Genomic DNA, 139898 nt, shown 5'->3' on the forward strand with positions numbered 1-139898 from the left:
CACGTCTAAAAATAGACGTGTTTTAGACGTCTATTTTTAGACGTTTTTTATCCCATTTTTGACCATGGGCTATAGCCCATACTGTACGGCATACTATAGCAAGCAGTTTTTCATCATTTTTGAGGATTTGAAAAAAATCTAAAAAATTCAAAAAACGATGGGCTATAACCCATCGGTTTTTTTTCCCCATTTTTTTCAAATCCCCAAAAATGATGAAAAACAGCGTGCTATAGTATGCCGTACAGTATGGGCTATTAGACGAGCGTCTAAAAATGGGATAAAAACGTCTAAAAATAGTCGTCTAAAACACGTCTAAAAATAGACGTGTTTTAGACGTCTATTTTTAGACGTTTTTTATCCCATTTTTGACCATGGGCTATAGCCCATACTGTACGGCATACTATAGCAAGCCGTTTTTCATCATTTTTGAGGATTTGAAAAAAATCAAAAAACGATGGGCTATAACCCATCGGTTTTTTTTCTTCTTTTTTTTCAAATCCCCAAAAATGATGAAAAACGGCGTGCTATAGTATGCCATACAGTATGGGCTATTAGACGAGCGTCTAAAAATGGGATAAAAACGTGTAAAAAGTAGTCGTCTAAAACACGTCTAAAAATAGACGTGTTTTAGACGTCTATTTTTAGACGTTTTTTATCCCATTTTTGACCATGGGCTATAGCCCATACTGTACGGCATACTATAGCAAGCAGTTTTTCATCATTTTTGAGGATTTGAAAAAAATCTAAAAAATTCAAAAAACGATGGGCTATAACCCATCGTTTTGTTTTTTTCCATTTTTTTCAAATCCTCAAAAATTATGAAAAACAGCGTGCTATAGTATGCCGTACAGTATGGGCTATTAGACGAGCGTCTAAAAATGGGATAAAACGTCTAAAAATAGACGTCTAAAACACGTCTATTTTTAGACGTGTTTTAGACGTCTATTTTTAGACGTTTTTTATCCCATTTTGACCATGGGCAATAGCCCATACTGTACGGCATACTATAGCACGCCGCTTTTCATCATTTTTGAGGATTTGAAAAAAAATCAAAAATTTTAAAAACGATGGGCTATAACCCATCGTTTTTTTATTTTTATTTTTATTTTCAAATCCTCAAAAATGATGAAAAACGGCGTGCTATAGTATGCCGTACAGTATGGGCTATTAGACGAGCGTCTAAAAATGGGATAAAAACGTCTAAAAATAGTCGTCTAAAACACGTCTAAAAATAGACGTGTTTTAGACGTCTATTTTTAGACGTTTTTTATCCCATTTTTGACCATGGGCTATAGCCCATACTGTACGGCATACTATAGCAAGCAGTTTTTCATAATTTTTGAGGATTTGAAAAAAATCTAAAAAATTCAAAAAACGATGGGCTATAACCCATCGTTTTTTTTTTTTATATATTTTTTTCAAATCCCCAAAAATGATAAAAAACGGCGTGCTATAGTATGCCGTACAGTATGGGCTATTAGACGAGCGTCTAAAAATGGGATAAAAACGTCTAAAAATAGTCGTCTAAAACACGTCTAAAAATAGACGTGTTTTAGACGTCTATTTTTAGACGTTTTTTATCCCATTTTTGACCATGGGCTATAGCCCATACTGTACGGCATACTATAGCAAGCAGTTTTTCATCATTTTTGAGGATTTGAAAAAAATCTAAAAAATTCAAAAAACTATGGGCTATAACCCATCGGTTTTTTTCCCCCATTTTTTTCAAATCCCCAAAAATGATGAAAAACAGCGTGCTATAGTATGCCGTACAGTATGGGCTATTAGACGAGCGTCTAAAAATGGGATAAAACGTCTAAAAATAGACGTCTAAAACACGTCTAAAAATAGACGTGTTTTAGACGTCTATTTTTAGACGTTTTTTATCCCATTTTTGACCATGGGCTATAGCCCATACTGTACGGCATACTATAGCAAGCAGTTTTTCATCATTTTTGAGGATTTGAAAAAAATCTAAAAAAATCTAAAAACTATGCGCTATAACCCATCGTTTCTTTTTTTTCCATTTTTTTCAAATCCTTAAAAATGATGAAAAACAGCGTGCTATAGTATGCCATACAGTATGGGCTATTAGACGAGCGTCTAAAAATGGGATAAAACGTCTAAATATAAAACACGTCTATTTTTAGACGTGTTTTAGACGTCTATTTTTAGACGTTTCTTATCCCATTTTTGACCATGGGCAATAGCCCATACCGTACGGCATACTATAGCACGCCGTTTTTCATCATTTTTGAGGATTTGAAAAAAAATCTAAAATTTTAAAAACGATGGGCTATAACCCATGGTTTTTTTATTTTTATTTTTATTTTCAAATCCTCAAAAATGATGAAAAACGGCGTGCTATAGTATGCCGTACAGTATGGGCTATTAGACGAGCGTCTAAAAATGAGATAAAAACGTCAAAAATACACGTCTAAAACACGTCTAAAAATAGACGTGTTTTAGACGTCTATTTTTAGACGTTTTTTATCCCATTTTTGACCATGGGCTATAGCCCATACTGTACGGCATACTATAGCAAGCCGTTTTTCATCATTTTTGAGGATTTGAAAAAAATCTAAAAACGATGGGCTATAACCCATCGTTATTTTTTTCTTCTTTTTTTTCAAATCCCCAAAAATGATGAAAAACGGCGTGCTATAGTATGCCATACAGTATGGGCTATTAGACGAGCGTCTAAAAATGGGATAAAAACGTCTAAAAATAGTCGTGTTTTAGACGTCTATTTTTAGACGTTTTTTATCCCATTTTTGACCATGGGCTATAGCCCATACTGTACGGCATACTATAGCAAGCCGTTTTTCATCATTTTTGAGGATTTGAAAAAAATCAAAAAACGATGGGCTATAACCCATCGTTATTTTTTTCTTCTTTTTTTTCAAATCCCCAAAAATGATGAAAAACGGCGTGCTATAGTATGCCATACAGTATGGGCTATTAGACGAGCGTCTAAAAATGGGATAAAAACGTCTAAAAATAGTCGTCTAAAACACGTCTAAAAATAGACGTGTTTTAGACGTCTATTTTTAGACGTTTTTTATCCCATTTTTGACCATGGGCTATAGCCCATACTGTACGGCATACTATAGCAAGCCGTTTTTCATCATTTTTGAGGATTTGAAAAAAAAACAAAAAACGATGGGCTATAACCCATCGGTTTTTTTTTCTTCTTTTTTTTCAAATCCCCAAAAATGATGAAAAACGGCGTGCTATAGTATGCCGTACAGTATGGGCTATTAGACGAGCGTCTAAAAATGGGATAAAAACGTCTAAAAATAGACGTCTAAAACACGTCTAAAAATAGACTTGTTTTAGACGTCTATTTTTAGACGTTTTTTATCCCATTTTTGACCATGGGCAATAGCCCATACCATACGGCATACTATAGCACGCCGTTTTTCATAATTTTTGAGGATTTGAAAAAAAATCAAAAATTTAAAAAACGATGGGCTATAACCCATCTTTTTTTTTTTTTTTTTTTTTTTCAAATCCTCAAAAATGATGAAAAACGGCGTGCTATAGTATGCCGTACAGTATGGGCTATTAGACGAGCGTCTAAAAATGAGATAAAAACGTCAAAAAATACACGTCTAAAACACGTCTAAAAATAGACGTGTTTTAGACGTCTATTTTTAGACGTTTTTTATCCCATTTTTGACCATGGGCTATAGCCCATACTGTACGGCATACTATAGCAAGCAGTTTTTCATAATTTTTGAGGATTTGAAAAAAATCTAAAAAATTCAAAAAACGATGGGCTATAACCCATCGTTTTTTTTATTTTTATTTTTTTTAATCCCCAAAAATGATGAAAAACGGCGTGCTATAGTATGCCGTACAGTATGGGCTATTAGACGAGCGTCTAAAAATGGGATAAAAACGTCTAAAAATAGTCATCTAAAACACGTCTAAAAATAGACGTGTTTTAGACGTCTATTTTTAGACGTTTTTTATCCCATTTTTGACCATGGGCTATAGCCCATACTGTACGGCATACTATAGCAAGCCGTTTTTCATCATTTTTGAGGATTTGAAAAAAAAACAAAAAACGATGGGCTATAACCCATCGGTTTTTTTTTCTTCTTTTTTTTCAAATCCCCAAAAATGATGAAAAACGGCGTGCTATAGTATGCCGTACAGTATGGGCTATTAGACGAGCGTCTAAAAATGGGATAAAAACGTCTAAAAATAGACGTCTAAAACACGTCTAAAAATAGACTTGTTTTAGACGTCTATTTTTAGACGTTTTTTATCCCATTTTTGACCATGGGCAATAGCCCATACCATACGGCATACTATAGCACGCCATTTTTCATAATTTTTGAGGATTTGAAAAAAAATCAAAAATTTAAAAAACGATGGGCTATAACCCATCTTTTTTTTTTTTTTTTTTTTTCAAATCCTCAAAAATGATGAAAAACGGCGTGCTATAGTATGCCGTACAGTATGGGCTATTAGACGAGCGTCTAAAAATGAGATAAAAACGTCAAAAAATACACGTCTAAAACACGTCTAAAAATAGACGTGTTTTAGACGTCTATTTTTAGACGTTTTTTATCCCATTTTTGACCATGGGCTATAGCCCATACTGTACGGCATACTATAGCAAGCAGTTTTTCATAATTTTTGAGGATTTGAAAAAAATCTAAAAACGATGGGCTATAACCCATCGTTTTTTTTTTCTTCTTTTTTTTCAAATCCCCAAAAATGATGAAAAACGGCGTGCTATAGTATGCCATACAGTATGGGCTATTAGACGAGCGTCTAAAAATGGGATAAAAACGTCTAAAAATAGTCGTCTAAAACACGTCTAAAAATAGACGTGTTTTAGACGTCTATTTTTAGACGTTTCTTATCCCATTTTTGACCATGGGCTACATCCCATACTGTACGGCATACTATAGCAAGCAGTTTTTCATAATGTTTGAGGATTTGAAAAAAATCTAAAAAATTCAAAAAACGATGGGCTATAACCCATCGTTTTTTTTTCCCACTTTTTTTCAAATCCCCAAAAATGATGAAAAACGGCGTGCTATAGTATGCCGTACAGTATGGGCTATTAGACGAGCGTCTAAAAATTGGATAAAAACGTCTAAAAATAGTCGTCTAAAACACGTCTAAAAATAGACGTGTTTTAGACGTCTATTTTTTGACGTTTTTTATCCCATTTTTGACCATGGGCTATAGCCCATACTGTACGGCATACTATAACAAGCCGTTTTTCATCATTTTTGAGGATTTGAAAAAAATAAAAAAAACGATGGGCTATAACCCATCGGTTTTTTTTTCTTCTTTTTTTTCAAATCCCCAAAAATGATGAAAAACGGCGTGCTATAGTATGCCATACAGTATGGGCTATTAGACGAGCGTCTAAAAATGGGATAAAACGTCTAAAAATAAAACACGTCTATTTTTAGACGTGTTTTAGACGTCTATTTTTAGACGTTTTTTATCCCATTTTTGACCATGGGCAATAGCCCATACCGTAGGGCATACTATAGCACGCCGTTTTTCATCATTTTTGAGGATTTGAAAAAAAATCAAAAAATTTACAAAACGATGGGCTATAACCCATGGTTTTTTTATTTTTATTTTTATTTTCAAATCCTCAAAAATTATGAAAAACGGCGTGCTATAGTATGCCGTACAGTATGGGCTATTAGACGAGCGTCTAAAAATGAGATAAAAACGTCAAAAATACACGTCTAAAACACGTCTAAAAATAGACGTGTTTTAGACGTCTATTTTTAGACGTTTTTTATCCCATTTTTGACCATGGGCTATAGCCCATACTGTACGGCATACTATAGCAAGCCGTTTTTCATCATTTTTGAGGATTTGAAAAAAATCAACAAACGATGGGCTATAACCCATCGTTTTTTTTTTCTTTTTTTTTTTCAAATCCCCAAAAATGATGAAAAACGGCGTGCTATAGTATGCCGTACAGTATGGGCTATTAGACGAGCGTCTAAAAATGGGATAAAAACGTCTAAAAATAGACGTCTAAAACACGTCTAAAAATAGACTTGTTTTAGACGTCTATTTTTAGACGTTTTTTATCCCATTTTTGACCATGGGCAATAGCCCATACCATACGGCATACTATATCACGCCGTTTTTCATAATTTTTGAGGATTTGAAAAAAAATCTAAAATTTAAAAAACGATGGGCTATAACCCATCTTTTTTTTTTTTTTTTTTTTTTTTTCAAATCCTCAAAAATGATGAAAAACGGCGTGCTATAGTATGCCGTACAGTATGGGCTATTAGACAAGCGTCTAAAAATGAGATAAAAACGTCAAAAAATACACGTCTAAAACACGTCTAAAAATAGACGTGTTTTAGACGTCTATTTTTAGACGTTTTTTATCCCATTTTTGACCATGGGCTATAGCCCATACTGTACGGCATACTATAGCAAGCAGTTTTTCATCATTTTTGAGGATTTGAAAAAAATCTAAAAAATTCAAAAAACTATGCGCTATAACCCATCGTTTCTTTTTTTTTCCATTTTTTTCAAATCCTCAAAAATGATGAAAAACAGCGTGCTATAGTATGCCATACAGTATGGGCTATTAGACGAGCGTCTAAAAATGGGATAAAACGTCTAAAAATAGACGTCTAAAACACGTCTATTTTTAGACGTTTTTTATCCCATTTTTGACCATGGGCAATAGCCCATACCGTACGGCATACTATAGCACGCCGTTTTTCATCATTTTATGGTATTATACTACTTTTTTCAAATCCCCAAAATGATGAAATCCCCAAAATGGGATAAAACGTCTAAAAATAGACGTCTAAAACACGTCTATTTTTAGACGTGTTTTAGACGTCTATTTTTAGACGTTTTTTATCCCATTTTTGACCATGGGCAATAGCCCATACCTTACGGCATACTATAGCACGCCGTATTTCATCATTTTTGAGGATTTGAAAAAAAAATCAAAAATTAAAAAAACCATGGGCTATAACCCATTGTTTGTTTGTTTTTTTCTTTTTCAAATCCTCAAAAATGATGAAAAACGGTGTGCTATAGTATGCGGTACAGTATGGGCTATTAGACGAGCGTCTAAAAATGGGATAAAACGTCTAAAAATAGACGTCTAAAACACGTCTAAAAATAGACGTGTTTTAGACGTCTATTTTTAGACGTTTCTTATCCCATTTTTGACCATGGGCAATAGCCCATACCATACGTCATACTATAGCACGCCGTTTTTCATCATTTTTGAGGATTTGAAAAAAATCAAAAAACTATGGGCTATAACCAATCGGTTTTTTTTTTTCTTTTTTTTCAAATCCTCAAAAATGATGAAAAACGGCGTGCTATAGTATGCCGTACAGTATGGGCTATTAGACAAGCGTCTAAAAATGAGATAAAAACGTCAAAAAATACACGTCTAATACACGTCTAAAAATAGACGTGTTTTAGACGTCTATTATTAGACGTTTTTTATCCCATTTTTGACCATGGGCTATAGCCAATACTGTACGGCATACTATAGCAAGCCGTTTTTCATCATTTTTGAGGATTTGAAAAAAATCAAAAAACTATGGGCTATAACCAATCGTTTTTTTTTCTTCTTTTTTTTCAAATCCTCAAAAATGATGAAAAACGGCGTGCTGTAGTATGCCGTACAGTATGGGCTATTAGACGAGCGTCTAAAAATGAGATAAAAACGTCAACAAATACACGTCTAAAACACGTCTAAAAATAGACGTGTTTTAGACGTCTATTTTTAGACGTTTTTTATCCCATTTTTGACCATGGGCTATAGCCCATACTGTACGGCATACTATAGCAAGCAGTTTTTCATAATTTTTGAGGATTTGAAAAAAATCTAAAAAATTCAAAAAACGATGGGCTATAACCCATCGTTTTTTTTTTCAACTTTTTTTCAAATCCCCAAAAATGATGAAAAACGGCGTGCTATAGTATGCCGTACAGTATGGGCTATTAGACGAGCGTCTAAAAATGGGATAAAAACGTCTAAAAATAGACGTCTAAAACACGTCTAAAAATAGACTTGTTTTAGACGTCTATTTTTAGACGTTTTTTATCCCATTTTTGACCATGGGCAATAGCCCATACCATACGGCATACTATATCACGCCGTTTTTCATAATCTTTGAGGATTTGAACAAAAATCAAAAATTTAAAAAACGATGGGCTATAACCCATCTTTTTTTTTTTTTTTTTTTTTTTTCAAATCCTCAAAAATGATGAAAAACGGCGTGCTATAGTATGCCGTACAGTATGGGTTATTAGACGAGCGTCTAAAAATGAGATAAAAACGTCAAAAAATACACGTCTAAAACACGTCTAAAAATAGACGTGTTTTAGACGTCTATTTTTAGACGTTTTTTATCCCATTTTTGACCATGGGCTATAGCCCATACTGTACGGCATACTATAGCAAGCAGTTTTTCATCATTTTTGAGGATTTGAAAAAAATCTAAAAAATTAAAAAAAACTATGCGCTATAACCCATCGTTTCTTTTTTTTTCCATTTTTTTCAAATCCTCAAAAATGATGAAAAACAGCGTGCTATAGTATGCCATACAGTATGGGCTATTAGACGAGCGTCTAAAAATGGGATAAAACGTCTAAAAATAGACGTCTAAAACACGTCTATTTTTAGACGTTTTTTATCCCATTTTTGACCATGGGCAATAGCCCATACCGTACGGCATACTATAGCACGCCGTTTTTCATCATTTTATGGTATTATACTACTTTTTTCAAATCCCCAAAAATGATGAAATCCCCAAAATGGGATAAAACGTCTAAAAATAGATGTCTAAAACACGTCTATTTTTTGACGTTTTTTATCCCATTTTTGACCATGGGCAATAGCCCATACCTTACGGCATACTATAGCACGCCGTATTTCATCATTTTTGAGGATTTGAAAAAAAAATCAAAAATTAAAAAAACCATGGGCTATAACCCATTGTTTGTTTGTTTTTTTCTTTTTCAAATCCTCAAAAATGATGAAAAACGGTGTGCTATAGTATGCGGTACAGTATGGGCTATTAGACGAGCGTCTAAAAATGGGATAAAACGTCTAAAAATAGACGTCTAAAACACGTCTAAAAATAGACGTGTTTTAGACGTCTATTTTTAGACGTTTCTTATCCCATTTTTGACCATGGGCAATAGCCCATACCATACGTCATACTATAGCACGCCGTTTTTCATCATTTTTGAGGATTTGAAAAAAATCAAAAAACTATGGGCTATAACCAATCGGTTTTTTTTTTTCTTTTTTTTCAAATCCTCAAAAATGATGAAAAACGGCGTGCTACAGTATGCCGTACGATATGGGCTATTAGACAAGCGTCTAAAAATGGGATAAAAAACGTCAAAAAAATAGACGTCTAAAACACGTCTAAAAATAGACGTTTTTTAGACGTCTATTTTTAGACGTTTTTCATCCCATTTTTAGACGCACTTCTAATAGCCGGCAATTGCTCAGTGGAATGGTAAAAAATTATGAAAAACGAGGATAAAAAAAAATCAGAAATTAAAAAAACGATGGGCTATAACCCATGTTTTCTTTTCTTTTTTTTCAAATCCTCAAAAATTATGAAAAACAGCATGCTACAGTATGCCGTACGATATGAGCTATTAGACGAGCGTCTAAAAATGGGATAAAAAACGTCAAAAAAATAGACGTCTAACAGAAGTCTATTTTTAGACGTTTTTTAGACGTCTATTTTTTGACGTTTTTTAATCCCATTTTTAGACGCACGTCTAATAGCCGGCTATTGCTCAGTGGGATGGTCAAAAATGATGAAAAACGAGGATAAAGAAAAAAGAAAAAATTCAAAAAATTAGCCAGTCATTAACTGACAGCCCAGCCCCCCTACCCCCCTTTATTGTAGGGTGCACATTCTGTGGTTGACAGGAAGGCTGAGATGTGCGTCTTTTCACCTCAAGTGACCTTTCTTGTTTCCTGTTCAGTTGTGTTATTACTTCCTGTGCCATTCTACCTACCCGTTGAATCAAACTGCTAACTCTCACAAGACAGGAAGAGGCCACAGCTAAGAGGCCCCTGGCCTCGCGTCTTATCATGAACTTATCATGAACTCTATGTATCTGTGTAATTACTAATCCCAAGTGACTAACACTGGGATGTCTGGTATTGAACACAGACACCTTTTTCGACTTCAGTTTGTTCCCGATGCGTCGTTCTCTTGTGCTGCTCTCCTGACTCAATCAACCTGGGTTAATTCACACATTCTCTCATCCACATCATCCTAGAAGACCAAAAGGCAGAGAAATATCATTACAGGGATAAATCATCAAATTCAATTTAGCTCAATAGGGATCCAACCAACTTCAAACTTGACACATTCAGTGTGACAGTGTGGCAAAATGCCGGGGGGGTGCGGACATGACAGGCAGCGAGGCAAACAGGGAAAACATTTTTGTTATTGGCTTTCCACACGTTTCTTTGGTAGTATTCCAGTTCTTCATGTTGTAAAATTGGGGCGTTTCGAGAATATTTGTGTTTCAATATTTTTATACATAACAGAAAGAAACATAGACGATGCCAGCATGACAACATGGGGCACATTGCACAACATAACACCCTTAACAGTACAATGAATACATAAAAACTAAAACTTTATATAAATCGTAGAATACATAATCACACAAAATACAATATAATAATCATCATAATACTGCTGCCACCAACATCTCTTTCATATACAGCTCAGCCATTTGTGTTTTATATTCATCCCCTACTATACCTCCCAATTAGTGTGACGTCTAACTGGCACTGACTGCCACAGACTAAAGTAAAGGGCTTTACCCCTCATGTGATATTTAAGAACACCCTCTGAACTAAATCGTTGCACTGTACAAGTAAATGGCTTTTCTCCTTTATGAATAATTGCGTGCTGTTTCAGATGGGCCTTCTTATTAAACACTATAGACCTACATGCCCGTCAACCGGCCTACTGGGGAACTATGCAAGTTGGGAACCTAGTACAGTATGCAATACCCGTTGTCATAGCACCCGTTTTAATTGTCTGTGACTGAAGATTGCAAACTGACTGTGAAAAGTGGAGTGGGTAAGTAATCAAATGGCAACACTGGGAATTCTACAGGTGAGGGGACTCATTAGGTCCACTGGCAGAGCCTGTATCCTACCGACTCAAGGCCGGACACTGCACTCCCTGTGGTGGTGTGGAACACATGTGTCAAATTTGACACATGGGGCGAACGGTTCTCGAGTTACGTGGATTACAGATTACACACACACACACACACACACACACACAACGATGTGGTGCATTTATAGATTTTGCCACACTGTACAACTTCCCTGTGTGACTCCTCATGCAGGCAGTTTGTTTTGGTGTTTTCAGGTCCTGGGACCGCTTGTTGCTCAACGACCAGCTTTGACAGTCTGTATAAAGCTGATGGACCTTCCTACCGGCCTCCTCCCACTCATCACCGTCTTCAGTGTCAGATTCAGAAGAGTGTCACTCCAATACAAATAACATTTGACCACTCATCCCCTGTATATGGCGCCAATTGCAGCCATGCTTCTACAAATTCGGCCAAGGTACCCCATAGGGGTACAGGCTTTAGTTTAGACATACTGTACTATTGGTCCAACTGTCATTAGACACACACTCTACCTCCCAAAACAAGATATTTCAAAGCTTGATTTAACCAGCTTGATTTAGTCTAATGGGAATGTGCGTGAAAGTTTTCACAAATTGCACGCTGCGTTCATTGAAAACCACTGTTGTAGAACAATAGTAGCACCCCCTTTATCTGCTTTGTAATATATTCTCTGGTGATAAGTCATGTGTGGTTTGAGGTTAGAAGTGATGAGACCACCCCCCTCTCTGTTCACAAAGGCTTTCTTGTGCAACACCTCAGTTCAGCTTCATATATAAAAGGTGTTTTGAGACCTGAAATGCTCAGACTCAATTCACACCATTGCTGCCACCATGAATATGACTTGGGTCCTGCTTGCTGCTACTCTGGTGATGTGTTCAGGTACGGTTTTCTTATGTTATAAATTCATGTATTATTTTGAGCTTTCTTTAGATATTTAGCAGCATATTATGTGGTGCTGTCTGCTACATGTTGGCTTCACGTGGGTGTTACAGTCTACAGTGATTTATAAATGTATAATTTAATTTTGCACGTTACATATTACATCACACATCATCTTACAATATAGGCAGACCAAGTCCCACTATATTGTGGCCTACCAGCATGTGCACTTAAGCCTCTCCAGCTGATCCAAAATGCAGCAGCTCGCTTGGTCTTCAACCAGCCAAAATTCTCACATGTCTCCCCCCTGCTCCGCTCCCTCCACTGGCTCCCGGTCGCTGCCCGCACAGAATACAAAACTCTGATGCTGGCATTCAAAGCAACCAAAGGTATGGCTCCCCCATATCTTACAAGTATGATTGAACCCTACAAACCCTCCCGCGCACTCAGATCAGCCAACGCAGGGAAGCTGGAAGTACCCTCACTAAAAACGCCGGGACAACGCTCCACACGTCCCAAACTCTTCTCCCTTCTGGCTCCAAAACTGTGGAATGCACTTCCCATTGCAGTCAGAACTGCAGCATCACTCCCAATCTTCCGCCGTAGCCTGAAAACCCACCTTTTCAGACTCCATCATGGCCCTTAGCACTTACCCTAAACCCTTAGATAGCATTTCTGTTGGATTATATAGCATTTGATACAGACTTATAGCATGTTATGTAGACAGCACTGTAATTGTATTGTATGTAGTCATAGCACGCCATAGTACACATATATAGCATAGTAGTAAAGATGTATAGTTTATATGTATAGTGTATGTATAGTTTCACTATATAAATATTCCACTGTTACTTTCTTAGCTTACGCATGTTTCATGATAAATGCTTTTTATGTGATGTATTCCCATGCTTTGTTCTTGCTTAAATGTAAGTCGCTCTGGATTAAGAGCGTCTGCTAAATGCCTAAATTGTAAATTGTAAATTGTATTGTAAGATGTTGCAGGCTCTGTGGGTCAAAATTTTACAGCTGTCCTTTTTTTTGTTTTCTGCAGCCATGACGATTAGCCATGATGACCTTGAGGAAGAGAAAACTTCAGAAGATGAGACCCTGGTAAATTAAATTAAATTAAAAACAACACATAATGACCCATATGCAAAATGAATATTGATTCATGGAGACATATAATAACTAAACATTACTACTACTGTATCTATACTTTCATTTCCAGCCGGGTGATCCAATGATTATACATTATATTAAATGCAAGGTCTGCAAGTGGGTTCTGAAGTCAGTGAAACACTCTTTCTCTGATCCCAGCGATGTAGCGGTAAGATTCAGTAAACACCATGACACAACTTCAATTATGTTATATCTGCTGTTCAAGATACTGCATGATGGATGAACATCTAGAGTTTGATCGTTGTCCATCACCATGGTTCTTGTTGTAGAAGACCTTTTAATTTCAAGGACCACCCATATCTCCAAGAAACAAATGGAACCACATTAACCCGGGTCCAATTGGTTCCATGTGTACACTCTCAGAATTACAGGAACACCCTCTGGGAACCCTTTGAGAACCAGTGTTGTAGAGACGTCTTTAATAATAAAATGCATCTATTTATCTGGACTTTTGAACCATTTCCATTACAGAAGCTGAAAATAAAACTCCATTCCATCTGTGACGAAATCCCGTTTGGAAAAGAGACATGCAAGAGATATGTCCACAAGTACTTCGTAGAGATGGTAGAGGGCATTGTTGCAGCTGAGGATGTGAGGACCATCTGTGTCGATGTCAAGATGTGCAAGTAAGTGAAAAATGGGATTTCGCCACTAGTGTTTAAAAAGTATTTTTAATATGTCTTTTGTTCACCTACTATCTATTGTGTATATTTTAGGCCAAAGGAGTTTTTGGTCCTGAGCTACTGAAGAAGCTTCCTGGGTTCACAACATGAGATCTCCAGAACTATGAATACCTCTGGCTATTATGATCTGAGAACACAATACAAAAGTATCATTACCTGACAATGTATTGACATCGACACATTGTCACTCTCCATGTTACTTGCACCCTGCTATTAAAAAGTATTTAACTGTCCAAGATGCTCCAGTGCCTTAATTCCTTCCTAACAATTACAATTCTGTCAGTGCTTGGTTTATTTCATTGTATGAATACATGTACAGTATATGATTCAAGTAAACATCAATACATTTGAGTTTGAGGTTATTATGTGCATTACTGGCAAGTGGCAATCACACAACCATACTAGTGTATTCAACAAGAAAATGACATCTGTAATAAAGAAAATAAAGTGAAATTATTACTCCATTCTATGAGGAATGCAGGCAACGAGAAGCATTATAACTATGTGGTCTTGACTATAATGTATAATAATCTACAGGTCCATCTCAATTAATTAGAAAACTTTGTAAAAGTTAATTTTCTTCCATAATATAATTATAAAAGTGAAAGTATTTAAAACTTTTTGTTTTAATCTTGATGATTATGGCGTACATCATGAAAATCAAAAACTCTTATCTCAATGAATTAGAATGTTTTACGAGACGACTAAAAATGTTTTTTTTTAAACGAGAAATGTCAACCATTTGAAAAGTATATTAATGTATGCAGTTAATACTTGGTCTGGGATACTTTAGATTTTTTTTTTCATCAATGGGGCGTGGCATGGAGGTGATCAGCCTGTGGCACTGTTGAGGTGTTATGGAAGCCCAGGTTTGCTTTGATAACCGTAAATTAATTTGTATTGTTCAGTCTCATGTCTCACACCTTCCTCTTGACAATACAACCTACAGTAGGTTCTCTGTGGGGTTCTGGTCAGGCCAGTTGGCTGGTCAGTTAAGCACAGTAATACCATGGTCAGTACACCAGTTAGGCTACAAGTAGTTTTGGCTCTGTGGGCAGGTGCCAAATCGAGCTGGAAAGGAAAATTAGCATTGCCATGAAGCTTGTCGACATACTGAAGCACAATATACTCTAAAAAGATGGCTGTGTTGAAACCATTAAGTTTTCACTGTCAGTGCATCAACACCATAGCAGATAACATGGCCTAAATCATCACTGCGCTAGAAATTCAAAGGGGGAAAAAAAGCCATTGGGTTGCCAAATTGCAGAAGAAAGGATCCGATATTGTCTCCCACTGGAAAACACTCAAGGTATAGTAATGTGGAGTATCATCTACAGCAGTGGTTTTCAACCCTTTTCAAATCAGTGGTTGAAAACTACTGATCTACAGCAGTGTTTCTCAGGTACTAGTACGCCACGGATATTTCTGGGTACTAAGAAAATCTCTGATATTGGTTAATCATTAATTTTATTCCACGTTCATGTTGCTGGTTGACTATAGGGTCTCATGGAAGTTACTATGAAGTCGCACCTTCATCGTACTGGATATAAGAGCGTCTGCTAAATGCCTAAAATGTAATCTGTAATCATGTGAACAGTTCATTGTGGCATCCAGTTAAACTTTCTTCATATCTTAACTTTGTAACTGTCATTAATGTGAATCTTGCACGGCCTATGCATTAAAAATCAATCACCAGCGAGGCTATATTCTACTTCCCTCACTTATGTACAATGTAACCACACTGCCACAAAATAGGGGTCTCTAAAAACCGAAACAAAAAATGAGAACCACAAACCACGGCACGCTTCCGCTAAAGGATGTGGATGTTGTGAGTAACTAGTTTCATGAAACGTGTACCCAGTGAGAAGAAATGGCAAAATATCATCTGAACTTCAAATGACCAAACTACATACAGTATTGATTAAAGACCACTTTAATCAATTTCTTCTTTATAGAAAAAAACCATAAGCTATCAGAATAGACGAAAAAAAACTTTGCATGCATGGATCCACATATAACATACATATATTATATACATACATTAACACATGTTACAGACTGTCATTCGATGCCGTTTCACAAGATGTTTCATTGTCCCATCTCAGTCAAGTAATGACGAAAACCATGGAGTCCGTGCAGCAACACTGCAAAAGAACCCCCATCTAAAACAAAACATGCGTCTTTATTATCTGTGACATTACAGGTGTCCTGCTGATCAAGATTCTGTGATGACAAAGAGGTGAAAATAATGAATATTTTAGGGTCACCGCATTCTACTGAAAGTTTCCTTACAATCATGGGGCCGCAGAGAGGAGGCACTTGGTGTTGCGGTCAAGGAAGGATCCTTGCGAATGTCCACGGTCCCAGCATTCATGTAAGGCCTGGCGATCAAGTTTATTGAGACCCTGGGAGCAGAGTCGGAGGTCCCTGACCTGTTCTGACAAATCACCCAGGCTTGCACTGTTCCAGGGACCAGATATTTGGCACCCTAGATGGGAACAGGTATAGGAAGGAACAGGCAAGGAAATCAATCATACCGTGTACAAAACATTTTTGTAGTTTACTTCTACATCTACATGAAAAGGGCCAGATCCCTGAACTATGGTCTAAAGCTGCAACTATCGATTATTTTCTTAGCAATTATTCCAATTGATAACCAAGAAAGAAGTTTCCTTTCCTCCCATCAACGAATCGACATGAAAGTCTAATTAACCTTCGCAGCCTTAGTGGACTGCACAGCCTATTTATGCCATTTTATGTGTATTCAATTGAACTTTATGTGTAGATATCAAAGTATCCAAGCCTAGAAAGGTATCACTAATAAGGGACAATAATGGAGTCTTTGCATGAAGTTACGAGAAACTGAAAGGTTACGCTTTTACAGAAGCCCTTACCTAGAACAATGAACACAGGATATCAATGGTGTTAGTCACATGAACACGTGTCCCCCAGCTCCCCCCCACCCCCCATGTGTTTAATAATACTGTCCTCCTTGCATGTGCAGCTGAAGTTACGAGAAACTGAAAAGTTAAATTTTTTCCAGAAGCCCTTGAACACAGGATGTCAATGCTGTTAACTACATGAACGCTAGCGTCCCTATATGACTGCTACTTTTGATAACCTCACACACACACCATATGCACTCCTGGAACCTTCACCAGCACAAAAGAAACCCACCAAATCTTCAAATTGTTTCTTTTACAAAATCAATGAAAACCGTTTATTTGTTTATTGATTACATTGATTAGTTTGGTTAACTGTTTCAGCCACACTATGGTCTGGTAGAGGCACAAAGTAACAAAGTAAGAAAGTACCTTGAAGGTTTAGATGGGTCAAGGGTCGACATGCTTCACTAAGAGCCATTAAAATGCTGTTGAGACCTGCTGACGTCACAGATGGATTTCCTGACAGGTTCAAAGACACAAGAGACGTACAGACGGGAAGACACCTGGAAGGACAGACAAGAGCGTAATAAAAATGTAGTCAACAGTAGAAAATAAAAGGCTCTGTTGGGTCTGTGTCAATTTTAGTCTATCTTCCTGGTACAATGGAACAATTAATCAGGACTCTTGCATGACTCTGCTAAAGTGCAATTATTTTACTGAAATTAATTTGGAGACTTATGGCCGGGCTACACTAGTACACTGGGCCGACTGGGGACGGAATTGGTGCAGAATTGAAACGGAGCGGAGTCCGGGGGTTCTGCAACAGTACGCTGCCATTATAATCAATGGAACCCAGCTACACCGAGTGCGTGTGCGGTGCGCAGGTTGGGCGTAAGCTCGGCGCGTGAATCCTTTTCTTTTTTGTCCGTGGGGGTTACGGGGGTGCATACTTAGTTTAGACTAGTCACTGGTTAGACATGGGTTAAGGTTAGGTTTAGGTGTGCTGCCCCGTGGGAGGTTAGGTTTAGGGTGAGGGTTTGAGATAGGTTGTAGTTAGTTGTAGGACTAATGACTGGTCTAACCAATGACTAGTCTAAACCAAAAACTGTCTAAACTAAGTACTGCACCCGGTGCAGCTACCTAGCAGCTGCTTCTGTTCCACTCCACCCGCGGTACGGTGCCGTTCCGTCCCCAGTGTATGCCGGCCGTGAGGATTACAGCACTGTACCTACTGTACATACAGACCTATAGACAAACGCACCTGGCCAGTGTGGCGACACTGGTGTCAGTCAGACCATTTCCTGCCAAGCTCAAGTGGGTCAGCATGCATTCTTCCTGCAAGTGAAACAATGACTGATTAGCACTTGCATACAGTATACACGTACCTGGATCATGAATATCCACTGCATGCAGAATGAGAAATAATCTCAATCAATTTACAGTTGCAGAAACATACAGCAGAAATAAAACACAGAAGTATAGCCTGTACAGTGTAACATTGTATGATTCATGCATATCATGTAAACCCATTTCCATTACTAGTTAACACTTGGATGCAATTAATCTTGCTTATACCAAGCCATGATCATAGAGTGTTCCAATGCAGTGTACAACTCATTGTCGATATGTGCATGTGTGTAAAACATTGTGTCACTAGTCTGTACACACAGAAGACTTTCCTGAGGTGTTCCAGTGTGTCTCTGTATACCTGGGAGAACATTTTAGTGAGGTGTTCCAGTGTGTCACTGTATACCTGGGAGAACATTTTAGTGAGGTGTTCCAGTGTGTCACTGTATACCTGGGAGAACATTTTAGTGAGGTGTTCCAGTGTGTCACTGTATACCTGGGAGAACATTTTAGTGAGGTGTTCCAGTGTGTCACTGTATACCTGGGAGAACATTTTAGTGAGGTGTTCCAGTGTGTCACTGTATACCTGGGAGAACATTTTAGTGAGGTGTTCCAGTGTGTCACTGTATACCTGGGAGAACATTTTAGTGAGGTGTTCCAGTGTGTCACTGTATACCTGGGAGAACATTTTAGTGAGGTGTTCCAGTGTGTCACTGTATACCTGGGAGAACATTTTAGTGAGGTGTTCCAGTGTGTCTCTGTATACCTGGGAGAACATTTTAGTGAGGTGTTCCAGTGCAGGGTGATCACCAGGCCCAGATCGAACAGCAGACAGGTCCAGATGCGTGAGACAAAAGAGGGGCAGTGTTTTCAGCACCAGCTCAAAGCCCGTGGAGCCCAGGGCATTATGGGATAGACACACCTGTTTCAAGTGGCCTGTGCCTGTCAGAGGAAAGATTGTTATTTCTATCGCAGGGAGCATGTGTTTATGTTTCTGCAAATTAGGGTGAAAATCAATTGTTTACAATATTGGGTACTTTGAGTCATTATATAATAACCTAGCAGTTGTTTAGCATGAAGGCAATGTAAAGGATGTTTCATTCAAGCTTGAAATGATTAGTAGTAGAATACAAGTACAATAAAAGAGAATGTGCAGCAAAGTGTCAAAATACATCCTATGTGGGCTTTTCAATGGCCTCGCCCCTCGCTAAGCATCACCTGCCAAGGCGCGGGTGAGCAGTAGACGATGCTGCTGCAGGAATCGAGCTGTCAGGCCACAGGCCTGGAGGGACAGCTTAGCCAGCAGGGGGCAGTAGTTCAGCAGACAGGACAGACATTCAGACACACCATCGCCAAGTGGGTTCATGCCAAGGTCCAGTTCCTCCAAATACTGAGCATTATAGAAAAAAAACATCAGGGGAAAATAAGTAATTAAATGAGCAACACAGAGATGCTGAGAAAGAATGATACTTGCCAGCTCAAATTAAAATTCATAACAATGATATATAATATCGTACTTTACAGAACAATTCTCACAAGCTGCTTTTCAAAATAAGTCAAATTGTTTAATGAAATGGATGCCACCTGTACATGTTTGTCTCTAAATGTTGCAGCCCAACTAGCCAAAATGGCCTACTCGTGAATACATGCCCACCCGTTTGTGCAATAAGTAATTTAGTTGTTGACACGTCTCAAGCTCGTCCCAATTTTATCACACGCCACCACAAATATTGGCGTAGAGGTACAAAACAAACGTGGTGCAAAGCTCAGCTGAGGCTCAGTGAAGCCGATGGGGCGAACATGTTACACTGTTGTAACTGATGTCACAAGCAGTCATAGGCCGGTCACATGAAATCCGAGATCTACAAGACTGAGATCCACAATGGAGCCATATCGTTTCTATGTGGATCCTGACTACTGAGATCCATTTAATTTGAAAAGGTTGGACTTTTCATTTACAAATACAACCCCTGCCCTTTGGCTTTGGCATAGCATAAGTCGCCTCCATGTGTTGCATGCCGGTGAATCAGAGGCTGCATGCACAACAGCTAGTCTAGTGCCTTATGACAGCTGTAGCCGCTTACCGGTAGAGTTTTATATATTTACAACTATAGCCTATAAATACATTTCACAAAATACAACATAAAATGGATAAACGTCATAGCAGGCGGCACCCTTTACTTGGCTAGTCAGGGTGACATAAAATATATACTTATTTCCAAATAAGTAGACCATGCTAAAGTGGTATAACCCACTTAATTGCTGTCAAAGTCTAGCTAGCATTCTAAAGTAGCTGAAAAAACATAATGACACACACTAAACTTTGACACAATGACACATTAAACTGAAAGCAGAAAAGGAGCTACCGACACCTAAGCTCACCACAATGTGTGTCACATCTCAGCAAACTGGCAGCACATACAAGCAATGTGGTGCTCATCAGAACAGCAGTTTGTGAAACAAGGAGGGGAAGTCACTTAAAGTTCACAGCTCCACCTTGTTGGTGCCAACGCATGTTAAACTATTCATTCATTTTCCAGTTTGCACCACTCAGGCCTGTTGTGGTCTGTGGTCATTTGTCGTTATAGTTTCTCATGACTGTTTGGTTGTGCGCTCAATGCACATTGCAGTCGAGGTCAGCTCTCGCTGAATGACACAAATTAGTGCAATCTACCTCTTCATTTATCCAACATGCTGTGAGTGTGAGGTTAGGATCGTTTGATTTCACGGAGCCATTTTGCCTGTTTGTAAGAAATCACCCTCATGTGTGAGGGGCGCTCTTATCATCATACATCATCACATTCCGGCCAATCACTTTTGGCGTTCTCACTTTCTGTCCTAATTTTTTATCCTCACATTCCGGTGCTCAGCCAATCAAATCATCGCTATGGGGTACACACAAACACACAAAGCTGGGCATAGGAGGGGCTAGCTAGCACCCCTCAGAAATCACACGTGTGAAATGAGGTGCTCTTATCATACATCACAGCCAATCAGCTGAGCACATTCCGGCCTCACACACAAACACACAAAGCTGTGCATAGTAGGGATGCCAGAAAGTGACCATCAGCCAAATCGAATAATCGATTTCTTTTTTTAACATCAATATCAGATAAAACTTTTAAGATTTGATATTATGCACTTGCCATGGTCACATAACCATTAGTGCATGCTTTGATGGTTACAGTTTTATAATCAGTTTTGATGAGTAAAGCTTAGTGGAGATCTTCTCAGTTCTCATTGCATGCAGGTTACTGCCATTCAGGATGGAAAATTAAATCCATTTGGAATTGGGGAGAAGTAGTTTCATAAGGGGCTGGTATGAAGTACTTGATATAAACAGAAAACATTCAGTTCACTAGTCTACACTCTACTCTACAACTGCCTTCATTTCATCTGATTGTCTGTCTGGCAGGCACTTAACAAGCGACCGTTAACTGTGTCTGTTAGAGAGAGGGGCAGAGAAGAGTGGCTTTGCTCAACTTGATTTATACTTATATTCTCCTCTCTGATGAAGGTACATGTTCAATATATCATGCAGCCTTACTTATTAGCCTATATTTTGGCTATAAAAAAAATCGATTAATCGGAGAATCGATTAATCGGCAGCATCCCTAGTGCATAGGAAAGATATGAATTTCAGGATACACATGGAAACTAAATGGCTCTAATGTAGAGCTCAGACGTCATGTGGCCAGCCTGCGACGTCAGTCGTCTGAAACTGTATCTGTGACGTCCTGTATGCCTCCAAATTTGGTCAATGTTTCAATCCGATTAGAGCCCCATTGACTTAAATATTGATTGGTGTATTGGAGTATAAAACGTATGTTAACATTGGTGGAGGTACTTCCTCCTTGGCCAACTGGCAGCACATACAAGCAATGTGGTGCTCATCAGAACAGCAGTTTGTGAATTTAGTTCCAGACACACACAGACCCTCACCCTCTAAAGACCGCTAGCCTCCTGTAAGCCACGTTGTTGTGCAAGCGTCACTTCAGCTTGACCATTCCAGAGCAACAGCACTGCTTGCTCAGTGCTACTACAGTACCGGCTGACCAGGGCCACAATTATTACAGTAGGTTCTAAGAACTTGACCGCGGAAACACAGCTGCAGTGTATGTGGAAATATATCCTGTGAAATGTGTGTCATGGCACCAAGTGGTAATGAGAAACCACACTCATTTAGTCCATACCACCATAGGGAATAAATAAATGTGTCAAAAAGCTAAATACATAAGCATCTGGAAAATCAATGAAAGTTTGTTAGACATGGTACACTATGCATATTGACTGTGTGGAAACTGTGGATATTCAATAACTAATCTAGCTGTAGAACTCCTCATTGTGCAGCTTTGTCATCAACTGCCTCATCTCACGCCAACATTCAATGAAGGAGGAGGCCAATGAAGCAACTCATACAGCCATGAGTGACCGTACCGGAAACGGAGGGCAGGTACGCCCTTTTAAGACATCCACTGCTTTCTGCAGCCCCTCTCCCGTGATGTGATTGGAAGAAACGTCTAGTAGGCGGAGTCGAGGCATGGTGACCACGGTGTCGGCCAGTTCAGAGAGGAGGTCGTCGCCGAGCCGGTTGCCAGACAGACGCAGCTCGGTGAGGCTGTCCTGCAGTTTGAGGGCCCGTAGCAGAGGGTTGAGGGACGCTGCGGGAAGGCCCAGGCCACACACCGACACAGAGGGGCTTCCGTCCTGCACCTCGCACAGACGCGACACACGCTTGTTCTCATCTGCCGGAATGAACAGACACATCACGGGTCATGAAAGAGTCCATATTTAGCCTCAGTTAGGATTAGGCACTTAGAAGTTAGGTTTAGGAGGTGCATAGTGTGCATTGCATTCAGTATTTAAGTCCGACGTTATTTTGTAGTGCTGCGTTACGTGGCACCAGCTCCCGTCCGCATCTCATTGTAAATAGAATAATTATCTAAACACGTGAATCTTTTTACAATTACGTTATTTTTCAGAAAGGAAGCCATTGTGTGTTAAAATGGGTCTTAATGCTTCCAACTCGAGTAGAATTATTAATGTTTTGTGTCCATGACAAAGAAAATATATGATGTGGAGACAATAAAGACTATTATTATCATTATTATTGAAGGTGGTAACAGTCCATTTGCTCAGTACAATATTTCGGGGGCATATTTAGAATGTGTGCAGGCTTGAGTATGTTGAATCTAGTTTGCAATTAATGAGGATTTAGTTGACACAATGAAATAAAATGGCGATAGTATTCCATGTTAGCAATACAAACGTGTGTGTGTGTGTGTGTGTGTGTGTGTGTGTGTGTGTGTGTGTGTGTGTTCCTCACCTACTGCCAGGCTGTGACAGGCCTTCTTGTAGCGCTCAGGGAGAGGCGGAAGAACCCAAGAGCACACTTCAGCCAGGACCTGAACATTAGAGAATTTAAAAAAAGAAAGAAAGAAAATGTATTCTTCACTTCAAAATTCAAGAAAGTATGATCAAAATGATGTAAAAGGAATCTTATTTTTATGAATTACCGCCATCACCCGTTCGCAGTCATTTTAAACCATAGGAAAACATTATTGTATTGATTTGTAACATTAGCCAGTGACTGTAACATCAACTCATCTGTCCGTTAATCAGAGTGAGTGAGCCTTGGTATTTGATTGATCATCTTAATCATCTTAATGTTGTCCATTGTCCAACAGTGCCAGGTTAGCTAAGTTATTTGGTGCCTTTTGTAAACAGGTGATTAACACACGTCCAAACACGCATGACTTTCTCCTGTCAAGCCGTATTGGACTCACCTCTTCATTGGTGTGCAGGACAGCCAACAGAAGGTCCTGAGGGGAGAGAAGAGCACCTTCTTTCTGCAGGGAGAGGCGAGGCTGGAGGCCACACTTCTGGTAGAACCTCTGGGCCGCCTGCTCACACAGCCACGCCACAGTGCAAGACTCGGCCTCACTGGGAAACAATGGAATAGGATAACATACACACTCCTCCTACGCTCCTCGTATCTTGATATTAAAACCAGTCCTATCAAAATCAAACATTTGTGTCTTTAGTTCAATACTGTCTTTGTGGTAAAAGTATAGAATGCAGCAAAAATATTGATTTCACAGGTGTGTTTCTGAGAACCAACTAAGTGCAAGTCATGGAGACAGAATTATACCAACCTTTGTGGAACAGGAATAAGAAACACATCTTCTTGAACCCTGACCCTCATTCTGATAGGAGGAGGCATTGATGTGGCCATTGGAGTAACCAATATTGGAGCTGGAACCTACCACACACACACACACACACACACACTTTTCAACTGGCCTTGTTTTGTGCAAGTAAAAGCATGTAAAATACATTACATAGCCTTTTTTAGCCTTTGATTCTATACTTGCACTAGATGCGCCCAGACCTCTGTTTATGCTATGGTGTCTCATGTCTGTTGTTGTCCTGTATTGTTAGTATGTTTTAAACCACTACTCTTGCTGTAAACCTAATTGCCCTTCTGGGACATTAATAAAGACCTTGAACCTTGTCACACATCACGCAGTGCTGGAGAAAACTGCACCAGTGATGTACAGAAATGAATGACCAGAAATTAATCTCATATTTGAACTACTAAATCATTGGAGATGTAAGCCTTCAAGAAATGGATACACTGAGGCAAGTGTAACTGACAGGGAAGTGGAGGAGGGATGTGCACTTTAATAACACATTTGCCTTTTCATTTCATGAAGATGAAATCTCTCAGAGCTTCTCACCTGCATAGTGTGTATTTGGGGTGGTGGGGAGGGCGTGTAATGTGGAAAGTCATCGTCATCAGGTATGGTCGGGCTATGTGATCTGGTGACCTCTCGTCTCCCCAAACGGACCATTCCAGACAACTGAGTCATCTTGACTTGGCGATTGTTTTTAAGAGAGAGACCCCTGCTGGAGGACGATGGAACTGCAGAAACAGCAGAGGAGGATTGATGGATTGAAATGTGTATTAACAGTTTGTAGAATGAGTACAGTTCAATGAAAGTACAGGTCAAGACTCCAATACAAAATCTGCTAAGAGGATTAAACCAGAAAAAGCACTAAAACGTATGAATCAGGGACCTCCATTTTCAAAAATAGAGGGGTAGCCCGTAAGTGTTCTTTGAGAGAGTTTTTGAAGGAGTCTAGGGATTCACATTTCTTAACGACTATTGTTAGGGCATTCCACATTTTAGTGGCATAGGAGCGTAATGAGTTTAACCCCTTGTTTGAGCCGAATCTGGGTTGAAAGTAGTTTGTGGAACTCCCTCTGGTGTTGAATCTCGTTCTTTTGAATCTTTGGTTCACCTTTTTTATTACATTGGTAGCCAAATTATCACAGGAAAGGTTTGCCTCCAGGATAGAACCTAGGTAGGAAATGTCGTCCTTTTTCGTGATAATTGTCACCCACTTTAACTGAGAATCCGTCTGCCTTGCTGAGATTACTATTTGATCCAGAGAATGGATTCAGTTTTTCCCAGGTCACGTGTAATGAAAGTTTGTTATCGGTGTTCTCAATGTTCTGTTAGGAGAACGCAAGTTACACATAAAATAACCAATATGTAATTTTGTGAGGAAAAACTGAGTAGTGAGTACTATAGACGAATAACAGTTTAAGTCCACATTTAATCAAAGTATTAAAGGAATCGAATTAATCAATAATGTTTAAAAGGTTATTGATAATTTAATAAAATAATTGATTAATAATTTTATATTGGGCATGTCATTATAGGCAAAATGCATGTATGTGTATGTGTGCGAAATGAAGTCACTGAGAAGATCAAACAAGGAAACAAAACATCAAACATCATGGGTGGAGGGATACTGACAACATATTCTATATATATATATTTATTTTTTTAACCTTTCCTCAGAAGGGACTGACGCCTTTGTACTGACTAAACAGCTCCACAGATGTAGGTGTGTGTGCTTGGCGGTCATTCTGAGTGAACGCTCACCTCTGCTTGCTACTGCTGAGTTTGCAGTGTGTCTACTTGGGGCTCTGGCTGCAAGAGTCATGGAAGTGCCCCCCTCTGCCCTCATCCCAATCTGCTCCGAGCCGATCCTCCTCCTCTTCTTCGGCTGAGCGTTCCCCACATCATCCTCCAGCCAGTCGTCTATCAAATACTCCTCCTCTGGTATCAGGGCAGACATGCCACTGGATGAAACTGCAGGGGTGCTGCTGAACATTGGCTGCAATAGACTCTGAGAGTGTTGAGTCTTGGCACTGCCGAGCCTTCGCATGGCACTGTGGTATTCCTCCCTATTCGAGACGGAGGCCTCGGGAGCCTCCCTGATACTCTCTCTGCTCGTGCTGTGTTTCGAGGCGGTTTCCTGGGAAGGAGGCGCTTCCTTTTGACTCGGCGCTGCGGGGAAACGTTGCCTTGGCCGAACAGGACGGAGAGGACTGTCTGCACAATCACTGTTATCTGAGGAGCTGCTGTCATTCTGAGGAGACATTATTTTAGTAGTAGTATTTTTGCGGACTGGAAAATTTGAAAATAAATAATGATCTGAATCAAATGTGTCTGACTAAAGAAAGCTTGCAAGTCTGATAAAACTGCCAAACATCTTTACAGAGCATCTGATGATTGATGACAGATTGATGTTCTCTCTGGGTCCGAATCGTTAGTGCCTTCTGATTTCCTATTTGATTATTGAAAAATGTAATGTGTCATTTTTTCATGTTACCACAATTATTGTTAAATGGATGGCTTTTTAATTGATTTGTTTGTGGCGAGTATGTGATCACAGGCGAAAAACATTAGTCAGTACAGTAGCCTATCAGCCACACCTGTATAACTGAACTGCTTACCCCATAAAGAACTGCAGCCCCCGTCCCTCTGACTCTAGGGCGCTGTTCTGAGACATTATACTGCCTCGGCGTGGGGCTGGGCGGTACTGCACTCTCTTCTGACAGCCGGGTCCATTCACGGTTTACGGAACGACCCTCACTAGGTAGCAGAGGCTCTGAATTCTCAGCGTCGAACAGCTGGCTATCCTGCAGGGCATCAAATGGCTTGGCTGAAGCTGGAGCAGCAGCTACTGTAACTGTAGTAGACAGATGTGACACAAAATGTGTTTATATTATTATGTGACACAGACATGAAAGTGCAATTCCCTGTATTACCTGTGAAGTATTACAGCAGGCAAAGTATGTGTGGATAGTTGGTGGGCAGCCAAATGCTGTTACATTATTTTCTTTTTGTGGGGCTTTTTCTGAGACTTTATTTGCTAGGTATAAAGTTTAGACTTTAGAGAGAGTGAGTGTAGTGAAGAAAGACTCAAAAGACAACGGCAACAAAAACTGAATGTAGAATTTAAAGGACTGTATATTTAAAGGACAACTTTAGTTTTTTTCAACCAAGGTTCATGTTTTAGGTTTAGAGAAAGTAAAAGGTGAGAGTTAATTTTCTTTCATTTGCTGCTTTCTTTCGTTTTGGGAATTTTAGCAGTTTTTGACAGGGGGGCGGGGGCATTCGAGCATGGGGCTAAATATGTATTTTTTTACAAAATATTATGGCAATTATTTTATTAGTATTTACTATAGTCCTAATAAACCCCAAGAAATTACATCTGGCCACAAAAGATCACAGGATCTATTGAATGTGTCAAACTGACATATTGAGCCTATACACACAGTATAAGCCTTACAGTAGGCTACCTTCACATTCAGTAGATCCTGTGATCTTGTGTCCAGATGTAATTTCCTGGGGTTTATTAGGACTATAGTAAATAATACAAAAATAAATCACCATAAAATTTGGTAAAAAAATACATATTTAGCCCCATGCTCGAATGCCCCGCCCCCCTGTCAAAAAGAGCTAAAATCTCTAAAACTAAAGAAAGCAGCAAATGAATGAATTTTAGTTTCTCTAATAACAACCTAAAACATGAACCTTGGTTGAAAAAAACTAAAGTTGTCCTTTAAGTAGCTGGTTCGGGAGACAAACAGTCTCGTTTTAAGCCAAATGTCTGGTGAATGGTGATGGTTACTGGGTAGCCTTGTGGTTTGGGCAAGATAAAATGATATTCTGCTGGAGGTACGAATTGAGGGCGTAAATCTCAACCGTGGTGTGTGTGGAATTGATGGGACGGAGTCGAGTTTATGTCGATAAACCTGGATCCGTTATCCTAACTGGCCATGTGACATCACGCTGTCGTTCTGCCAAATTAGGTGCTTTCATGCTGGGCGTTGTTTCCTTCGTAACAGTGAAATCGACATGTTCCGGCCGGCCGGGAATCAAACCAGGGACTCGCTATCATGCATTAGAGCCCATGTTGAAAGTGCCCTAATCATTTAGCTAGTTTGCATGTGCTATGTGGTACACATAGCACTGTGTGGCCCACACATGCTAATGCTAGTTGACCTACTTTCTAAGGAAAATATTACTTTGCATATTTCAGCACATTTTGGCTTTGAGCCATGTGAAATGGAGCAGAGCCAGGATGAATTTGGATGATGCAAAGTGATGCATTTGTGAGGAATAAATATCCACTATGCGAGGAAATAGAGTCAAGGATTCCCTGCTTTAACGGATTCCCTGCAGTTAGAAATTACACATTTGAATGGGTTTGTGTTGTCATGCAACTAGGTTAGGTTAGTGTGATCTAAATCTAACAGTAATGATATGATCATCTCTTAATGCAACTAGCAATGCTGTTCTGAGAACTCATGGGGTACAGCTGATAGCGATGAATCCAAGAATAAATACTGTCTGCTTAGCGGTCCGGGCACCTAGGGCCATATTTTCGCCAGTGCCTTACCCCTTGGTTTATCCCTAAACTTCTTTGCCTTTTTTACTATTTTGACAAACATTTTTGAATAGTTCAAATATCCAATCTACAAGCTCACAACGTGTCTATGTAGATCAGCTAGCTGAACAATTTTAAAATGTTTTCAAAATAGTAATAAATGGTAGGGATAGGGATAACAGGTAAGGCACTGGCGAAAATAGGGCCCCTAGGCTCCTATGTAGCCCGACAACATGTTGCAGGTTCGAGTCCCGATCCCCACTGACTTTGCTGTGTGTCACTCCCCATTTTCTGTCTACCTACAGTACTGTCAATAAAGGGATAAAAAGCCCAAAAATAAATCTTTACAAAAGAAGAGCCATATTGGTTTATGAGACAATGACACAGAAGCCTTACCGCCCCCTGCCAGCGCCTTCCTCAGCAGTCTCTCTGTAGCTGAGCACTCCTGTCTGGTCTCCTGGTCCAGTTCTCTGCTGTACGTTTTCTTCCAATGTTGAAGAGAGTGTAAGGGAGTCTCACCCTGAAAAAAAGAAATGGCTTATAGGGGTGCAACCAATCAATTGAATATATTACACAAAAAGTAGCAGATCCACAAGCTTTGGGCTTGTAGAAGTGGTTCATCAGACTAACCTATAAAGATAAGTCTGAATTAGCAGAAATTATGTGCGCCGATTCATTGAAATACACCTCCTTCCACAATATTCCAAGTAAATAAATCTAAATGCAATTGATAAAACCATAGCTAAAAATGTATCGATTGCTGCAGCCCTAGTAGGCCATTCTTTTTTTCTTTTCTTTTTAGAGTAGGCAATTATTTTGACTCTTGACTTTATCCACCCCAATTTAACATTACTCATTATTATGGCAATTCATTTCTCCCACTGCTTGCTACTGCTGTTGTACTCTATTCGGCTCACCTGCCAGTGAGGAGCCCTTACTGGGAGGACCCGTCCGGCTAGAGCCTTTGCCGCCTGGCTTCCCTCCCCCGAACACGTGGTGTGGTGGGCAGGTACTTTACCCCTGAGCCACCCAAACTGCCTCTCTACTAGTAGCCCATTCTCTCTGTACAAAAAAACACACACCTTGGAGTTGCTCACGGTGACAGACGCCCCAGATTCAACCAGCAGCCTGGCCACCTGGAAATGTCCACAAGCGAGCGCGTCGTGGAGAGGAGTCACCCCCTCACATTGGCGACCTCCAGGGTCATTGATATTAGCACCACGTGCTACCAGGAGCTCGACAATCTCTGATGGAGAAAGAGAGACAGAGCAAGACATAAACATGTCAGGCGTTGGGTCTCACAGATCTCACTACATTGCGGTTTTAACTTTAAAACAAGAAATAATCATATAGTGATATTTGTCAGGTGAAAGATGCGCTGTCTGTTGTGTTCTCCCCCCCATATTAGTATGATTATTATTTTAGTAACGTGTATGTTTGTGTGTCACAACCTCGCGGCCGTTGCTTGCGTAATCTTCCGACGTTGTGTGTGTGGTTCAATGACTGGTTTGTTGTGCAGCTGTGTTGTCGTTTCGAGGCTGCGGTGGTAAAGCTTGCTCGCTGTGGTGCGGAAATCGGCCCTTACGTGGTGGCATAGCTTAGGAGGCAGGCAATCGTACTACACTCCCATTGGCTTAGGCAGCGTGTTGCAGCCAATCAGGCTAGGCCGGCCCGTCAGTATGACTAAGTGATGACGATGTCGTCTACATTTCATGAGTGATCATTAGTCAGGTTTCACCTGACAAAAAATCAAGTTGAATTGCATACCATGGTGTCCATGGTTGCAGGCCTCATGCAGTGGAGTCCAACCGCAGTAGTCCCTGGGGTTGACTGGGTGACCCTGGCATAAGATAGAAGACGGAAAAGAGGCAACATTAACCACGTTCAGCCATCATAACTGAGGGTGGGAAACGTGGCCGCCACCACCAATTATCACTTAAATGTACAATTATGACTTAAGTTTACAATTATGACTTAAACGGTAATTGTAACCACTTTGAACCTGATGTTCCTATTGTAGGCATGTCATTAAGCTCTAAAATAGTTGACCATGAATGCTTTAAAATGTTACATAATTTATGACGTTACTTATTGCTCGGTCACCTGTTCCACCAGATACTGGGCTTGTTTCAGGTTGCCATCGATACAAGCTCTATGGAGAGATGTCTCTCCTTTGTCATTCCTCTTGTTCCACTGGGGGGCAGTCAGAAGTAAGAGGGAGAAAAGGAGGGGAAAAAGGAGGGTGGGGGGGGATTTGAGCCAGTGATTCCCAACCTGTTTAATTTCAACGACACCCAGTTTGATATGCATTTGGCAACACACACCATTTGATAAAATGTCTTATCACTGGGACCCCAATCTAACCTAATCCTGAGTGTTTTACAGACCCGAAACGGTCCATTTGGTACCTATACCTATCAATTCAATAATGTATCTAAGGAACCCTCCCTAGGACCCCTGGGGGCCCCACGGACCAAACGATGAGAACCAGTGGTGTAAGACTTATAAAATTGTGCCAGCAAACAACCTGACTCATCTCTAGAATAAAGATACCAAGTGACATCACAACTTATGGGAAGTATGTAGTCTTTAGTTTGTGGCCTTGACATTGAGGCTCAATTCATACTTCGTCCCACATCACCCACAATATGCCATTTCTTTCAAGGGAAAGACTTGCGTGACTGTAAATCCTACGTTGGTCAATGTTTGAGTTCTTTATTTTGCTGTTAATTTTCCCTCATGAGTCAGAAGTACATTCGGTATACAATGTTTACCAGTCACTGATGAATGGACTCTTACCCTGCCTGCCGTCCTCCTTCCGGACACCATCTTGTCATAGCCCTCCAAATCGTCATCTAGGAACCAAAGGAACAACTAGTATGTAAGCCAAGTGTGACGACTTAAACACAGAAGCAATGAGTGGAATGGAATCCAATAATTTACCTTAACACAACTTAAAACATGACAGAAAGACAAGAGGGCTATGGTTCATACACCTGCTTTAGACACGCACAATTATTCCACATTAAAACAGGTATCCTTATTTTGGGTACATTATTTTATTTCTTTTTTAAATATACCAAAAATACCAAGACCAAATTGTATTACAGAAAGAAAAAAAGGCATCCTGTATAGGGCTCAAGTGCTTTCAACAAGTCTAACATGCCAGTCCAGTCTCACCTGAATCTGACAGCTGGATGTCACTATCCACCAACGCTTCACTGTTGTCCATCTCTTCCTCTTCATTCTCCTCCTCCCCCTCACTCCCATCTGGCCTCCAGCCCTCCGAGGCACAGAGCTCCTGCAGCCTGGCCTCGGTGTCATCGGCCTGGACCGAGCCAGCGCGTCTCTGAGTGGCCAGCCACAGCCTCAGCACACGCTTCTGTAGTTGGTGGCACGTTGAGAGATAGGGGTAATGATTAGGTGTGTAACAGTTAATTGACCTAAACAAAGTAATCGATTATAAAGTTAGAATCAATTTGAATACAATTTTACTTTGAGGGACGTTTTTTCACGAAAATAGCAGATCCACACGCTCAGATTGCTAGCAACGCGTTTGTGACCTACTTTTTTAGTTTAAAATAAATAGTATTATAAAGTGGCTAATCATACTAATTGCTTTAGACAAAACAATCTATTATAATTTTTTTGATTTGTTGATTAAAATAAATGAGAAAAAAAGATGTAAAGAACATGGTTCTCAATTATCTGATTAATAAATGGAAAAGTAATCGATGGAATAATCACTAAGAAAATAATCGATAGATTAGTAAGGCTAAAGGAAGTCGAGTCTTCTGGTTAACGTAAACCCTCACCTGTAGTGTGGGCTGACCAGCTCTTTGGGCAAAGGATAGAGCAGTGTTATAGCTGCTGTCTAGATCCTCCAAGATATGGCTACTCTCCTCCTGGGATGCTGCAATGTTCAGCCATGTGCTACACTCCTGATAGAGACACAAGAAAGAAGGAAAGAAAAGTTACATATCATTGAGTACTATGGAGAGTGAAGAATGAAAAGTGTAGCACACCAAAATAATTATCACTATACAAAAGAAGCATTTCAGACCCTCATAATACAGTTATTGAACACATAGCTCATTGGGGTGCCCCGTTGTCCCTCTCCCAACATCCCTTCAATCCCAAACTCATCCATCCTGACATCCTCCCTCACCCCTTTATCCGTTCTTAGCCCCTTCATCGCCTTATCCCTTCATTCCTCCCTCAGCCCTTCATCCTCTATCCCCTCTTCCCTCCAGCCCCGCTTTTCATTTCACTCAATTGCACCATCCAATTCATATTCAATAACCACAACTCAAATCTATGTATCGTTTGAAGGTGTGGCGTTTACTAGTGAAAAGGAGAATACAAAGAAGCTGTAAAACTCTTCATACTGCCTAATCCAGATATTGATACTGTACCTCAGTGGGGCTTCCCTGTCGTAAGGCCAGCTCCTGCCTGTAATGATGTATAGCCTTGTCATGCTGTCTCAGGTCTGTGTAGGTAGCAGCAAGGGACACATGGATGACGGCCAGCTCTCTGGCTGGCTTTCCAAGTGCCTCCGCGCTGGACAGCTGTGCAGGAAAATTCCTTCATGTTATTTATCGTGACAGCGAATGGGTACTTAGTTGTGATTTTATACCGTTCTGTCATTTATTAAACTACAATCCCAGTGTCTGGGGAAAATATTTACTGAGGGTTACGTCAAGAAGTCCTAAACTAAAAACAAATATTATTGGATTTAGTGTCGGAAACAAATCAGTTTGATAAGCATTTCTCTCACCTGAGCTCTGTATGCATCCAGGGCTGTACTGTAGCAGCCCACCTTACAAGAAAGATCTCCCAGCTGCTCTGCCAGCCCCACAGCCTCATGGGAACTCCGTCCCAGATCCTCCCCCAACACTTCTTCTAACTGGCAGCCACGGTCCGCTGGGGAATTATTGCAGTGCAATAGCAAAGTCCTTACTCCTTACTGAACAAATGAATGGGCACCCAGCAACATTGTTGGACAGTAAACATTTCATCAAATAAACCTATATCCAATATGTCTCTCTCACCATATTTAAAAAACTTCTTCACTGACTGTCTGTCCACAGCCTGCTGGGAGCCTAGCCGGAGGGCCTTCTTCAGTGAACATCTTGCTGCTGCAAAATCACCCAGGGACAACTGGACCTACAGACACATATCATTGTGGGAACAAAACACACAACTATTTCAACCACTCTTGATATTTTAAGCAAAACCACTACACAGTAGGATATTTATTTGGCAAGTTAATTATTAAATATATGTGATATTACTAGATTAGTTTTTTCTTACCTTGCCAATGCAGTGGAAGCACTCGCTCTCACTGAACTTATCTTTAATCTTCCTTGCACACTCCTTGGCCTGTTCCAGACTGCGCACAGCATTGGAATGCTTCCCGTTGCGGAAAGAGATGATACCCAGGTTGAAGTTGGCACGGTAAAGATCCTCCAGTAACTTGTCCCTTCTATAAAAATAAAAAAAAGTGTTGCAAAAGTGTTGCATTGCAAAGTGTGGGAACTTAATGCTCCATTTTCGTCATCGCTAAACCCCTTATCCCTAAACTTCTTTACCCTTTTTTTTTTTTACTATTTTGCAAAACATTTTTGAATAGTTCAACTAGCCAATCTACATTGACACGTTGTGAGCTTGTAGACCGGCCATTTTAACTACGGTATGTTTTGCAAAATAGTAAAAAAAGGCTTAGGGATAAGGGGTTTAGCGGTGACGGAAATGGAGCCCTAAATGTATGAATGAGTTGCGCGCTGAAAGTTACAACTTTCAGCCAGGCTGAAAGTGGTTACGCATGCTCTTACTCTGCGATGAAGACACTACGTTTGATGAATTCACTGCAGCGTTGGGGTTGCCCCAGATGATCATAGACCAAACCAAGATTGAGGAACAGACGTGCCTTCATCTCACTCAGTTCCCGGATTGGCACAGTTCCTATAAGAGATTAGGTATGGGTATAGTGAATAACTAACATATTGACTAGTAGTAAGCCTAGTGATTACAGAAACACACACAATAATTTAAAAAGAAAAAGGAGCAATCCAATAATAGTTTAAAATTTCCCGAATGTATTAAAGCTACACTCTTAGTTTTATGTTCGTTGTCTCTCCCTCCCGTCTTATTAGAGGTAATTGCAATGTCTGAACTACAAAAACGACATTGCTTCAAATAACTTAATAATAATAATAATAGAATTTACGAGAAGGTATCCAACCTGACACAAGGCTAAGAATGTCTCAATGGAAGAGTAAGGAGACCTAGCAACTGCAGATGTACTAGTTATATTGTAATAACATAATTATTCTACCATATAGATTGCTTAACATGTACTGTAACATGCATTAATTTATTCCTTAAAATAAGTCCTGCATTGGAGCTTGAACATGCCACTTCGCAGGACTCCTTCTGGACAAACGATTACACACAAACACACCTTCCAGTCGCTCATCCACAATCCTCTGGCTCTTTGTGAATGCATCCTCTGCCTGCTCTAAACTGCTCCTTGATTGGTCTGACTCAAAGCGAAAGAGGAATGTTCGACCAATGGTGGCCAAAGCTCTCTGCTCCTCAGCGTGATCCCTGACCGAGCGAGCCAGGTCCAGGTGACATCTCTGGTGCTGGAGACACATGAAATCAACACAGACATGAACATTCTAAGCATTCTTGAAGTGTTCTCTGCAGAATATAGAAGGCATACTGCAGGTCTGCTTGGGACATTCTACAGCTAATGTAATACACATTATTACATGTACACATGTAATAACCTGATACGGTTTGACAGCTACAGTATATTTCCAAAATGTTAACTCGCCTTCAAAGCAGCTTCAATGTTTCCCATTTCAGCAAAGCATTCTCCTATTTTGCGATTGGCAACAGCTCTTCCAATCACATCGATTAGCACCTCTGAGAGAACCAACTCCTGCTGGTGTTCCTCAATGGCAGCCTCATAATCCCCTGGGACAGGAGTCAGACAGTGTTGCACAGGATCATTAATTCATAGTTAGTTTGCGAACCTCACATCACCAGGCTTTCCGTGGAAAGCCAGGATAGTGGTGGTTACCATTCTATTTTTAACCAGTGCCAACTGGTCTGCCCTAAAACTATCCTGTAATTACCACATACATAGATGCACACACATACAAAGATAGGCCTGTCACAATTATTACATAGTCACAATTATTTGAGATCATCGTAATTATTTGAGATCATCGCAATTATTGCATCTTTGCATTTGTATTGCTGAACATCCCAAAGTAGTAATGGTGGCCGGATGGGAACCGCAAGGTTGCCAGATTGAACCCGGGCTCCCGAGTTAGTGTTGAAGTGTCCTTGAGCAAGACACTGAACCCCTATTTGCTCCCGATGTGCAGGTTGCTGCCATGCATGGTTTCCACATAATCATCGGTGTATGAATGTGTGGGTGAATGGGTGAATGTAATGCACAATCTGTGTAAAGCGCCTTGGATAAAGGCGCTATATAAATGCACCATTTACTAATGATTTTTACTTTTATTATTTATAACACTTTTTTGTGATGAGGAGTGTTGCACAATCAATGTCTGATGACATCTATCCCCCTCTGCCACTGATATTGGCTCATGTGGCACATGGGGCGGCGTTGGCTCAGGGGTAGAGTGCCTGGATGGTAACCGTAAGGTTGCCAGTTCGAACCCGGGCTCCCCCAGAGTTACTGTCGAAGTGTCCTTGAGCAAGACACTGAACCCCTAATTGCTCCCGATGTGCTAGTTGGTGCCTTGCATGGTTTCCGCTGCCATCGGTGTATGAATGTGTGTGTGAATGGGTGAATGTAATGCACAATCTATGTAAAGTGCCTTGGATAAAGGCGCTATATAAATGCACCATTTACCATTTACCACCCGTTATGCGATGCATTCACAGCCAATTACAATTCACAGCACAGAATGACACCTTCCAGCCAGTACAATCGATGATTCCGTCCAACATTTTGAGGACACAATTACTAACATCATTAGTTAGATAGATGAAGCCTAAAAACAAAATACAATTAAATCGTTCAAAATAACTTTTATGGCAATTAGTCGTGAACTAAAATGTGTAATCGTGAAAGCCCTATACAGATACCGTTTCCATATTCACTGTTTCTCTCTAGACTGGACATGCAAACTGGTAATGGCTAGTTTTTAATTGTAAAAGTAGGTCCGCAATGAGTTTCTTCAGCAGATTTCCAATGCTTTCTTAGAATTAGGTTTAAGGTCAACATAAAACTAAGAGTTTAATACACATGTTAACCCATTCTGAACGGGAACCCGTTTTGGTGTTAGCATCATGTCGTGCTTTACCTATTGAAAAATAGCAGATCTACAAGCTCATATCGCGCCACCGAGTGGCGCGATACGAGCTTGTAGGTCTGCTATTTTTGAAAAATCGAAGACACTTTTAGAATCTGATCTCAGGTCAGAATGGGTTAATAATGAAACAGTCAGGATGTAATAGACATTTTTAGAATCTGATCTCAGGTCAGAATGGGTTAATACCAGCTCCGTGGCCTTGTAGTTTAGAGTGCAGCTTTACACAGATAAGTTGTACTGTAAAACTTGGTGATGCTATGTTACCAAACATTAACTCACTGTATAATAAGTTGGAATGGCTTAGGGTTGACGTCTTGACGACAGAGTACAGCAACTTTCAATGGGCCACACTACAAGATTAGCTACACCCATGTATGTACCTAAATACTAACTTAATGTCAACGAAGTCCATGATCACAACACCAGAGGGAGTTCCACAAACCGAGTTCAACCCAGATTCGGCTCAAACAAGGGGTTCAATTCATTTTGCTCCTATGCCACTAGAATGTGGAATGCCCTACCAACAGCCGTTAAGATATGTCAATCCCTAGACTCCTTCAAAACCGCTCTCAAAGAGAGCACAAGGGCAGCTGCCACCCACCCAACTCGTTGTGATTTGACACTTTTAATAAAATTGAATTGAATTGAAATATATGATTATTTCTTTTTTGCATAGAAGTGTATATTTGTATGTCTTTAAATATTCTGATGAGTTGAAAATGGAGGATCCTGATGTAAACAAGTCTGTCTGAGTGCTTTTTCTGGTTTTATCCTCGTAGCAGATTTTGTATAGCCTATTGACCCAGTCTACAAACTGCTTTATTTTTTCTTTAGGCCTATTGCTTTTATGGCTTGACCGTCTTATCGCTGCTTATTAGTATTATTATAAAAACTGACTGGCTGTCCATTTTTATAATTACCATTTCTGGACAGAAGCTCCCCCAGTTGATTGCAGATACTGGCCTCTTCTTTCAGGTTGTTATTGCTCTGGGCTTTGATCTTGGCTTTCTGTAACTCTGTTCATAAAACAGAAGCAACGATTTTGTAATCGACAACTTGGCACAAACGATGGATACAACCGATCATCAAAGATCGTCAAAGTAATAGTTTTGCTTTTACACTTACGCTTTATCTCCCGTGAAGTGCCCATGTTATCTCAACGTTATCTCACAAGTATGACACCGGGATCGGGCCTGGGCTGACTAAAGCTGGCTATGCTAAAGTTTGCTAGTAGACAACTAAAATGTCCACATTTCCACTAACAGTTTACCAATTACCAAACACATCTGAACGTATCCCAAATCCGTCGATAACATTACGCGATCGTAGTCAAAATGCACATCAAATGTCACTATTTTGAGTCTATATATTACGTTATGTTGTTATTGTCTAACATCTTCCGAAAACTTTGCAATGCCCCGCCAGGAAAGCTTGGGCCAATGAAAGCGATGCCTCGATCTATCATGCTCTCCATTGGCTGCTAGTGTCACTCATACGGATGAATTGAATGGAATTGTCATGCTGAAAGCGCCATCTTTGTAAGGGATATTTTTACATGTATTTGTCCGAAAATGATTACACCACCAGAGGTCGCACTTGGTCATAATAAACACAGTGGAAACGATTGACTTGGTTCTTTTTAACCCCAAGCATCAGGACTTCAAAGTTGAAGTTGCAAATAACTTATAAGCAATTCTACAAAACACTGAAAACAGTGAATGTTTCAGTCATACAATTCAATAGTTCATCTATATTTGTGTAACAACACTAAAGCTCCAACTATCTGAGGCAAGATATCTATCTGAGGCCCTTCATTTTCTTCTTAAATGAAATAATACATTTTTACATCTCTATCTCAATCAATGTATTTTCATTTTTCCTGAGACACACACAGATGAGCAAGATTATCACAATTAAGTAGACTGGGTCAGATTTCCTCTTTCAATAAACCCTAACTGACTGTATAGGTCAATAATATAGTCTATAGGCTATACTTAATTGGTAACATACATAACACACACACCATGGTGTGTGTGTTATGCATATGGGAAGAGCTCAGTGCTATAGTATAGAGTAATAGACAGTAGCCTATAGCTTCAACTCTTCAAGGTTGTATTTATTGTTCCATTGTATAAAAGTAATTTTTCTGCTTCATTCATATAATGTAGCAGCGTGTAATAATAATACTAAGTGAAGAAAAAGAAAGAGAAATGACATCTATTCACCCAGGAACTACAAGCAAGACTTGGTGGTGCTTATAAAAATACCAGGCGCCCTTATAGGAAGAACAATTAAGCAAGAAAGTCGGTATATTTATACCAGATGACGTCTTTCGTTGTGATTCACTGCACTAAACAAGCATTTAAGTCCACTTGACTGGCAAACAATTTACGATCATAACTGCCCTAAACAAACTTGGCTGCCACATGACGTAATTTCAGAAAGCTATGCAAAGAAGATATAGGCCTACAACAATGTAGCCTACATACAAGCTTGGCATATTATTAATACCACCAGCATATTAGTGGCTGCCACAGTACCTTCTATAGAACAGTTTATGCAGGAACAGTCGAGGATATTTGTACGGTGGAAGAAGCTTTTTAGCAGTCTGCTACCAGTGGCCCTCTGGTCCCTGACACTGCGTATAGGCATTTGCCATGCAGCATCATCTGAAACGGTCCATATGGTTGGGGTGGCTTGGGTATTTGATGATTCTGCATCGCCGTATTGTTTGTTTTGTCCAATCTATATGGTAGGCAGGGTATGTTAAAAGTAAAACAATATTACTTATACAATTGGGGTGGTTGTATTTGCACAAGAAATCTGGCACTAATAGTTTGCAAGATTACCTTCAGACAAACAGACACACACACTGACACAAAGGTTCTTCAGCATGTTCTGCCCGTCTGCAGCCACTGCACGACACTTTCAAAACATGTGTGTCACAGTAGCAATGCAGTGTAGTTAGTTAGTTTAGTTAGTTTATTTATCTCAGTCATTTTTAAACAAAACAGTTGAACATTCAGAATGAGGGTTACAAAGATAGTTTGACTGAAAAGGTTTGGGCTGAAGCCGAAGCTTATTATGCCCACCTTATATGGATGATCAGGAAGCCAGGATGATCCAGGCTTCAGAGTTATGAGCTTCTTTTTGAAGAAACTGGCCTATTTCGCTATTTCTCAGAGCCTGTGCTTATAGCTGGCTTCATTTTCTCCATGCAGTAGACATACGGTAGCACTGCACAGCTTTCTCATCCACGTCTTCTGGGCTCGCTCAGGTGAGACAGAGAACCCCATTGAGGCAGACTTGTGTGTCTCCAGGGCACCCCCCATATGTGCTTTCATATAGGCACACTCTGATTCCAGTCTGCAGCTGTCACCTTTGGGCTTTCCATCGCATGTTGCTGGCTCACAGGAAGTATACCCCGACTGGTGACTGCATTCTTTGCCGGGTTTCTGTTTGCAACTTTGCACCTCTTGTCATTGACCTCATCAGCGTTATAGCAGCAGGATTCCTCGCACTGATCACAGTCAATTCAATTCAATTCAAAGGAGCTTTATTGGCATGAGAAAACAAACGTTTACATTGCCAAAGCAAGTGTCACAATACAATAAAAACAGATGAAAATGGGGAAAGTATATACAGTTGGAGGAGGTACAGAATTTTGTAAACAGAGCTATGTCACATTCCATCGTTATGTACATATTATAACAGGGTATAAAAAAATAATCGCTGCGATGTGTCGCGGTGTCGATTTGGTAGGGAAACATGATGATGATTGAAATTTGTTTTCTGAAATATGGAGTTGAGGGTCTTCAAATGGCTGTTGATCTCATCCATGACCTTCCTCTTTGTGCCTTAGTAGTTGTATGTCAATGAAGGGTTACAAAACTTTGTTTGTGCCAACTGCTGTGGACATTTTAAATAAGAAAATGTTTAAATATAAAAATTCACAGGTCCCCACTGTTCATGATCACTGTTGCTGTGTTTATGTGAATGCATTTTATATAGTATTTTAATGCATCTATGTATTTTATGTGATGTTTTATTGTTGTAACTGACTGCCGGTGTGCCAAAGACGAGCTAGATAAAACACTACCATTATGGGCAAAAGAAGCTATAAGAAGCCACCCACATCACACACACACTTTGCCCGTGGGATCCTGCTGCTCCAAACCACTGCCCTCACAAATGAGCATGCTGCATCATTTTATTAAATGGTGTTCCTACATGGGCGGTACAGAGGAGAGCAGAGCACACACCGGAGTGCAGGATATATGAGCACAGGGAGGCAGGCACATCCTCCACTGGAGGGATCAAATCTGTACCATCTGACGCTCAAGGATTTATGGGTTTAGTCAAAATTGCTTTTCCCTCTGTGGAGATTAAGCACCGTGGGATGTTTTTCAGTCAGGCCATAGAATAGTCAGAGGAGTTGTTTCTGCTGTTGCGGTCGCGTCCTCTCCCTTCTCATCGGCCCCTGGTGCTGAAGAGAATGTCTCAGGGACACAGAGTGCTGTCGGTCCAAGTTGGGAGCAGATTTTGACTGATAGAGAGGAGAGGTTCGTCCTCTGGGGAATGTGCACCATGCAGGTGGATGCTGTTCTTATGCTGTTCTGCATCTGGTTTGTAGGGGCAGCCGGAAAATCCCCCCAACCACGTGGTCATAAACTGGAGACCTACAAACAAAGCAGGTAATGTCATAGGATGTAGAATATAAAATATATAGCGTAATACAATTCTTCACGAACACATGATCATAATGGCACATATGACATTTTCCTAAATGCCATGTTGGATACCGATTTGGATCTGTATTGTACAACGTATTACCCCAGGACGATTGAATTGTGTTACCATTGCCGCTAGGAGGTTTACAGGATGTTTTCCAGTGTTTCGTGGGTCACATACACCCTCCTTCGGATTCAGACAGCAGATTGGAAACGAGAGAGGGAGACCTAAATCCCCACATCTATTTATGTGCTGTTGGAAAATGCTTCCATATTTACTGATCTGGTCCAGTATAGGAATGGATTATTATTATTATTATTATTGTTATTATTACTTTACGGCGGAGGTTAATGTTGTTTTGTGGTAGCTAATTGCTAATTACTACTTGTTTATGACCCAATGGGTCAAAGCATGAGCTGGACTCATGGGCCGAGCTAAATTAGATCAGTGGGTCATATTATGTTATATTTGATAAATTATTGATTCAGTTGAAATTGAAGTAAAAACTGATTAGGGTAGAGGCTAATGCAGTTTCTTTCTTCATGGAGTAAGGTTTTGTAAATTGTACTGAATGAATATGCAGCCTGAAATTTGTCCGCATGTTAAATTAAATGAAACTTTAATGACTTTAGTTAAAGTCTGTCAAATATATGCCCTAATCATGAATCAGAATCAGTTGATGATTTCCCAACAAATAAGAGTTACTTACGGAAGTTACGGTACATCAGAAAGTTCCCTATAGGAGATTGTATTTTGCCATAGGATACAGTAACACACAGATTATACTCTGTGCTACACATTCTATGCTGTCTATGCTGTCCCTTTCACATCCCTGTTGGATAAAATAGCTGTAATGTTAAAAGCAATATAAACACTATATCCCTAGATTGTGAAGAAGTCTTTACATCCAACCCTTGATGAGGGTGATAAATTGGATTTGTTCTTCTTCTCCAATGCAAGTAAAGTAGGCTAGGGTGCTGTATGCCTTTAGCATCACTATCAGCTTTGAGTGATTTGTACCCACTTAATGTATTCCACAAACCCTTTCATATCATAATCCCCCTGCCATTTCTCTTTTAGACACAGTATCATTCTCATAACGGCAGCTACACCACCAGCTATTTATAGATCAGAGGAAAGAACAACCAGAAATCGACTCGCTATTAAGATTCTCATCTCTTTCAATTAAATCAACAGAATGTGCTCCCATTGCTTACCACAGACTACACCGACTGTCAGAATGTGTGGCTGCTGCAAAGAGACATAAAAGACCCACCTGAATACTGACGGTCATTTTGTGTTAGTGCATTCACTTTTATTTTAATTCTTTATTTACCCAGGGAAGTAGTTGAGCAACGCCCTGCACATAGAAACACATACACACACACACATACACACACACACACACACATTAAAACCTGGGAGCTGACCAGTACAACCACAGTCTTATACTGTTGGCCACTAAGCAGCTCCAGGGGGAGCATTTGGGGGTTCAGTGCCTTGCTCAAGGGCACTTCAGCGGTGTTGGGTGAGTGATGACAATCACTTCTCCACCCAGATTTGTCCTGCCCGTCCGGGGAATCGAACTGGCAACCTTTCAGCAACAAGGGTGCTCCTCTAACCCTTAGGCCACCACTGCCCAATCATAATCATTAATAATCAGTCATTTAAAGTGATAATCTCACTATCATTAAGTAAGTGGAGTAACTTAGTAAGACTAAAATTATCTGTGAAAGATATGGGAACCGAATATTTCACAGTGTCATACTGCACTGCTCATCGTTAAAAACAATAACCATGCAGTGTAGTGCAATGCATTTTGAAAGCTTTCTAGCACTTGCTATCAAATCTGCACAAACAGTTTTTTGAAGCCATTCAACATCAGCCTATCATCTGTGTAGAGACACAACACTCAATTCGAGAATGCAAAGCTAAAGTTTACTTAAGCTAAATAATAAAATCTTCAAACTAAAATGCGTTCATATTCATCTAATACGTATAGCCTACCATATATTTTCTCTGTGTGTCTCTTTTCTCTTTATTTATCCCTCTGCTTGGGGCGTGACATTGCAATTCTCTTGCAAAGAAAAGCCAGTGGATGTGTTGTGGAAATTTACATTATATTAACGACACCAATTAATCTTTTCTTCTGGGAAAAAGCATACTATGAAAGCAAGTAGAGAGAAGAGTCTTTGTAAGGAAAGCAAAGCCTACATGAAGAGATTGAAGTCCAAGACGTTTAATGCTTTATTTGTGTTTTTGTTCCAGGCATAGCTTTAGTTTACTTAAGGTTCTGAGCATATTTATTATACATACCAGTGTCAGTACTTTGGGTTAGGGACAGCATGTACTTTTTTTAAACATCAGATTGACACATTACCAATAATAATTTCAAGGAAACCTCTAATGTTCAGGCTTTTAATTTATTTATCTAAAGCCCAACAATGAAAACAGAACTTTTGGAGGGATTTTCTTTTTTACATCTGTCTCTGTTGTTTGAAAGTGTCCCTGCAATGGTCTATTCACCTCACCATACAGAGCTGCAGCATTGGTGTTGTAGAGGAGAGACAGGTCAGGGGGACCAATGAATGAACAGACAGCAGTCTGTTGTGTGACGTAGGCAAAGAGTGAGGGGATTGAGGCATTTCTGCCAAGAGGATTAGGAACCAGCTGCTGGGTGAGCAGAGAGCAGTAGCAGTCATTGCCCATCTAAACACGGCAGCCAGCATACTCCAATTATCTGTTCATCCGTCTGTTTTTGAGTGGTGCAACCACTCCAAGGAACAGCAATGTCCGTGTTCACCTATGTATGTGGCCATGAGCACCAGAATGACTATTAGTACCAGTAGGGGCGCTGCTGGCCAGAAACAGAGAGAGAGATAGTGCTGCACGTGCTGCACTGTTGCCTCATGCTAATGAGAGAGAGAGAGAGAGAGGAGGGGGGAGAGGGGAGTTGCACCACTCAGTTCACATTTCTTCTTTGTGTCCAATCCCTGTGAGTTTGTCTCACCAATTGCTCCCTCTCTCTGTCTCTTGTGTCTTTCGGATCTGTCCTTGATGCACAAATCTGGTGGCTGCCACAAGGCTGTGGCCCTGTCTGTCACAACACACTCTACTACGCCATTAATCCGTTTTAGTGTTTTTACACTTGAAAAAATCTATCTGTTGTGACCTGGATAATATTCTCTCAAGGCTTGTATACAGTTATGGTCCGCTGACCGCTGGAACACTGACATGAGAGTATTTCCTCAAAATAATTATGTGTGCTGTAAAAATGCTCTTAAAGAACAAACAAACAAACGAACAGAAAACACCATTGCCGAACCTGTGCAAATACTTTAGGGTAGTCCTTCAGTTTGGGAGCGCCTCAGAATTAGTTTTCAAAGCAGCGGGCGTATGTTTGTTAGCTATAGTTAGTTAGAAATGTGTTGCTTTGAAAGTGTCCCTGCAATGGTCTATTTACCATTGGGCACGGTGGCACAGTTGGTAGAGCTGTCACCTCACAGCTAGAAGGTCCTGGGTTCGATTCCCGCTCGGGACGCTGTGGGCGCTGGCGGCGTGTTTCCTCCTCCGCGTCATCAGTGCCCATACCCGAAGGCGGGGTTGGCGAAAGGGCCTTTCTGTGTGGAGTTTGCATGTTCTCCCCGTGTCCCCTAGGGTAGGTACCCTCACAAAAAAACATGCAGTAATCCTGGTCACTAAACTGCCTCACCCTGGCCAGCCGGGGTGCCTGATGGAGGGGAAAGGAACTGGTTGGAATAACGTGTTCCTTCCACACGCTACGTCCAACCAGGGAAACTCCCCCCTGTCAGGTGTAAAGGAGCAACTTGGACACTCAGGCATGAAGGAAGCATGAGTTCAAGTCCGTTGCTCTCCCCTTGTCCCCCATATATGGGGACTAGGTTGGTGGAGGGTGTGTAGAGCCCAGGATCACATTAGATGATGATTGACACAGGGGTGAAAAATGGGTTACAAAATCGTGGGATAAAAAAAATATATATAAAAAAAGAAAAAAAATGTGGTGCTGATTGGTGCAGCGGTTTGCGAGACAAGGCCCGGACAGACAGAAATGAGAAAGAAAACCAAAAAACCAGACAGACAGATCTTGCCTCTTCCAGAGCCACAGCGTAAAACAGCCGAGTCATAGCCTGGGGTGACTGGGTGGCGCAGGGGGCACACTGGGGTAGGGTTGCATTGCTCATTCCTCCAAAGTGCCCCCAGCTTTGGCCGCTTCAGCGAACACAATTGGCCGTGTCCGTGGGTGGGAACACGTTCAGGTGAAAATAAGCAGCTGCATGGTCTGCATGGTGACTCTCTCCATGTGTGCACACCAAAGAGCAAGTAAAAATTTTCCATACAACTTTACAAAATAGCGAAGCTATAGCAGTCCAAAAGCTCACATGATGACATCCCCAAAATACCGAAAATAGTGACGCAAAATGGTTTAAATATATCTTCTTAGGACATGCCTGTTTATTTTGTTCCTCATCAACAGTATCACAAAACACATTATCAGTTACACCCTATATACATAGTATAATATTGTATAATATTAGTATTTTCCATGAATCCCTCAATTATCATGTGTGTATTTCTTCAAAAGAATCAGCTTGAACAGTTTTATTTTATAGACAGATAAATGCCCATGCTCTGCAGAGTGGAGCGAGCACCAAGATGATTCGATTTTAATTCCCCTTTCCTTAAACTATTTCTGTATATTTCCAGGTAGTAGTTTATTCCTTGCCTTGTAAATAATTTGTGCAGTTTTAAATTCTACTATATCTAGAAACTTCAAACTCTGTATTGGGAAATGAGCACAAAGTATTGATATACTGAATTTAAAAACCTATGTGACTCATTATATAGTTATAGTTATACAAGTATACTTGCAATACTATGTTGTTGTCACAAAATCTGAAGGCACAGCTGGACTTAGTAGTAGGTGTTGGCAGTGACTGGTGGAATTTGGCATAATAATTAATAAATTGGGACATTATTTTTTAAAGATATAAATTCAAATAACCCAATTAGAAAACAAACATTTCTAGTTTATTTAAAATATATATATACAATATATTTTAATTAACAGGTCAAGAAGAGAGACCTCAAGAATGGAGGGTGGTGGAGGCCATAAGTCTGGAAGGTTAGGTTTGTTTAGAAAAAATACATAACACAATAATACTAATAATAATAATACTAATAAGTGTAATAATAATAATAATAATAAAATAGTAATAGTAATAATAAGAATACACAGTTCTACAACTGCACTTTCTGCACTTCAAACACCATAGGTACATTCTTTCATATGGTGTGGGAGTGTCCGAGTGTCCTCACATTTTGGAATTTGGTTGCTACTAACCTTTCGACTATTCTACAAGTTAACATCACACCCTCCCCATCTCTATTCTTATTAAATGATGTATCCCAGTTGCCATTAAATAACACCCGTATTCGTGTCTTCTTTGCTGGCGTAACGGCTGCAAAGAAGATGGTTGCTTCGCACTGGAAACCGCCTCATACATTGTCATTTCGCCAATGGGCTTTGACCTTTCTGGATATCATTTATCTAGAGATGTCTACAGCAAGATTGCATGGTGCAAAAGAGGAAAACGTTGAGATTTGGTCTGGTATTGCAGATTTGGTTGGGGGCATGGTTTGATCATTATTATTGTTATTATCATTATTTGTTTTTTGTTTTCATTGCACAGTGGTTGAAGTGATGACATTTTGTGGCATCTTTGGTCTCGGGGGGGGGGAGGGGTGGGTGGGATTGTTTGTTTTTGTTTTTGTGTTCCTTGCTTTTGCTGTTGTGTGTTGTTTTATGTGTGTTTTGTTTGCTTTAAGTCTTTCATGTTGTTAACGTGTCTTGTGATTTTTGTCTTAAAATAAAAAACATTTGATAACAAAAAAAGAATACACAGTTCTGTAAATGTGCTGACCCACTTCAATAACAGTTCTCCTTTCTCTTTCAACAGCCCCATTTTTAAACGAAGTCCAGATATGACAAAATCTCCAATGACGAATTCTGAGCAGCTTCTAAGAATAGATGACCATGACTTTACCATGAGACCAGCATTTGGAGGTCAGTAAACTACTAACTTCTCACATTTAGCACAATGTGATATTATCAATGTATAACTGGATTTTATATGAATAACAGAACAGTACTGGTGGTAAGTCATTATTGACTCACTCTGTTGAATTCTACTGTTGGTATTGGTTTACTTTGAGAGAGTTTTGAATGTAGTTTACAAACACCAGGGCCGGATCTACCATATGGGCACTTTGGACACGTGCGCATGGGGTCCTTGGGCACCAGGACATTTCCCTGCTAATCCGAATTAAATAAATGGTGTCTAAAAAGATTAGTGTTTTATTGTTGGTGAGAAGGGCAGCTGAAAAGTGCAATTGTGTGTAAAGCAGCAACAATGCGCTAGATTGGCTGTCACTCTGGGGGGGTAGGCGACCGGAAATAGGCCAATATAACGGCATAAAACTGCCCCAAAACGGCTCCAAAACAGCAAACATGTTGCGCGAGCGTGAAGGGGGGGCCCCTTCAAGCTTCAGTGCCCAGGGGCCCTCAGAGGTGTTAATCCGGCCCTGACAAACACACACTCTTTTCATCATAGAAACATAGATAAGGCTTCTTGATCAGCCGGTGATGATTTATCTAGTGGTACGTTGCAAATTGTTGAGATTATCCTTGCAAACTGTGCTGTGTCTGTCAAAGTAAGTAACTAAGGACACATGTACTGTACATACATTTTGAGGTATTGTTTACTTTCTTGTAGTCACACTTTGAAATACTACTACTCCACTTTATCTCAGAGGAAAATATTATATGAACTTAACTTTAGTTAGTTAATTACTTTATATTTTAATTATTATAACAAAACACACTAACCACTCCAACTGTATACCGGTATTTATTTTTGGACATTTGACAATAACAGATCTACAAGCTTATAATGTGAGATTGTAGATTGGCTATTTTCCAAAGATCTTTATACATTTTGAACGTGATAAATGCGACATTCTGCACAATAAGTACTTGTGTTTATTGATCCTTTTTCCACCACTGCTAGAAGGCAGAGCTAGAGTATATAAACACAGTGGAGTGGATACATTGATTTTATGGTGGCTGTTTAGAATCTAGGATTATGGCTCTCGAATAAAATAAAATATAACTCAAGCATTTGTTTTTTACCATAGAAGATGACAGTGATGCAATATGATTACACTTGTCATCTATTATCTGTCTTTATCTCTTCATTTGCATTTTGAATTAAATTAAGTTAATTTCAACTCTTAACGAGCTTACACTTAAGACGGAGGGTGGAGGTTGGAGGTGAGATTTATTGCAGATGAATTGATTACAGTATGGAGCTGGGATTGAGTGAATGGACAGAGAAGTGACTGACAGTATGATAACAGAATGATAACAGAATGATGACGGTACGAGGAGGAGACAGTGGAGGAGCTTTGGCGTGGGCCCCCTGGGGACGGACCAGAGCCTCGGTTCGGATCCTGCCTGGCGGAGGCAGGGGGGGCTCTTGAGCCTGCCCCCCTGGGGCCGACCTGGTGGAGCCTGCTGCTGGGCGGTCGTCGGGGAGGTGGCGGGTACCTGAACGGAAGCACAGATGAGCGAAGGGAAGTGAGGACCGTTTATAAAGGGGTGCGGACAAGGTAACGCAGATCTGATTGGAGCAGACGGATGATGGAGCATTACAGCTCTAAGTTGAACTAACGTTAACAACTAAAACTTCAACTCTTAACGAGCTTACACTTAAGACGGAGGGTGGAGGTTGGAGGTGAGATTTATTGCAGATGAATTGATTACAGTATGGAGCTGGGATTGAGTGAATGGACAGAGAAGTGACTGACAGTATGATAACAGAATGATAACAGAATGATGACGGTACGAGGAGGAGACAGTGGAGGAGCTTTGGCGTGGGCCCCCTGGGGACGGACCAGAGCCTCGGTTCGGATCCTGCCTGGCGGAGGCAGGGGGGGCTCTTGAGCCTGCCCCCCAAAAGGAATTAAATAGTGCGCGCCTGGAGGAATGGTGCAAACGTCTGGAGGAAGGAGTAAATTAAGGTTTACCTGGAAGGGACTATACAAACGATGTTGGAGAGATTCCCTCGACGAGCCGGGGCCTTTAGCGAGAAGGGATCCGTGGGAGAGTGAGGAAGGCCCCGCGCCATTGGAGCCTCACGACGGCTGGTGCCGCCGACATGGGAGCCTTCGCGGAAGGGGCTTGTGGGAGAATGGTTAGTAGGTATGGTTGGTAGGCGAACAGCCCGATGGTTAGCGAGCCTCTGGATGGTTGGCCGGAAATCGTTTGCCGGCGGAGTCTGTTTGGGATGAGAGTAAGGTTGGTTAGCATGGCATGAATGAAACGTGAATGGAATGATTGTTTAGCAGGCGTCCTCTCGACAGAGGGCAGTGAGTGAGAATTTGATTAGCAGGCGTCCTCTCGACAGAGGGCAGTGAGTGAGAATTTGATTCGCCTGGCGGGACAGGGAGACTCCCGACGGAGGAGGCCTGCGTGGCCGGAGGACGGGTCGACCGTCGTTTTGGAGGAAGTGAGTGGGCGTCCTGGAGAGGGAGAACATGTTTAGAAGAGGGCAGAGGAGGAGGTACCCGCCACCCGACACATCCACCAGTCAATGTAGGTACCGCGCTGGAAGACACCATGGACTTCTGGGCATCGAGCACGGAGGCGGAGGAAGGTCTGACGTAGGAGGAGAAGGCGGAGGACGACCAGTGGCCCGAGGCTTGCAGGATCAGGACGGAGACGCCGCTGGCAGCAGCGGTGGTGGCGGCTCCGATTCTCAGGGAGTGGCTGGAGTATAGCGGTCAGGAGGGAGACCACATCTTAGGAGCAGCGAGCGGAGATGGGAGGCGAACTCTCTACGACGACCTCAGACGAGCCCTCCAACGACGACTACGGTCATCTCGGTCCTTCGTACATCTGGCCAGCTCCTTTGTGCTTCCGCACCGGTATCTTTCTTTAGTGCGGCTGCCTAGGAAGGTGTGGGACGTCCTCTCGATCGACGCCCAGCGTTGGTTCCCGCGGTGCGGCCTTGGCCGGGAGTTCTCGATGGCGGTGGCAGTGACCAGCTAGTCTCCTCACTGCTATCTTCTCTGTTATACTTGGTAATGGCCCGTACGGATGCTCGTCGGTGATGTGCTCATCCTGGTTGATGTCAAGTACCACGGAGACATCCTGGTGCAGCACCCGTCCAGGGATTTCCGTGGGGCGGAAGTGTCCGGCATTCACGGCCGAGGAGGAGGACGGTCTCCGCAGTAGCAGGGAAGAAACTGGTCTTAACGTGGAAGGGGAGGAGCACGGAGGAGAGGTACCTGACCACGGTGCCGGACTAGTAGACGCCATGGATCTCTGGGCATCGAGCGAAAACTGGGCGTCGTGATGTTTGACGAACGCGGCAGACCCGAGGGGAAAGGTTTGACGAACATAGGTTCTTGGGCTATGGCTGACGCAGTGGACGTGGAACCGAAATTATTAATAGTGATATGGCCGACTGCGGGAAACTATTCCGCTTGGAATTCCCCCCCAAAACTGAAGTGGGAGCGAAGCGCGGTGGCCTGAGCTCTCCGAGCAACGGAGGCTGTGAATAGGTTATGGCTTAATCCATTTAGGCCTAAGCGGATTCTAAAAACGCCTCTGAATCCTGACCTAAGGTTTCTGAAAAACTTCAAATATTTATAAAGCAGCATCGAAATTTTACATTTGAATACTGTACGTACTGTATGGGTTCCCGGCCTGAGGGGGTAAGATACCGATAGGGGTTCCCGCCCGGAAATGGGTTGAGGTGAGTGGTTTGAGACGTTGAGTGGGTGGTTACCTATGAGTTTAGACATTACGGCGCAGTTGAGACGTTGCGGTGCGTGGCTGTCGAGCTTAGCTGGTGCAGTGCATGGCTGCCAGAGAGTTTAGCTGTTGCAGTGCGTGGCTGCCGACTGAGTTTAGCTGTTGCAGTGCATGGCTGCCGACTGAGTTTAGCTGTTGCAGTGCATGGCTGCCGACTGAGTTTAGCTGTCGCGGTGCGTGGCTGCCGGCTGGGTTTGGCTGCTGCAGTGCGTGGCTGCTGATGGGATTAGGCTGCGGTGGATGGCTGACGAGTTCAGCTCGGTGGGGGTCCGTGTTGAGGCCTAGCCAGGAACCTGGCCTTCCAGGCATGCGTGAGCAGTGCTCGTTTCCCTGATGATCGCCGAGCAGGTAGCTGGACAGGAGGGGCACAAGCATGGAGTTAGTATGGTCGGACCGACGTGGCAGTTGGAGTGAGAGTAGAATATTAAGACTTAATTGACGGGAGAAACAATGCAGTTGACGGGTGAGTAACAGAGAAAATCTTAATTAGGTACGGCTCGGTGAGCACGGTCTCGCCATCGAGAAGGTCGACATAGGCGGACCTGAATCCTGAGAGAAGACAGACTATGCGCCCACTGCGCGTGAATGAAGTGGAAAGCGAGCTACGCTTTCTAACCATGTGTTGAACCGAGACATCAGAGACACGTACTTCCCACGGATTACAACTGGAGATTGAGAACGTGACCCGTGGCGAAAACTTTCTTTCTTTTTCTCTTTCCTCTTTCTTTTTCCTCTTTTTCTGTGAAACGTGACGAGTCCTAAATGAACGATTTAGGGGGACAGCGGGAAGCCGATCTGCGCACTTGAGCCGATTCCTGAGCAAACGCAATGTGATAATCACACCCGTGAGAAATGAGGGGCGCTGGTGAAAAGGGGGCTAGCTCAAGTTAACTAGGTGGTGAAAGGTCAAGTGAACGAGCGGTGCCGGCATGAACATTAAATGCCGTGAATGATAGGAACAGAGTGGCGTAAAGAGGGACAATATGGCAAGCATTTTCCCTTCATTGACAATGTAATAATGGAGCGTTCTTGAGGGTCTAACGTCGATCGGGGGGTTAGATATGGAATGAAAACCCGGGAATAAACCACAGCAAAATGTGACTTATTGAGCTGATGGTGGGAGCTCCGACCTGTGAAGCTCACGGCTTGTAGATCAGCTATTTGAACGTGTTCACACTGACACACGCCTCTCTTTTCTCTCTTCTTCTCCTCTTTTTACTTTGTTTCTTTTCCTCCTCCTTCTCTTTTTTTTCTCTTTCTCCCTTTCTCTCTTCTCTCTTTTTCTTTTTCCTACGATTACGCTCAACATCTCATCACAATCCACATGATTGAAGCATGAATCTGGAGCACTAGTAGATTGCCAGGGCATGAATGAATGGGGCACCGAGTTGCCATGTTGGAGGAGACAAGCGCCAGGTCCGCGAAAACAAGTCACGAAAACTAACTTGAATCATTATGAAAACGATCCGACAGCGTCAGATAATTTACCAACATGTAACACTGAGGGTGCTTCGAATGAACCGTGGGTTTAAACAACGGCGTCCACCCGGCAAGTGATTAAATAAAACAAGCCTGAGACGCTTATAAGAGCAGACGTGGCAACCTGCCAGACGGCACCGGACATGCTCAGAGTAGTCTAATGATACGATAGTGGTGACGCTAGTGTGACTCCCGTGGCAACAATGGAATGCGGAAGTGCTCGTTCTATCTCGGGGGAAAGTTCCGCCAAAGGAACGAAAAGTTTGGAACTAGACAAAGCGTGTCGCCACTCTACACTGTGGACGAACTAAAACGCCGTGTATGATTTTAGACCTGCAGCCTGATCTATGCTACGTTCACAAGATGACCAGTAGCTTACTGCCGTGAAAGCAACGTTTAATGCATGATCGCCCAGACGCCGCCTGAAGCAGTAGCGAGACTGGTGCATGAGGCATTAGCAGCAGTATACACTATACAGCATAAGCAGCCTTGTATACGGAAACGCGCGACATGCAAAGCACTGAGCAGCAGTAAGCAAGCAGGGGAAAAGTGGGTATTGCGTGCGGAGGCGGCATCGGAACGGAATCGAAATTAGGCTGTTAGCAGTTACGTTTGTTTTGAAAGTTGAACCATTCAGGTGGATAAATAGCAGTGGCGAGAAATTAGAATGATACTGTATCTGATGGAGGCATGCAGGGCCTGGGACGCTGGCGAAACACCCGACGGTGTGTCCTGGGATGAAAGCTGCGGCCGTGGAGAAGTTTGTTGACTCTTGAACTTGGATGGAAATGACGAATGATGAAGGTGAGCTGTGAGCTCTCGACGTGTCTGTGTGCTACCTGAACGGAAGCACAGATGAGCGAAGGGAAGTGAGGACCGTTTATAAAGGGGTGCGGACAAGGTAACGCAGATCTGATTGGAGCAGACGGATGATGGAGCATTACAGCTCTAAGTTGAACTAACGTTAACAACTAAAACTTTTTGCAATCTAAATCAAAACGAGGTAGTTAGGACAGTCATCAATCATGATGTGACAGAGCGAAAGCATGATGGTTCTCTCTGAGCAAACTAACCTGATGCTACACCAATGGCGGTTTGAATCTGACGGATATAAAAAAGGAGAGCTGTGTGTCATCCGCTGCGTCATCAACTTTGATCCATTGTGACCTAATTGTATTTCTGTACAACTGCAGGATAATGCAGAGCAGAAAAGGCAGAAATAGGTCAGAAGTAGAATCCCAGCCAGCTGAGCCAGCCAGCAAAAACACTGCTCCAAATCTGTGCAACGCACACTGTTCTTTTGGACACACAATACACTGTCTGCATTGTAATAATTCGTTCTTACTTTTTACCACAATCAGTGTTATGAGGGGCAGACATTCAGCTGATGTTTATTCAAATCTCTGCATATTTTTATATTCAAAAGGCCCCATGTTCGCACACATGCATGGGATTTGCATGCGCGTAACACAATCAAGAACGACACTTTTTGCGCTTGCACGGCCAGTGAATGAACGTGCGCTCAGCGCACCGCCAGCACTATCGCCGCTGCTCCCATAGATTTATAAGGCTGCTCCCATAGAGTTATAAGGCTACTCCCATAGAGTTATAAGGCTGCTCCCATAGAGTTATAAGGCTGCTCCCATAGAGTTATAAGGCTGCTCCCATAGAGTTATAAGGCTGCTCCCATAGAGTTATAAGGCTGCTCCCCCGATGCTGGATCTGCTATTATAGTCTCCTCCCACCAAGTGGTTAAGAAACTGACGACCAAATAGATTATGGGGTTCCTGTGTTGCTTTACATTGAAATTATGGTGACTTATGAATACATTTTGACAGAAGCAACAGCTGTACCTATTTCAAATAGTCTCGCACAGGGCCCTGCAAGCTGTGGGCCCTGGAGCTTAAGCTCCACTAAGTTTGAATATGCTTTAATTTGACTATTACATTTCAGGACCTCCGATTCCTGTTGGGGTAGATGTTCAGGTTGAAAGTCTTGATACCATCTCTGAGGTGGATATGGTAAGTGAAAGCCACGTAATTTTATTATACAGTAGTTATTAACCACTTCTGAAACAATATATATTACAGTACGTGTGGTACCAGACTGGCTATCTATTTTCCTCCCCTTCAAACAATGACTTATATATATGCTCCATCATACGATGGTTTCGTGCACAGAAAAGAACAGAAAAGGTTTCGGATGGTTTCGTGCACAGAAAATAACAGAAGCTTGTGAGCTTGTAGATCTGCAATTTCCGTACACTGTCACACAACAAAGTATAAATCAGGCTTTTAATACCTCTGATCTTCATCAATGTCTTTGTTCTGCTTTTGTTCCCTGTGTAGGACTTCACTATGACACTTTATCTGCGTCACTACTGGAAGGACGAGCGCCTGTCGTTCCCCAGCACCAACAACCAGAGCATGACTTTCGACAGCCGGCTAGCTAAGAAGATCTGGGTTCCTGATATGTTCTTTGTTCACTCCAAGAGGTCCTTTATCCATGACACCACCACAGACAACGTCATGCTGAGGGTGTACCCTGATGGCAACGTGCTCTACAGCCTCAGGTAGAAGATCAACCTTCTTTATCTTGCTTCAGTCGGACAAATAGCAGTGATATGCACCTCTTTGTACCGGAAAGAAACCATGTCTTCGCATTTCTTTTCTTTCAATAGCACTGAAACTAAGGATCTTTATAGTCTGCCTTTTATAGCGCCACTAAGAGGCTGACTTAAGTGAAACACATTTATTAATAACATCAGTCCTTCAGATTTCATCCAAATATCATATATCATACTCTGGAATGAACTCCCCAACCATCTCCTTCAAAACCTCACTCAAAACCCACCTCTTCAGGATAGCTGGCCCGTTCACAAACCTGGTGGAGACCTGTACTCCGAGGAGCACTTTTTCTAGTTCAACTCTCCCTTTATTTGAATTCTATTCAGCCTCATGAAGTAATCCAATTAAAGACGTTGGAATTAATGTAACCTCAGTCCCTCACTAGTTCTTTTCATGGGGCTGAATAACAATACATCACATAGTACGATTGTGATTTATCAAATATTGGTCTATTCATGTCTCACTATTATTCTGGTACTGTATGTATGCTATGTAGATAATTTATATAGATGTATGCTGTTTGCTTGTCCATAGATGCTATGTATGTTATTTAGATGGGATGTTATTTAGCCAGATGGGTTTGATGTCTACCTGCTATCCTACTGTAGTTACTTGCACTTTTCTTGGCACTAACTGTAAATTGTATTTTCTTTTTGTCCCTATAGGGTAACTGTCACTGCCATGTGCAACATGGACCTTAGCCGCTTCCCTCTCGACACACAGACCTGCTCACTGGAGATAGAGAGCTGTGAGTCACTTTTGTTTGTCAGAGAAAAATCTGTTCTTAAAAATAATCACACCTGTGTGAAGAGAGGGGCGCTCTTATCATCATACATCTCATTCTGGCCAATCACAATTTGCGTCCTCACTTTTCCGTCTTCACTTTTCTGTTCTCACTTTACAATATGTACTTTGCTCAGCCAATCAAATCATCGCTATGGGTTGATCAGCCAATCACAAGCAAATGTTTGTGTTTGTGTTTACACAAACCCCGGAAAGCTGGGCATAACAATCACTCCTGTGTGAGGTGACGGGCGCCCACTGTGGCTGCCTGCATCGGTCCATGCAGGCCAGTGCCCAACGGGCACCGCTGTAGAGGCCCAACGGGCACCGCTGTAGAGGCCCAACGGGCACCGCTGTAGAGGCCCCACGGGCACCGCTGTAGAGGCCCCACGGGCACCGCTGTAGAGGCCCCACGGGCACCGCAGGGGGTGCAGTGGCCGGTGTCGAGAATATCGGACCAATTAACGGTTGTCCATAACCGCCCCAAAAAGGCCTCCACACCTCCACAGGGGGTGTACTCCGTATGCATTTACAACTCGCATCGCTCCAAGTAGGCCTTTCCTACAGGCACCGCTCTAGTATTGTATAAAACGAAATAAGGCCACGTGACGTCAAAACATCTAAAATATCTCGGTTGCATGAGCCGCACGACAACAGTCTAATGACTAAATATGGCGTATGACTATAAGTATATTCAGTTGTACTAACTAGTGTATTTGTGTGGTTTCTCTCCAGACGCATACACTGACGATGACCTAATGCTCTACTGGAAGAAGGGCAATGAGTCTTTAAACACGGATGACAGAATATCTCTATCCCAGTTCCTCATCCAGAAGTTCCACACCACCACAAAGCTGGCATTTTACAGCAGCACAGGTATTTTGCAACACAGGCAATTCATTCTTCAATGCAAATTAATGGGTGTAGTTTAACTCTGTCAGAGCATCTCATTTACATTCAAATGTTGTAGGGAATGCAACAGAAAATCTAGTAATTGATTGAATCAATTAAAAAAAGGAATCGATTTTAATAAAATAATTTATTTTGGGAGATATTGTTTTATATTCTTCAGAAATATTCGCACATCCACTTTGTTCAGATGCGTTGGACTGAAGCAACCATGAATAAAGGATTTCATGAACAAAAGTCCTGCACACTGCTCTTGCTCAGCAGCATCAATTTTTATTCAAATTGACAGACCCCTCAAAGATCCTTCTTCTAGAGTAGACCTTCAGACTAAGAGTGTCTTCTAAAATGTTCAAAAATACCCCAAATCTACAAGCTCACAACACTTCACAATGCGATATGCTTTTTTTGTGCAACACTGTTGACTTTGACTGTACGACTGAGTATAAAATAAGTGGTGAATCAGATATCGTTCCTGTCCCCCAATCTAGGAACCCATTTCGTAAAAAAGGGAAAACAGTTTTGTTTTCACCTCCTTTTTTGTGTAGAAACAGTTACTACAGCTACTCTTTCAACAAGCCAAGATGGAGTCAAGATTTGCTTCATGGCAAAAACATGGTCCTATCCTGTCTGGGTCACCTTTATGTTGATAGCCCGTTTGCTAGCTTTGCACAATTACATTCCACATTCAGTCACTGGGAGCTAACTTTAGCTAAACCCATCACCTGTTAGTACGGTATTACCGAAGGCTCTCTACCTCTCTGACATTTTCTTTTGCAGTTACTGATTCAAAAGGTCTTATTTCTTCCATATATAAGATTATATTTTAGTGACTACATGACTCCCCCTGCTCTTCAAGATCAAGATTGGGAGGTTGAGAGATTGAGCTGCTGATTCTAGTTCAGCATAATAATACTGTGAAACAAAACTGTACCTGGTTTTAGAGGACATGAATGTTAAAACTATACAGATTAAACACTTGTATGGTGTGTGAGCAGTCAGATCATGCTGATGTTCTACAGGGCAATCCTAGAGAACATGTATAGTATAGATTCAGATACAGTATGCAACTGAAAAGCAGGCTTATACCAGCCTAAACAAAACAGCTACATCTATGAAGGTAAGGGAAGATTATGAGCCCATACAGAGCATTACATGTAAGAGCAGGCAGCCATGAAACACGCAAATAAAAGCAACAACAATCTTTTCAGACTCTCAACATTTCCTCTTCACTGAATATTAACCTATCCTATGCCCTCAGGAAGAAGACTGTGTGCCAAATTAAACCGCTTTAAGCTATCATTTGTTCCAGCCTCTATTAAGCTGCTGAACTACTGCTAAATCTTAGAGTCTTAGACCAATAGAGCAATGTGCAATAAATAAGCACTTAGCACTTTCATTTCTTACAGTTGGCTGAACCGTTGATTAATTTTACTTCAACATTTAATACTGTGAAACCTTACCTGCCTTTAGAGAAGTTTAAGGAGATTGTTAACACTGCTCAGATTAGATAGTTTTATAATTCTTGGACTAATAGGACACAAAATGAAGGTCTTTGCTCATAATTTTGAGCCTTCTCCACAAAGATGCATGGACCCTTCTGTGAACCACGATGAGATAAGACACCTTCATCAAGTGGTGTAACACCAACCATCTCATTCTAAATGTCAACAATTTAACAAAACACATCCGAGTGACTGACCATGAGACAGTAGCCATCAAAAACCAGAAAATCAGGTGTCCTTGTATAAATACTTAGGTGTCCCCATAGACAACCATCTTTGTCCTTGTATAAATACTTAGGTGTCCCCATAGACAACCATCTTTGCTAGAAACGCATTATTACACTGTACAATAGATCTAATATGCTATGCCACAGAGACCTTGCTTTCTAAGATGTTTGAGGCATTATAGCGTGAGCAGTCAGATCATGTTTATGTTCTACCGGGAAATCACAGAGAATATAGGTAGATACAGAATTACAGAATGGTTCGGAAACCTAAAGCAATTGAAATGCAGGCTTACCTGCCTGCACAAAACAGTTCATGTAAAAGGGACTTAAAGACTATGAGACCATACAGAGCATGTATGAGCAGGCAGACATGAAACCAGAAACAAAAATAACAACATCAACATCCCCTCTGAATACAAACATCTGCCCTCAGAAAGACTCCATGTGCCAAAATACAAATGAAACTGCTTGAAGCAATCATTGTTCCAGCCTTTATAAAAGCGCCATTTCACTTTAAAACACTTCTGGCAGTAATTTTAACGTCTAGTCTGGCTTTTATGAACACCCCAGTTCAAGTTGCTTGATTCAATATTTAGATATTTGAGTTTGACATTCACCATATTTGACATTGATGGGTCATGGGTGTGTGTCTAATAAACTTTATATCAAACTAGTCCATACTCCATACCCGTTCGGGGGTATGACATACCCAATCCCTACCTCTCTCTCTCCCATCTCTCTCTCCCCCTCTATCTCTCCCTCTCTATCTGCCACTTACATATAAGGGGTGTCCTCTGTGGCACACCCGTTATATGATGTGAAGCGATGGTGCTGAATAAAACAAATCACACCTGTGTGAATTGAGTGTTGCAACTCCCCTCTCCCCCCCCCCCCTCCTCTCCTCTCTCTCTCTCTCTCTCATTAGCAGGCAACAGTGCAGCACTAATACTATCTCTCTCTCTGTTTCTGCACAACAGCGTCCCTACTGGTAGTCATAGTCATATACTGGTGCTCATGGCCACATAGGCACATAGGTACATAGCCACATAGGTGAACACGGACATTGCTATTCCTTGGAGTGGTTGCACCACTCAAAAAATGATGGTAACAAAAACCTTTAGTGGCTGTCAAATAATAGTAGTGGAGGAAGAAGTACAAATGTGGCTCTGAAACAGTGGAGTAGGAGTCTAACGAAATGCAAATACTCAAGTAATTGAGTAAATGCACTTAATATACTTTCCATCCCTCTATGGGAGCCATGCCGGTATTGGACCCTGACTTGTTGATCTTATATCAGAGATATTAGAACCGATTCTGGATCCAACGCCTCAGATTGCTGTCTTTGATGTTTCTGAGGAGGGGGTTTCTATTACTACCCGTCGTTAAATTCTCCTCTTATGGGAAAAGAAAATGCTCACCCACCTCAAGCACATCCTGGCTACAGGATTTCAAGTAAGTTCTGGAATTGGAAAACATAAAATTTGCTGTCCGTGAAAAATGTAACACAGCCTCTTCTCTCTCACCTCAAAACAATGCTGAGGTTGTGTGTGTGTGTGTGTGTGTGTGTGTGTGTGTGTGTGTGTGTGTGTGTCGCTAAGGCCAGATAAGGGAATATTATCTAAAATGAAAAACCTAAAGAAAAAAAGAGAATAAGTTATTTTCTGAGTGACATGGCCGTACGATTAGGTATACATAATTACGTATAATGTATTAGTAGTCCACATCTAGTGTTCTGTGCATACTAATTGGTGTTTCTCTCTCTCTCTCTCTCTAGGCTGGTACAATCGACTGTACATCCATTTCACCCTGCGACGACACATATTCTTCTTCCTGCTACAGACGTACTTCCCTGCCACACTGATGGTCATGTTATCATGGGTCTCCTTCTGGATCGATCGCAGGGCTGTCCCTGCCAGGGTCCCGTTAGGTAAGCCAGTGGTTCTCAACCTGTGCGAGTGTGCACCGTGGAGATATTGCAAGTGGGCTCAAAATAATTGGGAAAACACTATGAAAGATAATAATAACATTAATATTTTAAAAGACATATGTGATTCTATTTTCTTTAAAACCTTGAAAACGAAGTTGTTTTTTTGTGATACTGCTAAATAACTAACTAAAAGTATACTTTGTTAGTTCCAATGTTCCAAGCCATAACACAATCGAATGATTGATCATAACATGCTCTGAATATGAACGTGATCCACCCATCTGACCAGCCTATCGGCTGCCGTGTTAAGTGGGTCCTGATCCAGAAAAGGTTGAGAACCACTGAGGTAAGCCGATAGGCTGAGGGCACACTGCTCAGATGGGGTGTGAATTCAGGTTTGTTGCAGGGCACACTGCTCAGATGGGGTGTGAATTCAGGTTTGATGCAGGGCACACTGCTCAGATGGGGTGTGAATTCAGGTTTGTTGCAGGGCACACTGCTCAGATGGGGTGTGAATTCAGGTTTGATGCAGGGCACACTACTCAGATGGGGTGTGAATTCAGGTTTGATGCAGGGAACACTACTCAGATGGGGTGTGAAGCCTCAGTAAATGCATGCATTCATATGCATTGGTCAAAGAGGCAGGTGTACTGTACAGTGACGTTGAGTGAAACAAAACAAGAAATGATCACATAGTGATATTTGTCAGGTGAAAGAAGTGCTGTCTCCGTTGTGTTCTCCATTCGCTGCTGTTTCAGGCGCGTTTGCATGGTTTGAAGTTATATCGAGTGACGTTCGAACATTGCAAACGTGTCAAATAACTGTACCAGTGCACCCCCTGGATGCACTGCCTGTATGTATGTGTGAGGGAGGGAGGGAGGGAGGGGGTGCGGGGTCGGGGAGGAAGAATCTCACTGCACTCACTGAGAGAGAGAGGAGGTATAGTGGGACCGTCTGTCTGCACATGCATTCGCATCACGCACGTTTGATGCGTCATGCGTGTCGTTTATTTTCCATACGACTGTGTTGTCGCTTGCCGTCGCTGGCGTCAATGTGACTCTTCATGCCGTTCACGTTGATGCGTGTGGTTTATTTTCCACATGCCTGGTTGCGGGTGTCAATTTCCACATGGCTAGTATTATGTTGTGACTGTTCATGCCGTGCAGATGTTGACTTTGTGACTCTTCATGGCGTGCAGTCGATGGGATGTTATGGGTTGTTGCCAGTCTGCCGTGACAGAAATAAGCTAAGCTGGCTCCTGCACTTATTGGTCAGATGCCATATTATCTCCAGGGATGATAATGGCTTTAGCTTGCGCTTATTGGCCTGCTGCTGGACAAATAAAGGCTGGGTATGTGTTGTATCAAACAACAGTACAACTTAGCTACATATGTATAACTCTTATTATCGTTTATTATCCTGTTCGTTCAGGTATCACTACAGTGCTGACCATGTCCACCATCATCACTGGCGTCAATGCCTCCATGCCTCGCGTGTCCTACATAAAAGCGGTGGACATCTACCTCTGGGTCAGTTTCGTCTTTGTCTTCCTGTCCGTGATAGAGTACGCAGCAGTCAACTACCTCTCCACTGTACAGGAGAGGAAAGAGAGGAAACTAAGGGAGAGAGTAAGTACCATTTAATGTGGTTTCCGTATTCATTAAGCTGCAGTAGATCCACAAGAACAGTGTTTCATCTATTTTTTTAAATTATTTTATTATCTATTTATTGTTTAATTATTTTATTATTTGAAAACGTAAACAAAAAAATCTAAAGCTAAGACATTCCATAAAATGAAAAAATTAAAAACTTTTAAGAAGTAGTGAAAACCTAAACCTAACCTTAACAGCTACAGACAAATAGTTTTCATGGTTCCATGTGCCACAAATATTTGTGAAGAAAATAATAATCGTAAAATAACCTTCCATATTCCAACATTATATGAAAGAAAACTATATTTACCAGTTTAGGCATTTTTTTATTTATATTTAGTTTCCTGTTTGCCTACTATTAAGGTACAGGTGGGGTGCATACTTAGTTTAGACTAGTCATTGGTTAGACATAAGGATGGTGAGGGGTGCGTTAAGACGACCGGATTAAGGTTAATGAGGGGTGCGAGGGGTGCGTTAAGGGTTGGGAGAGGTTTAATGCATGCTGTGTCAAGGAGTCACTATCCTAATTGTGTCATGCTGCTGTTGCTGCATGCATGCAGTACTTTTTGAGAATAAGAATACATACATTTAATATACATTCATTCATATTCTTTTATTTTATACAAATGTAGTAATTGTACTGGTTTATTGGATCATTGGCCATAATCGGCGTTATGTAAGTAGCTAGTTAACCAAGATTGTGACAAAAAACAGTAGTCTTTAGTTTATTAACGTTTCGATGTGTTCTTGTTGCTTTCCGATCCCCCCCCCCCCCCCCCCCCCTTTTATATTTTCTCCTGGCCAACTTGTAATTCCTGCATACACCACTGGTTGCACACCGAAAACAGTGCTGCGAACTTTTTCAGTGTGAGATATGATGCGCCGTATAACATGCACAACCAAGTATAAGTTAGGCTTTAGGACCATTCCCCAGCGCAAATGTTTAACAACATGCCAAATGTATTATATACACAAAGTGTAGTATCCAACAAATGAACACATTCTTTTTTTATTTTTTTGTTTAAATAGGAATTCAACAGATGATATAATCACTATCATCAGCAAGAGATTGTGGAGGGGTGGTTTTTTACTGCTAGTTGTTTTGTTTTTTGTTTGTTTTATCTTGTCTTTTTCTTTTGTGTAAGTTATGTGTATTTAGTATGCTTTATTGTAAAAACGTAAAAAAGTATTTTTTAACTCCTCATTGTCTGTTTTGTTTTACCTGCCTTCCCTAACAGCTACCGTGTACATGTGGCATCGGCAACCCTGACGACATGATGTGCGATCCTCAAATCTCAGGATATGGCGCCATGGACATCAACAACACGGGGAATTATGGGATGCCAGAGAACGGTGGCCGCCAGGAGAGAATGTTGGCCCAGGTGGCATTGAATGACCCCCAGATCACCGGTCAAGTCAAGCCACCCAGGGGCTATGTGAACATTTGGATAGATACCCATGCTATAGACAAGTACTCGCGGTGGTGCTTTCCGGGGGCATATGTACTCTTTAATATAATCTACTGGTCGATCTATTCGTAACCCTGGGGCCTAGGAGAATGTCCAGAGGAGTCCTGTCTGTTTCAGACACTGCAATGCACAGTGGAACTCCAAGGACTACTGTATGTGGAAGGCAACAAAGATGACATTGCATACTCACAACGTTTTTATGAGCGGTAGTGGAAGGAGACTGCTCATGAGACATAAAGGGATTGCCTTCTTGACCCAGCCACTTAAAACTGATCACTAAAATGATCTTCAATCGCTTCGTCCACGTCATTGGCTTTGGCACTCCGTCAAAACATTCAATCCGTGGTTGTAAATATTTGGGGAATGCGGGTGGACATGTTGCCTGGGATTGTCCTAAAGGTTATCACAGCCGTGGACGTGTAATTCTGTACATGCTACATTGTCCAACAGGTCTACGCCCAGTGATTCTTAAAACAAACAGCAGAGCATTATGCACAACAGTGTACGTACAACAACACTTGATCAACGCTGTTGATTTGAAATGTTGTTCGTTCACGTTACCTTTACTGACGATGTGGATCTCATTGAGATTCAAACCAAAATCTCAAAACCTGATGGTCAGGTAATACTTTTACAGTACTGTAGTACCATTCACATTCAGTATGTGTTATCAATTTGTGATCTTTGTATCAATGCAATTATTTTGCGGTCAGGCCACTGTAACACTTTTGCATGAAATGAGTTTTAATTAGTACACAGGGAAAATACCATTACTCACTTATACAAATCAAAAGTGTTCTGAATATGATTCTATTCAAATAGTTTTATTCAATAGATTATTTTTTCAGCTCATCTCTGTACTTAGGTTCACTGTAGCCTAATAGCCGTTAGTTTTTACTATGTATTTTTCAGCTAAATACACAAATATATTCTGGCAGATTGCCTTTCACTTCGGGGTTTGCAGGTTATATGAGAATTTAAGAACTACCCCCGAAAAGATTTATGTAACCTTATGTAATAAATGTGATGTTCTCTGAAAAGGTGAAATGTATATTAGGACTTATTAGCAGTGTCCATGGAACAGTAGCACCATAATTATTATTTATATTCTTGCATGAAGCACGTTTATATATAAATACACTTGAGGTACAATGCGCCTCTAGGTTACAATCCTATGCCTAGAGTTGGATAAGCATAGATTAATGTCTGTATATCGAAACATTTGAGTAAATCAGGACGCGGCCATAAGCTGATACTACATTCACAGTAATTGTAAATTATAAATAATACAGAGCCATATATCACTGGATTGCTGTCATTTCACCTCCTGCTTCAGTTTAGCTTGATTGAAGTCGTCTCTCACCTTCAGAAGCAGATCAGGGCAGCACAGAACATCCACAGCTGTCATAGCCAGGGCTTTGGCGGTCCTCAGGGTGTATGACTGAGCCTTTTCAGCTCCTGGAGGTATGAACATGCATAAAGTTACTGGTCTGGAGGAGGGGGGGGGGGGGGGGGGGGAGCTAAGTACAGTAATATGTAACTTACCTGCTGCTTTGGTGTAGTCCTCAGTGTGATTCAGTGCATCTGAACCAATGTAGAAGAAGGGATGGATACCAGGTACTACAAACGATACATTACCAAAGTCAGTGGAACCTGCAAGATAATTATTATGAATGCAACAGGAATATTGGTTGGAATTGGATGACATTGTGCAACCTGTCAAAAATATCTACATTTCAACACGCTATAGTGTCACGGTCAAGGTCATCATGGTAAGCTTCCTTACCCCCAAAGGACAATTTGTCGCACAGCCAGCATTTCTAGGTTCTATAGCTTGTCCTGGGCGAGAATATTACAGTATACTCATAAAGAGATTACATAGCTGCATGGCTGCAAACCTTTATATTTTATGCATTTCTCCTCCTCTTTGCTCTTTTTCCTAAACTAGACACAATTTACAATTCAGGAATTTAGCAGACACTCTTAATCTAGAGCGATTTACAGTAAGCAAGGAGACACAATGTCTTGGAACTTTTTTCTTATCCGTTTAGTACTGTATAATAAAGTCATAGGTACAGTATGCTTCCAGTGGGGACTCTGGGGAGACCAAAATTGACCTAGCTGCCCATGTTGCCCATACAGACATGCATAAATCCACCCCTGACAGCCAGCAGTAAATACAATAAAATATGCCAATTAGCTACATGGCTCAGTGCAACAGTTTTGTTCCTGTTAAATAAATAAATAATTATCAACACAGTTAGTACACACACACACACACACACACCTGGTGCTGCATCTTACCGCAGAAGTCATTTGGTTCCTCCTGAAACTCAATTCCCAGCGCCTTCCCGTTGTTTTCATAGAGGTTTGCCAGGGTGACATTGGGTAAGATGTTAGAGTAGACAGGGCTTGGGTAGATTATCTCCACCTAATGATATTATTAGATAATTACCAGTTAGACATAACAAACAATTTGCATAAGTGCATACTTATTGTACTGGTGAATGGTAGGCTACGGAAGGAAATATGAACAATCGCAAACAAGTTACCAAGCCGCGGTTAGCCACCATTTTTCTCAACATGAAGTCTGTGATGGGCTAATAATGGGAACCAGTAAGTCACAGAGTGCAAAACAGCGAAATAAAGCAAGAGCACAGTTTTGAAGCATACATACTTCACAACCAGTTGCCATAGCGGCTGATCTGAAGCATGATTCAGCTTTGGCCTTCAGATCAGAGAGTTCCTTCATGAAGGGTGTGCGGAGGTAGAACACCATCTCAGTGTAGTCAGGGATAATATTGGGAGCCACGCCCCCATGTTTAATGATGCCTAGTGAAGAAAAGCAAACATACAATAAGAGAGGATACTGAAAAAGTACGATAATGTTGATTATAAAAATCTGTGTACCATAACAAACCGCAATCTTATCAATTACTTTTTGACAAGACAAAAATTGATGTATATTTTACCCATTGGACATACTGTACAATTGAAGCATCCCTATCTTTTTGAAAAGATACGTGTTTTTCTTTGTTTTCTTAAATGCTAAAGTCACGTACATGTGACTTAGTATAATTTGAACTTTTTTTCAAAATCTGATCTTTGATACTACCGGTAAAACGGTTGAATGCATCCAAGGTGAGTAGCATGTGTGATGGTATATATGTATTGTTTCTGAGTCCATCGTATTTAAAAGGTAACAGAGTAAAATTACTGACGTGTGCTACAAAGTAATAACTGTGACTATGATTACTGAGACCTGCCTGTGGTTGTCGGAATAGCAATAGGGTGACGTGCTGTTACACTTTATGAAATTAAAATGATGTAGCGTCATTAATTCCAGTCAAAGTTATTTACATAGCACATTTCATAGTGTAGACACAATGTGCTTCAAAATATGTTTAAATGTTTAAACATGAAAACATATAGAAGTCATTACATACAGTATAAAAGATTAAAACAAAACAAAACACAAGAATGTATTACAGTTAAACAAAGGATAAGATGACCATAAACTAGAAAGCGTGTGAAAGGAGGTAAGATGACAAGACCACAGTGACTGAAGACACCATAACCACATGATGTATTTATTCTACAGTAGGTATGAGGAGACCTAGCCGCAATTTGCAACTCTAGATTTTTTTTTATAATGGGATGAGAGTTGCAATACCCTCCATTGACTCCCCATTCATCCAATTTGCGTTTGTGATCTGCTTGTATTAAACTCACCAACATTGCCGCTGTAGGGCAAGCTTGAATTATCTGCCGAGCTTTTGTGTCATAAAAAATCCATGTTATGAGCTACTTTCTGTCAAGACATCCTTTGCAGGTGATTATTGTGATTATAAGTGTTTTTATTAAGGCTGCTGCCTCCTGCATTATATGCAAATGCGAAACGGATGGCACTCAGGGCAGTTCAGTGACTTACGACGAGCGCTTCCACACTCCAACACTTCACTTGCACAGAATTTATTGACAGAAAGTAGAGTCATAACATGTCTACGGTGGATTTTTATGACACAAAAGCTCGTCAGATTGAAAGAGGATAATTCAAGCTTGCCCTACAGCTGCAATGTTGGCAAATTTAACGTTATTTAATACAAGCAGATCACAAACGCAAATTGGATGAGTGGGGAGTCAATGGAGGGTATTGCAACTTTAGATTCATCCCATTATAAAAAAATCTAGATTTGCAAATTGCGGCTAGAGGAGACCATTATCTGATCGTCACAAGTCACAACTATAATTGCTAATTAACTATATCTTCAAATGTGCCTGTTCTCTCCTCACCGTGGAGTTTCCAATTAGGTTTGAGCTGCTGCCTGAGGACAGAAAGGTTGTTGTAGGCCAACACAGCAGCATCCAAAGCATTCACTCCCTCCCAGGGGTAGGCAGCTGCGTGGGATGCTTTCCCGTGGTACTTTACAGTCACGCTACATAGGATTAAAAAAGCAAAGGCAAAAACAGATTTAGGGCTGACTGGAAGAATGGCAAGATGTTAGCCTGATTGATTTTATACTGTCACACGACACGGCAGTGTTGGCATCATGTCCCCATAAATAACTGATTCTCTATCGAGAACTGCAGTGCATCCACTACACTGTGGGGTGCATCGCAGTGCGTCTTCAGCTCTACAGTAGCTAATGTCCTCAAATTTGTTCCAAAACAACATATTTTGAAAATGACTGGCTGCAGTTACATGGAAGTTGGAATTTGCTGTGCACCTTCATGATCCAGAGAGGATCATGAAGGTCACACACACATCACCTAATGGGATGGGCATGCGTACAGTAGGCCTACTTACTTGTAACCCTAGTAGTGAATTAATGTGTATATTCTCCTTTAGCACCAGCCACCAGTGCCCACCACCCATCAGCCAACATCTCTAGCACAAAAAGCAGAGAAATGGATGTTGTTGACACAGTAAACTAAGTAATGTTTAAGTTCTAAATCGACTTACTCTATGATTGAAGTACAGGGCAGGAAGGCAACATCCTGCTGAGCTGGGTGAGCCATGAACACCAGGTCTATGTCTCTGAAGGCTCCTGCCTTTATCAGGTCAATCTTCCCCCCTATGCTCTCTTCTGCAGGAGTACCCAGGACTGTTACCTGCATGACGACATGGTGGTCACAAATATGTCTGTCTGTGTGTGTGTGTGTGTGTGTGTGTGTGTGTGTGTGTGTGTGTGTGTGTGTGTGTGTGTGTGTGTGTGTGTGTGTGTGTGTGTGTGTGTGTGTGTGTGTGTGTGTGTGTGTGTGTGTGTGTGTATGTGCGTGTGTGTGTGCGTGCGTGCGTGCGTCCTTCCGTCTGTCTGTGGTCGTTTTTTGTTTTTGTTTTTACTCATTTTGTTTTCTTCTAAACAACTGCAAAGTACCTTTACACGAACAGGAAAATGTGCTTCTTTTTCTAGTGCACATTTGAGCCCCAGTGCACCTGCAGCGCCCACTTCTGCTATTAGGTTATGCCCACATGCATGCCCAATGCCCGGTAGCGCGTCGTACTCGCAAAGGAATGCGACGTTCAAGACCACGTCTCCTTCTTTCCCACCAAACGGACCCCAGGTGGCTCGAAAAGCGGTTTCCAGAATATAGTGACTTTCGACACTCCACGCATCGTCCGCGGAGAAGAACCTCACGAGCCGATCGTGAGCTTGTCTCTCCTCGTATGCGAGTTCTGGACAGCTCCACAGTTCTCGACTTAACTCGAACAACTTGCTGTGGAGGTTGTCTATGCAGAGCTGGAGATTGTTTTTCATTTCCTTGGATTGCATGGTGGTTCGTCCCTCTCACTCCCTGCCCTGTTGAGAGGAGTAGAAGAACCAAAGAACGTGGATGAGTGATGATGAGAAGAGAATATAACCTGTTGGACAAACCAGTCAGTGGGACCAGGAAGTAGTTGAAAAATCGAAGGTCCCTGCTGACCAATCTGGGAAGTGGGAACGGTGGGAAGTATTACAATTTGGAACCCATCGGAATCTGTATTGAGAGATTATGTCATGACAGAGACAGACAGACCTGAGACCTCACGGAAATTATGTTATCATAGCAGCAACTGTAAGTAAGACACATCAGAGCCATCAAAATCTCTGAGCCACATGGGCGTGATTACATAATACAACAACATTATAAAGATACTGAATATAAATATTGAATATGGGGACGTGGGCTGATCGCCCTCTGCTGGCTGGGAGCGCACGTTGCCTATATGGGCCGATTATGTTAAATCGAAACATATGCTATAAATCTGAACAGTCTGAACTCTGAAGCATTCTTTTTATGATATACTTTATCGGTATAATCATGTATGAGCCTTTCACCAGGCATATGCGATTTAGATAATCATAGAGAGATGGTTAGAAGGTGGTGGGACGTGGGTGGGTGCTGATTGCATAAATTTGCTTCTATCCCATGTTTAATTTAATTTATCTGAGGGTGTCAGAGTGACAGAGGCTTTATGTGTCACTCCGTACCATTGATAATTTGACAACATAGCTGGTTCGATGTATTAAAATCCAATCATTTATGTATAATAACAAGTGTTGATTTAGCTTGCATGTAAAACAAAAAAAATCAGTAGGCTATTAAAAAAAATCTCTTTTGTCTTTTGTTGCACGTAAAAGAATAACCAACATTAATCCGACCTTGCAGCAGTGGAACAAGCTCAATTAGTGCCAAATGAATGCGGACAAGCGATCCACAGCTGTCACATACCCTGTGTGTGTGTGTGTGTGTGTGTGTGTGTGCAGTGTTGGCAAGTAACTTAAGTAATATACTACTTTCAGTAATATTATTACTTTTTTCCAGTAATATGTAACTTAACTAGTTACTTTCACATTTTGAGTAATAATATTACATTTACTTTTTTTCAAAAGTAATATTATTACTATTTTCACGAGCCTTGGTGGAACTGTGGGTTTGAGTGTTTATTTATAATGGTAGACTGGGTTGAAGTCAAGTTGCTTTGCAGACTGCTGATCCGCTCTAGATCTAGACTCTAGAGCGGATATGGAAACGATGCACACTCGTCGGTACGTATGTGTAAGTATCGGATGCAGAAGGGCGGGCCTTAAACCGTCCGGTACACGGAACAACAACCTAAACTAGTGTGTGTAACTCGTTAGACTGCACTTTTAGAGAGAAGAGATGTAAATAAACTAACAATGGAGGAGGTGGAGGAGACAGAAACACCGGCACAACAAAGCGTTATAACATTCAATACTTGGAAGTATTCGCATTATTTTGAGTATGTCCGCGATCAAGACGAGATGAACATTATTGTCCGCTGCAAGTTGTGCATATGGAAGAAGCTATATTCCACATCAAATCTACTTATAATCTATGTACAAATGAATCCATCATCATGAGTTAAATAAACACTGCAGAATAGGGGAGGGGGGACTGCTAATGTTGAAAATGCAAAGTAAGACTTTTGGGGACAAAATATGCAATTACTGGGGGCGGGAGAAAAAAGTAATAAGTAAAGTAATAAGTAACTAGTTACTTTTCTCAGGGAGTAATAAGTAGTGTAACTTTATTACTTTTTTCAAAAGTAATAAGTAATAAGTAGTATATTAGTGTTAAAGTAATATTTTGCCAACACTGTGTGTGTGTGTGTGTGTGTGTGTGTGTGTGTGTGTGTGTGTGTGTGTGTGTGTGTGTGTGTGTGTGTGTGTGCGTGTGTGTGTGTGTGCGTGCGTGCGTGCGTGCGTGCGTGCGTGTGTGTGTGTGTGTGTGTGTGTGTGTGTGTGTGTGTGTGTGTGTGTGTGTGTGTGTGCGTGCGTGCGTGTGTGTGTGTGTGTGTGTGTGCGTGCGTGCGTGTGTGTCAGCAACAGAGAGTGAGAGTGGCTGCGGGAAGCATGTAAAAGGGAAATAAAAGTTTGTTTCTACCTGTGCTGCTGCTGTGCACGTGCTTTCTTTTTGTGTGTGCTTGTTTGTAGAGTGTTGTTCATGACAGGATGTGTGCGTACACGTGTGTCTGTCCCTATGCTTGAGGTTAATTGGAAGGGGTCGCTGTCACTCACAAGAGGACATGTTGTCGAACAGCACCAAGCAAGCTGTCACCAAGCTGACATGGCCTGTCTGTCAGCTTAGGTTACGCCTCACTGATGCCTGCACTGTCCATTGTGTGTCAATTAAGTGACATTGAAGGAAGTCACTCATGCAATTGGCTATTATCTTATTCAGGGATTTGCATTGTGAGCATGTGGTTTATTTCACACGATTCATCCTGTTTTTGCAGCCAACACTTGCACAAACAGAGAACTTGAAGGGAGCACTGCTTAATAGGCCTATACAGTTTTGTTTTAGATAAAGATCCACCTCTATTTTCTGCTGTGACATTGAGTAAGGCCTACATTACAGGAGGGCTGAACCCTCATGATCATAGCTTTATTTATTATGCTGCAGAGGTTTGCCAATAGGATGGTATATTTTACATTCTGTGGTTGCACATTTAATGAATTATTTTGAGTCACAACTTAACCGGTCTCAAGGTGTCAGTGTTTCACTAGTGATCTTTTGAACTCACAGTACATGGAGTGAGGTAAGTCTGAAATGAAAATATGTTGCTGCTGAAAGCCACATCATGGGTTACACTGGATTGCTTTAAATAACAAATATCAATCGCATGTGATGCATCATATAGTAACTGTTCCATGATATATCTCTCAGTAGATTACGCATGCACTTTGCAAATGTTCAATAATTAGTGGTGAAAATGTAATCTTTCACCAAGGTGATAGCACCAAGCCAGAGAGAAATCAGAGCGCTATAATATGCAAATGAAGGCATCACAACAAGTATATCCATTTTCCTAATGGACATACATGGTGCCTTGCCTTGACAGTTACAACAAATGGATGTTCTCTCTGTGGAATAGGAGATGAAACAAACACCACACTTAAGTCCATATATGGAGATCCCTGATGTCATCCCTTAGAATAGATCTCCATATATGGATATATGTCAGAACCTGTTCTGCATAATTATGTTGATCCTTCCCCATCCATCCTTCCTCTTCGATGTCTCCCTTTTGACTTATACCATTCAAATTCCATTCAAATTTCAAACTCTAGACGGGCCTGCCCCAAAATTATTAGAGCAGCAGTAGCCGGCGAAACCTAGAGTTCTCAACAGGCCCACCTGTCCATTCAAACTCTAGACGGGCCTGCCCCAAAGTTATTAGTGCAGCCACGCCCGGCAGCCGTCAAAAACACGAGTTCTCAACAGGCCCTCATTAGCCCGGGCAGCATTCCATTTCGGGTTTCTGATCCGGTCGGGAGCGGATGGTGACTTTCGTCATGTTGTAGTCACTGAATTGTAGTCAACAGACAGGAAACCACAAGACGGAATCAGTACTATGAATGGCGGAATTCTTATTCCGCCTTGTGGTTTCCTGCCTGAGACTACAACATGACGTAAATTACCATCCACAGACCTCCGAGGTGGAAAGCCTTGTGATGCGAAGGTTAGGCCCTCATCAAACCCTGTACACTCAAGAGAATGTCCCCGCTACCACCCTTAGATTCTCCATATACTGTACGGAGTTGACCTGTTCTGACATTCCACTATGTTGATCTGACCTCACCAAACCCTGTACACTGCACTCACGACATGCTCCTTATATGGCCAGTGCTCGCCCAGCAATCTGCCGTCAACGAGGTACATGCGTGCACGCGACCTCGCCCTCAGGCGTCTAATTTGGATATTTGTATGAAAATATCTATGTGTATTTGTGGCTTACCTCCACCTTAAACCTCAAGTCAGATAGTTTGTGCACAAAGCCAGACAGGCACACCACACCACACACGGCTGATGTGCCTCATTTTAGACATGAGGTTCCAGTCGACTGAGAATAATGACAATGTGTCCGCCACGCCCGGACTGACCTGTCACTCACCACCACTATTAAAGAAGGAAAAGCCCTGTGGTAGGGGACCCGCAAAGAAAACACCCCTCAAGGCATGATTTCCCACAACAAGCAGCTTGCTTGGTATTTGGGTGATATACTGTACCATACAGGGCTTGTGTGTGTGTGTGTGTGTGTGTGTGTGTGTGTGTGTGTGTGTGTGTGTGTGTGTGTGTGTGTGTGTGTGTGTGTGTGTGTGTGTGTGTGTGTGTGTGTGTGTGTGTGTGTGTGTGCGTGCGTGCGCGTGTGTGTGACGGAGAATGAGCGAGAAAGCTTGGAATGGAGTTGAGTTGAGTGTGTGTCTTTGCTTGCATGTGCAAATTGACATCTCCTTCCCTGTCAATTATGTCACATCAGTGCACTCCATGGCATGGCTTTTCTCTTTGAGCTGGAATATCTTAACACCTCAGGTTATGCATGTTTTTCTGCATCGCTGCATCTCAGGGGGTTTATTCAACTCCATTTGCCCTATGGTAGCTTTATGTGGTTACGTGTTGGAGAAGGTTATGAAATAACTAGACTTTTTCTCTTTATTGGAACAAAAAGCAACAACACTATTTATTTTAAGATCCCAGGAATATTCACTTGTCTTCTACTGAACAACAACCTGAACCGTATCCGTCTGTAAAGTTTTGTTACTCGTTTGTACAGTTTGACATTCTGTGTTCCACATCTCAGCAATTTGTTGTGGTTATTCCTCAAATACCATGTTTGATCATTTCAATCCCATAGTATTTTCCTCCTGCTAAAATTGCAGAAAGAGTATGACGTACGGTGTGACGTCTGATGCAGAGCCAAGAGTCCATGGTGTAAAGGAGTTTTAAGTTTTGGAGAATCATCCAGTGTGCAGAGTCCCCATGAAGTCCCCATGGCGGATCACGTAAACAGCATTATATTTACAAATGTGAGACATGCACACACATTTTTTTTTTTTTAATCTATCACCCCATCACCAAATAGTCACCACATTTCTTCAAACGTCCCAGCCCATTCTATGTAATTCTTTAGATGTTGTTCTTATTCCTCATTTCTCAGACACAATCCCCAGATGATACACATGCATATTCCACAACAAGGCCATGTTCAGATAAATTAAGCTCTCAAATTAAGGCTTAAGGTGAACTGTCACAACAAAACAGGGTTTCTCTCATTTGCGTGTATACTCCTCCTGAGCCCGCAACTTCTTTCTCTATCTCTACTTACTCTCGGTTTCCATCTTTCTCTCTCTGTCTGTCTTTGTACTTGTACTTTGTAGCCAGTCACCGTGTCAGGGTGAAAGCTTGAGTGTTAATTGGAAGCTCTCCCATGGGAACTTGTAGGAGACTTCCATGTCCTTGGATGTTTGGTGTTGTGATTGCCATGGCTCTTTCAGATTCATTGCTACTCATGTAATGAACACACTTAATATTCTTCCCAAAGACAATTAAGGACTCTGTAGTGTCCTGTTGTGCACTGAAATGCACAAGGAGCATGAAAATTAAATCCCAACTGACACATTTGAATAATACTGTAATGCAATGGAGATAAATTCTTGTCACGGCTTTGGCTACTGGGTTTTAAGTATTCTGCCCCCTCTATCTGCCTATGCCACACATATAGAATTACACTCATATTCAACATTGTTCCTCCATGTTTGCTCAGTTTACAACAGCCAGTTCTGAGAGTGTATTATATTAATACAATATAATACAACAATAAGTATTTCTGTTTCACTCAGATCTATTAGCCTACCTCTCTTGGCCGCTTCAGTTAATTCACATCTCAAAACAACCTGTTATGTTATGTTATGCATGTTATGTAGACAGCACTATAATTGTATTGTATATAGTCATAGCACGCCATAGTACATATGTATAGCATAGTAGTAAATATGTATAGTTTATATGTATAGTGTATGTATAGTTTCATTATATAGATATTCCACTGTTACTTTCTTAGCTTACGCATGTTTCATGATAAATGCTTTTATGTGATGTATTCCCATGCTTTTGTTCTTGCTTAAATGTAAGTCGCTCTGGATTAAGAGCGTCTGCTAAATGCCTAAATTGTAAATTGTAAATTGTAAATTGTAAACCTGTTCATGCTTTTAACCCTGCAGTCCCCAACGATGCTTTTGGGCAACATTTAAATTTGATCAAAAACTAATATTTTTCTTACAATGCCATTGGTCATGATATTTGCATATAAATACCCCGTCACACTACTGTTTGAAATAAATTTGATTGTACATAGTACTGTTTTCGCCATTCTTTTTTGTTTAAAATGAGTGTGGGTGGCAGAATGGTAAGCAAGCTGTACCTGTACAGTATGTGTCTATTGTGTATTTGTATTCATGTATTGTATGTAATGAATCTCAAGGGCTATCCTCTCAATAAATTCTGACCAAATATCACTCTTTCACGGTTAAATTAACACTCTCAATTTACTGTGCATATGTATATTGAATAACACTCATGTTATTGGCGCCTTGACCTGAATTACATGGTTGAGGTTGACCCAGCTCTCCAGCTGGGCTCACTGTTATGATTTGTGGAATGGATAGAGTGGTGGGTGGATGAAACGGTGGGTTCATCAGGGGCTTGAACTGACTTCGATTTTTACGGTGTGGCAGCCATTTAATCAGTGTGTCACACTGATATGAAGGCCTGACTTCTGAAAATCTTTTGTATGGAATGGCATTATAGACAATTGAATTAAGTAAACAGTTTCTCGATACATTGAAAAATCATTCAAGTGGCGAAAAGGGCCTTTCTGTGTGGAGTTCGCATGTTCTCCCCGTGTCCCCTACCCTCACAAAAACATGCCGTAATCCTGGTTAGCCTGGGCGCCTGATGGAGGGGAAAGGAACTGGCCGGAATAACGTGTTCCTTCCACACGTTACGTCCAGTCGGGTAAATTCTCCCCTGTCAGTTGAAAAGAAGCAGCTTGGACTCCTCATGCATAGAATGAAGCATGAGGATAAGGGGCACGGTGGCACAGTTGCTAGTGCTGTTGCCTCACAGCTAGAAGGTCCTGGGTTCGATTCCCACTCGGGACACTGTGGGTGCTGGCGGCGTGTTTCCTCCTCCGAGTCATCAGTGCCCATACCCGAGGTGGGGTTGGCGAAAGGGCCTTTCTGTGTGGAGTTTGCATGTTCTCCCCGTGTCCCCTAGGGTAGGTACCCTCACAAAAAACATGCAGTAATCCTGGTCTCTAAACTGCCTCCGGCCAGCCAGGGCGCCTGATGGAGGGGAAAGGAACTGGTTGGAACAACGCACATATTATAACCAGGAACAACGCACATATTAAACTCAACTAAAAGCAAGAGTGAAGAGGTGAGTCTTGAGTTGGGATTTAAAAATGTCTACAGAGGGTGCGTGTCTGAGCTGGAATGGAAATTTATTCCTGGCTGTTGGGCCATAGAAGCAGAAGGCTGCCTCACCATATTTTTTTGTGCACATTCTTTTAGGCACTTCAAGCAGGCCAGCAGTGGAGGACCTGAGGGGGGCGGTTAGGGCCATATGACATATGGCCTATGCCTAATTTATGCTCTGTCGTAAGACCAAATATAAATCAGGCTTCAGACTATTTCCAAAATTTGACTTCACAGGATGCTAAGATGCTGATGAAGAGTTGAGAGGCTTGAAAGTTCATGTCCACTATGGTTTAAGGAACGTTATATATTTTAAGCTTTGGAGCATTACTCAGTGTGCAGACTTTTTGTTCTATTGTTACTACCTCGGCTCAGCACCTGACATTAAGCGAGTGGACATGTGCACTGTGCTTTATTGTACTCTTATTATCTCCTTTATTATGGAATATTCCCTGAACACACACACACACGCACGCACGCACACACACGCACGCATGCACACACTCGCATGCACACACCCACACACATGCACAAGGCAAGGCAAACAACTTAACAATAAACTCTAAGGCTGTGGCGGTTGGTCTTCACCTTTGACCTCACCAGTGGACATGGATTTGAATTTGACTGATGAGGTTTGAACCTTGGTGAACCCGGGACTGAGAGAAAAAAAAGTAGCCAACGCCTAGCTGATATAAAATGGCATTAGTAGACGGGAGGTTGCAGTTGCTGTTAGCAAACTTGTAAAATGTATTGAATCAATCAATCAATAGTATATCACAACAAATGTGCAATATTGTAGTCAAAGGGAGGAAAAAGAACTAAAGGAACGGTACATAACTCGGACGGCGCTGAGTCGACAGTAGTTCGCAACGCTAAAAGCTAGCTCTGTGCGGTGCCTCTCGTGCAGGCATCACCTTCAGGTGGCATGCCTCTGTCGGTGAAACCGAATGCACCTTTTTCAATCTGACTGGTACTCGTACTGTGATACAAAGAGAGACAGACAGACATGCAGACAGAGAGACAGACAGACAGAGAACCCTAGTGCTGGCCAATCATCCAGCCATCACTAAAAAGCCTCATTTAGGATTTGTCACGCTATGGTGTCGCCAGTCCAAAACCAGTTATACAATGATTGACACACTCATGCGACAAAGCATTACATACAGGCTTATTACCTGCAACAGTGTGATAATGGTGTGCCAGACTTATAGTGGAAACACTTGGCTGACTTTCTGCCGCTATGCACTGCTGAATGAGAGCAGCAGAGCATACGGAAAGACAAACTGTCACACATCATCAGTAAACACAGAAAAGCTATCTAGCTTGTGAGATTATATTAAACCTAATATAAAATCACGATGAGTCAATATGGGTTCAGTTCAATACCAGGCCTAATATTAGGCAGACGCAAAGCAAATACAAGCAGATCATAACATTGTGCAGAACATCCACGCACTGCCATACAGATGCAATATTATTAAACCTACAATAATTTCTATTGCAGTTTCTAGGGAGTTTACAAGCACACATACAAGCATGCACATACACACACTGCCATACAGATGCAATATTATTAAACCTACAATAATTTCTATTGCCGTTTCTAGGGAGTTTACAAGCACACATACAAGCACGAGCATACACAAACCTTTATTAAAGCTACTACAAGATGACCTTGCAATTGTGGTGAAGCAGTTTCCATGGTGACATATACCTGAAATACTAATAATGAAAATGCATTCTTCCTGTCTGTTCTCCCCTGCTTGCAACTCTGAAATATTTTGTTATATAAAATAACAAAATATACAGTATGTCTGCAGAGCTATAATACCATTACCAGGACAAAAATCATCCTACTATGTTCGTGTGTCTGTCTGCAGTTCACGTACTTCCTTGAGAACCATCTGACCGTGTCACATGGTTCTCAAGGTAGTGGTAGTGGTGGAAAAGTACAAAAGTAAAAGTATCAATACTGCAGTGTAGAAATACTTTACAAGTAAAAGTCCGGAATTCAAAATTTACTTAGAAGTACAAAAGTATTGATATAAAAATGTACTTAAAAGTTTGTACAAATGTATACAGAATTTATACAGAACTTTTCAAATGTATAAAAATCTACTGCAAATAGCAGATCTAGAAGCTCACAATGTGTCGCATCACCAATATTCCTATAATAGAGTGGGACCACTCTACTTAAAAAAATGCCATACCGCTGTGGATCCGTGGGAATGATGGGCCAAGTGGGAAATCAGAAATGTATTATTTGTGAAACTAAATATGGAAAAAGAAAAAACTACAGCCTAGCATAGGTTTTGCTATTTTCGCTGTATGTTTGTTCACCCAGAAGTGGTTAAAGAGATCCACAGACCCTACTTAAACACTTTTATTTTAGTGGCGGGTACAAGAATTAAAATCAGGGATGACACAATATGTTGATGTTATTGAAATATGGGGCCCACAATAAATTATCCTTACAGTTGCTGTAGCCTGCAGTCAATTATGCCAAAAGATGGGAACTGTTAATGCCAGAGTATAGGTGTAAATTTCTACCTCCAAGCTCAGCCTGATTATGTGGCTGGCTGTCACTGGGTGTTTATGATCTCTGTGGCAATCAATCGATAGATTGATTCTAGCCGCATTCCCACTGTGATGTTTTGAGAGGAGGGTGGAGTCATCTAAAATAAATGGCCCTTCATGTGAAATTATGGTGTCCGACCTCCTGTTAGTCAGACCATTAACACTATCCCAAACCCTAACCTAACCCTAACCTCACTGAAAGCCATAGGTGATTTTTAACCCGCAGCACGGGTGAGTTTTAACTGGCCACGCAGGTCTGACTTATGACTTATTAGTTATTACCCGGGTCCAGTTTAGACACATCTAGACGAAAGAAAGAAAGAAAGAAAGAAAGAGCTGAATTCTTCACTGGTCCTTTATCCCTCTGTGCCGGTGTGGTCTAAGCCTAAGGGACATTTTCAGAACCATTTAGGCTTTCTTGTTAGTTTACCACCTTCTAAGTGCATGCATTAAAATAGTTTTCACTACTTTCAACACTTGTTTGTTTTCCAAACAGTGATCAAGTAAGAAGTAAATCATAAAATAAGTCCCCAAAGCCATTTTAAAGCAGTTTGTCCGAAATCAGTTTTGCCATAGCTTCATAATCTTGCAGTATGATTAAAGCTAGGATATGTCCCTCTGTGTCCTTAAGAAGAAGAAGCCTAATGCTTCTTTCATTCTCCTGTTGATAGCGCTGACTTAATTTGCTGGCAGCATTGGCCTGTAACATTTGGATGAATAAAACGTGGGCTGAATGAAAACAAGAGATGACTGAGGCACTACCAAAAAGGCTTGGTACAAATCACGCTAAAGCTGACTGACAGTAACATCTTATAAGCCCACATAAAAGAATCACAATGTAGGCTACTGTATTGGCTGAACGGTACAAAATTGGCATTGGTAGCTAGGGAGACAAAACAAAAAAGATTACAAAATATATTAAAAATCCATATTTTCTATGGAAGAAACGGGCTATTTGATTTCAGCAATAAGTTGAAGCAATAAGTTGAAGCAATACGTTGAAGCAATAAGTTGAAGCAATACGTTGAAGCAATAAGTTGAAGCAATACGTTGAAGCAATAAGTTGAAGCAATAAGTTGAAGCAATAAGTTGAAGCAATACGTTGAAGCAATAAGTTGAAGCAATACGTTGAAGCAATACGTTGAAGCAATAAGTTGAAGCAATACGTTGAAGCAATAAGTTGAAGCAATACGTTGAAGCAATAAGTTGAAGCAATACGTTGAAGCAATAAGTTGAAGCAATACGTTGAAGCAATAAGTTGAAGCAATACGTTGAAGCAATACGTTGAAGCAATACATTGAAGCAAAACGTCGAAGCAATAAGTCGAAGCAATAAGTTGAAGTTTCCCTTCAACTTATTGTTTATGGTATGCTATCCACAACTTTTGAAGTAGAATTTTGTTTTCCAACATCATCAACATCAGCAGCCCATTATAAAATATATGCCAGCGACCCCCATAAGAGAAGAGTTTTACACAGTGATTCTCAACCCATTTAATTTCAAGTACCAGTTTGACATGCATTAGTATACAGACCCCCATTTAATGGCATTTCTATCTCTGGGACCCCCAATTCATATTGTAAAATCAATGTTAATTTAACTCTGATGGTCCATTTGGTTCCATTTGTACACTCTCAGAGTTACAGAACCATAAGGGTCCATTTAGTTCCAAACTGCTGGGGACCCCCTGGAACTCCCTCAAGGACCCCTGGGGGTCCCCGGACCTCACTTTGGGAACCACTGGTTTAGGCTACTTTAGGTAGTGTGTGCCTCCCACTAGAACAATTGTGCTGACTTTAATATTTCCTGTGTTTTGTTTTGTTCATTATTGTTAAATTCAGTGTTGAAGTGTAGGGGCTATTTAGGAAAATAAGGAACAAACTGCGTTCCTTATTGGTTCAATAAGGGACGCATCATTTAATTCTCAAATAAGGGACGATTCTGTATTTTAAGGGACGGGTGGCAACCCTACTCGTGCACGTGTAGACTACTGTTATAATAATTAGGATCTTCACTGGCTCTTTACGCGAAAACTACATCGCTGTCCGTTGTGCTGATCAGATATCCGAGGTTCGGATCTGATTTCAGATTTTTCATCACATCGTGATTGAAATATAAACGTTTCTCAAGAAAGATAGCTAGCGTGAGCGAATGCTAACATTATCCTTTTCTTACAATGGAGGTCTGTGAGGTGTCTGTGAGCGGGGAAAACGGAAGTACTTGAGTAGTAAACTCCCCAATTCCGGCCCAGCACAAGCTATTAACACTTGTGGCCACACGGCCGCAGTCTAAGTGTTAAGTCCATGGTACTGGCAGTCAGATCCATTAGGTCCATTGTCAGTGATAATCTTTATTGTACATGTACTTCTTCACTCTCATCGGCATAAGCATACTGATTCTTGTGATACCATGGCCACGAGGGTCTGCTAAATTCGCAACATAAGCCATGGAGCTGCGTGTGAGGGTAAAAGCTTTTTATTCCTGGCTGTCAGTCAGTGACACTGCAGGGCATGGAGGGGTTTGAAATTATGTACAGAATTGCCAGAGTTGGCTAGTGCTCACTTGAAGGAAGCAGCTAGTGAATGATGATGGACTCTTGGATGGAATCTTAGCTTCTCTTTGTAAAAATGTTGAGGTAGGCTACTGTATAAACCGCAAGGTGGTGAACAGTTTAGAATGGTTTATTGATAGACATTATTAAGCAATTAAAAAACAACAGTGTCACCAAGTAAAAGCGCCAATGTAGATTAGACACAAAAAGCCAATGCTTTATGCACCCCCTCTAGACGCTATATTCTTTGACTAAACTTTTGACCTTTTGCACCCTTCTCGCCTGACGATTGATTTTTTTTTTAATGGAAGGAGGATTCACGTACCCGACCCCCTCCCCATCTCTTTCTTTTCCTACTTCCTATTCTTCATTAGATTAGACGTTGATTAGCCGTTTAAACGTCTATATATAGACCGTCTATATATAGACCGTCTATATATAGACGTCTAATCAACCGCGAATCAACGTCTAACCTAAGAATAGACGTCTAAAAAACTTTCATTTTTAGACGTTTTTTATCCCATTTCTAGACGGCCCTTTAGACGAATATTAGACGTCTATTAGACCAAAAAATGCTCAGTGGGTGGGGATACACGAGGTGCTTTATCAGAGTTTTTACCAGCTGCTATGCATATAGCAAGCCGAGTCTATAATCGATGTGCAAGCTAGTCCAGTACAGAGTAATCTACAGCCAAGGGACAGTCCAGCCAGAGGATAGGTTATCCAAGTCCAATTAATATTTAAATGAAGCCATGATTTAAGATCAGTTTTAAATTAGGAAGGGATATTCCACTGTGTAGTGGCTGTGTAGTGAAACGTGTCCGTCCAAACCTGGGGGGAACTAGATCAAATGAACTCCCCCTGGTAGAATATGCCTGAGCATCCCTCATTTTGGACAGTACATAGCTGCTCATATCAGTTATAAGAGTCATTGGATACAAAATGCAGTTAGTCAGCTGCTAAATTGTAGCCTGGTTTCCAGCCCATAGAGCCCGCCCACTCGACTGAGCGCACAGTACGGTAACTTACTTACTTAAGTCTGACAGAGATATTCTTTATCGATTTGACATCTGACATTGTGACATTTCTACACAATGTCAGAAGAAATAAAAAATAAATCTGTCAATCTTGGTCGGTTGGTCCAAGGCTAATACTATCCTTTACCACTGCTAAACCCCCACTATTGCTCTGCTCTTTATAATGTGTGCCATTGGCGTTTTTTGTACAGTGCTTGCCCTAGTGAGCATTCACTGAAGCACCTGCTAAGTCTTTGTGATCGCCACAGTTGTTCACTGGTGATGCAAAAAGTGTTTTTTGTATGTGCTCAAATGGTGCATGAAGGAGATTCTACCGAATCCACTGACCCTGACGGTGGTAATCCGTTACAACACAGGCTTTGTATATTGAATATTTCACTTGTTCTTAATTTCCTCACTCTCTTTTTTTTTTTTTTTTAAGATATTTTTTTGCGGCTTACGCCTTTTATTGATTTTTTAAGGGACAGACAGTAGGCTGACAGGAAACGGGAGAGAGATGGGGGGATGACATGCGGTAAAGGCCGTGTCGGGTCCGGGAGTCGAACCTGCGGCACACCGCGACTGGATCACCAGTCCGGTGCCCAGACCGTTACGCTACGGCCTGGGCCAATTTCCTCACTCTCTTGAACCTATCTAACTAGCTAAACAGAGCAGATAAGCACTAAACTGGTTACAGAGTTACTGATGATGATGATGGTGTGTCAGTGTGTGTGTCTGTGTGTGTGTGTGTGTGTGTGTGTGTGTGTGTGTGTGTGTGTGTGTGTGTGTGCGTGCGTGCACAACTGCGCGTGTCTGTCAAAGAGAGAAAATAAGGTGTGAAATGTGAACTACAGTAGATGGTCTGAAATGGGAGCAACATCGATGTACAGGCTTTGTGACTGGAAGATAAATAAAAAGCACTAGAAGGTACAGTATATGCTCAGTAGAGCACAAATCTCTGCCAGGAGGCATAAAAGCAATCTATGCAGTGAAATTTGTGATTTCAAACATTAAAGCATGTGATTACCAGTTGTACCTCATCATCTCTACTGTCTGCCTCCCTGTCTCTCTCATACGAATTAATTGTCTACTCCTCTCCATCTATCTCTCAGATTTCTGTCAATGGTATGGGGGGCCTTTCACGTCACATACAGTAAGTAAGATAAGGGGTAAGATGGGGTGGGGGTATGGGGGTTGGCGGGGTGTGTCAGGGGTATGTGTTGGTATGGGCTTTCAGGGAGGAAGGGGCCAAACTTTTTAGTCATTTGAATCACAACCTGAAGATAAATTACTGCTATGCTGAATCCCCCGAATCAAGAAACGCGGTTTCAGATTTTGTGGGTATTTTTGTAGTAGTTTAAACAACAACATATCTAGGATAAAACAAGCGTGGGAGGAGGAGCTATAGACGTTGAGATTGGCGATAATTTCTGGGAAGGTGCTTTGGCAGGTATTACATCGTGCTCTGTTAATGCCAGATTGCAATAGCCTCACAGTGGCCAAGCCAGGCTAAGATTGCAACTCAATACACAGTATTCCATAGATTATACTCAAAGGTCAAACTGTAGAATCTTTCCTGCTCTATCACCAGTGTGTAGTAAATGTAAAAGTATGCAATGTAGGCGACTTTCAACCCATCTTTCCTGGACTTGTCCAAATCTGCATAACTATGTTTTATATTCCAATTATGCACTTAAAAACACCTGACTTAGAAACTGCCACAACAGTTATGGTATGACAACAAGTGCCCAATTCTGAGGCTGTGTAAACTGGACTCATTAATTTGACGTGCGGGAAGGGGAGGAACAGAGGGATTGTTTTGTTGTTTGTATGATTTTGATTATTGTGATACTTGTCTGTTCTGTGTGAATAAAACATTTAATAAAAAATAATATTTAAAATATGTCTCTGTATGCCTACTGCCTAGACTGCCAGGTCTGATTGTTAATTCCTTTGGTCAGTTATGTTTGTATCACAAATGTTGCGATTCAAATGTGACTATCAGGTTTTCTCTACCCCACACTCACTTTGCAAGTCCTTTGTGAGAGTATTACTGTCATTGACATTATTGCTAAGTTGACAGTCAATTGTACATGAAGCTGTGAATGTATGTGTGACAATGTGTATGAGGGAGGGAGAGAAAAATGACAGATTGGTCACCACCACCACCACCACCATATACCATAATTAAATAATGAATTACAAATTAAATCCTGCACGCTCGTTCAGCTCCATCACTGTATTATTGTGAATGTGCCGATGTGCTGTTATTATCGTGAATTATTTGCTGCTATGACTCAGATTTAAAATGTGTAGTAGTAGCTGTTTATCTTATCTTATCTTATCTTTATGTGCAGAAGGTCTATGTCAGAGATCCACTCTGTACAGATAGTGCAGGAACCACATTGTGCCTGTCTTTCCTTTGACAGCATATCACAGACAGCCAGACACCTCTAGAGTCTGTTCTGATGACATGCTGTCAGCTCTCTCGGGATCTCCAATACCTCTGTCTCCATAACTCACTTTACACTCTGCGGCTGTGTGCATATATCCACATGAGATCGTATTCAATAAATATAACAACATTTACTCATTTAAAATAAACTAATTAATTTTTTTTATTTAACCTACATTGTTAGTAGAAAGCGGATTTGAGCATGACTGAATTTCCTTTTCAAAGGTCACATATCAATTTTCGTGCATCAAGAATTTAATTTAGCATAGCCTGTAACAATAAAAAACCGACAGCACAGATTTATTTATAACCTACAAACAACGCATGCACTATGATGTTTTATGGCTGAGTCTATAACACAAATGAGTCACTCCAAATAAATCACCATCTGTCAACTCTCAAATAGAACATACAAACAAATATAAATCTGGCTTATTATATTAATTAATAAAAATGCATAACTACATGAACATATTTGTAACTTTTTCATATAACTGTCACCCCTGCAAGGCCGGTTCTAGGAGGGGGGCAGTGCCCACCCAAACGTGCGTCCTGTTTTTGGACCTCTGCAATTCCCTGTATAACTTATTCTGTCACCACTATGTGTCAGAAAGGTATGATGCTCCTTGTCTCAGACGACTAATTGGAATTCGTTGGACAAGCCATGATGTGACAAGGTGCATTGTTGAGAACGAAGAACGTCTTTGCACTATCCTGTCAGAGATTTCAGAGGATGATGAGGCCTCAGTTGATTTGTGCACTGAAGCATCAGGCCTTTTAATTAAAATGAAGAGGCTACATTTCTTTGAGATTGCCACATTTCTAGTGCGGGTGCTTAGCAAACGCCTTGGTGAAAGTGTTGTGTTGTCAACTGTGGGTCATACAGATACTGATAACCCCACCATCACCCCTCTCAGTCTCTCAAAAGATCCTTGCTCAGCATCCTCAAACCCTAGCCTCGAGCCTTGTACCCTATTCTGAGAGATTTCTAGACTCCATCTTGTTGCAGCCTTTGCATGCAGTTGCTGGAACTGGAAAAGACTATGCAACTCTGAAAAGCGAACTCATTGTTGCAAAGCCAATGTTGGCCAAGATATGTTGTCCAACCGAAACAGACCTGGCCACTGTATCTAAACACAGGAAGACATACAAGAAAGCATTTCCTGTGTTGCACAAGTTGTATGTGACAGCCCTTGTAATTGGTGTGTCTTCAGCTTCATGTGAGAGTTCTTTCTCCACGCTGGCACATGTCCTAACCCCCTACCGTCACACCAGAGAAAATAACTTGCGTCAACTTGGCACATGAGAAATCTATAACAAATACATTGGACATGGTTCATGGACTCATGTTATAGAGATGGATAGAGAGAGAGATAAAATAATAAATAAAATAAAAAGTAAAAAGATAAATGCAGCCTCAACAGGGCACAAGCCATGCAGTGTCCTATTTGTGCCGGTCCCAAGCCCGGGTAAATGCAAAGGGTAGTGTCAGGAAGGGCAATTGGGTTAGCATACTGTTGGTCAAAGAAGGAGAAGATATATGAACTGATATGATGATAGCATAGTTTTCTATGCATTTCGGGGGTTTGGGGGGATTTGACAACCCAAAAATGTTTCGCCCACGTCTTCCCCCTTATAACATTCTGTCTGCCCACCCTAGTGGGCCTGGCTAAATCCGGCCCTGCACCCCTGACAGTTCTAAGAAGTATTCGCTCCTCATTCCAGCCTATCAAAATGGGCAGGGGTGAGGTGGGTTCGGGGAGTGAGGCCAAGTAGTAGCCTGACCAGTTTGATTTGGGAAGTCTGGAGCTTGCTGAGATTACTATTTGATCCAAAGAGAATGGATTCAGTTTTTCCCAGGTGTAAAGAAAGTTTGTTATCAGCGAGCAAGGTGCAGATTCTACCGAGTTCAGAGCTGACTGAGGGCCTTTTCAGCCTGCAGTTTGTTCCTGTCTGAGACCAGCAGTGCAGAGTCATCTGCAAACCAGAACAAGTTGCAGTTGCTTACTTGTGGAACACCACAGCTCACTGGGAGGGGGGGACATAGTGTTGTGTTCACCTCCACCATGTGCTCTCTCCCCTCCAGGTAGGATTGCATCCAGCTCACTAATCAGTATGGAGTGGTTTACCGGGTCCAGCATAACCATGGTTCAGTATTTGCCAGCATCCACCTCATGTTTGATGTGGTCACTTTGAAGTAAATGAGCGAAACAGAGAGAAGAGAGCTTTTCCTCTCCCTAGAGCCCATAAACAAACATACTAGACTTGACTAAATACCTACACTAAAATACTCAGACCAAAGTTTGAGAATACACTCGGAGGCAGACAGATTGGATGAAGCTTCCCGAGTCCAGATTTATTTGCAGAGTACAGAATACAGCACCCTTCAGCCTGACGGCCAGAAGACACTGCCCCAGACAATTCTGGCTAGTTTATAAAGAAGCCGAATACACATTAGATGGCTCAAACAGACAGTCGTTTGACACCCAAACCAATGGTCAAACTTATCTCCATATTAGGTGTGTGTGGTCACAGGAAGAACAGCAGGAGACCTCTCTAGATGCTGCTATCAAGAGATCAATAGTAGGCATATAGTATTTACCATGGCATAGAGTGCCAGCTGTGAATGGTGCCCATGTCCATGTGTCTGTCCTGTCCTGTTGCCTGTTGTTCCCATTTAGGGGAAACATAGCCCCTTTCGGGACCCTACGTAAAACTTTTCTGATATTTTGTTGAGCTTTACGTTGGGTCCCTGCTCACTACTGTATTTTCGTATGGAAATTCCTATATGCGGATGTGGAGATTCTCTCTAAAATAGGACCCGCGGCATGTGACGCCATTATTTTCCTTGAGTTATTCTGAATTCGGTAACTTTAAGTAGCTATACATCCAGCTGCGAATATCTCCTGTGGCGCGGAAGCCGTTAAGTATTTTTAATCTTTGTTTGACCGATTTGGTCGCTTTATTTCTTCTTGTTTATTTACCGTTTATTGTACCGCCTCCCGGTGTGCGGTTGGCTTGTGAGGCTACGTCCCTGCCTCTGATCTGCTGTGTCATAGCTATAGCGCCACTAGCTAGCCAGATAGGCGGTACAATGAGGTGTCAATAAACAAGGAAGGAAAAGAAGAATCCAAGCTTCCAAATCGGGCAAACATATATTAAAAATACTTAACGGCTTCCGCGCCACAGGAGATATTCGCAGCGGCATAAGCAGTACTTATACTTTACATATTCAGAAAGCCTCATACTGAAGAATATCGTCAAAGAGCGCGGGGAGGCGGTAAACATGTAAACATGAGCCAGTAAATGTTTTAATCAGGTGGCATGGACGACGTGGAACAGGACCCAATGCACTGGGTCGAACAAATGTCAAAAACTTCAGTAGCATTTGGGTTCTGCTTGGAGGGCTAGGGGAAACAGAGACCCAGGTTTAGTTAGGTTTAGTTTAAAACAGTTATGCTATTATTAATGTGAATTGTGGTTCCATCAGATACCACATAGCTCAAATAGAGGAGGCACATGTGTCAGTGGAGTGGGATGTTCTGAAGCCTGATTGGAATTCCTACATTATTCTTTGTTGTGGCAAGATACTTTTCAACCTGTTCATAGACCAACACCATGCATGATCGAGGGGAATGATAATATTTTGCTCCGACTAAAAGGAATAGGCCTAGTCAGTCTACATTTTAACCATGAGTCCAATGGGTTCAATGCGGACACTTTGGGAGGTTTTACTCTAGTCTAGCCTATATCATTTGTTCAAGAAAATAGCCTAAAATGTTAATTTAAAGGATTTTGCTACCCAGCCTAATCTAATCAATAGGCGAATAAACAACACAAGCCATGATACATTGCATTACCTTGTGCACGAATACAGAAAATGCATTCTTCTTCTCGAAGCAGGGCACAGCTGAAGTTCATTAGCCTAATTAGTGCAGTGACTTAATTGGCATCCTAGGCATAACATGATCGCATCACCTACTGTAATGTGTTGTATTGTGATAGAAATTGCAGCTCTGTGAATGTGACAACTGGTTTTCACAGGTAGGCGCAAATGCTAAAAGCCTGGCGGACTGGCATTTTATTTTCTATATGGGAAATTTGGGAATGGGATCAACTCTCGTAGGCAATACGTGCATCATGCCGGTGTTGAGGGCATCAGCCTTCTGCACTTGCTACTGCATTCACACCTCACATCACGTGATTAAGCGCGCAACAAAGCAATGCTTTATAACTGCGGCGCGCCACACTACAAGGAGACCGTCTGTGACAATGACGCGCGTAAGAGATTTCATCCCCCCAAAAGCATAGGCTTGGTTAATTTCGTTATTTTCGTAGATAGTCTGCTTTCACTTTAATCTACAGTCACTGTTACAGTGTTACTGTCAATGAAAAGAGAATAATTAAGGACAAAAACATAATTGGATACTTTCAGACGATATAAATGTCATGGACCGCCGTAAGTTATCTGCGGTGGAGAAATAAAGGTAGGCTATGATTAATTTATACTATTTTTTTTAATTGGATATTAATTTAATCGTGTTTGTTAGTTTTTGTTGTTGTTGTTAAATTGATTGATTGATTCAAGTAGCCTATTTATTAACAGTTTGCAGAATTACCTGTAGTACATGTACATTTCAAGCATACAAGATCAATACAAAAATTGTTAACTGTGAGTGGACGACACCATTTACACTTGTTTACAAGAGGGTCCACCGTTTTCAATTCATCATAACATTTAGAGATTAACTTGGAAATTATATAACTCATTTCAAATGAACTATAAATTATCCGAAGAGACACTTTTTAGCATACAGGTTGTATACCCCATTTCCCCTCACTGTATATGTATCTTTTCCCTTTTTGCTTCCTATATATGATGAATTCCTGTTCTGTTCTTTAGCTACATAGAAGTGTCTATTTGTATGTCTCTAAATGTTTTGATGAATTGAACAATGTGGACCCTGTTGTAAACAAGTGTAATGCTTAATTGGGTCGTCCACTCACAGTTAACAGTCTTTGTATTGAGTTTGTGCTTAAAATGTACTGTAAATTCTACAAACTGTTAATAAATATTTAAATCAATCAAAAATAGAAATTAGTGATGTATTGACTGGCTGATTAGTTGACTGGCAACAGTGCGGGTTGATCTTACTTTACCCTTTTTAACGGAAGTGTTTTAAGAGCGTCAAATATTGAGCCTATGGATACAACTGAGACTGACTCGACTGTATACCAATATAGGCTATACCCATTTTAATTATAATCTCTCTTGACGTCTCGTTAGTTAAAACAATTAGTTTAAAAGCCGTGATTCTTAACGACCTCCTTTAATTAATAAGAAAGCATATAGCTGTCCTACATATTTAATGCGTTTCCCCCCCTGAGGCAGCTGCATCAACTGTTTAGCTTCCCGCACACATTATTGTCTAGGGTGCATCTGTTATATAGGGTCAGCTGGTTGATACAGATTCCTGTGATGTCACCCAGCAAATTACACCCACAGAGGTTCAACAGACCTATTATTATTATTATTATTATTATTATGAATTATCTTGTTTTAAATGCATTAATCAATTCATTCATTCTTCTTGGTTACATTGACTGATTCAGTGATTCAGTATAGCCCCAGGGACCAGTGATTCAGTGAATATTATTTTCTGTCTGAAAAGATCTTCCATATATATTTCTAACACTATACACTGTAATATCACCGGTGTTCATTTAACCACTTTATTCCTGGAATCCATATATACAAATGTATGTATCCAATGGGTCCAATTGTTTTGTTTATTTATTGATTTACTTTCCCTCATTCTCCAGTGAGGACCATACCTTTCAGCCATGAAGTCTCCGTATGGGATAGCAGGAACCACAATAAAGACAATAACAACAGGCCTGCACTATCTAGGCTCCAATGCCATCTATGATGACCCCTCCATTGACTCCAGCCCTAAGATTGAATTCCACTTAGTGAAGCCTCATTCTGGTGCAACAAGCAACTCTATAACTGGACTTATCCCTGGAGATAATTTAACCATTTACCCAACAAACATCTCAGACTTACTCCTGAGTAATGGGACCTATGTGGGTGGTGGGGGGCGCATTGCACAGTGCGAGGAGAACTTTGCAGACAACATGGAGTGTTTTATGATCCTGACACCCAATCAGCAGTTAGCAGTAGCCATCCTGGCGGTGACACTGGGCACCTTTACGGTGCTGGAGAACCTCATGGTGCTGTGTGTGATCCTGCACTCACACACGCTGCGCTCCCGGCCGTCATATCACTTCATAGGAAGCCTGGCTGTGGCTGATTTAATAGGCAGTATCATATTTGTCTACAGCTTTCTGGACTTCCATGTCCTCCACAGGAAGGACACTCCCAACGTGTTCCTCTTCAAACTGGCCGGGGTGATCGCCTCCTTCACGGCATCGGTCGGCAGCCTGTTCCTCACCGCCATTGACCGCTTCATCTCCATCCACCGGCCCATGGCGTACAAACACATCGTCACAAAGGCCAGAGCGGTCGTCGCCTTCAGCGTGATGTGGTGCATTTCGATCGGCATCTCACTGCTCCCTCTGCTAGGATGGAACTGCAAACGCCTGAACTCTGTGTGCTCGGATATCTTCCCCCTTATCGACCAGAGGTACCTGATGTTCTGGATTGGAATGACCAGCATCTTAGTGCTGTTCATCATCTATGCCTACCTGTTCATCCTGTGGAAAGCCCACCACCACGCTGTCCGCATGCTTAGCCGCACCTCCCAGAGGAGCGTGGTCGTCTACACAGCGGACGGGACCAAAGTACAGCTGGTCAGGCCTGAGCAGGCCCGAATGGATCTACGTCTGGCTAAGACCTTGTTCCTCATCCTGGTGGCCCTCATCATCTGCTGGGGCCCTGTGCTAACCATCATGGCATATGACCTGTTCTGGAAGGTCAATGACTTCATCAAGACTGTGTTTGCCTTTTGCAGCATGCTCTGCCTGCTCAACTCCACTGTAAACCCAGTCATCTACGCCATGAGGAGTAAAGATCTACGCAGGGCTTTTATCAACATTTGCAAGGTGTGCCGGAGAACAGAATTACCCCTGGACAATAGTGGTGAGAGTGATTTCCATAGCAGAAGTGTAAGAGGCCCGGCAGGTGCAGCAGGGAAAGGTACAATTGACTCTGCAAAGACCAATAGAGTACAAGTGGCTCAGGTTAGTCTGACCGCGGCCGCTGAGACCGCAGCAGAGCCAGTCTGATTTTTTACCACAAGAACTAAGAAAACCTATTTCATGGGTTCTGGATTTGTTTCCATACACTATGGCTTGGTTTCAGATAAGGTTCTCACTTCTCAGAACCTAATTTGGAGGTGCAACACTTTTTTAAATAGCTGATTTACAAGGTCTCAATGCGTCGCATCGCGATGCATTGTGAGCTTGTAGATTTATGGTTATTTATTTATGTTTTACTTTTATGACATACCTCAAGTTTCAGGTTAAGGAGGGTTCTTCTGTCAGACTCTGGTAAAACAGTTGAAAAGACATTGCAGATCAACATATGATGCCATATTATAACCACATGAATCATGTCATAATAGGCAAACATTCTGCAAAGACAGGCGAACATTCGCAGAAAATAGCAGATCTACAAGCTCACATCGAGTTGCAATGGTGTGTAGGCTATTCTTATTATTTATTTTGTCCTGCATAATGCAAGCTTTGTTTTTAGGGTGTATACTGTTGATTATTAATGGTACAAATGTTTAGTGTGATCTATCTTTATGCTGTATCTACAGTAGGCCTACTTTTTGTCATTTGCCTTGTAACTGTAACTTAACTGCTGTGCTTCCGTTGATCCCTCCCCTCATGGGATCAATAAAGGTCTTATCTTGTAGATCTGCTATTTTTGTCAAATAGATATGGTGTAGACTAGTGGTTTGAAAAAAGAGAGGACCAAGTTTAGACCCCCCCATAGAGGATCCGGTCAATAAATTAAATGCTTTCTACTACCGGTTCTTGTTCTCCTCGTCCTTGAGTTTATTTTTGCTTTTTATTTTATTTTTTACAGTTGCCGATGTTTAGCCCATTACTTTAGACCGCTTTTTTGCACTGCTTTGTGACAGTGAATTTAAAACAGCAAATAATAATTGCTTTACATTATGAAAGAATATGGTATTTCTGTTTTGCTTTCAGGATTGTTGATTTATGTTACATATAGGCCTATTGTGACAGTAAGTCAATGTGAAACTGTGCTTACCTTTATTTTTTAATGGCTGTGTGATATGTGATATAAACACAAAAATGTAGTTCTAGCATTTCCATCAAATCACTCAGTTAAACAGTGTTGCAAACGGCAAAGAATCAGTAGTGCCACTTTGTGATTTATCAGAAGACATTAGGTATAAACTTGGTCTATTTTACATCATCATTTTGTTACAATTCATGGTATTTTATTTTTCTTCAATAAAATGTATATTAACACTTCTTGCAGTTCTTGGTGGTCTCGTTCTTACTGATTATAATATATTGTATTATTAGTAGTAGTAGTACTATAGTAATATATTTGTAATAATAATTATTATTATCATCAGCAGTACAGCAGCACTTCCAAAGTTGAAGCCATATGAATGCAGACCAGTCTATAAAGTGCGCCTGTTTCCTGGACATGTATCTTTCACATTCCATGATAAGGTTATAAGGCTATGTGAGAACTGTCTCGAAGTGCTCAATGTTGGGAATCAAAATAGTTTGTGCAATACTGCCCTCGTGTGGTTACTAGTACTACTGCTTGACTTTGGAAATGATTTATGATAGCTTTATCAGTTTTGCCGTTATAAAATTACAAAATATGGCATCAACAATGTCCGTATTCCATGTTTGCTGGCTATTAAGTTGAACTATTTTAAATCCTTACTTACCGCCCGGTAGTCCGGTACTTACAATTTACCTTAGAGTATACACTCTAAGCAATTTACCGGGTACTTACATTTGCGATCGATAAACGTACTACAAATCCCAGCATGCATAGGCGCGCAAGCGACCTATTGGCGCATGTGACGTAGTAAGGGGGGCTGTACAAGCCAACACAGTGTATGGGAGAAGCCGACTGCTTGCTGGCTGGGATCAAAAACAAGCAGCTAAGTTAGCCACCTATCTCTCATGTTAGCCCCCTAAGCTAGATTAACGTTGGACAGTTGGCCCGTGGTCGGCACGTCTTCATCATAACTTTTCATAAGCAACCCTAGGAGCTCCTTTACGATACAAGGACAGTGATCGGAGAGGGCAACTTTTCCCCCGAAAGGTGAGTGTCTGTTTTCATAATTCGTAGCCACGGTGAGGATAGCGATTGCTAACGTCGTAGCTTTGTTTTCGTTTGGTTCCACCAGTGTGGCTAGCATTAAGCGTAGCTAATGTTCGCCTGCTACTAGATTATTGTGAATAGTGCACAAACCGGTCTCGCGTTTGTTGGCCAGTGGATTGTGTTGAAATTGACAACCCACTGTTAGCAGTGGCTATCGAGGCGTTCTTGTCTCATGGTCTATGATCTTGTTTCGGCATTTTAGCCCCTCAGACATCCGCGAGTCATGGCGTGTGGAGCCACCCTGAAGAGGACCATGGATTTCGATCCACTGATGAGCCCGACGTCCCCCAAAAGACGAAGATGCGTACCCGTGTCCCCCTCGTCGTCATCTTCGTCCCCTAGGAAATACCTTCGCATGGAACCATCGCCATTTGGGGAGTCGCCGTCGTCCAGACTTACTGCAGGTGATAGTGTTGGTCAAGTTGGCCCGTTTGCCGGCTTTGCCTGGTACTTTAAACGCATTAGCCCACATGTGGAGCTAGCTGATTGGAATTCAGCAGTCATCAAATAAATCTCCTATTTTGTACACAAGGTTGAAAGTTAGAGGCTAAGTTACTGGTCGAGGCATCTGTTTTTGGCTGCTGTCACTGTAGGGTCACATTAGAGCTGCTTAACAGTGAGATAAGGTTAGAGGCCTGTTGTGACAAATGTTATCCCTGACTAATATCTATTTTTTCCCTCCCTATAACGTCGTCTCCTTGGGAATTCTAGAACAAATCCTGAACAACATCAAGCAGGAATACAAACGCATCCAGAAAAGGAAACATCTAGATGGGGGCTACCAGCAGTCAGAGGGCTGCTATTCTCCAGAGTCCCCACCCCAGTCATCTATTATGAGTGGTTCTAGCATGCCAGGTTTGTTGTATAATGCATTGAAGAGAAAGAGAAGGATTCATTTTGCAAGGCAAAATAGGTTTTGTATTTGTACAGCCAACATTGAGATTTAACCACTTGACCCCTAGTAGCTCTATTCTGGGGGGAACATAAGCCAAAAAAAATATGCTCGCATCGTGTTGTTACAGCTTGTAGAAAGGCTATTTTGGGCAAAGATATTTAGTGTATCTCATGGTAGACAGTTACGGTAGGTTGGTATGTTATTGCATAACTGGCAAATTGCAATTATTTGAGTAATCATTATCAATCAACTATCGAATAAGTTAGTTATTTGTCATATCTGCCTTGTGCAATTTGTTTACAAGACACATTCACATTAGTATTCAATTCACAAAACATAATTAAATGGTTAGTTGCAATTTTGTTGTATGCCAATAAATCATATAGTAAAATGTCATGATCATAACTCATGCTGTAGTGTACAATCAACTCACTCTACATTCATTGTATTCGGCAGGAACATCTTGTGGAGGCATTTCTCCAACAAGGAGAGAGCAACCTTTATTCACTCTCAGACAAGTTGGAATGATCTGTGAACGCCTCTTGAAGGAAAGGGAAGAGAAAGTGCGTGAGGAGTATGAAGAGACTATGACTTCAAAATTGGCAGGTCGGTTTCTCAATACTGGTTGGATCTGCAAATGTAGTGAATTCATTTAGCATCAGTGTACATTGATACAAAGTATTCTTGTAAAGTACATTCAAATCAAAGTCTTGTATATTCTGCATTTGAAAATCTGAATAAGGTGGTTTAACATCTCCAGTTTTGCAGAGAAAACGTTCAGAACTTACCGGTACAAGACCTAACGCTTATGTACAATGCTACAATTTCAGAACAATATGATACCTTTGTGAAGTTTACACATGATCAGTTGATGCGACGATTTGGGGAGCAACCTGCAAGCTGTGAGTTATTTTCACTTGCACATACTTTTCACGCTTTGAGGTGTTTTGAATTCCATCTGTGAATGTTCAACTAACAAATCTGGTGTCTATATACCCTCCCCCCAGATGTTTCCTGAGTGCGGTACAGAATCTTTGCCAGGTGACTTTCTCTTGCTGCAAGCCGAGTCAAGTCTCAAGATTAAAGCCCATCAATGCAAGAGATACTGTTTAAATGAAACTTTTCTTACTGTGCCATATTCTGTCTTTGGGCAAAGGTTTATATGAAGCCGTTGTCAGTGGTTACCACTCTATTGTAAGCAACTAGGTGCTTCCTGATGTAAATTTATGGACCCTATCTCTATCAGTGGCCTATGTTTATCCTGCTGTACGTGTATCTACAGTTCTCTTACTTTTATAATGATTCCTGGCATTCCAGACTTTGTTATTCATTGTTTGATTTCTTTGTTACATGTAAATAAGAAAGCAATGTAGAATTCTACTAAAGGTTTGCTGGTCAATCTGTGAGCAAGGGGAAAATTTGATTTAGCATTCAAGGTTTGCAGTTTGTCCTGCAGTTCATTGTTCAACTTGAACAGTATAAATGGGCTAATCTGACCCTTACCCTTCCCCCAAATCAAAAGTATTTATTTTGACATTTGTTTTCCTGATATTACTTTCAAGCCCATGTACTTAATGGAAAAACCAATAAAACGTTTTAAAGAGTTATAGTCCTTGTTTTGTTTAATGGTATGAAATACCATTAAAAAGACCTAAGGTGGTCTTTTTAACAAGACCTGACCAATACAAACTACAGTGCTTTCTTGGGCACATAGGTTGAGAACCAACGGGGAGACCAGAATTAATATTCCTTCACAAACGTTAGTTTGAAAAGAAAAAAACTATTAGGCGTTAGCCTGGTTGTTTTAGTGAGTTGTCTATGGGGCCATAGAAAAAATGCCAGACATGCTGAGCAAATGCATTCTTTTAATGAGAAATGCAAAACAAATTTCACACAACCCTAGACTTTAAGCAAGCAAGAATTAATTGAAATAAGAATGGAACCAGGTTAACATGAAATTGAAACCCGCAGACTAATCGTTCAGCAGCCTCCCCAGGTCAGTCGAGCCACATGATCGGTCTTCTGTTTGGTGGACTTGATGAACCCCAGAAATTCAAGCTCAGACACAGACTGGATGAAACGAGCACTGGAAAATGGTTAAGACCCAAACGAACGCTAATTCACTGCTACAAAACAATTATAAAAATGGTCTAGTATCCTACAGTCTGAAAAGTGCAGTGGTATACTGTATGTACAGTATATATAACAATGTTTTCCAACATGCGCAAAAATAATAATCTCAATTCTCAAATATGCAACAAATTGTGGAGCTTTTATGCATCCATTGTTATAGTCCACTGTTACAGTGTTTGTTCATAGATAAACGTTTATAAAAGGATACTGTTTGAGTTCATCTACTTTTCCATAATCTTTGGAATCAGGATCTTGACCCTCAGCAGCAGAGACCACAATGGCATATGCCTGGAAAACAAACACGTTATCATGGAACACATGACAAACAACTTGATATAACGAAATTAAAGTAACCTTTGCACTTACAACGCCAACATCTATTATCTGTTGCCGCAAGATGAGTCATTATTGACTGTGTGATTAACAAATCAATAAGCATTTTTCCTTTTTCCTCCAAATTCAATAATTTATGTTGCATTTCATGTAGATGTCAAAAAACGTCCCTGGTGATCATAAGGTCTTAGGAACTCACCTCTAACCAGTCGTAGAGGTTGATCAGTCTGCCGCACTCAAGGTGAAGTTTGTGCACAATGCAGATATCAGGAGCAGCGTTGGAGACTGAGCCGTCATCTGTTCTCAAGTGGTTATTCTAAAAAAACAAAAGTCATTGTTCTTCATACAGTATTATGAATTGTTTCACATGTTGAAAGACTTTGAAAAACATCATGTATCAAAATATTCTCAATACAACTTGAGTATTGCCAGAACATTGTGTTTGTGTTAAACGTGCTGTGAGTGTAAGGTTTAAAGCTCTATATTACACAATATTGATCTTTAATAAACAGAAAATACATTTTCAGGTGGGTCCCCAATTTAATCTAATCAGGAAAGAGAAGCAATTTAACAGCTTCAATAATTTTGTATGCTCATGATTTTTTTGTTTCTTCACTTCCAATTAAAATTAATCTTCCAGTATCCAACCTACACTAACAGAATATAGAGCTATTAACACATTTAGACCTGAAGTCAATTATAAAAATATCTTCTAAATCCTATACACCAGTGGCGCTCAAATGTTTATGTCAAGCACCCCCAAAATTATATTTTTTGGCCACAGATTCCCATCTCAAAATATTTTGTTACAGGGACCCCCAGAAGATTCAAAGATTTATTCCAAAATAGCAGACAAGCTCATAGCACGGCACAAGGTGATGCGCTATGAGCTTGTATATCTGCTATTTTTGAATAGCCAAAGTATTTGTGGTTAGAATCTATGCTTTTCCAATTTTAATTTGGTTAACAAAACAAAACATATATATACTTACTCAATTTAAGGTTAATTTATGCCATGTTGTTGGTAAAAACAGTAATAGCATAAAATGCCATTAGTTACCTGAAGATAGTGGTATGGACTGCTGAGTGCAGTCTGAATGGAGGTACGAGGTGTGGCATTGAGATGTCGCCTTAGAACAGCAGAGGAACTGTAGTAGCACACCTCATTCAATGGCTGACACTCTTGGGGAGACAGGTAACTCCTGGGAAGAATTCAATTGAAAGGATAGCCTCTTGAGATGCCGCATCTCATTTCCGAGGGGGTCCCATAAATCATGTTAGACAAATACATCCATATACAGATAGATGGACAAGGACATACGTATTTGTTAGTTGAATAACCATTTAGAATTTGGAGACAGTCCTCAATAAAGGAAACACTGGCGATACGCAGGTATTTTAGGGCTGAAATTTGCATGCTGACGCAGAAGAACAAATGATCAAGAAACTGCATCACCTCAACATCCCTACACTTCTCATCCACTGGACTCACGTTTTGAGTAATAGACCAAACAGTTAAAGTAGGTAGCTACATCATTTTCATCAACCGTTATCATCAACACAGGGGCCCCCAGGGTTGTATCCTCAGTCCTCTAGTCTACACACTATACACAAATGATTGTATTAGCCCAACATCACATACTTTAAATACTCTGATGATACTGACATTCTCGGACTGCTCCATCATCCCCATGACAAAAACCCTCTACTACGGACTATCAGAACACCATTTGCCATTTTACACAGTGGTGCACCTACAGTTGAATGTGGACAAAACAAAAATAACTGGTCATTGACACAAACTGGACTTTAACCCACTCCTCAGTAATGGTAAAACAGTAGAACAGGTTGACAGTTTCACATATCTTGGACTCACTCCCTGGACAAGACGGTTTGATCAACATATTACATCTATCCATTCACGCTTTAAGCAAAGACTCCATGTAATCCGTAAATTAAGATCATCAGCTGTTGCTCCTCATCTTGTCATTGTACAAAAGCATTCATTTCAACCTGTTCCGATATGCCTGTTCTGTCATGCCTCACAGAAACAAACTTTTCAGTATTACCCGTATTGCTTCCTAGATCATCGGACTTCCCACACCCACTTTCTGATATGACCAATAAGGCCATCACACTGCTAGGACTTTCAATCTCACATGACACTGATCATCCCCTGTATCGCTTCTTCAACCTCATGCCATCAGGACAAAGATTCAGAACCTTGGCATGAAAAAAGGTCTGTTTTAGTAGTCTTGTCCCCTCAGCCATCACGCCATTAAACAAACTTCCCTGTCGATAGGATGGTTCTGTATACATGTTTTTGTATAGAGGGTATGCACATGTATGAAGTGAATGGCAGATCGAGTGGCAAAGTTAATTTAACATTGTTTAAAGTCATTTAATGCAATCAAATAGGACTTTTCTGTTCGAATGTATGTGCTGTCAAGGCCAGAAAGTAGTTTTTTGCCACTCAGTAGGTGTTCCTGCATAACTTCTGGGTATGATGATGATGTCACACGCATACCCTCTTGGTGTAATGTTTTCTGTACTATGTTTTGTTGTTGTGGGTGTTGAACAGACCTGTGAAGATGATTATCCTTCGGGACAATAAAGCTGATCAATTAAACACGATTATATGTACATAAAATACATTTTGGAGTGTACTAATGCATGCAAGTGAATGAACATTATGATTAGACAGACAAACAAGGTCTAGAGGGCCATTCACACCAAAACACTGAAGAATAGCGTTCTATTTTCTTACTTGGTAAGTGGTACCAAGAAAGTGCTGCACAGACCAGCTTCATAGCCCATGTGGGGGGAGGCTGATTGTAATGCCAGCTATCCTACTACCGGTAGTTAAGTTAGCATTAGCCATTGATAATATCTGGCTAGGTGGTCATTGTTGGGAGATAATTCACCGCTCGGTGGTTATATTAATATGTTGTAATATGAAAATCCAGGCACTACTACATTCAGGACAGATCTGTCTCACCGTACTACGCCGTCGATAAACTCTAGGACTTCGTTGCGTAGAATCTCAAAATGGCTCATTCTTTTGGTTCTTCGAGATTCCTTCATCTCCAGCAGTGTCTACAAAACAAAACAGGGCAATGCAGTTAGATTAAACAACACTTGAACACACATGGGATAACTGATAAATGTCCAGTGGTATAACTGTTAAATGCTGTACCTTCTGCAGTTGGAACAGATCTGTTTTCTTCTGAAAACCTTTTTCAGGAGAAGTGAGGTCCACAACACCAGCAGCAACAACTTCAGTAGAGGTGTCTGTTAAGATGAAGAGACATGAAAATATTCTGTGCTTATGAAGTGGTTCTCTTTTCATAGTTACAGTTCAATCATTGCCCCAACCATGTACTGTGGACCCAGTACCAATGTTAGTTTATGTTTATTAAAGGATCCCCATTAGTGTCTTCCTGGGGTCCTGGATAAAACAAATACAATACAGATGTACAACTAAAAATTTAAAATAAAAATTAGTCTGAGGAAGTGTAGATAACCACATGCATCCTCCATTATACATGGATTCACCCACCTCCCAGAGTTTCACACCATCTCCCTTAGATCCAAACTGAACAGTCACCCAAACCAACTTGTAGCAGTCGCTATAGTACAACACCACCCCCTGCTGGTTTCAACCTGCAACCTCCAGTCATTATCATTACTTACCATCCAGCTGCTTAAACTTGACCAGCATTTCCTCCAGTTGGCCAAGAACCGCCTTAATCTTCTTGGACTTGACAGACCGTAGAATCTCAGCACACTTCTGTAGCACTGTGATCAGCTCATCTTTAGCCAGCATTCTAGTGGACAAACCACATGATGGTGACTGACAAGAGCAACCTGCTCAGCTCAACCCAAGGTATGTTTGCATCTTTGTGGGTTGATTTGGGAGCTTTTTAAAGCATTTGAATTAATTCTCACCGGGCACTGCACTGAGTGCACTCCCTGTGGGGGGTGTGGAACATGTGTGTCGAATTTTAAGTCGGTTGGGTGAACGGTTCTCGAGTTATGTGGATTAGACGTACTTTCATACGTACAGACATTTATAGATAGATACTGTACGTTCTGTAATCTGACTTACCCAAGGAGCTGCATGGCTGACTGGTACTCCTCATTCTCCCAGATGTTCTTATCCAGGCACAATATATGGAGCTCCCTGATCTGTGAACAGAGAGACAGTTTGTCTGACATAACTTCAAACAGTTATCAAGTAGTCATACAGCGGCCAGAGGGAGAATCAACAACTGACAAAATAAAATAAAAACATTCTGGAAATAAATGCACTGTGAAAGAAAAGGTATGTTTGTCTAAAGATCCTTGCCTGTTTCCCAAGGGGGTACTTGGGTAATGAAGAGGTCAGGAGATGGAGACATCTTAGGACGGGGTAATAATTCTTGTGGTATTTGTGAAGATTCTTCAGCAGCTTTTGACAAACCGCCTACAGATAAAAATGCAATCTGGTCAATACAATGACAGTGTTTATACTCTTGAAAAGATATAATTGGATTGGAGGAGGATGCAAGAAACAACTAGTTTTAATTTAGCCATTTAGACTTAGAGGATAATTCCTCAGCTTCGCGTAGCACAGAAATGATACACCCTTTCAAAAACCAGAGGCTCATTGTTGAATGTTCTGTGAGTAGAAAAGATGTATACCTTCATATGTTTGTCGTCAGTCAACAGATTAACCTGTTCTTGAGGTTCTTGCTTCTCTACATAGCTGTGGAAAAATAAATAAAATTCAGCTGCTGAGGATGCAGATCGAGACTGTAAAAGGGAGGAACTGAGCAGAAGAACAACAATGTTATTTGCTCACACTGGTGCGTGTGCGTGTACCTTCTGAAGGATGGTAGCTGCCTGACTCTCTCCAAGTCCTGGTGGCTGAGCTGCATGGCATTAATCAGTGCTTCCTTCTTCTTGCAGCACAGCACAGCCAGAGGCTGGCTATGGAAGTGTTCCAGCAGTGCCAACTGTAGGACAGAGCAAAAATATGTCACACTCACATTTTCCAACAAGATACATTGGTACTTAACTTAAACAATACAGACAGAGGACAAAAATAGAAAAACAATGAGACTCTTGAATGTATTTCCTACCTGCAGGCCTTTGATGAAATTTCGCACTGAGAAGTCATGATAGAGGAAAATGCTGATCAGCACCTGTAGCACCTTACCACTCAGCTTAAAGGGAAACTGATGCGTCAGGATCAACTGCAAAAACAGATAGCAATACAAAATAAGATACATTTTCTGGGATATAATAAAGAGAATAATAGTGAGTTTTGTGCCTCTCATGCCGTTTTCCCTTGCTGTATAGTCTTATCCTAAGCTTAGAGGATTTTTCAGCATGGCAAGTTTTACTTTGGAATTAACATGTCAGACATAACCAAATCCAAACCACCTAGTGGTTTGAGGTGTATGAGGTCACTGCTGGTGTTGCTGGTATTATAGAAGAGTCTTCAAGAAGTTCAAGTGATGTTGACCTGTAGTAGAACCTTATAACCTCCAAATATTATAAATCATCTTTGTCTGTTGCTCCTGTGCTGCGAGTAGGAAACATCAAATAGCTATTTTTTCAACACAAACAAAGCAAATTATTTGATCTAATGCCAACAGCTGTTCTTTTCAAGTTTGTTTATGTGCCAAATGTGTGACCAAAAAGATCACTGACAATATTTGGACTTATCACATGTACAACCCAAGGTTTAACATCACTTAAAAAGGATAAATTTCTTCTGTGTGTGTGTCCTACCTTGTCTATGACAGTGGCCAGGTGCTGGGTACAGGAGAGGGACTGGAAGAGCTCTATGCAAAGCAGAGAGGACACAGAGTGTGGCAACATATGTTGGATGGTGCTCGGCGATGTGGCAATGCCAAAGATGAACATCAGGGGAATCTGTTCGATATACCGGCTGTGCAAGAAAATAGAACACGGTTATGCAAATGTGTGATTGTATTCCAACATATGCACAGAGAAAGAAGCGATTGTAGCTAAAGTAACCAAAAACAACAATGTTCCTAATGAGAAACACAAGGACAATTACACTGGAGGAAGACAATGGGTTGGTACTCAAGAGTAATTTGGGCGATTCTTTTTCAATCCATTCCAAAGTGGTTTGGGCATTTGATCATTTTGCTTACGGCTGAACTTTGAGACTAAATATCTAAAATCAAACAATTTTATATACAAGCTGTATGAACACTTATTACATGATTAGGTAAATAATTATGTTTGAAAACATGTCCTGGGTTCGATTCCAGAACCCAAAGGACCTTTGCTGCAGAGTCCCTGCTTTCTAACTGTAACCCCTGGGGAAAACAACGTAGTAAATGATCAGAGAAACCGCAACAAACAAAATGGTGACAAACTGATCAAACCTATGTACAGTACCTGCAGATGAGGATGAAGTCCTGGAGAACTCTTGGGTTGAAAGCCTCCAAGTCTTTGAAGATAATGACAATGGGAGGCTGCTCTTGTGCATCTGTGGCTCCAGAACTACGTTTTTTACCAGGAGTACATTTCTGAAACAATAAAAACAATAATGATTTAAAAAAAATAAAACATCCATCCACCTTCAACCAACCATTTATCGAAGTCAGCAGTTCCAGGAGAGAACCCCAGACTTTCCTTTTCCTGGTCACATTAGCCAGCTCTGAGGAAACCATGGCATTCCCAGGCCAGTGTGGAGATATTATCCCCTCCTTCGTTCTACCCTGTGGCCTCTTCCCAGCTGGGTGTGCCTAGAAAACCTCTATACCTCTTAAGGCACAGCAGCAGATATAAACCGGAGAACATGAATGTGTCAAGTTTAAATCTGCTACTCATCAGATTCAATCATCAGGAAAATCAACTGGAAAAAGGCATGGCACCTTCGGGGAAACCCTACCCAGGACTACATTGCAAAGAGCCTATTGTGTCTTTGGAGCACCAAGCCTTTGAGGATTCAAACCCCTGGTCTCTGCAGCCAGGGGTGGGCAGGAATTTACCCCAGCGCCGCCCATCTGTGGTCATTTTAATTAACACTGAGAATGTTAATGTAAAACCGTCTTTCATTGTCAGGTACTACCCAATATTAAGCATGCCACATCAGAAACTAGAAATGCCCCCCTACCTTGGTTTTGCTTTTGTACCAGTCAGAGAGAGTACTGAGGGAACAATGCACTTTCTTCAGGTTAAGCTGTGTGCTGTTCTGCCCAGCCTCCTCTTCCTCTTCATCATCCACAGATACAACAGTGTTCATCAGCCTCTCCAGAACCCTTTGCATCAGATGCTTCAATGCTGGCATGATGAAGATAAGAAGTTTTGTTTAATAACACTATAATGTACTGACCTTTCGCAGACTGTTCATAAAAACTAAAAATGTGTAATAGAACAACCACTTTACATGATATGCCATATTAATGCCATCAGCTGGAGAAATTGAGTGATATTTAAAAACTTTAGGCAATTTCAGGAAGGAGAAAAAAAAGCAAAACAAAGCAATTATTGGACCGATATGACATAATTATATAACGTATATAAACACGTTATATGCACATAACCTGTTTCCCTAAAGTTGGTAAACCAACAGGTAATGCAAGCTAGAGTCTGCCTTTACCTCCACACTCTTTGGCCTGAACAGAAACCACATGAGGAGTCACAGACTGTTGGAGTAGCTCAGACAAACTCTCGAATGTCATGTCATGATCAGGAACATTCACACCTACGGAGAAGATCAAATGACGAACAGAATTACCCCACAGATTTTTAGAGGCTTAAAAAAAGAAGAAGAAAAAAAAAGAATGATGTCACAATCTCTACAGAAAAACAGCTCTTCACATTAGAATTGAACCAAAATAAATCTAACTTGTGACTAAATGCATACATGGTTTTTATTGCGGTGCAGGCATTTTTTTATGTGACGGTCCTCCTTTTTCTAAAAACATGTTCTAGTTCTACTAGCTCTTTTCATACTTTTGGAATATGCTATATATGGATATGGGTTTTGGCACAAATAAATGTGCTTGCCTCATATCATCACCAGCATAACCTACCGAGTACCAGAGCAGCTGTAGGAATCTCACTGGCTCTCATTCGTGATGACCAGTTGTCTGCACTGCGATGGAAAGTGGAGCAGCACTTTCTGATGAACTCCAGCAAACTGTCTAGGATGTTCCTGTTGAGTTCATCCTGCAAAACCTTCAGAGGCAACCGGGAATAATATTTTGCCGGTCATATCTAGCCTCACGTAGCCATAGTTCAAAGTTATATAGTCTATCTATGCAAAAGGCACAAATACAGAAAGGCAGTACAAATTATTATTTGGGTAAGAAAAATAAATGTTGCAATAATATTTCATACAGTACTCTTTTTCAACCAACGCAAAAATAATAATAATGTGCAATATGTCAGGGAGACAGGATATTGAAATATGGTATCCGTTTCCTAGCCTAGGGTAAGTTACTACTCACCTGTGTCTCCGTTTTCATTTTGTCCCACAGACTTTGGCAGAATTGGAATCGCAGTTTGACATTTTCTGTGTCTTCACATCCATGTATGAAATGATCCTCTGTCAAGAACACGACATCTACTATGATGACTATGCAGGGTTTTTGATTGATTGATTGAAATATTTATTAACAGTTTGCAGAATTACAGTACATTTCAAGCACAAACTCAATACAAAGACTGTTAACTGTGAGTGGACGACCCAATTAAGCATTACACTTGTTTACAACAGGGTCCACATTGTTCAATTCATCAAAACATTTAGAGACGTACAAATACACTTCTATATAGGGTAACTTTGCTTTGTAAAAAGAAACATCTTTGTTGCCATCTTACATCTTGAACCTTGATTCACACTACGAGAAACCTTACCCAAATCAGGAGTCTTCTTCCTTTTCTTTTTAGTGCTCGGTTTGAAAACAAAGCAGCCCTGAAATAATGTCAAGTAAACAGAAGATAAAACACGATGTAAACATTGTTTGGCTGCAAGTTTGTGAGTGCAACATTAGTACACTACCCACCTTCGACACGGACGAGGTTGTCATTGCAGCGTTAATTGTTTCTAATGTATATTATCTCGTGTCTGGCAGTCGCAGATACAAAATAGCAGTGTGGAGTAGATTCATGGAGAACATCAACATACGTGGTACTACAACAACTAGAAAGGAACACTTCCTGCAGCGTAATTCCCGCCAGGATGACGTTTATGAAGGAGGAGTCAGTGCTTCAACGCTTGCAGCGTTGTAATGTGTTCCATTCTACTGTCTAGACCAGTGGTTCCCAAAGTGGGGTCCGGGGACCTCTAGGGGTACTTGAGGGAGTTCCAGGGGGTACCTACTAGAGATAGTTAGGAACCAAATGGACCCTTATGGGTCTGTAACAAATGGAACCAAATGGATCCATTTGTACACTCTCAGAGTTAAATTAACAGTGGTTTTACAATATAAATTGGGGTACCAGAGATAGAAATGCCATTAAATCGGGGGTCCGTAGCATAATGCGTGTGAAATATGTTTCGGAATCACTGCTAGAGCTGTAAAAATCCTCCCTCATCTGGGTCACTGGCATAATGTTTTCAAATGGGGGGTCTGTGGCATAATAAATGTTGATTTGGGGGTCCTTGACACGAAAAAGTTTGGGAACCACTGGTCTAGAGTAGCCCTAGAACAGCTCTTGTTGTTACATACAGTATGTACAGTATTTCACATACAGAGCCATAGAACACCCAGGTTAATTTCGGTTCGGGTTCAAAATGGGCAGCCTAAATGTGATAAATGCTCTGTTTCTACTCACCCATTAAATAATTCCAAAGACGTGGTGTGAAAAATGGTCCTCTAGTTTTATATCCATGTGAAAGTTCTGGCACAAAACGTGTATTTAGTCAATTAACTTTCACTTCACATGTATATAAAACTAGAGGACCATTTTTCACACCACGTCTTTGGAATTATTTAATGGGTGAGTAGAAACTGAGCATTTATCACATTTAGGCCGCCGGTTTTAAGCCCAAACAGGATTTCAGTGAGACGTATCTATGCATATGATACATGAAAATTTACGAAGTATAATTAAATGATCACAGGCATTCTAGGTCTAGGTCTAGAGTAGACTGCCACATTTTATATCCCTGTCAGAATCCCCCCCCCACACACACACACACACACAGACCTATAATTTATGTGTACTGTAAATACACACGCAGATGATGCAGTATATGTTGGCTTTTGGCTAATATGTCATATTAGACCATTTATGTATTCATCGGAGATAGGATATACATGCATAGCTTTCTGAATAATTTTTAACAACCTCACCTAAAACATGTAATTTTACTGGCAGTCGCTTAACAACTTTCTAAGTAAATTTCCGATCTCAAAGGCTGTAACTTGTTTCTTGAGGCAACAGACAGTCACCATCATTCCACCGCTTTGGAACCCAACATGAACATGTATTGTCTATTTCCATGTGAAATAGATATTGAAGAAAAACTGTGGTATTATCCTATATTGTCTCACCGATTTGTAGATGCAGATATTTGAGAACACTAGCTAAACACACACCTGTAAATAATAAACAAGGCAAGGCAAACAGGTCATTAAACATGGCCATGACATTTCTCTACATGTTTTGAGCTGGACTGGTCAGCAATGGGAAAGATGCCAAATACTTTCACTGTTAATATGTATGTAGTCCTCCTCTGATTAACTTTTATGCGATTACACACATACTGACTTGATCTAACACTTTCCATTCGTCTTAGCTTGAGCCATGAAAGAATTATCCAATCATGATATGGAAACTTTGTATGACCAAAACCGTTCGTTTTTTTAAATAATGAAATGCCGTAGTGAAAATAGCAGATGCAATGGGACACGTGAGCTTGTAGAGCTGCTATTTTTAACTACTTTTGTGCGACACTCTTGTATGATGAAGTAGGGCAATAATAGGAAGAAAAACTAATATGGAGATGAGGTTTCTACCTGGTGGCAACAATATATTTACAGCTCAGTTTAACACAATGATAGTGTCACTATCATGGTCTATGGTGCATCAGGACCAGTTTATGGCACACATGCCTGTGTTAGTTGCTTATGAGATGCTACTGTTAACTCAAGACAGTTATCTTAACTAGTGATGCACCGAATAGTTGGCCGCAGAAAATATTCGGCAGAAAATGGCTACTAATCCGGTTTCGGCCAGAATAGGCAGAAAATATATCACTGAATAGTTTATGCAATTAATGCATTCAAAAGAGCTGAATTCATGTTTTATGGACCCATAATAGTGATTATTATTCAAGTTAAGATTTGCCATAAATCAGGTAGCTTTAAGGTACGGCCATGACAGCAATGGTAGGAAAAAATATATATAATATTAATCATTTTCGGTATTCGGTTTTCGGCCGACTGTTTCCTATATTCGGATTCGGCCAAGAATTTCCCTTTCGGTGCATCCCTAATCTTAACCACTTGAACTCTAGCATCCCTATATTCTATCCTTGAAAATAGCTCATCTACAAGCTCACGGTTTGTGAGCTTGTAGATATGTAGTATTAGAGACAACAAAAAAAGGTCAAACCACCAAAGAAAGATCTCTGAGGAGACAACAAAGTTGCTATAGGGTTTAAGTGGTTCTAAAAAACTAAACAAAAAGTATGCTTTATGCAACAGAAATTTTTGATCAAGTCTTACAAAAGAAACCAGTTACATTTTATTGAACACTTTGTGGAAGACATGTAAATATTACAGATAGGCCTACTAGTGTTGAAAAAGGATGAAATAAATACAAACTGAATTTTGAATCCCATAGGGATATATAAAAGTTTCCTTTAAAATTCTCCATCCAAAAAAACAAAAAACATCTTCAATACTAAGCATCTTAAATACAAACATGTCTCTAAAATCTATGCCCTATAGTTTACCTGGTTATTATACCTAACATACAAGGTTAAAATCATCCAAGACATATATTTTTAAGTACAAAATAGGCCATTTCATCATTAACTGTGACCAGATCTGAAGGTTGGAAATCTGATGTACTGTCAAACCTTTCTGCAGCATGTTACTTCTCAAATCCTGAGTGAGAACGAGTTGAAATTAAAACAGGCTATGATCCGCTATAAACACACTTTTTTTATAAGAACCATGGGTCTCATGTGTTGTAGCTGCTTTAGTAAAAGGTCAGAAAATGTTTTGTCCATTACAATCTTAACATTGCTCACCGATTTGAGATTGAGGGGGTTTCTGAAGTCCACAAGATTTTCACAGTCTCTGAATTCCTCTGACATTTTATTCTTTGCGGAACAATTTTGCTTATGAGTGTTTTGCCGTTTTGGTGGCAATTCGTTACTGGCCCTATCACTCAATTTACGTTTGGAAGTGTGGGTTGACTCTGTGGTTTCCAAAAACTTCAGGAATGAATCCTCTAGTCCTAAAGGCTTGAAAGACCCCGGCATAATACCCTCCTCACACTGTTCTTCTTGCCCCGTAGGAGTTCCAGGATTAGAGTTCTCTCTGGAGCTGTTAACAGTCGAACGAGTTCTGAGTGACTGCATTCTCTGTGAACAAGCTGGTTTTGAATGTGCAGGTTTTTTGGAACGACCCTTTTTATGTCCTTCCTCTGTCCCCGTGGAAGCTTGGGATTCTGAGCTCTCGTCATTGGACAACTTGCTGTCATCTTGGGCTACTCTGTCCAACATTTCCTCTGTTTTCTCACCGTTGGCCTTTGAACTTTCTGTCTCACTCTCTGGCTCTGTCTCATCGGAAGAGGATCCCGATGACATGCCTTCCGATTTGTTCGCCTCTTTGAACCTGGAACGGGGATACTTTTTGCAGAAGATGAACTGACTCCTTTGGTCTTCAATGTACCTCTCTGTGAGCCCATGAGTAGTGTAGTGTTTAAATATGTTCCTTTCAGCTCGTTCCACTGCATCACAGCCTATGATCATACAGGGGTACTGCAAGGAGAATTTCTTGGTGCACATTGCTGACGCGTCTTCATGTGATTTCAGTGTGGGCTTTCCAAAACTGGTCCAATGTTCAAGTGATTTGCAATCTTTCTTCTTGGCATTTTTCTTCTTCAGTTTAAACTTGTTTTCAACGTTTTCTTTCCCCTCGATAATGCTGCCCTGCCCACCGAAGAGCCCTATCGATTTAGTCCTCCTGCCGTCGGTACTTTTAGGATCGTACACATATTCATGCTTTTTTATCAGGTGGCGAAGGAGGTTGGATTTTGTCGTGTAAACGCGGTCGCATCCATCAAACTCACAGCGGAAAGTGATATCCACCGAGCCACTCTCGGAGATGGCGATTTCCTTGTGGTAATTCTTACTGTGCTCAATGTACTTTTCCACAGATTTAAAGGGGAGAGAGCACTCCGGTTGGTCACAATGAAAGGTTCCTACGTCTAAGCTGGCCATCATGGTGGTGGCTTTATCGCGAGTGAACTTGTGAAGTAAAAGATAATGCTGCACTAACCTAGGGACACCCATGAACACCCTCGAACAATCTTTCACTTGACACCTGACCTCATTGTCTTTACTTCTATATTCCTGTTCACGTTGTTCATGTCTATATTCCTGTTCACGTTGTTCATGTCTATATTCCTGTTCACATTTGACAGGAGTCTTCTCGGCATCGGCTTCCACTTTGCCTGCGGGCATGAGGGCCGCCTGATGCATAGCCCTATAATGGAGGATGAGGTTTTGCTGAATGGTGAAAGCAGCAGTGCAACCTTCATGAACACAGCGATATGGTCTATAAGGACTGAAGGCATTGTCAGAGTCACACATTTTGAGACTCGGCTTTTTCTGAAGTTTTTCCCTCTTCTGGGACTCGTCCTTAACTGGCGTGGTTTTTGAACTACTGGGTCTTTCTGGTGTATTTTTTGAACTACTGGGTCTTTCTGTAGTGTTTTTTGAATTGCCGGGTCTTTCTGGGGAGGATAACATAGGCTGGCTCAACACTGGCTCTTTTACACTGCTTAGAGTTGAAACCTTCAGTTTTCCTTTCTGCTCCGCTATTGTGCCAACCTGACTCGGTTTCTCTTTCATCTCTGGAACACGACTCACTTCAGCCCCTTGATGTTCCTCTGGGGCTTGTTTAGGCATCGACGGTTGTGTCACTTGACTAAATTCCCTGTCGCTCAAATAGTTTTGAGGCGATGGCAACCGTGTAACAGTCGACACCTGGTTTGTGCCACGCTCTTCTACGTCTACTGCACTTCCTGCCGTGGCCATTTCATAATATTTTGATTGATCCTCATTCTCAGTCAGACATTCAATTGCGACATCGAGTGGTTCCTGTTTTATGGTAGGTAACATGAAGGCGGATCTTGTCACGCGGTCGTTACCTACGTCATCAGTGTTTACACGACTCGAATAGTCATCGTCTGCATCGTAGACTTTACTGAGATTAAACGCCTGCCTATTACGAGCACTGAACCTACTCTTCTGGTTCATCTCTGGTTCATCGTCTTTACTGAGTCTAAATGCACGCCTATTACGAGCACTGATCCTGAGCCTCTGCATTTCTTCCTTTGACAAGCGGTGGACTTTTTCATAGTGAATCCTCAAGCCTGTGGTTCTGGTAAATGTTTTGGGGCAAATTTGACAAGGATATGGGGCAAATTTTAATGGGGTTTTTTTTAGTTCTTCAATCATATCATTAGTGTAATCATGCATTCTTGCCAAGTGTTTGAATAATGCCTCTTTAGTCATGAAAGAATACTCACAATCATCCTGGTCACATTTAAATGGTTTGTGGACGGATTCCCGATGCTTGTCCTCCCTTCTCTCCTTTGAATTCACCACTTTACTTGTGTCACTGTCAGAGAGCACTGAGAGATCACTGTGAGTGGCATTTTGCTCTAAAGAAATACTTTCAAGCATCTTCTCCTGTGCAGCCTCGATTAAATCTAACCTTTGAAAGGCTTTAGATATTTCCATCAAGTGATCCTCTTGATGAGACACAGAGAGAGCTTGAATAGCTGGCTGTGCTACCTTCTCCACTTGATCACTATTTCTGTGGCTTGACTGGTCTGCAGATGAAACAGTGGGGAAATCATTTGATGAATAAGAATTCATTGTAATCTCTGTCATTTGGGGCTCCTGTTTCATCGCTCGGGGGGGAATCAAAGTGGTCAAACCACTACTATCCTGTGAGAAATCACCATTTGACACATTGAAGGCTGCTCCGTTAGTATCAAGGACATGGGGGTCATTGAGAAAATCGAGAAACGATGTAGGCAGATCAGCTGTCAGATCAATTTCATCTACCGGTTTGCACTGCGAGCGTTTCGAGAGATGTCCACCAAGAGACTTGGTGCTTGTGAACTCTCTGAAACATCTTCTACAAATGACTTTTCCATCTTTTATGATAGCTGGCCATTTGGTCCTTTTGCTCAACCGGTTGCGCTTTCCTCCTTTCTGTGATTCAATGTCACCATTCTTCTCCTCTGGAGGAGGAACCTCACCCTCCTCCTCACAAGGGAAATCTGTGTGTCTGACACTCGGTCGACTAACAATGCCATCCCCAGAGGTTTCCAGCTGATCGTAAGCAGACGTTATGGTCTCTGTTTTGATGATTTCAGATTTAGCTTTAAGTGCAACTTGTGCCTCTGGGCTTAGACATTTCATAGGGATATCGACTGATAATCGCCCAGAAACACTTGCATTTTGACCATACTGTGTACTATGATAACTTCCTCCAGCAAGGTTGTCAACTGTTGCCATTTCATCAACTGTATTATTCATCTGACCTGGCACACTGCCATTGCTCTTTCTTCCGTCAACACTTTCTACACTGACTTCCGGATGCAACAGTGCATACTGATGCCCTCCATTGTGCATTTGCCCCCCATTGTCAAGCATCAGTGAACTAGACACATACTGAGACATTAAACTTGACTCTGAAGTGACAAGCGACATGCTGCCACCGGGTACACCGGAAAGTGAATTGTCTCGTTCGTCAGATTGCCATGGGGGATAGCTCCTACCAGGGTAGTCGTTCATACTGAAGGCATCAGGATAGAGGTTATTCATAGAAGATGAAGACCATGCCTGGGACATTTCTGAATTGGCTGGGTTTCCCCATGATGGGTACGCTGTGGGATTTACCATTGGAGTGATAGGCACTGGTTCCATTGAGCCAGGAAAACAGGGGGCAGGTGAGCTTGAACATCCTATCGGGTAATCCATCTGCTCTATCCCAGTTTTGTTGCATAGTGGTGATAGTTGATTTGATGGCATGTTGCTTTGGTTCCGTGTTGGTGTTTTCATAGTCGATCCTTTTTTTGCTGTGATTTTGGCCACTTTGTTGTATTTCTTAGCCAGTTTCCAATCTTCGAATATTTCAGGGTGCTGTTTCTTTACATGCCTGGAGAGACTTTTGTTTGTGCTGTACGCACGGTCACAGCCCTGGGACGGGCAGCAGTGCATGTTCTTCTCGTCACTGGCAGTTTCACCAGGCGTGCTGGGAGGATATCCTTGTAGCGAACAAGGGTTCTCTGTCTTTATCTGATGTGGAGAAAGAATCTGGGGTAACACTGTTGGAGAATTATGAGCTATTCCATTTTCAGGTCCATCTCTCACTTGGCCAGCCCCGGGACTTGGTGGGCAGGTAAGGGGATGCATTGGAGGATCTATATCACTCATGTTCTGGGGCTGTGGTTGACCATTGTTTTCCGCGGAGTTCAGCATGCTTTCGACAGAATGTTTTACTTTAACGGGGCTAGATTCTTTAGAAACCAAAGGTGATCTGGATGGCGACATGCTCGACCTCGATTGTTCCTTCACAAATGTCTCGTTATTGATCCGTTCAAGACGAATAAAAGCGGCACATTTTTCATCTTTGTTATTGGTGCTCTGAAGTGGAGGGTCAATTCCACTGGGGACAGGAGACATTTCATGTGTAACAGGCACATTTACGGTGGAAGTGTCTGTACTGTGATTTTCCTGGTGAGACACAAATTGGGTCTGTGAGTAGAAAATCTTCCCACAGTTGTCCATTTGGCAGGTGTATGTAAGATAATGCTGAGCCTCGTGATCGTACAGCAGGTAGGCCTCACTGAAAACCTTACCACAGTTGGGGAACATGCATTGCGCCTTAAATTCCGAATGTGTTTTTCTGTGCATGAGAAGTTCGGAATTTGAGTTAAAATTGGCCTTGCAATCTAGTTGTATGCAGATGTATGGTTTGGTGCCACAGTGCATTTGCAAATGATCATTAAGATGCCTCACGTTAACAAATTGTCGTCTGCAATACTGGCACACTACTTTCTGCTTTTGTATCTCTAGAAAACGTGTTGCTTCTTCATCATCCTTGTGGCATCGCACATGAGCCATGAGATTCCGGAAAAACTTGAAAGCCTTTGAACAGTTTCTAACTGGACAGAAACAATCTTGACTCATTTGCGGCTCAGATGGAACTTGTACTGGCTTAGGAGGAGTTGCAGGGACTGATGTCTCAGCAATACAATGGTCTCCATTTGAGGGTTCAATTTTCACTGGGCAGACAATTGCCTTGGTAGTAATCTTTAGAGTTTTTGCAGGACTTTTAGGCGACTGAGGTGGTTTGCTCACCTTCCTGGCAGCTTTCATGGCAGCTAGTCTCTCTTTGCAAGACTGCTTCACATGTGATGCTACATGTGGCTCTAAGACCTCCCTACTTTCAAAACTATCCGCACAAATTGGACACAGATAAACACCATCTTTAAAATGCTTCTGAGCATGGCGAACAATTCTATGACCTAAGAACTCCTTGTCACACAAAACACAATACTGCATGTACGCTCGCCAGTTTCTGAATCGAGCAGACACAAACCCTTGCTCCCTCAATTTCTTTGCCTCTCTATTTTTTTCTCGTTCATCTGTGATTTCGTTCAGTTCATTTGTAGTGTTCAACAGAAAGTCCTCAAGATCCTTGTACTCGGGGGCCTTGCCCATAATACTTTCCTCCTCTTGTTCATCAGTGTCATTGAGAGTGTCGATAGACGACACAATAGCTGCCTCGGTGCCCATTAATGCCAAGCAACTGCGCTTCAAAGTCCTCCAGTCCCAGAACTCGGGATCAAAAGGCCACTGTGTCTTGAAGGCCAGAAGTAACTCGCAACGTAAAGAATTGGGGACAGGTGGATTCTCCCCCTCCTCCGGCTTTTCATCAGGTTCATTGTACAGTGACTCCACGGCATAGTATGAGTCAACATTAGGCTGGAGGAGAAACTCTGTCAGTTGACATGCACGCTTAACCTCTAGATCAGATGGCAAGAGGCAGCAAAGAGTTTTGCAGATGGTGGACTTGCTATCCTTCTGGTCACCGGAGGTCATTTTCAGAGCCTGAATGCACATTTCAACACAAACTGGAAGCCCCACCTCTCCAACCTGAGGAGACAACAAAAAACATCACAAATAATTATACATTTTCAGCATGATTTTAACACAAACGTCATCTACCTTTGTAGGACTGGGACCTTTGTAGGACTGGGCGACATGACTTCAAATGAATAACCATTTTGTTGAAATACAATAAAACAAAATAGCTCATAATCATACATTTCCATATGCTTTTCTTATTTTTTCTTATTTTTTTACCTCATTCTGGATTACTTTGATGAGGAAGAGAATGTGACAGACGCTTCTAGAAAGAACAGCCATCTTTTTGCTGTGGTCTAGAAAGGCATCGGCAGAGGCCTCCAGACGCATCAGTAGCTTACTCCAGAAGAGTGTGAGCTCCCTGCAAGAAGACACACACAATAAAAGATTCACATACAGTAAAATGGCTTTTTGTTTGGTTTTTATAATTTTTTTAGCCTATGCTTTTACCCATTTTGGGCAGGAACCCCTTTTGGTGTTAGCATCATGTTATGCTTTAGCTATTGAAAAATAGCAGATCTACAAGCTCATAGCGCGCCACCGAGTGGCGCGCTACGAGCTTGTAGGTCTGCTATTTTTGAAAAATCGAAGAACGACTGACATAGAAACATAGCTTTTTCAGAAAACTGTCAGGATGTAGAAGACATTTTTAGAATCTGATCTCAGGTCAAAATGGGTTAACTAGGAGATTGTAGAGAAGAAACAGAGGAGAGTTGGATTTGAACTCGGGGCATTGTGACTTAGGAGCATGGGATCAGTGCATTTTCTAGATCTCCACAGAAAAGGAGTTCCCAAATGTCAAGGACCCCCCCCCCCCCCCCCCTAAAATAGCCCCCTATTGTGAAATGGCAAAAAACCCAAAACTAGCCTGTGACAATCATGTACCAAGGTACCGCAGCTGTTGTACCTTCAAGATATCAAGTACACCGACAAAGTTTCACCGCCAAATGCATGCCAGTGCTGTATATCAAAGTTGTGACTGACATGACTGGACTGGATGTCTGTCTGGATATCCTCATCCCTGCCACAGCACGCACGCACGCACGCACGCACGCACGCACACACAATTGGGTTGAGGACTGGACTCACAGAGGGCAATTCCATCCTCTCTACTCTCAAATTATGGAGGTACTCTGCAGTGATGTAACTAGGTTTTCAATGTAACGGGGCCCGGGACCCAGGGGTGGTCTTTTAGATGGGTCCCAGGGACATTTTATGAGTCTTATTTCAACAATGTGAAAGTACAGTACTGAGTACAGTATTGCATCCCAGGACCAGGGTGACATAATTGTGTCCTTTCTCAATTTAGTGAGTCTAAGGATGCAGGATGCAGGCTATTTGCATCACTGACTCTGATGTTCCTGGCTCTGTGGGGGCGAGCGTCCTCATCCTGGAGGATGGCGTTACTTAGGTCCCAGATTCTGAAGATATGAGATCGCCGCTGGCTCCAGAATCTCATCCCGATATCACTGCATTGATATTGCCTTGATGACAAGTTCTGTCTTGGCTGAGAGAGACACTGCCCAATACCATACCAAGTGCTGTGGCTGTGTATGGATCTTCCAGACGCTATATACATTTTACACTCAATGTTATGGAAAAGTTTAAAAAGCCCAATATGTGTTGTGTTTGCCCTTATTACTGTGGGAGAGTGCAATCCACTAAGCAACTCAAAGCAAAGGGTGAATACCATGCATTTGCCATTTTAGGAATTTTGTTGAAGGCGCTACCCACACATTTAGCTGTGTTGCTCATTCCACAAATGCCTGATCCTTACAAGCTGTACCTCTTTGTAAAGGCGACTAATCAATAATAAATTATATAAAATACCCTTTGGTATTAATAAAGGGAAGAAATAATCGACCAAAGTTACGTTTCCGAACCTTTTGTAAGGGGTTTATATACAGTATAATACGGGTTACGATCTAACTTTTACATTTTCTATCAAATTGATAATCACTTTTATAGAATCAGCTTATTTAAATGTATAATGAAAAGTTTACGTCTACATTGAACAAATGTTTTAAAACGGTATTCGATTGAATCATATCGAATCCCATCGGATCGTTCTGTATAAAAATGTTTTGTCCCCGAGTCATATTGTAGCCCATGGTTTTATAAAAGGGAAGGAGAGATGCACACCCTTACATCGATAATAATTGTTATTCCGATCAGTAACATTGATTCTCACGAGACAAACGGTGCATATTTTAACATTGATTTGTAATGGTTATATCAAGCTCGAACAATTTCCAATTTGTTGTATATTTTGCTCTACTGTGCCCCATCTGTCATACACAGATCCACAACCTGGGGAAAAAGGTTTACCGTTTAGCAGCTGCTAAAATGTTGAGCCGGACCTCCTATCTTTTAAGCCATCCCAGTTTAGATTGCTGACAACCAGCGAGGTTTGTACCTAAACTAACATAATATAATGACTTGAAATCACAGACGCGTAGAATTGCCATCCGTTACGGAATGGAGCCACTCACTCGGCATCAGTATGGTTACTGAATAGAAGAGTGAGTGGCAGCATTGCCATAACTAAACCATTTTCTCAATAGTATTCATACAATAGTTGAAGAAAATGTAAGCAATACTCACCAGGCACAGTAAACATCTCCCTGGATAAGCTGTCGTCTGAGGAAGGCAGAGCATAAACAAAGCGCTCCTTTGTCATCTCCTTCGGACTCCAGGTTACAGATCATCTCAAGAGCATCTTTACAATCTATTGATGAAATCTGCCAGAGTGGAGACAAAGAGAAACCGCTCATCATTGTCCAAAAAAAGGGAGATTAATTGGTGCTTGATAAGGAATAAAATGACAAGACTACAAAGGCTTAATTTACACTTTTGACAAGTTTCAATAAATAGAAAGTACGTATTGTCCCCAATTTTGTCTGACATAACTCACCTCTTCCATTAGCTGCTCTTGAGCTTTCGTCATGCAGATGCAAACCAGGTAGGTTTGTTTGAAATTCCCTTTTCCTTCATATTCCCGATACTCGGAGCACATCTTTGCAAGGACAGCCGCTTTCTCAACGCTGTCCACTTTGATAAGGTGCTTTATTCGCATATTAAGGAGTGTGGGACCTTCCAAATCTAGAAATTCATGGACTAAGTAGAGAAAAGGCAAAAGACAAAACAAAATGCATTAAGAATCAACAACTGAAAAACATGAAATTCTAACTTGATGTGCACGTACAAGCTCCATTTCACAATTAGTGACCTTTAACCCATTCTGACCTGAGATCAAATTCTAAAAAGATCTTCTACATCCTGACAGTTTTCTGAAAAAGCTATGTTTCTATGTCGCGCTACGAGCTTGTAGTTCTGCTATTTTTCAATAGCTAAAGCATAACATAATGCTAACACCAAAAGGGGATCCCGCCCAAAATGGGTTAAGAATCAACAACTGAAAAACATGAAATTCTAACTTGATGTGCACGTACAAGCTCCATTTGAGACATCACAATTAGTCACCTTTAATGGTCCGACTTGTATATTCATAGATTCATTCTCTATTAGGGTGCAGGTGTAATGACGCTGCTACGCCGTTTTCCGTAGTAGAGATAGTAGTTTACTACTGGAAATGACCATTCAACTTGATAATGATAATGTGTTAATTACATCTGGAAGGGTACTTCAACGAGCTGCCCTGGTAACAGGTATAAAATCAAATCAATGCAGGTGTGTTGCAAAAGGAGAAGAGACTGGAGCAGCACGGACATTTAGAGCCTTTTATTTAGGTGCTAAGTATACAAACGACTAACGTTTCAACCTTGCGGTCTTCATCAGACTCATGACTCTGATGAAGACCGCAAGGTCGAAACGTTAGTCGTTTGTATACTTAGCACCTAAATAAAAGGCTCTAAATGTCCGTGCTGCTCCAGTCTCTTCTCCTTATGCAACTCATGATGTCCTTGCACCTGTGAAGCACCGGATCAGCCGTTTCAAGCTTGAGGCGCGTTGATAGACTCCCTTTGTACCAATGCAGGTGTGTGTGAGAACTAACCTTGCTCAGTTTCAGGCATTTCATTGGACAGGATGTTGCTCAGGGTGGTGTGGGACCACGCGCCATCCTGCTGAGCCACAACTGAGAGCATGTGAAGCTGCGTGTTCCCACTTTCTTGCAAAAGGCTGTGTGCCAACTGTGAAGAAAGAGAAATTACTTTGTTGTTACAAGCCGTTTTGTGTGTGTTTGTGTGCATATACTTAGGGCCGATTCATACTCCTATTTTAGAGCCGAATAAAAGTCGGTTCGGCTCTGTAGAGCCTACAATGTGACGTCATTTGAGGTTCGGGGGGGGGCGGGTACCGTCCTAAAGTCGGCTCTTCGGTGCTACTGAAAATTTCTGACGAGCCGAAATCATTTCGGCACTACAGCACCGAAACAGCGGTAAAATAGGAGTATGAATCGGCCATAAGGCTGTCACGATTCTCGATACATATCGAAAGCAAATCGAAATTGACGTTCGATACAGTGCATCACGAGCCGACGCACGATATTTCATTGCATGCGCGCATCCGTCCGTTTTTCACCCCGGAACGTCTCTCACAGAAGGAATTTCAGCCAGTCGGACCGGATAGTGGATACCACGGTGGAACAACCAGCCTGTAGCTCACTTAGGTAGCTCATTGCATGCAGTCAGCAGAGAGCAGATCACAACAAAGCCATATTCCCCCAAAGGAATCATTCAAGCCGTTTATATCGCTTTTGTCCCGTGGATGGGACATTTAGATTTAAAAACGGATGAAAAGCGTGGATAAAACCATATAGTTGTGTCCCAATAGCGGAGTTACGGGTTCCATATGGGGCTGCCTGTAGTCTGGACTGACGCTGGACTCCACGCTATAGCTGCTTCAGCGTGCCTCACATCGAGACGAGGACACCGGAGGCTTGTTGTCACGCTGCGGTCATTTAGCATAATATCACCGCAGCACCAACGAAGCCGTGTTTGGTGGCGGCCAACGCCAGTCCAGCTATCATGGAAGCTCTCCCTGAGAGGCTGTTACATAGTGTTACATAGCCTGCTTAGTACCTACATTATAGCGCAGTGAGCTCCTTTATAACTCTATGGGAGTGAGAGGTTCCATGTGGGGCTGACGTTAGTCCCGAGTCAGGAGTTACCAAGTGTTGGTATTGGTGATGTCCTCTGAAGCAAAATAGATGTTTTCTAATGTTTTCTAGTTACTGCCTCAACTGCACTCCCCAAAACTCCCCAGCTAGATAATTCCACTGTTTTTATTGATTTTATTCCTTCTTAAGTGTTTCCCCCCCTAATAAAGTAATGTTAGGGCATAAAAACCAAAGTTTGTTATTCTCATTAATCTATATCAATAAAAGCGACTTATTGTTTTTCTTTACAAATCAAAACATTAGCCTAAATTAACAATAATATAGGGCTCTGTGCTGAAAATAGGTTTTAAAAATATTGATTGAATCGTATTGAATATTGTATCGAATCGAATCGTGACCTTACAATCGAAAGTTGAATCAAATTGTGGATTAGGCGAATCGTGACAGCACTTAAGTATATACCCAGCCCCAGCGTGAAGTAAAACATTCAGCTTCAAAGAAAAAGTGAAAACAAAAGGCAAAGAAGATAGAAACATTTCCATCACTTCTCATTGTTATGATAAGCCAGAAACATTTCCATCACTTCTCATTGTTATGTTTAAAGTTAGAAACAATCTAGTCCTGTGGTTTTCAACCACTGGTCCGGGGACCACCAGTGGTCCCTGAGGGGGTTGCAGGTGATCCCCAGCTAAATGATGGAGTTTATAACCAAAAAACATTCACTTTGAAAGAATATATATTCAAAGATTTGCGCCACATTTTTATGATTTTTCAAAAATAGCAGACCTACAAGCTCATAGCGCGCCACTTGGTGGCGTGCTATGAGCTTGTAGATCTGCTATTTTTCAATAGCTAAGTTATAACATAATGTTTAAAACACCAAAAGGGGTTCCCGCCCAAAAAGTGTTAACTTTGTGTGTCAAATAACATTTTACACTCTCAAAAGTTAAATTATTGTTAACCCATCTGCATTACTTAATTTACAAGAAGTCTACACAATTAGAGAATGTAGAATTAATTGTTATTTTGATCAACGTTTGCCTGTTATCTCTCCTAATGGTACCAACATCAATACAGCATGGAATTGTGGACAAAATCTCATCCAACGTCTCATCCAAGATATTCTTTATTTTTTTGCGTTTTGAGAAGCTAAATGTCATCAAATGGTGGTCCGTGGCTCAAAAATGCTGAATAAATAATGGAACCCTTGATATGAAAAGGGTTGAAAAGCAGCGATCTAGTCCAGTAACAGCCCAGGGGACTACTCACCTTCATAGAGGACTGGAACTCTCCCCATAAGGCACCAGGGACATGCTGGGGCAGTAAGAGCAGCAGTTCTACACAGCTCCTGTGGATTCAATACAGTCATTCATCAAAGCAACATTTAGGTCAAGGATGTGCTTATGAGCCTATATTCACATAAGACAGTTTTAACCCATTTTGACATGAGATCAGATTCTAAAAATGTCTGTTGGAAAATGACAGTTTTCTGAAAAAAGCTATGTTTCTGTGTCAGTCGTTCTTCGATTTTTCAAAAATAGCAGAGCTACAAGCTCATAGCGCGGCACTCGGTGGCGCGCTATGAGCTTGTAGATCTGCTATTTTTCAATAGCTAAAGCATAACAATGCTAACACCAAAAGGGGATCCCGCGCAAAATGGGTTAAGTAACATTTCTCTAAGATATAACTTCATAATTGAGGACATTGTTATGCAAGAACAAGGTGAATGTGATCCTCTATCAGCACCAGTGACAACAGCGCTAACTTTGTTTATGGCTCAATAGCACGTCATATAACCCATTTAGAACTGAGGCAGATTCTAATAATAATAATCAAAATCTTGGCCGTAAGTTATCTGAAAAACTTTGAATATTTATTATTTATTTTAGTTTAAAAAAATACTTTTTCTCAATAAAGATTAAGTGAAGAAAAAAATACTGTACTGTAATACTGTACATAGCAGCATATCTATCTTTCTTTTTTTTTGCATTCTGTAACCTGACTATCCCAAATCTGTCTCGGCCCCCAATAGGTAGCCACCGTAGCCTATAGTTTTTTTTATACTGTGTAATTGCCTGAAGGACTAACTCCTAAAACATAACTCCTTGAATGACACAGTGAACAGCTACACTGCAACTTGTTTCAAATGCTGACTTGTTTTGTATTTTTAAACAGTCTTTATACAGTTAGTAGTATGCAGGACAGGTTCTCTATTATTTGTGTGCATGGGTTTATTCTGCGCCTTTTCTGTGAACCCCAAGATGATTACAGCTAATGAGGATATATTAGAGAACAGACCGAAGAGACCTACAAACTTGCACAATGACCAAACTCATGCAGTGAGAAAATAAACATTTGATCTAAAAACAAAATCCTGGCATTCATCAGATTTTTCTAATGCCAAGTTTTTATCTCTACACGCAAACCAAAAAATAAAAGACCACGCGAATATTTTATGACTTGATGCAAATACTTTTCTGGAAAATGTAATTGTTCACCCATTTCACCCACACAAAATCCTGTCAAACTTAATGTGTGAATTGATCTTTTTTCCACATCTCGCCCCCTTGTTCTCACTGTAATTACACCATCTCTTTAGTTAATACAATGGCAAGCGTTGAAATGTTAGCATAATTGCTACATTATATTTTATCATCTATTCCCAGCAACTTTTAACCACATTAATCCTAGCATTCCTATTATCAGGATGTCATAACAGGCTAACAGAAGGCAACAATTGGCAGCAATTTTTGCTATTTGACAGACAACAAAGTATATTGGGTTTAATTATAAATAATCTGAAAAGGGATACATTTACAAACCCTGAAGGTGCATTAATACCAAATGCGATGAAACCTTTAAAAATCGCTTAACTCACAAGAAATGCATTGCTCTGCCATTTCATTGTGCGTCTTTTCACTGACTTAATACTGAATTTGCTACCTGTATGAGTGAGTGACAAATAATTTCTTGATTCTCTTTAAAGAATAGTTTGAATTCATGGAGATGTTTTTTTGTCATCATAATATTCCTAAACCAATAATTTGAAGGAGACAGAGTGCTGCGGTTAGTCATACTTAGAAGTATGGTTAGTCTTGACAGAAATCTTAACAGAAGCGCCTGGGCAACAATGCTGCTTTTGTCAGCATAATTAATCAGTGCGATGAACGCAAGCATTGTAAATTGTCCCAGAACCACATTATGAAGTGAGGGTGAAACAAAGCTTTCGTAATGTAAACAAGGTAATGTGCATGCTCTTGCTCAGGGGCGGAGATGGCTCAGGCTCACCATCACTTCCCCATGTTATTCCTGGCAAATGTACAAGTCCCAGGTTCGTCACAATGATGGATTTCGATGACCAAAGTCATAGTATAGCACTATAGCTCTGGAAAATGGACTTAGTTCTATGATTTCTGATATGAGTTTTGGCAAGACGGATGATTATGAAGCTGTAAATGAAGATTGGCATCTAAAGCCCAAACCACACCAAATGGTCGGGTTGGGACAAACCGGTTTTTAAGGTAAACTCATTGAGTTGCAATGAGTTGTGAGTTACATTGGTGTGGTTTACCTAAAAAAAAGGCGTTGTCCCAACGCGACCCTTTGGTGTTGTTTGGGCTTAAGCAAACTCCAGCTAAGAACATTTTGACAAATCAATCTTGATCTTGTACTGTATATGTTCAAGCTACTAGCATCTCTGGTTGGTACAATATATGATTTCACAAGACATTTTAAGAAGATTTATTCCACTTGTTGCTTCATACAACAATCCAACCCATGCACACTACTGTACTTACAGTGCTAACTTTTCAAGTAGGTGTGGAACGTTTTCACATTCGGAGGAGAGACAGGAGGTGGCCTTGGCAAAGCTGAGTATGGCCACGGTATAGACCTCCAGCAAAGGCAGTGGATCCTCGTCGGTCTTCCAGCGTCCAGCATGTTCCACAAGGACCTATGAAAATATGTATGGAAAAATACAAGTTAGGCTGAGTCTATCTGTAGTAATTCCTTTCATTAGATCTACTTGCAGTGCATTCACGAATCACAATCAATAACACAGTTCTTCACAACATAGTCCTCCTGATGGCAGAAGGAAAAAAAAGTCAAAAGTTTCCAGTTGCAACAACCCCCGTTTTATGGGTAACCTAACCTCCCAGTTTTCCAACTAAACTGGGCATGAAAATTGCAATTGCAATGTTTTAAAGCTTATGAGTCACCTTTTATTTGCAGTTACAACTTCACAGGGTTATTGTATTTAATTACTGGCACTGAAAAGTATAAAGCACTGAAAGAAGAAAATGTATTTAGTAGAGATGTCCCGATACTGTATCGGTATCTGAATAGTATCGGTATCAGCCCTTATTTGTCATATCGGTATCGGCGAATATGCCAGTCTAACCACCGATCCGATATAGGGGTAAAGGGTAAAGGGGTAAAGGGACATTATGGCAGGTAAATACAATGTTGGGGCATGTGGAGTTTGCTTTTGAGTTGCCCAAACTGCAAGTGCACATTTGAATGAGGAGTCTGGTATAAACACAACACGAGATATACAGCTATAAACACGAGATCACAACACTTGTATCTGTATTGGTATACCACATCGTATCGGGACATCCCTAGTATTTAGTCTTGGTTTGGTTTCAATTATGCTTCCTATTGTCCAGCACACCTAAACCAATCAAAAGATGGCTTAACTACACTTACACACTGATGCAAAATTGTGCTTGTTAAAGCCAATTAACAGTTTGTAAATATTATGACACTGATGCATGCAGGACACACACATGTCACACACACACACATACACACACACACACACACACACACACACACACACACACACACACACACACAAACACAAAACTGGGCCATTTCAAACTGAAACATGATAAAGGTCAAAGGAAAACATTAAATTATACAATTTATAATTCTAATTTGTCATACATGGCAAATTAAGTCTAACATTTACAGACAAATTACCATGGCCTGCATCTAATTACCAAATAAATGTATGTTTTAATACATTTTAATGTTTACTACATTTGTGAGCATTGCTTGTAAAAGCAAAAGGGACTTTCATTGGTTGAAAACTAAGTATTATTTTATAATTAGATGCACAGTTGCCCTGTAGAAATTCCAACTATCATTGGAGCTTTCAGTATTATAATGATGTTGCAGAAAGATGCCTCAGAATATTCCTTTACCATAGTACTACTGGTATATTTTATGGTGATAAGTCGAGGACTAAGGAAAACATATGAGGTACTGCAAAAATAAAGCCATAAACACTGTTCACTCCCCTTTCTTTGCTGATCATTGATCCAAAGCAAAGCCAAACCTTAATGAATACTCCCACTTCCCTCCACCGTCCTTTCATAAACATCCATTCATGTTGAACCACGTTATAAATTAAGGCATTGTATTCTTAATTAAAAAAAAAAAAAAAAACTTTCCATTAATATACAATATACATTAAGGACATAGGTTAACAAAAACAAACTACAACACATCCAGTCTGATGCATCCATGAACATTACTGAGAGAGTCACCTAACAAATGTGGCTATACAGTGATTGCAATAGCACGGTAATAACATGCATATTATGCACCAAGTATGATTAATGCGTGGACATGGCAAATTGAAAAAAGACTGCAAGTGACCACTGACACTTTTCCTTTCAGATCTAGTCTGTTTTACTCTTTACACCCGAAAACAGACCGATCGGTTAAATTATAGACTATTTTTCATCAGCTGCCTCCAGAGCTAACTGGACAGTTTCCGGTGATGTGGTTAGTGGATTAATTAGTGCATGAGGCCTTGGCTAAAGGACCCTGCTCCAAAATCATTGATCTTTCCGCACAATCAGGCAACTGAACAATAATAGCCATTTTTATCCGGCAAGTTACAACATAAACAAACGTAGACGAGCGTCGTCTTGTGCCTGAAATAGTGTATCAATTTTATCAGTGTCTCTCTAATTCGATGCATCTCAGTGCAATCGTCCAGTCAAATTTTGCTAGCTATCCATTTTTTGCACAGCATGACCACAGCCAGGACAGAGAGGGGGTCCCTGCATACCAGCTAGCAAGCAACATTCATCTGAACTCTAGCAGCTCTCTCTGGCCTGGAAAATACGAGTAATACATGCACCGAACGCACACTTTCAGCCATATTCTTTGACACAAAACAGCGACGCGTACTAGTGATTAACACACGCGATCTGCTGGCAAACAGCACTGGAAAAGATGGCCAGAATCACGGGGAAGGAAGGAAGGGTTTTCCCCCATCTTTGCAAGGCCAGGGGAAGCTATAGCTAGCACGGTTAGCTGCTTTAGCTACATTGTTGTAGCAAAACGTACACGCGCATCATCGGCCAGGAGCAAGCCAGAGGGGCTGCAGGCTGCCTGGGATGAGCAGGAGAGTAGACATGCTTCTTTTTTTACCTGGCAAAACTCCTGGCAGAAATGCAGAGAGGCTTCCAGCCGCGATTCCGAGGTCTCGTTTAGTGCTGTGGCCAGATCCTGGAAGCGTTCTCGCAGCACCTCGATGGCTTTCCGTGTATCATATTCCTTCTCTGTCTCCCCCTCCGCCATCTTCACAACAATCACGACCGCGTACGCACAGATGTTACGCCGCCGCCAGACTGGCACACGCACGGACACGCATTCGCAAGCGGGGGAGGGGAGACCGAGTGTGAGGCAGGCGAGCAGCAGCACTCAGCAGCGGTGTGTATGTGCTGCTGCTGCTGGTGGTAGTGGTGTGTGACTGTGTGTGTGTGTGTGTGTGTGTGTGTGTGTGTGTGTGTGTGTGTGTGTGTGTGTGTGAGTGTGACGTGTGTGTGCTCTGCTGCTCTACATTCTGCCGATGACAACAAAGCATCAATGACCTTACAATGACACAAGGATCTCGATGTGCACTCATCATACTGCAAAGGGAGGGACTGTTATTCAGCAGTTGATCAGTAATGGATAATGTCTGAATTATGTGAAAAAGACGCTTTGTGCTCATGCCTCATGATAGTTGGAAATCCAAACAGCTCATGTAAAATGCAAAATCATCATTTAGGCCTACTGTACTGACTGGTTTGGCTGACTGACTGACTTATTCGATTGTAAAAAAAACAAATCATTGAGGATAACAAAAGGGTCATATATTTAATATTTCCATTGTGGTCCTCATAAGAAAGAAAATGAAGACTCACTGTGCAGACTTATTTTAATGGCTTTTAAATTGACAATACAGCACACTTATCAACACACTTGAGATGTTATTATAGAGAAAAATCACTACAAAAAGATATTCCAAGCAAATGCATCAACACAATAAGATTAATCTTAAAAAGACAACGATTGGTATGAAGCTGTGGTTGGCTCTGCAGATTTCAGAACGGCTTGTGAATATTGTAACAGTGCTTCTCAAAGTGGGCTCCGGGGACTCACATGGGTCCCTGAGGTGTTTCCAGGGGTCCCCACAACACAGCTAAATTAGTTAATACAAGCATCAAAATCGGTCTAAGCACTTTAATGCTATTTTATACTTAGGATATTAAAAAATAGCCGATCTACAAGATTTGCAATTTTAGGAAAAACATTTTTGAAAGATCTTGAAATATTGTGAACAATTTGGAATAACTTTTAAAATGTTTAATAACACAAATATTCTCCTATGGGGTCTCTACAAAATATTTTCAGATGGGCCAAATTGCCAAATAGATATACATTTAAAAATGTTTACATGACAATGTTTGAGAAGTTTTGAGAACCACTGTTGTAACAAACACTACTGTGTCCAGATTCATGTGTCACTTGACTAGACAGTTCCATTTACCAACATTCATTGCTTGTGGTAAAAGCAGGTGCTGCAATGACAGCTTGTGTGGTTGTTGACTGTTATACCCTCATCAAACTGAATCTGAAAAGAAGAAAGAAAAAACAACAGGAGAGTTTTAAATCTTGTGTATGTAGGTCATTGATTCTCAAGCTGTGGGCAAGGGGAATTTGTTCAGGTTGTCATTCCTATAACTAACACTATATGAGGTGATTTCACAAATTACCTCCACCCTATCTCATTGAAGATCACCCATTGTTTCAGGTTGAGATGAAATGCTAAGTATGGCACATAATTCAATAGTACAGTATATCATAATGATTCAGATACCATAACAAAACATGATATTACAGGGGTAGGAAGTCTGTATTTGCATTGTTATTTTTTCTTCTTCAGAAAACCAACAACACATTCTGATGCAGGAAAAAAATACACTCCCTAAATTGCAACCAATTTATTTTCTTTGTAATGTATTTGATTGAATCTGCCTTGTATTGCAAGAAATGTGGCAGCAAAATAAATAGAATATATTGAGTAATGCTGATATTTTGATATTTGTTCGATTTTCAGATTTTAAAAGCTGATATTGCAGATACCGATATGACCGATTAATTGTGTCCCTAATAAAACGCTTTTATATAATTGCTGAACTAATAATCGCATCACTCATGCATGCACTAGCGTGTCTGATATCTACTGTGTGATGTCTCTTACTTGCACAAGAGAGTGTGATATATCTGCTGCTATATTTATCGGCTGCTAAGCGATGTATCTTGCTTGTGCAAGAGAGTGTGATGTTTTTATTTTCTTTCTTTTTTTTAGCATACACCTTATTTGAAATTGTTGTCCTGATATCTGACTCTTTTCTATGTTTTTTCTCTCTCTTCTTATTACTATTTATTATTTCAGGAGCTTGTATGGAAAATACATTCACCCACTCCTTTACAACTGTAAACTTGTGTGATGTGATCAACTTGACATTTTGGCTGTACCTCATTGTGGTGTTGTGCTACGCAGCATGATGCCTCTGACGTGATGTTCTTTGGGATTGACATGGTCTTCATAGTCTTCAAAGGTGTTGGGAATGCTCTGGAGAAGCAGCAGCCCTGGCACTGGTAAATTGGGCCTAATACGTTGACATACTTCGACCAGAATGTGTTCCTTTTCAGTGTACATTCGCAGCCCACTGGGGAAGTGTTGAAAAGAAGCCGTGTTTAACATGGAAAATGCAGTGACATTAGGGTCAACTACACAGATACATCCTCAATGTTAAAGCTGTCCTGAAGGAATGCCTATATGTGTCCAGAGAAGATATTACGCTTAAGGCAATACTACTTGTCAACCAGTATGTGTCCTACGCGACACGATGGAAGGAGGTTTTTTATAATTACTGTAGATGTGCTAGTTATGGTATTAAAATACAGTACTCTACCATAAATATTGTTTTATTCATTAAAATAAGGATTGCAGCTTTAACAGGGTAAATTAACACTGAAGATATTACTATATGCACATTGCAGGATATGGAGATATGTTCATAAATGATCTCATTCCATACAGTAGTTACTGTATAAGAATCTTTGGAATATGAAACCATGAACAATCTGAGTTTTTATGACCTAGTCTATACTGTCTACACCCTATACCTTCTCTTTGGAGTAACCGTATAGCAAGTAAGGTATTCCCTAAACACCTCAGTTATCATGCTGAAGTGCTTCAGTATGAGGAAATCTTACCATTTGCCAAGTCTGTGTTGGGGTGGGAGTCCGCTATGTAAAGAAGGCACAACAAGACTAGGAGAGGGAGTCTAGTTGATTTCACTGAGCTCATCATGATGACGGTAACCTTACCACATACAGAGAGAGAGAGAGAGAGAGAGAGTAAAACAAATGTTAAATGCCAATGACTGGAGAAATACACAATAAGCTAACAAAATACATATGTTGAAAATATTTGTAAAACGTTACCTCTTTCTTCTTGACGTTTTGACGAAGACCTTTCTGCCTCAATTCATGCGTTTTTAGACCTGGGACCCTCAGTCTATATACTCTGCTGGGATTATAATTATAAAACAACCTTATCAGTGATCTCGATGACTCATTGGCCTTCTTCATAATCCCTTGAAAGCAAAAAAGAGAAAAAGGGTGGTGCATAGAGTGGAAAGTCAAAACACACTCCCATTATTCTTCCATCATGGTTATGAATGTTGCGTCCATGGCCAAGGTTTGTGTTACTAGGTAACTTGTAGGTAGTTACAGTACACTGTTATTCATGTCATGGCAAGGCAAGGTGATCGGGACTTTTCTTTTCTTGACCTTTTTTTGTTTTCATAAAGTTCATGCTTTACTTATGACCTAATGTCCTAATGGACCTGTTAAATTAACATTTATTTGGGTGATGACAGTAACTTGGGACAACATGGAAGTCAAAACATGAATAACTCTTCATAAAAAAAGAACATGTGCATAAATTCATGCAATCACATCATAGACTTTCTAAATGTACTATACCAGCAGCATCCCATGTTAGTATTGACACAGTACGGTTTACACAGTACGGTTGTATGCAGATGGATGGGTGGGTATACTAACCAGTGGTGGAAAAAGTACTCAATTGTTTTACTTAAGTAAAAGTACCAATACTGCAATTTAGAAGTACGGCATCAAAATGTACTTAAAGTACTCATATTGCAGAATGTCCCATTTCACAATGCATCACGTTGCGACGCATTGTGTGAGTTTGTAGATCGGCTATTTTCAAATGGCCGAAATGTATAGGATTGAAGTGGTTAATGTATGTTTTCGCCAAAGTAACGAGTAACTAAAGTTTTCAAATAATTGTAGTGAAGTAAAAGTAAAAGAACTTGCCTCTGAGATGTAGTGGAGTAGAAGTAAAAGTACTGGAAATTGGAAATACTCAAGTAAAGTACAAATACCTCTAAATTGTACTCAAGTACAGTACTTAAGTAAAAGTACTTACTTTCCACCACTGATACTAACTAGATGAATGCATGGATAAATAATTGGATGGAAGATGCATGGGTTTTTGGCGGAATGGATCGTTACTCATTATTAAAGTGTATCCATCTGTCTGCCTTCAACAGTTGAAATGTCATGGTTGAATATTAATTTCCTCTTCCATTGGTTGTGTTGGTGATAAAGCCTTGACATTAAAATTGTGACATTATTATGTCATTATGACATTGTGTAATCCCACAGTTGGTCATTGTGATCTAATTTGCTAAATTAAAAACTAGTTGCCTCATTTTGACAATTCTAACTCATTGTAATAAAATGTGACCTCTATTTATTAATCAGTTCAACATGCATCGTTCCAAGTAGGCCAGTGCCCAACGGGCACCGCTCTAGTATACTGTATATAATAATATGAATATGATAGACAGATCATCATCATCATTTCACAATACCACGCCAGACTTTCTGGTCCTTCATTACCATCCCCAGTTCCTGCTTACTGATGCATGTGTGCCTAGAGATGACATCAGGGAACGACAGCTTTCTACCTCGATCTGGTCTGCTTTGAGGCAGAACTCCAGAGAAGAAGGTAAGATATAACCTCATTGTCAGCTCTGTAGCAGTGGCCAGCAAACTGTGTTCTTCTGGATTGGACTAGTGAAGAAACACGGGGAAGGTTGCCGTATATTAGATCAGTCGATGGGTGGCTCTTCCAAGACAGATTTTGCGCTCACATTAGAAGGTTGGTGTAAGTGCCATCCAAACGTTTCTTTACAGACAGACAGACAGACAGACAGACAGAGAGCTGGCCTTCTTCACCAGCTTGTTCAGTTTGTGAGTGAGTGTCCCTATCCCTTGTGCTGATGTAGCTTCCTGTTGCACAAATTGGAGGACCTTATCCTTGCTCTGTCCCTTGAGGATGTTAGAGTTATCAGTCCATAGGTGTCCAGTCCAGTGACCATCTCCACCTTCTCCCCATGGATTGATGGGGTCCTCTTCTTCCTCTGTTGGTAGTTCACCACCAGCTCCTTGCCGCCTTGGTCTTGCCTGGCCTGGGCTATATACTCCTCCATTTTACCATGATGCAGCTGACAATGGATGTGCCATCAGAGAACCCCTGTTGGTGGCACATTCGCAAATTGAACACTGACATTTCATTGCACATACATGCATAGGCATGTTGAAAAAAGAAAAGGTAGAATTGGCCAACTGACAATATATGATATTTTAAATATTTACACACACAAAAACGTTTTTCTGGGCTTATGATATAACATATTTATCCATTTGCACTTTTCTCTCTAGATGCACAGATCTGAATCCTCTCATTGACTTTCTGATGTACAATGTTGAGTTTTTTAAGTTCTGTGTCAAGCATTGAAGAAAGCTCAGGTTGACACGTAGTGTCGTTAAAACAGCACCGTAAATTCCGTCTGCCCTCTGGTGTTCTTATTTCCATCTGTGAGCCTGGTTCTTTTCGTTTATAATACAACGTTCTCGCTGTGATGAAAATTCTATAATAGAGGATGAGGATAAGAGCCAAGGGAATGTATAGAAAGCCCAAAAGGTAGAGTATATAGTGTAGAATACGTGGTCATGCTTGATAAAACACTGGCCTGATACATTTTCACTGGCTTCTTCATTAACATTATTACTGTCATTGTGATGCCTCCAGAACAGTGGAGGCATGGTGATGAGGGTGGAGATGGTCCACACTGCAGTAATTATAATAAACACCCACTTTGAAGTCCTCTTGTGTGCATACGCCAACGCTTTGGTGATGGCCCAATACCGATCGAGGGCAATGGCACATAGGTGCAAAATAGAACAAGTGCAGCAGGTCATATCTATACTCAGCCAGGCTTCGCACAGAACAAAACTCAGAGGCCACTGATCCATGGCGATGTAGAGCAGGGGTGCCCACACTTTTTGACTTGAGAGCTACTTTCAAAAACATTATAATATCATTGCTAAAAATGGCTTTGGAATAGCGGCGCTGGCATTACATTTAAGACAAATGCACTTGGAATGGGAAAGGGGAGAAATGGAATAGGGCCCAGGCCGTAGCGTAACGGTCTGGGCACCGGACTGGTAATCCAGTCGCAGTGTGCCGCGGGTTCGACTCCCGGACCCGACGCGGCCTTTACTGCATGTCATCCCCCCATCTCTCTCCCGTTTCCTGTCAGCCTACTGTCTGTCCCTTCAAAAATCAATAAAAGGCGTAAGCCGCAAAAAAAAATATCTAAAAAAAAAAGAAATGGAATAGGCTATGTAGGCCTAGAGTTCTTTTTGTTTTTGTATTTCATTTGTAATCTACTGACATTTGTGGATTTTGTGCACAGCAACACTCTTGAAAACAAAGTTACATTAAGTTGCATTATGGGTTTGAGCTGACAGGCCCTTTTTTTATGTCAATCAATCAATCAAGTCAACTTAATTCAAGTGGCAGATGCCAAAAAATATATATATATTTAAATTAAATATTCTTTAGAGGCATGTCATTCTTTAGAGGCACAGCCTTTGTGATCTACTGGTAGATCGCGATCTACCTTTTGGGCACCCCTGATGTAGAGTATGCTGAGTGGCATCACTAAGATGGCCACCAGCAAATCAGTTACTGCCAGAGAGCAAATGAGATACCGTAGTTGGCTGGGAGGTGGAGTCTTTTGGTGATCAGGATCACTAAGATGACCCCAGAATTTTGTAAAGCTGTAATAAATGCGATGATGCTGAGGATTGAGAGTACAAAAAAGGTCTAAGGCCTTAATTACCTCCATGTTAATACCTCTTTATCTGACTGCTTTTAGGTACAACCCACCATTATTGTCACTTATCCATTTAAACATGGAGACCTGCGGGCCTAGTCTTGTAGAGTTGACTCATGCTCTGGTGTTCCAAAGTCTTATTTGCAGCACCTATATGACAAGACACATTTCTTGTCAATTCTTATTTTTTTCTCTTCTCTATGAATAATAATAGCTTGCTTAAAATACAGACAACACAACATCAAGATGTTATAGTTCTTGTTCATTCTTTCAATTTCTTTGCTGAATTATTTGACACATAAGTGATAAATAATATTACACATGTAAGTGGCAAATCGAAATGTAAATTAATTTCTCTTCCTATTGATAAGAACAGTCAGGGGCAGTCTCTCCACATGGTGGCATGAGAGATCTATGATTTAGGGTCAAGTGGGATGATTACATTGAGCAATGCCCAACAGTGGGTGTGTTCAACATTTGTACAATCTTTGACCTTGGTTACTATCAATCATTTGGCTGGGGCATCCCCCTGGAACCCTACTCACATTGAGAATCAGTGCAGTACGCTACCGTAAACCAGAAAACGTTATCAACCTACCTTTGTATGTTGCGGTAGATTCCTTGTACTTCTATGTACTTAAAGTATAACGTTGCTATAGGTTTGTTCACATGACTAGCACCACCTCTCTAATTTCCAAGTACAGTTCCAGTACACAGGAATGACAGTGAGTGTGTGTGTGTGTGTGTGTGTGTGTGTGTGTGTGTGTGTGTGTGTGTGTGTGTGTGTGTGTGTGTGTGTGTGTGTGTGTGTGTGTGTGTGTGTTTGAAAGAGAACAACAGATAAAGTAAGGGTTTGAAAGAGAGAGATAGGTATAGGGGGAGAGAGGGGGTGGAGGCTGCAGGCTACATACCGCTGCAGGGTGCAGATGTGGGTGGGTAGCAGGGGTATTCAGATGCATCATTCATCAGACGTTTCGTGAAATCCATCCATCCATCTATCTTCAACCGCTTATCCGTAGTCGGGTCACGGGGGGCAACAGCTCCACCAGAGTGTTCCAGACTTCCCTCTCCAGAGCAACATTAGTGACTTCCTTCTGGGGGATCCCGAGACATTCCCCGGGGTCTCCTCCCAGTGGGACGTGCCTCAAGGACCTCCCTAGAGGGGCATCCTCACCATGGATGCCCGAACCACCTAAGCTGGCTCCTTTCCAGGCGAAGAAGCAGCGACTCTACTCTCTCGTGTGACTGAACTTTTCACCCTATCTCTAAGGGAGATGCCAGCCACCCGTCGAAGAAAACTCATTTCGGCCACTTGTATTCGCGAATCGCGACCTTATTCTTTCGGTCATGACCCACACTTCATGTCCATAGGTGAGAGTAGGAACAAAGATTGCTCTGTAGAGCTTTGCCTTCTGGCTCAACTCTCTTTTCGTCACAACAGTGCGGTACAGCGACTGCAATACCACCCCTGCCGCTCCGATTCTCCGGATGATCTCCTTCTCCGTCCTCCCCTCACTTGTGAACAAGACCCTGAGATACTTGAACTCCTTCACCTGGGGTAATGCCTCATTCTCTACCCGGGCTGCACAATATCAGTTTCCTGCTGAGAACCATGGCCTCAGATTAAATGCGTTCTTCAAATGACAGTTGCATCCAGTTCATCAAGAGTTAGTTATTCACCTGCTTTGTGATGGCACTACAGGCATTAGATTTAAACTTAATGATAATTTGTTATATAGTCTCCAATCTATTAATGATAATTTAGGGAAGGGGTGGTGGCCCCTCCAACGTCTGGCTTTCAGAAATTACAGTTTTAATGTTTGCTTAAAGAATTGCACCCCCATACACCATGTGTATTCATTAATTGTATAAGAAATATGGATGTTTATGTGTTGGATCTGTGTAATCGAGCTGTGCCTTAGCCAGTGGCAGGTATAGCCTACTGTATACAAGACAGTCTGTTTTTATGATCTTTTCTACTGTAAAATGAAAACGTTTCTTTTTTATAATATGTTTTAGTTTAATATTTGGACATTAAGTTTGATGTCTGTTTCTCATCAAGTGTGTAGTGCCTTTACCTGCAGCCAAGCGTTGTTACTGCTTACATCAATTAGTGTTAGTTTTGTTGACTAAGACTAAAGGTCCTTGCAGACTGGGCGCGTTTTTCAGAAAACCGGCGGAAAAACGCTGCTAAAAATCTGAAAAACATTGCATTAATACTAAAATACTAAGGTTTTTCAGAAGACTAAATATGACTATTAAAGACTAAATGGTGTCATCAATGCTGATTATGTTTAAGTCAAAGTGTAATAGGATCATTGATCACTTCTGATCTGTATGGCTGCTTTTTTATATCTCTGCTCAGTCATCATGAGAGCCTTATTAGTAGATGACAATTTTGCACTGTAACAACCTACCGGTGAACCAAAACATTGTACATTATCTGGCTGTTAACATGGAGTCCAATAGAAATATTAATGGAAGATTTAATAGTATAGTCAAATATTCTGTAGTTAGGCCTACTTGAAGTGCCTAAAAGAATGTGCACAAAAAAATATGGTGAGGCAGCTTTTTGCTTCTACGGCCCAACAGCCTGGAATAAACTTCCATTCGAGCTCAGACACGCACCCTCTGTAGACATTTTTAAATCTCAACTCAAGACTCACCTCTTCACTCTTGCTTTTAGTTGAGTTTTACTATGCACGTTCCTACCCTGCCCTGACTGATTGCTGCATGTGGTGTTTTTATTTGTTTTTATTTATTTTATGTTCTTATATTCAATTTTGTTCTTTGCATTGTTCTATCATTTTAACTACTTGTGTTTTATTGTATTATATTTTTGTGTCCTGCCCTGTGAAGCACTTTGAGCTGCATTTATGTATGAAAGGTGCTATACAAATAAAGTTTATTATTATTATTATTATTACTGGAACTTTTAGTTTCTCACTTTATCCCTCTCTAAACACTCCACATGCAAACACATGGGGACTGAGGGGCAGTTATTTTGTTATCAGGCTATTACAACTGAATAGTCTCAAATCCAGGAGGAGGGTGACACTGTGTGGCGAAACGTGGATATATCAAGTTCCTTGCATGCAAAAGTCAGTAATGGGCTATTTAATGTTCATTGTACAAATGGGTGGGAACACTATTTCAACTGTCAATCTGAGCAATCTTTGTTACTGATTAAAAAAAAATATATCGCCTATTTATCAAATAATTGGATATAAGTGGCATTGACATCAGCCTATAGGTGTTTCACATTTTGTAAATTTTAAATTATATTTCACAATTCATTAACTAAACAGATGTAATGCATGTAAACTTAAAATGTTTCTTTAATTAAACTGACTTAATATGTATACTTTATTACCAGTACTATTGTTATGGTCCTGCCAAAAGGTGATTTCTATAGACTACTTGCACACATACCCAACAATAATCATACACCACAATATTATCTATTCTAAAGGTCGATGCTAATTTGAATTCAGAATTCATTTCCATAATCCTGCAACCAACATGTTAATTGGAGGGGTCAGTCAGTTCAGCCTTGAGAAAGGTTTCATCATAATGAAATTAACACTGTAAGTGTAAGATTTCCAACAGGAAGAATGACTTTAACCCATGCAATGTCAAGTATAGGCCTATGTAAATCTATCACTGATCTACATTGACTGATGGCTGACTAGCTGTTGAGTTGACCTTTGTTGTGCAGAAAAACACTCCAGAAAATGTATGTTTGGCTGACTGTAGGCTACTATATCCTGGGCCATGCACAATAATGTTCGACATGATATTCAGATACAAGCAATTAAGTATACAAACAATTT

At 41.0% G+C, this 139898-nt stretch overlaps 9 protein-coding genes across 11 annotated transcripts; 3 read left to right on the plus strand and 6 right to left on the minus strand.

The window, feature by feature from the left end:
• Positions 1 to 15924: 15924 nt before the first annotated feature.
• Positions 15925 to 38632, minus strand: tonsl (tonsoku-like, DNA repair protein). Its single transcript, XM_083792068.1, has 28 exons — positions 38383 to 38632; positions 38178 to 38273; positions 35739 to 35881; positions 35361 to 35544; positions 34732 to 34861; positions 34211 to 34382; positions 33949 to 34063; positions 33675 to 33820; positions 33313 to 33465; positions 32713 to 32838; positions 32078 to 32279; positions 31697 to 31752; positions 31001 to 31090; positions 30665 to 30737; positions 29980 to 30143; positions 29294 to 29417; positions 26958 to 27193; positions 26101 to 26590; positions 24886 to 25070; positions 24301 to 24407; positions 23932 to 24088; positions 23472 to 23550; positions 22583 to 22890; positions 19364 to 19535; positions 18912 to 19087; positions 18060 to 18133; positions 17228 to 17361; positions 15925 to 16401 (listed from the first exon to the last, which is right to left on the minus strand). The coding sequence occupies exons 1-28, from the start codon at positions 38405 to 38407 to the stop codon at positions 16208 to 16210; spliced, it is 4311 nt and encodes a 1436-aa protein (XP_083648194.1). The 5' UTR covers positions 38408 to 38632; the 3' UTR covers positions 15925 to 16207.
• Positions 38633 to 41445: 2813 nt separating this feature from the next.
• LOC310878006 (gamma-aminobutyric acid receptor subunit rho-1) lies at positions 41446 to 64686 on the plus strand. The gene is made up of 10 exons (XM_083792052.1): positions 41446 to 41951; positions 47078 to 47131; positions 47967 to 48073; positions 55319 to 55386; positions 55714 to 55937; positions 56658 to 56740; positions 57511 to 57651; positions 61188 to 61340; positions 62772 to 62968; positions 64231 to 64686. The coding sequence occupies exons 1-10, from the start codon at positions 41836 to 41838 to the stop codon at positions 64531 to 64533; spliced, it is 1446 nt and encodes a 481-aa protein (XP_083648178.1). The 5' UTR covers positions 41446 to 41835; the 3' UTR covers positions 64534 to 64686.
• Positions 41809 to 93493, minus strand: LOC310878007 (xaa-Arg dipeptidase-like). Of its 3 annotated transcripts, XM_083792053.1 has the most exons (9): positions 93410 to 93493; positions 69840 to 70262; positions 69425 to 69573; positions 68755 to 68897; positions 67139 to 67293; positions 66766 to 66892; positions 66007 to 66114; positions 65786 to 65919; positions 41809 to 41936 (listed from the first exon to the last, which is right to left on the minus strand). In XM_083792053.1, exons 2-9 carry the CDS (start codon positions 70233 to 70235, stop codon positions 41922 to 41924), a joined length of 1227 nt encoding a protein of 408 aa, XP_083648179.1. In that variant the 5' UTR covers positions 70236 to 70262; positions 93410 to 93493; the 3' UTR covers positions 41809 to 41921. The 3 variants fall into 3 exon arrangements, with proteins under 3 accessions (XP_083648179.1, XP_083648180.1, XP_083648181.1); XM_083792054.1 differs by lacking the exon at positions 93410 to 93493 and having other exon boundaries at positions 66007 to 66081; positions 69840 to 70521; XM_083792055.1 differs by lacking the exons at positions 41809 to 41936; positions 93410 to 93493 and adding an exon at positions 62847 to 62930 and having other exon boundaries at positions 65825 to 65919; positions 69840 to 70521.
• On the plus strand, positions 92167 to 93570 carry LOC310878523 (cannabinoid receptor type 1B-like; the record flags this gene model as incomplete). The annotated part of the gene is made up of 1 exon (XM_083792853.1): positions 92167 to 93570. One exon carries the CDS (start codon positions 92167 to 92169, stop codon positions 93568 to 93570), a length of 1404 nt encoding a protein of 467 aa, XP_083648979.1.
• A 1825-nt stretch (positions 93571 to 95395) lies between these two features.
• Positions 95396 to 98175, plus strand: LOC310878012 (akirin-2-like). Its single transcript, XM_083792061.1, has 6 exons — positions 95396 to 95611; positions 95874 to 96075; positions 96383 to 96526; positions 97023 to 97172; positions 97397 to 97468; positions 97574 to 98175. The coding sequence occupies exons 2-6, from the start codon at positions 95895 to 95897 to the stop codon at positions 97582 to 97584; spliced, it is 558 nt and encodes a 185-aa protein (XP_083648187.1). The 5' UTR covers positions 95396 to 95611; positions 95874 to 95894; the 3' UTR covers positions 97585 to 98175.
• A 239-nt stretch (positions 98176 to 98414) lies between these two features.
• orc3 (origin recognition complex, subunit 3) lies at positions 98415 to 108195 on the minus strand. The gene is made up of 20 exons (XM_083792039.1): positions 108068 to 108195; positions 107919 to 107976; positions 107510 to 107607; positions 107093 to 107237; positions 106657 to 106761; positions 106171 to 106337; positions 105450 to 105580; positions 104811 to 104970; positions 104156 to 104269; positions 103896 to 104029; positions 103716 to 103779; positions 103381 to 103497; positions 103141 to 103220; positions 102726 to 102859; positions 102229 to 102323; positions 102031 to 102128; positions 100093 to 100234; positions 99232 to 99348; positions 98908 to 98987; positions 98415 to 98652 (listed from the first exon to the last, which is right to left on the minus strand). Exons 1-20 carry the CDS (start codon positions 108089 to 108091, stop codon positions 98547 to 98549), a joined length of 2169 nt encoding a protein of 722 aa, XP_083648165.1. The 5' UTR covers positions 108092 to 108195; the 3' UTR covers positions 98415 to 98546.
• A 2555-nt stretch (positions 108196 to 110750) lies between these two features.
• On the minus strand, positions 110751 to 129162 carry znf292a (zinc finger protein 292a). Its single transcript, XM_083792036.1, has 8 exons — positions 128942 to 129162; positions 126292 to 126446; positions 123764 to 123842; positions 121430 to 121565; positions 120329 to 120531; positions 120019 to 120155; positions 117634 to 117775; positions 110751 to 117423 (listed from the first exon to the last, which is right to left on the minus strand). Exons 1-8 carry the CDS (start codon positions 129089 to 129091, stop codon positions 111163 to 111165), a joined length of 7263 nt encoding a protein of 2420 aa, XP_083648162.1. The 5' UTR covers positions 129092 to 129162; the 3' UTR covers positions 110751 to 111162.
• A 1136-nt stretch (positions 129163 to 130298) lies between these two features.
• Positions 130299 to 132166, minus strand: cga (glycoprotein hormones, alpha polypeptide). Its single transcript, XM_083792070.1, has 3 exons — positions 132062 to 132166; positions 131318 to 131511; positions 130299 to 130409 (listed from the first exon to the last, which is right to left on the minus strand). The coding sequence occupies exons 1-3, from the start codon at positions 132156 to 132158 to the stop codon at positions 130332 to 130334; spliced, it is 369 nt and encodes a 122-aa protein (XP_083648196.1). The 5' UTR covers positions 132159 to 132166; the 3' UTR covers positions 130299 to 130331.
• Positions 132167 to 134148: 1982 nt separating this feature from the next.
• On the minus strand, positions 134149 to 136183 carry LOC310878524 (5-hydroxytryptamine receptor 1E-like; the record flags this gene model as incomplete). The annotated part of the gene is given in 6 exon segments (XM_083792854.1): positions 134149 to 134388; positions 134802 to 134846; positions 134849 to 135190; positions 135850 to 135939; positions 135942 to 136009; positions 136153 to 136183. Coding segments are annotated over 6 exon segments (816 nt in total).
• Positions 136184 to 139898: the final 3715 nt, after the last annotated feature.

Source organism: Protomyctophum parallelum, assembly GCF_964188405.1.
Source record: "Protomyctophum parallelum genome assembly, chromosome: 20".
In the NCBI taxonomy this organism is placed as follows: Eukaryota; Metazoa; Chordata; class Actinopteri; order Myctophiformes; family Myctophidae; genus Protomyctophum; species Protomyctophum parallelum.

Bases quoted from the DNA above. Each gene is read 5' to 3' on its own strand.
- tonsl (XM_083792068.1), bottom strand. From the start codon at position 38,407: ATGGGCACTTCACGGGAGATAAAGC. The intron at 30,738-31,000 runs GTGACCGAGCAA...ATCTTATGCCAG, and splicing joins CCCAGTATCTGGTGGAACAG to GGTCACCCAGTCAACCCCAG. The intron at 30,144-30,664 runs GTATGCAATTCA...TTTCTCCATCAG, and splicing joins CTGCAACCATGGACACCATG to AGATTGTCGAGCTCCTGGTA.
- LOC310878006 (XM_083792052.1), top strand. From the start codon at position 41,836: ATGTGCACCATGCAGGTGGATGCTGTTCTTATGCTGTTCTGCATCTGG. The intron at 41,952-47,077 runs GTAATGTCATAG...TTTAATTAACAG, and splicing joins GAGACCTACAAACAAAGCAG to GTCAAGAAGAGAGACCTCAA. The intron at 57,652-61,187 runs GTATTTTGCAAC...CTCTCTCTCTAG, and splicing joins GGCATTTTACAGCAGCACAG to GCTGGTACAATCGACTGTAC.
- LOC310878007 (XM_083792053.1), bottom strand. From the start codon at position 70,235: ATGCAATCCAAGGAAATGAAAAACAATCTCCAGCTCTGCATAGACAAC. The intron at 69,574-69,839 runs GTACTTTGCAGT...GTCGTCATGCAG, and splicing joins ATTTTCCTGTTCGTGTAAAG to GTAACAGTCCTGGGTACTCC. The intron at 65,920-66,006 runs GTAAGTTACATA...TCATACCTCCAG, and splicing joins GGACTACACCAAAGCAGCAG to GAGCTGAAAAGGCTCAGTCA.
- LOC310878012 (XM_083792061.1), top strand. From the start codon at position 95,895: ATGGCGTGTGGAGCCACCCTGAAGAGGACCATGGATTTCGATCCACTG. The intron at 96,527-97,022 runs GTTTGTTGTATA...TGTATTCGGCAG, and splicing joins GAGTGGTTCTAGCATGCCAG to GAACATCTTGTGGAGGCATT. The intron at 97,173-97,396 runs GTCGGTTTCTCA...CTACAATTTCAG, and splicing joins TATGACTTCAAAATTGGCAG to AACAATATGATACCTTTGTG.
- orc3 (XM_083792039.1), bottom strand. From the start codon at position 108,091: ATGACAACCTCGTCCGTGTCGAAG. The intron at 104,270-104,810 runs GTAGGACACACA...CTGTTTTTGCAG, and splicing joins TGGCCACTGTCATAGACAAG to TTGATCCTGACGCATCAGTT. The intron at 99,349-100,092 runs GTAACTAATGGC...TTGTTTTTTTAG, and splicing joins GTCCATACCACTATCTTCAG to AATAACCACTTGAGAACAGA.
- znf292a (XM_083792036.1), bottom strand. From the start codon at position 129,091: ATGGCGGAGGGGGAGACAGAGAAGGAATATGATACACGGAAAGCCATC. The intron at 126,447-128,941 runs GTAAAAAAAGAA...ATATTTTCATAG, and splicing joins TCTGCCAGGAGTTTTGCCAG to GTCCTTGTGGAACATGCTGG. The intron at 117,776-120,018 runs GTGAGTATTGCT...GTCTTCTTGCAG, and splicing joins GGAGATGTTTACTGTGCCTG to GGAGCTCACACTCTTCTGGA.
- cga (XM_083792070.1), bottom strand. From the start codon at position 132,158: ATGATGAGCTCAGTGAAATCAACTAGACTCCCTCTCCTAGTCTTGTTG. The intron at 131,512-132,061 runs GTAAGATTTCCT...ACACTTCCCCAG, and splicing joins CAACACAGACTTGGCAAATG to TGGGCTGCGAATGTACACTG. The intron at 130,410-131,317 runs GTACAGCCAAAA...TCTTCTTTTCAG, and splicing joins TAGCACAACACCACAATGAG to ATTCAGTTTGATGAGGGTAT.